We start from the raw sequence: 144,179 nt of genomic DNA, 5'->3' as shown, positions 1-144,179 counted from the left end.
CACACACTCTGTCTCTCTCTCTCTCCAAGATCTATGTACAGCCCCACCAGCAGTATGTGGGGCTTTTGTTTCCATCTTTCCAAGACTGTTGAGTGTGGGGAGCAACTGAGACTAGACTAAATTATTGGAACTAAGACTAATTCTATGCATTTGATCTCCCACAATATGGTGCTGAGAGACAGCAAACAACTTCTACACAGCTGCCTCACCAATTTGACTGATAAGCTGCAGGAGCTGATCCTGCTCCTGATTGGAGGAGAGCAGCGTGCTCGGTGTGTGGGCAGCAGAGCATGGATTGGTGGAAGAGGACTATAAAGGAGGAGAGAGACAACATGCACCAGGAACATCTGAGCAACCCCTGAGAGAGCCGGCCGAGTGAGGGAACGGCAGCCAACCCGGGAAGGGCGGGGCAAAGAGAACAGCACAGGGTCCGGTGTCGTTCCTCCGTGAATGGGGGAGCGACAGTCAAGCTTCCTGATTTTTACAAATCTATTGTGTGAGGCTGTATCTCAAATCCTTTTCATTTGTTTTGTACTGACATTGAACTACTCTTCAACCCTTCTTAGGCACTGGAATGTCCACTTCAGAGAACTCACTATACATACCTTTGTCAGTGTTTCATATTGGATACTTTATCTGATTTGTAGGACTCCTTATATGTGCTAGGTTTTAATTCCTTGTTGATTTAAAGTATCTTCCAAATATTTTCTCTGTCTGTCCTGTCGCTCCCCCTCTTCGTGGAGGAACGACACAGGACCCTGCGCTGTTCTTTTGTCTGCTCGGCCCTTCCCGGGTTTGCTGCTGGTTCCTCCCGGGTTGGCTACCGACCCTTCCACCTCCGTGGAAGGGCGGTTCCCCCTGCCACTTTCTCCACTTCCGCGGGGGAGCGGCACACCGCCGGCCAGCTCTCTCGGGGGCTGCTCAGGTGTTCCTTCAGATAGATGTTCCTTGGTGCATGTTAGCTCTCTCCTCCTTTATAGTCCTCTTCCACCAATCCCAACTCTGCTACCCACACGCCGAGTACGCTGCTCTCCTCCAATCAGGAGCAGGATCAGCTCCTGCAGGTCATCACTCAAGTTGGCGAGAGGCAGCTGCGTAGAAGTTGTTACTCCCTTCTCAGCGCCATATTGTGGGAGAGCAGATGCATAGAATAAGTCTTAATTCCAGTAACAGTCTAGTCTGAGTTGCTCCCCACATGTCCTTTATTTAAGTCTTTATTTTAGTCTGTCCTTTGTTTAAGTCTGTCTATAATGGCCTTCACTGAACAGAAATCCTTAATTTTGGTGTAATTGGGCATGTAAAAAATTTATAATTGGGGTATGATTTACAAGTTCTTCTCTATCCCAAAATTTCAACTGTATTATACATGTTCTCCTATTAGGTTTTTTTTTAAAAGATTTATTTATTTATTTGAAAGGCAGAGTTAGAGAGAGAGAATCGATCTTCCATCTGCTGGTTCTCTCCCCAAATGGCTTTCTGGCCAGAGCTTGGCTGATCAGAAACCAGGAGCCAGGAGTCAGGAGCTTTTTCTGGATCTCCCATGTGGGTACAGGGGCCCAATCACTCAGTCTATCTACAACTGCTTTCCCAGGTCTTTCACAGGTCATTAGCCAGCAGCTGGATGGGAAGTGTAGCAGCAGGGACACAAACTGGTGCTATTATAGGATGCTGCTGCCTCAGGCAGAGTTTTAACCTACTGCACCACAGCACTGGCCCCTCCTATTAGATTTTTTTTTTAATTTATTTATTCATTTTCATTTTATTTAAAAGAGGGATAAGAAGAGTTCTTCCATCCACTGGGTCACTGCCCAAATGCCTACAATAGTCAGGGATAGGGCAGGCCAAAGTCAGGAGCTTGGAACTCTACCTGGGTCTCTGTGAGTGGCAGGGACACAAGCACTTGAGCCATCACCTGGTGATGTGCATTAGGAAGCTGGATCAGAAGCAGAGTAGCCAGGATTCAACCAGGCACTCTGATATAGGGTACGGGCAACTTAAATCCACTATGTCAAATGCTAGCCCCTCTTATTAATTTTATCATTTTATAAGAGGTCATAAGGTGCTCAAAAATATATTATTATATATTCCTAACATTGTGTAACACAGTACTAGCCACAATACAAGAACTTAAGAAATAAGTGAAGAAATCTATTTCCATCTCTAGCCCTGTACTACTTTGGTGAATTGAATGACTCCTCTGGGGCAGATGGCTTGGTAGCTGAGGAGATGACTGGGGCCTCAGTACGTTCGCAGCATGCTGTCTGCCTCCTGGCAACCCTCTAACTCAGGCCCCAGCATCTCCTCTGGAACAGCTGTAGCGAGCTGCTCACTGGCCTCCTTGCTGGTCCTCTTGACCTTTACCTATCCATTCTCAGCCCTGAACTAGAGTGACATTCAGCACACAGTAGATGCCCAATAACTGCTAGCTATTATTATGATGATGATGATCATCATCATTCTGGAGCTTGTCAGTTAAAGGCACTTCATGAAATAACTGCAAATGAAAAACGTGTTCAGTATCTATAGTATGCATTGAAATAGTCAAAGGCTGTTCAGAAAAACTGTTGTTTTACTGCTGATTTTGCTGAACCTTTTACTTTAGTAAATTCTAACAACCTCTCTTTTGCCATTCAGCACCTGTCTTGGTACCTAGATCATCATTCTAAATATACATTCCCTCAACACAAGGAGTAAGTAGCTGGAAACCGACCTTTGCATGCTTTAGGAAACATCCTAGAATTTTTTTAACAGCCCTGATTTATCATATTTTCAATTGTTATTTGCTTTCATTCCCATGGAAGTCAAAAGCATTGTATCAATCAAGGTCCAATCAAAAGACAAATAAGAACACAGTAATTTGAACAAGAACAGTTTCATGTAAAGTCAAGTAACTAGAAATGGGATAACACCTAAGAGGTAAATAAAATTCTAAAGAATATGATAGCCAGCGCCGCGGCTCTATAGGCTAATCCTCCGCCTGTGGCACCGGCACCCAGGGTTCTAGTCCCGGTCGGGGTGCCGGATTCTGTCCTGGTTGCTCCTCTTCCAGTCCAGCTCTCTGCTGTGGCCAGGGAGTGCAGTGGAGGATGGCCCAAGTTCTTGGGCCCTGTACTTGCATGGGAGACCAGGAGAAGCACCTGGCTCCTGGCTTCAGACCAGCACGGTGCGCCGGTCGCAGCACTGTGGCCATTGGAGGGTAAACCAATGGTAAAGGAAGACCTTTCTCCCTGTCTCTCTCTCTCACTGTCCACTCTGCCTGTCAAAAAATAAAAAAAGAATATGATAATTGTGGAATGGGGAGCAGGTACTACTTCTAGGCTAATGTTGCTCAACTTGTTATTCATCCTTGCCACTCTAAGGAGTTTTATTTTAGACAATTTTTTTTCTGTATTGCTCTGTGATCCCCTTCTCCTACCCCATGAAACTTTTTTTTTTCAAAGACTTTATTTATTTAATTGAGAGGTAGAGTTAGAGAGAGAGCAAGAGACACAGAGAGAGGTCTTCCATCTGCTGGTTCACTCCCCAAATGACCCAATGGCTGGAGCTGTGCTGATCTGTAATCAGGAGCCAGGAACTTCTTCTCGGTATCCCACCTGAGTGTGAGGGCCCAAGCACTTGGGCCATCTTCCACTGCTTTCCCAGGCCATAGCAGAGACCTGGATTGGAAGAGGAGCTGCTGGGACACAAACTGGCACCCATATGGGATGCTGTCACCGCAGGCAGAGGCTTAGCCTACTACGCCGTAATGCTGCCCAGACATGAAAATTTACTGTACACCGAATATCTGTTTGGGTACTATGGCCCTTTAGGGGAATACCATGATTGTTTCACATACAAACTCTCTACCAAGAACAGATTTTAACCTCCACTGAGAATACCTGGCCCTAGGGCTATGGCTGAGGGCCAAGGAAGGAACAAATTTGGAAAAGCTCTTTCTCTCCCAAAGCTAACATCTATTTTTCTTCCTCCCTCCCTCCTTTTCTCCCTTCTTTCCTCTCTTCTTCCTTCTTTCCTTTCTTCCCTCCCCCTTCCTCCCTTCTTTTTTCTTTCTTTCTGAGGTAGAGACAGAGAAAGTCCTCCCATTCACTGATTCACTCCCCAAATGCCCTCAAGGGCAATCCATATCTCTCAAATAAGTGGCAGGAACCCAATCACTTGAGCCATCACTACTGCTCCACAGGGTCTCAATTAGCAGGAAGCTAGAGTCAGGAGTCAGAGCCAGGTATTGAATCCAGACACTCAGACGCCTGGAGATTCTGACGTCACCGGAGAGAACATAGCTGCCACCTGAGGAATGGTAAAGAAGTTCACTGAGGTGCCGCAAGTTGGACCAGGAAACAAGAAATCACGGGCTGGGGTGGGTGTTTGGCACCGTGGTTAACATGCTACTTGGGATGCCTGCATCCCATATTGGAGTGCCTCAGTCTGAGTCCCAGCACTGCTTCTGATTCCAGCTTCCTGCTAGTGCACACTGGGAGGCAGCAGAGGATGCTCAAGTACTTGCATCCTTTCCACCCACTTGGGACACCTGAATGCTGTTCCTGGCTCTGGGCTTCAGCCTGGCCCAGTCTTGGCTGTTGTGGGCATTCGAGGAGTGAATCACCACATGGAAGTAATTTGCCTGCCTCCGTCTCTCTGTCCTTTCAAATAGTAAAATGATTAATTAAAAATTAAAATTATTGGGGTTGGCAGTGTGCAATGGTGCAGTGGGTTAAGCTCCTGTCTGTGATGTCAGCATCTCATCTGAGCACTGGTTCACTGGCTGCCCTACTTTTGATCCAACTCCCCACTAATGCACCTGAGAAAGCAGTGGAGGTTGGTTCAAGTGCTTGGGCCCCTGCCACCTATATGGAAGACCTGGATAAAGTTTCAGGCTCCTGGCTTTGGCCTGGTCCAGCCTTGACTGTTCACAGTCATTTGCAGAGTGAACCAGAGGATGAAAGGCCTCTCTTTGTTTCTCCCTCTCTCTCTGTCACTGTGCCTTTCAAATAAAAATAAACAAACAAATCTTTAAGGAATATTTAAAGTTATTTTAAAAAGAAACCATATTTTGAAGTGCAGGTGAGACTCGCTGGGCAGGTGACTGCAGATGGACTCCAGCACCCACTGGTTGCCACGCACCCTCCAGAAAGGGAAAAGCCCAACAGAACAAGGAAGAGAAGGTGCCTCCTCCTGCATTGGCCTCCAGCATTCCATACCCACAAAGCTTAATAGCATGCAGCCTGCAAACGAGAAATGTTTATAAGGCCCAGCTCCAGCATCATAAAGCAGAGGAGTGACGGATGGATTTGGAGCTGAGAGGAAACACATTGACAATTGGGATATGTTTCAGAAGGAATTATTTTAAATAAAAGGTTCTAATTAAGTTCTGGCTGATAAAAGTTTTATGCTGTCAAGGTTTTTACCATGTTGAGGCATACATACATCTAAATACCTATGGGGCCAGGAACTTGTGGTGCAGAGGGTTAAGCCCCAGTGCCTGTGGACACCCACATTCCATAATGGAGTGCAGGTTCATGTCCTGGTTACTCTGCTTCCAATCCAGCTCCCTGCTAATCCGCTTGGGAAGGCAGTAGAAGATGGCCCAAGTACTTTGGCGTCTGCCACCCAAATGGGAGACCAGGATGGAGTTCTGGACTCCTAGCTTCCAGCTGGCCCAGCCCCCGCTGTTGCAGGCATTTGGAGAGTGAATCAGTGGATAGAAGACCCCTCTCTCTTGCTCTGTCACTTTGCCTTTCAAATAAATAACACTTAGGAATTTGTAAAAAAAAAAAAAAATCAGGGCATATGGTCAGTAAATCAAATTATCATTAGATACTGTCATATACATCTGAAGCTTAACCTTTGACCCACTATCAGTGGGATTCACACTTTTGAGTTATTTTCTTGACAATGAAAATTGTCGCTCCCCCTCTTCGTGAAGGAACGACACAGGACCCTGCGCTGTTCTTTCGTCTGCTCAGCCCTCCCCGGGTTTGCTGCTGGTTCTTCCCGGGTTGGCTACTATCCCTTCCACCTCCGTGGAAGGGCAGTTCCCCCTGGCCACATTCCCCACTTCCGCAGGGGAGCGGCACACCGCCGGCCGGCTCTTCTCGGGGGCTGCACGGGTTCCCTTAGATGTTCCCCATAGATGTTCCCGGTGCATGCCGTTTCTCTCCTCCTTTATAGTCCTCCTCCGCCAATCCCAACTCGGCTGCCCACACGCCGAGTACGCTGCTCTCCAATCAGGAGCAAGTCCTACAGTTAATTGGTTGAACTGGAGGCAGCTGTGCGGAAGCTGTTTACTTCTCTCCCAGCGCCATATTGTGGGAGAGCAGATGCATAGAATAAGTCTTAATTCCAGTAACAGTCTAGTCCGGTTTGCTCCCCACAGATCCCCCTTTCTTTTTATTTTTGGCGTTGATACGCGCCTGTCTTCGGTGTCCCGCGGCACACACTCTGCTCTACTTGCTAGAGTTGCCACAGGCTCTTACAAGTCCTATCAGGCAAACCGAATCCGGGTCCTCTCTTCGCCATGTTGTGAGGAGGTTTTTAGGCGCTGATGCGTGCCTGTGTTCGGTGCCCTGCAGCGCATGCTCTGCTCTGCTAGAACTGCCTGCAGGTGTTTACAAAACCTATCAGGCAAACCGAATCCAAGCCTTCTCATTGCCGTATTGTGGGGGAGACTTATTAGTGTTGGTTTGTGCCTATCTTCGGTGACCTGCAGCTCATACTCTGGTCGAGCTGCTTGCTGGCGCTTACCGCCTTAATTAGGCAGACCGAATCCAAGCTTTCTCATTGCCATGTTGAGGGGAGGCCTTTCTATTTCTCTATTTCTCTATCTCTGGGCATTCCTATTTCTCCCATTTTACTTCTATCTTCCAGCATTCCTATTTCTCTCATTTTACTTCTAAACTTCCCGCGGCTTCTCTTATCCCCGCGGTTTCCCGGCGGCGCTCGCCCCGAGGCTGCTTCACGGCTCCGCGCAGCTTCCCGGCGCCTCGCCCCGCCAGCGGGCTCCGCCCCGAGGCTGCTTCTCCGCGCCTCGCCAGCTCTGAGCCGCTTCAGCCCGCGTCTCTCTCATCTGCGCGGCTCGGCTTCGCGTGCTCCGTGGTCTCCACGCCCTTCGCGTCTGCACCACGGCTTCGCGCCAGCCCCGTTCCCTATCTATTCACGCCCCGTGCTCTCTCTGCACGCGGCGGCTTCCGCGAGTAACACAGCGTAGCTTACGTGTCCGCCACTAGCATTCAATCTAAGTTCCCCGGGCTAGCCTGGCGAATTCAACCCAGCATACGTCTCCACCCCACGGTTTGGCTTCCCGTCCTTTGCTCCCCGGGCTAATCAGACGGATCCCAATCTGGCTTACGTTTCAGCTTCTGGTTTCAACTTTTCGCCCCCTATTCCCGGGCTAACTTGAGAACCCCAAAGTGGCTTTCATGTCCGCCTTGGCCTGCCCCCCACGGCTTCAATTTCCCTAACATTTTTCTCTACCCGGTATGTTTCCCCAAGCTTTCCTCCAACAATATTCCTCCCTCATTTCTCCTGGCCTCTCCCCACAGTCCGCATCCGAGTCTGTTTGTTCTAGCTTTCACTTTCACTTTTGACCTTAGAGATTTCTCCCAGCTTCCCCCCGTAGTCCGTATCCGAATCTATGCCTAGGCTTTCAATAGCTTCTTCCGGCACCCTTTTCGTCCGGCTTTTCCCTAGGCTGTTTGCTCGTCTCTCTCTCCGGTATTTTCCCAGTTCTTCCCATTTCTTCCCTCCTAAGTTTCCTATCCGTCCTAGGTTTCCTATCCGAGTCACGGCACCATTATGTCGCTCCCTGTCTTCGTGGAGGAACGACACAGGACCCTGCGCTGTTCTTTCGTCTGCTCGGCCCTCCCCGGGTTTGCTGCTGGTTCTTCCCGGGTTGGCTACTATCCCTTCCACCTCCGTGGAAGGGCAGTTCCCCCTGGCCGCATTCCCCACTTCCGCAGGGGAGCGGCACACCGCCGGCTGGTTCTCTCGGGGGCTGCACGGGTTCCCTTAGATGTTCCCCATAGATGTTCCTCGTGCATGCCGTCTCTCTCCTCCTTTATAGTCCTCCTCCGCCAATCCCAACTCGGCTGCCCACACGCCGAGTACGCTGCTCTCCTCCAATCAGGAGCAAGTCCTACAGTTAATTGGTTGAACTGGAGGCAGCTGTGCGGAAGCTGTTTACTTCTCTCCCAGCGCCATATTGTGGGAGAGCAGATGCATAGAATAAGTCTTAATTCCAGTAACAGTCTAGTCCGGTTTGCTCCCCACAAAAATGAAGGCTTATCTGCCTGTATTTTCACTCCAAGCAGTTCAGCAGAGAACATGCTGACGGCAGATCCCAGTCGTGTTTCCTTGACAGTGACATTTTTCAGTATAATTCCATGCACATTTTAGTTTACCAGTAAATTTGTTGTGAGATAGGCAAGCACATCAATTCACCAGAACCCAATTATCCTTGCGTGAACAGGAGAAACTGAATTTCTGCATCACAAAACTAAGGTGTAAACCTCAGAGCAGAAGATCAACTCACTGTAACAAGGGAGCCGGCCTGACAGTGCGACTTCTCACCCAGTGGACACGTGACCACTTATGGGTGATGTCTGCAACCAAAGGAGCAGGCACAGACAGCAAATCACTTCGTTCTCGCTTGGAACTTGCCACAGTGCTAACTTCTTGTGTAAGCATTCAGCCGCATACCCCACAGATGCCTCAACTCACACTTGCAGTTTGGATCGAGTGTGACATAGCTTGCTGACATGAAGCCTTGTGAACTAAACTGTGGGATTTAGTTTGCCTGTGAAGAAAGTTGGAAAGGATCAGGCCGGTGACATGGAATTACCACAGTCCTGTGACCCAATCAAAACACAACTTTATGCTTGTCTCCACTGTCCTTTTACATGAGGAGTCACCTTTATCTGCTTCCATGTGAATATTCTGGCAAGCCCTTAAATTTTCTGGCCACTCTGGGGTCAGAAGCCATCACTTGCAGTTACAAACACAGTTTGGATGCAGAAACAAGAATGTGCAGTGAAAGACATAGTCAAAAGACCAGATCTGATTGTAAGCACACAGTCCTCCAGCCCCAAACAGCCTCCCTCTGAAAGCCTGCAGGGGAAGGAGAGCCGTGTGGAAGGCTCTCCCTAGCACTTCTTGTCAACTGAAAGGGCATGTCATAATGCTGAAGCTCTTCCATTCTCCAGTCCACATCTACCTCCCATGTCTCTGCCTTCCTCTCTACGCTGTGGACTGAGGCATACAAATGTGCTGCCTTTTCCTTTGGCTTCAGGTTGGGTTTGGCCACTGGTGATCCCTGACAAAAGACTTAAAAGGGAGAAGAGCCAGATCAAGGCTGTTACTCACTTGCCCTTTTCCCAGTGAGGTTGCCTCGAACTGGTCTCGTCCCTTAAGTATATTGCTCCTTTCAAGGTGGGCTGCTCAGAAGGACACTTCTTTCCAGGCTTGACAATCACTCCCTGAGGGCCTAAGGGCATCAGTTACTCTGTGGCTCCTGGCCTCTAGTGTCTCCCTTGTAAACAGCCCCTTCAAAAGTAACCTCTCTTCAAATTATCCTAATTGAAGTATGCCATAAGCTTCCTGTTGAGATCCCAACTGGAAAAAAAATTCCATCAAAATTCATATTGTATAGCAGCATCTGAAATCTACAAAATCCTTTTTCTCAGATGACATAACTCATCACCAAACACACTCATGCTACCATCTGCCCCACAGTCCCATTGTCCAAGGTGGCTCACAACCACTGCACTGTACTGGGTGCGTTCTAGGTTCTGAACCCTCAATGTTGGTGCTTTGAGCCGCCCCCAGAGCATGTTTCTCTCTCTTTTTCAGGCCTCTCTTACTGGTACTCCTTCCCACAGGGAGAGCCATGGATCTAATTAGCTTCAATGTCTTCATGAATTAGTCTAATATATCTCTAGGAAAATGTGCATTTTTCTAAAAAAAAAAAAAGAGGACTCTTCAGCATAAAATGATGAAGCTCAAAGGTTAGAAATGATGGACACTGTGACACCAGGAATGGAGAAGGTTTGACCTCATCTATTCTGACCAACATGAGGCCCATTTTTCCTTCATCTTTGTTCTTCAGACATATCCTCCCAGACTAGAATTTGTCAGTCCTAGCTTCAGTGTTTGTGCAGCTGTTCAGGACTTTCCAATGTCTCAGTTATTCAAGTTTTTAATGCACATATAAAAGACAGCTTAGTTTGCAGTCTTGAAAGTACAAGATACTTAACGATTGTTGGTGGTTGTTTTATGGTTTGTCTGAAAAATCATTAACATTGCTTCTCTTTTTACTTCTTGCCTCTGATCAGAACAGCCTCCTCAGCCACACTTAAAGTGAAAGAAATTAAGTAAATAACATTCAGCAATCAGGGGACCCTAAAATAGCAGACTATCTGCAGCAGGTTAAACTCACACTAACACACATGCAAATCATCCAAATTCTGTACCTGGCAAATAAGGCCAATAATTTATACTTTGATTTGACTTGATTATTCAAAAAAAAAAAAAAAACAACCCACCCTGCTTTTCTGTGGCATAAATATAGATGCTAGCTCTGCCTTGCAGCTAGGTTTTTCACTGGAAAACCACACCACTAATCTCATGATTAAGCTGCTGCCTGTGACACTGGTATCCCATATGGGCACCGGTTCGAGTCCCAGCTGCTCCACTTCCAATGCAGCTTCCTGCTAATGTGCCTGGGGAAGCACAGAAGACTGCCCCAGTATTTGGACCCCTGCATCCATGTGGGAGACCTGGATAAAGCTCCTGGCTTCAGCCTGGCCTAGGCCTGCCTGTTGTGGCCATCTGGGGAGTGAACCAGCAGATGGAAGATCTCTCTCTCTCTTACCCTTTCTGTAACTCTTTCAAATAAATAAATAAATCTTAAAAAAAAAGTACAGTATCAAAGAAGATGAACCAATTGTTCCTGTCCAAATTGGTTGCATTCTAAGTGAGAGAGGAATAGGCAATAAACATGTAAACAAAAAGATAATACAATTTCAGGAACTAAGGGCTATGAGGAGACAAAATGGGGTAACTTGGTAGATGGCACCCAGGGTATTTTGTGACTACTTGGTGACATCTGAAGGGGGTAGAGAAAGAGGTATCAGTGAGACAATCTGGAGAAGGGCTGTGCTAGCAAAGATATAGTACGTGCAAAGGACCCGTGGTATAAATGAGTCTTATGTATTTGAGGGTAGAAAAATGGGCAGAGTAGCTGGAGCATGTTAAGAGGGAAGGCTTGGGAGACAAGAAAATGAGCCATGATGGCAGAGGCAGGGCTGGATCAAAGAGTGATAAACTGATAGAGGATTTAAAGCAAGGAAACTGGGAAGTGATATGATCTAATTTAAATTTTCAGAAGATAACTCTGTATACTTTGTGAAGAATGGGCTGTAGGAGGTCAAACAGAAGTGAGGAGACCAGGAAGAAGACTATGGAAGAAGCCCAGGTGACAGAAGCTGAGGGCTCAGCCTGGGGTTTAAGCAACAAGGCCACTGCTGGCACCTCTGTGAAAATTTTAAAAAGGCTTTTCTTCCCTTTATTAATGAGACGTGCATGTGGACATTTAGGCCTAGTGGTTAAGTTGCTGATGCCCACGTCCCATACTGAGATGCCTGGGTTCCCACATCCGACTCTGCTCCTGACTCTGGCTTTCTGCCAGTGTGGACCCTGGGAGGCAATGGTAACGGCCCAGGTAGTGATTAATCTCCTCCATCCACAGGGGAGACCTGGACTGAGTTCCCTGCACAAGCTTTGGCACTAGCTGGAAGACGTTGCAGATATTTGGGAAAGCAAACCAGCAGATGGGAGCTCTCTCTGCCTCTCAAATAAATATATGCTGGCACTGGAAACCTTATGCTGATGTAACAGAGATAACATTTGTGAGATATTAAATCAACGTATTTGCCTTCCCATTAAACCCTTGTCCTTGTGGCTCCCACACCCATTGAGTCAATGGCACATTGAGTCATAGTGAGAAAAAGAAAAACCCAGCCAAGAATGGACGGGTCATCACTTAGCTTAGAGCTTCAAACTAGGACTTTTAAAAAATGCACAACAAACCAATAGCTCAAAATCAAATGCTTCTGATGAGCAAAAGTCAGACTTTGTTGAAACAAAAAAAAATGTATTTGTGTCCACTAATGAGGCTAAGCTTGAAGGGCTGCCCCTGTGTAGATGGAACCAGGAAGAACGCAGGATGTGCCGTCAGAGCCATGTTCCCATGACTGCAAAGGCAGATGCACATTTTAGCAGCAGGCAGGAAGTTGGGCGATTCAGGGGTATAAGCACAGCATTGCCCCAGATGAGTGGAGGGGGAGCCCTAGCACAGAAGAGGTCTGCACCCCATTTTCCTTTGGGAACTAAATGGGGCAACTGCATGGAAGCAGAAATGCTGTGGTTGCGCAAAGACAAGCCCTGAGACAGTGCTCCCAGTCCGTGGGGCCTGTGCATGTGCCCGAGCTGGCAAGATGAATGGGCTGGCAGAGACCTGGCCTTGGGCCAGGAAGATGCAAGGCTTATGTCTACCACTGATGGCCAAGGCAGGGACCATGGCTGTCAGTAGTGGAAATGAATGTAGGCCAATGGTCAGAGATGATTTCCTCACGATGGCAGGGAGACTTTCTCTGCACCTGGACATCACCTTGGGAAAGCCAGTGGGGAGAAGAGAACCCTGGGCTAAAGAAGAAACCTTGAAAGATGGAGTGATTTCCTAAGGGAGAATATTTTAAAACCCCAAAAGACTGAGATATCTTTAATTGGCAAGATAGATGTTTTCCATCTACATAAAGAATGTTGTTTTTTTTTTCAGCAAGGAGTCATTATAGATAATCAAGTTGTTTTTCTTGTTTGTATTTGGTAGTGGGTACATTTTAACCCTTCAACATTTCAAAGCTCTTTATTATTTCCAAACAGAGAGAACCCAGCTTGATGTACTTCTGCCTGTAATGCAGAGGCAGGAAGAAGGGGAGAGGAGAGGGAGTGCTTTGATAGAACAGCGGTTGACTCCAGGGAGGATAACAGGGACATAGGAGGGAGAACTTCTGCACTGTGTATGCATGTGTATGCATCAACTTGTCAAAAAAATAAAACAGGAAAAGTAACTTTCTGCAATGAAAAATGCAGATGCAAAGAATCTCATGTTCAGTGCTTAACAATTAACATTAGATACTTTTCATCTCCCCAGAATTGTTGAGCCATGTCTCTTCAGCACACCTGTGCTTATTCCTCTCATTTGTGTTGCTGTAGATTTTGTAAGCTGTCTCATGTGCCTCCTCAGTTAGCCCATGACCCATTCATCTGAGCTTTGTGTTCCAAACACAGTAGCACACATCCTGTAGGTGGGTGGGCCATCCTGTGAACAGGGGAAAACCACCTCACTGACTCGGTCTTGCCTGCCATCCTGGACTGAGAAGCATGGGAAGGATCGATAAGGGGTATTTCTTCCCAATGGTTATTTTCTCCCCCTTGCCATCACAGAGCAATGGGGATAAAGCAGAAAGAATTTGGGCAATGGAGTCAAACTTACTAGGGGTTACCCCGGCCAGCTACGAACTTTAGGTCCTTCAGTGAGTTTCAAGTTTCTTCTACACATTGGAGAAACACAAACCCCTTATTCAGTTATCCCAGCACAATGCCTGAACTGTTCTGATTACCCCCAGCCTCCAGTCTAAGGGAACAGAGACTAATTTTTGTAAAATCTCGCATCCGGCCAAATGCAGCATACCTCTTCTGCTTGTTATCCTAACTCCTTTCATTCATCTGTCGTATCTCTTACCCTCATTTACGTCCTTCTCTATATTTCACAATTTGACTCGGCCTTCCTCTGCTGCCCTCCCCTTTTTTATTAGTGTTTTCAGTTGCAGGTAATAGGAAACTCAAGTCTAACTGGTTTAATCATTAAGGGGATTTACTGGCTTAAGTAACTAAAAATTCAGCAGTGGTGAAGGCCTTAGCCTTGGGGTTGGTTGCAGGTCAGACTTAGCAAGGACCCTCTTTCTGTCTACCTGCCACCCTCAGTGTCAGTTTCACTCTGGGGCTGGCTTGTCTGGTGCCTACATAGGCTGGGTGTCAGTAATTGGGCCCGTTTGCTTCTTCAGTATGTCCAGAGGGACTGAAAAGTGAGACTTCAACTATGAAGCAAAAATTCTGACCTTTCTTTAACTGGAATAACCTGAACCAATCATGGCAATCAGAACTGTGCCTTGTTCTAATTTCCTTAACTCTGAACTAACTCAACTGTCTGCTCTTGAGCCAATACCAATGGCAAGGGGCTGGTGTTACCATGATTTAGACGAGTGGTTTTCAAGTGGGCATTCTGCCTCTTCAGGAGGAGTATTTGGAAATGTTGCTATGACTGGGAATGCCACCGCATTTAGTGGAGCAGTGGGGGGCCAGGAATATCAAATGCCTTGCAATACACAGGACAGACTTGTCCAACAAAGAACTGGCCTGCTTAAAATGTCAATAATATCCCTGTGAAGAAAACTGGCTTGGACCATCAGGAAACACTCTTGAAGCTTCAGTTTTCCCTGGATTCCATGGGCCACTCTGAAGCAGGTTGGATAATTGAACTAAAATGAGTAGACCGCTCAGTTCCTTGCTAATCTTTATTGGCTGCCTTCTATCTTTACTCAGATTACGTATCACTTTAAATATGCTCTTAGAATATCATTCACTTCTAGGCCCTATTCCTTGCACTTACCAAGATAAACCCTATTGTGGAAGAGACAGTATCTTCCTAAGGCTTGCCTTCTTTGATCATGACATGCAAGCCAAATTGTGAAGATGGCAGAGCAAGGAACTAGAATCTGGACTCTGGATAACAGGGAGGTTCATTCTAGCCTTATTCAATTATTTTTTTAAAAGAGACTTTTACATAAGAGAGTAATCAATTTCATTCATGTTTAAGCTTCTGCTATTTGGACTTTTCTGTCATTTGCAGCCAAACATAACAAAATGGGATCAACCTAACTGCTTTCCTACCTTAATACTGGGAGTCCTAAATGCTGATGGTCAAACCCCAAGACCAGGCAGATCAGTGCCAACCAATGTCAAGTATGTTCTCCAACCTCAATAGGGCCATCAGTGCTGCCCAGCAGTCTCTAATTCTCTCCAGCAACCACTTTGCCTTCCTCATGCTCTTCAAACTTTTCATTCCCCCTTCTACGATCAGCAGCTGACCTCTGCTGATTTCAGAGGGAAAATTTAAGAAACTTTTAGATAAGAACTTTGTCCCTTAACTGCCCACCTCGAGATCACTGGATCCACACTCTTTCCTTCACCCTCTTTCCTGCAGTTACAAGGAAATCAGCCAGCCTAAGGCTAATTCCTCTCCTGTGCTATGGATTCTACCATCCTATACAGGGAATCCCCTCTATGCAAATCTTCCTCCCCTACTCCACTGGTTCCTTCATTTAAGCTTTCAAACATCCTCAAATAACGCTCATCTGCAAAACAAAGATAAACACCCCTTTCCTTTAACCTTCCTTCCTCTTCCAGTTCCTCTTTCCTTCTCCTCCATCCTTTTTCTTTCCACCACAAACTACTTCTTACTCCCTAAGGATCTTCTCAAAACCTGTAGTTTGGTTTCTGTTTCTATCACAGCTTGAAAATGCTGTTTTCAAGGTCACCAACACTTTCTGTGTTGCTAAATCCAATGGACATTTCTCCGTCCTCAGCTGACTCTGCTCCTCGGTTATGTGGCTCTGTAGACTGCTTCTCCTTAAAGCATCTTTTGGCTGCCATGCCATTGATCTCTTCCAATTTTCCAGGTCTTCCCCCACTCTCCAACCCATCTTTCTTAGTCTTTGTTACAGGGTTTCTTTTCTCACACTCAACTCTGTACATGCTACTCTTCTCAGTCGATCTAGATCATGGCTTCCCAGATCTCACTCATGTAGGAACCTAGGCTGATGACCCCCGAATCTGTATCTCTAAGGCATATTTTTTTCTGGTGCTTCAGACTCAACCAATGTCAATAGAACATCATCATGGATATGTTACAGTGACTTCAAACTACATTCACCCTCCTCCCTCCTTCCCTATACACCTCTCCTTTTCTGTTATTTCACTAGAGGGAATGAGCTACCATCCCTCCTAGTTGACCAAGCCAGAGTCATGGCTCCTCTTCTAATAAATTGTAAAGCCTTACCAAGTTTATGCTTAAATATATTAAATATAGTTCAGACCCATCCACATCTCTCCATCCTCACTGCTACTTGCCTTATGTGGTTTTCTATCCCCTCTTAATTGGGCTATTCTACAACTTTCTCTCTGCAGTCTTGCACACTCAATCTCCACAGTAGAAGCCAAAGTGATCCTTCCAAAGTGGAGATCTGATTATGCCATTCTCTGACTCTTTATGGTCCTTAGGATAAAGCTCAACACCTTGTCTTGGCTAAGAAAAGTCCTATCTGATGTGTCTTCTGCCTGTCTCTAGCCTCTTCTCTTGCCACTCTCCTTTTACTCTTTTACTCTCTCTCAATTTCAGTCTCTCAAGCACCTGCTACTCTATTGATGCTGAGCCTCTGGGCAAGCTGCTCTCTCTTCTCATCGCCCTCACCTGCCACCTGCAGGTAGCTGATGCATACCACTCCAGTCAAGAGTGCCTTCTCTCACCTTCCAAGCGTGGCTCAATGCTCCTCCTATATGCCTGTGATCTGTAACTGCACTTGCCACACCATATTGTACTGTAATTGCGTATTTACCTTCTACTAGATTTTCAACATTGTGAAGGTAGCAACCATGCCTAGTTTGTTCATTTTTATCTCCAATTCCCCTCACTTAGCTCAATACATTTTTATTGAATAAATGAATCCAAAGTAGGTATTTGGTATTCAATATATGCCTTCTTAGTGGATAAACATGTCTGACTAGTCAGGCAATTAGGAGATATTCAGTATAACAACCACTCTCACAATGAGTGAAAAGAAAGAATCCTTTCCTCCAGACATCTTAATGTTTTTTAAAACATCACCAATTTTAACAAGCACGATTATAATGCTCATGCAATGAAAAGGAGAAATTAAAATCATCCTTTGCTTTCCAAATCAAGGTGTCAACAGGGCTCCTCATTTGAGGCCTCCCCAGGAGTTCAGAGAACAAGGAGAAAGAAAAAGATTTATTTCAACTGTCAGGGAAAACTCTTACTACTCAATAGGGAGTTCTTCTCTCCTAGCCTGTGATCCCAAGGTGACTAGAAAATTAAAAATAGCTGTTTAAGACATCAAGGATGAAGGGTCCAGTTCTCATCTGCTCAAATATTCAATGAATATTTAACTGTGTTCTGACCATCTGCAAGACTCCCTCTTCATAATCTCCTCTGGTTTCATGAAAGGCCAGCCTTTTTGTCTCCTGGAAGGATTTTATTCTCCTGCATGGACCTCCCCCTCATTTTAAGAAAATAAGAATCAGACAGCTTCAGTCCTGGTCATATGGTCCAAACATTATGAACTTAGGATATCAAAGAGAATTTTGCTCTGAATGATTTTTCTGATCACACTGTTCATAAGACTACATTATCCACACTCACTTATCCCTTCATGCCAGCAGAGACTTGCCCTGGTATATACGACTGCTGACCATGGAAGAGTTTTCTCCCTGGGAAAACCGGACAGAAAAAGGGGGTCAAAATTTTAAATTTATCAACAAATCAACTGTACTACCTCCAACCCATCTGAAAGAGAACTTATGATTGATCGAGAGCTCTGTAAACACAAGGTATCGTCTTAGTGGTAGCCACAGAAGTTTAGTTTGCTTAGGCACATCAGACAGCGACAAAAGGCCAATGCTGGCATTTCAGAAATGCTGTGATAGCTGGAAAGGAACCATGCAGACAGAATGACATGAAAGAGGCTTATGAGTCCCAGTGTTCTTTCTGGCCAGGAGGATAACTTGTCACTGCACAAGGGAGGTTCCTTTGTTTTAATTACACCAAACTGTCTGGTTCAGCATCCCTAAAGCCCTTCATCACCTTTCCACAAGCAGAGAAATTTTAAAGAAACAAAGTAACAAAAACCAGATTTTCTGGAAATGTTTTCATTCAAGGAGGTGTGAGCTGCTTCTGTGTTCAGATCTTTAGTAAATGCTGGATCCTATGATCAAAATAAGACCAAGTGCATTTGGAAATCCAGGTTTACTAGCCCAAAGTGTCAGTCACAACACTGAGAAATTAATGCAATATTCTCAGGTAAAAATGTACATTTCTACATGTTGTGTTGATTCATTTGCTCATGTCGTTCTCATTTTGAAATACATTTCATTGGTAAACAGGCTTATCATCATAACAAAAGAATGTAGGAAAATGTTAAGATAACTTTTTATCTGAATTCCCATTATAACAAAACATCTTTGTAGATCAAAAACATGTCCAAACTCACGTCACACATCTATTATTAAATCCCAGTATCAGCTAATAGGGACAAGTCCTTGGAATTTGTTCTTGGAGAATTCAATGTGTTGGGTCACTGCTCTGTACTCTGTCCCGTAAACTAGAGAAGTGTTTCAGCTATGAATAATTTATTATTTCCATTAGCCATAACTGAACATAAGTTTGTAATTCACTTAACATGCTCTTTGTAGTATTTCAATAAGGCCACAGAGTTCCCCAAATGAAAAGGCTGTAAGTTTATTAGTCTGAGGCCATCTGCTGTTAGAAGTCTAATTCTACACATAGGATTAGCACCAAAGATCCCAGGAACTAAGATGAAGTAGAATGAGTATTAATTTAATGATACTAAAGGGTTGGATTATTTGGTTTCCATGGAATAGCAATTAACCAGATTCATGACCACAGATAGGGCCAAGAAGTTAAACATAAAAGAATATGACAAAATCACAGGAAATGTTGGCTTCAGAACTGAACCTCTCCGTAAGGCAGACTGCTTATCTTGATACTCTGACTCCCCTCACTCACTTAGTCTCTTGTTTATTTACAGTGAATAACTGCTCATTGTTACCTACTCTGATAAAGGAACATCTAAGGATTGGTATCTGAGGCCAGACTGGATTAAGGCTTGGACTCCTGCCTAGGCTGAAGAATTCCTTGTATTTGTGAAATTCCACCCAGACAATATTTTCAATGGCCCTTTTGTATTTAAAGAGGAATTAAAACACTTTGGTAAATAAATATGACTATATTTGAAGTCAGCAGCAACAATGAAACCATAAAAGCCTTCCACTAAACTCTTGATTGTTAACTATTAAACTTTAAAAATCCTGTAACATGTACCAAAGCAAAAAATGTCCTTTGAATTCTTCTTTGCAGAAGACCACATCCTAGGAGTGCTATATTTGACTTTTTTTGCATCATATGACAAGAGTCACTTCACAGCTATATTATATTACCTCTGCAACAACATGCTAACTTTGCATAGTGTACTTGATTCAGGAATTTCTGCTGCAGTTGAGTTCCTTGAATAAAATCCATGGAAAATGCAATGAACATCTGCATTCATGCAGTATAATTACTATTAGAAATTACAATAACTAAGGCAGGGAGAGGTACCTAAGAAACTGCCTGTTCTTCCCTCCCCACACTCAACTTTGGAAGGAATTACTACCACAGGGATTCTAAAATGACCAAGACCCATGAAGGGGAATTCCTCCCACTCTATCTCCAGCTGCCCTTCCTGAATCATCCCGGTTTTGGGAGTTCCTCACTACAGATACCTGACAGATTGTGGGAACCTCATTCTTTTGTCCGGGTACCCCTGACCTTACTCAACTCCTGCCTCTCCACAGAGGGATCTGCCCTTCATGACTGAACTTTATGAGCACTCAGGTTCTCAGGTTACTGTTATTCGGCAGTATTGTGAACTGAGATTTTCTTGAGTTGCTGGGCTATATACACATTTTAACGAGACATTACTATCTGTTTCAATTAAGCAATTTTCCAAGGTCAACTGACAAGTCCATGGAAGTGAAGAGTATTTGCAGAGGTGTGGTTTGTAAAACTACTGTCCTAGCTTCACAATAAATACAAAAACAAAATGAGAGCCCTGTTACTGAGTTGTCACATTGGAGAGTGCCCAAGTGAAACTGCTGGACATTTCTTGATGCGATCTGTCCCTACTCCCATCTTTCATTTCCTAACCGGGCAGCCATTCAGTTCAGTGAAATCTAAAGTGGACCATCCCCTACATTTAGGAACTGCTGTCCCCAACATTTGTGAACTGCTGTTCACAGAATGAGTTTGTGTTTTCTCTGCAGATGCTTATAATTAAAAAAATAACTAAAATGCTGCATACTTACCTCTGCTTCAGCAAAGCAAGGAAATGTAACTGAACCTCAGTAGCTCACCTTTATGACAATCAAGGGTATTAGGACAGCTATAGGGGCTGAGTTTCTAAGACCACATTTGTCAGTCAGTAATCACTTCAGTTTATACTAGACTTTGGTTTCTTAATCTCTGATTGCCAAAATCCCCTCTAGTTACCTGCCAACCTCCTACTTTTTATAGTATCTCCACCTTTTTCCTTCTTGTGTTGTCTTCCGCCAAGGAAAACACATTTATTTCAGCCATCACTGCTACCTCCCAGGGTTCACATTGGCAGAAAGCTGGAATTAGGAGTACTCCAACTGAACCCAGGCATTCCAATATGGGATGCCAGCAAATCAACAGGCATCTTAACTACTAGGCTAAAGGTCCGCCTCTTGACTATTTTTGTTAATATTCCTATTCAGAGTGTTTTGTTACCTTAGATTCAGAGTTTTCTCTGATCATTATGAAATCATTTCTGAGCATCTACTGTGTGCTGGGGATCATGATACATTAAAATGGGAAAGCAGCAAAATATGCTGACTGTGCACACACAAATTGTTACTGGAGAAGCAAAGAGTTCTTGTCTTTGCGCAAGAAAGAATTCAGGCGTGAGACAGAGAGCAGGGGAAAGCAACGTGGAAAGGTTTATTAGGGTAGGGACATTTTAGGGACATCCGTAAGAACAGATGGGCACCTCTCCAGAAAGGCCCTGAGAGAGAGTGCGCAGTGCACATTTAGGCTGGGATTTTTAAGGGGATGGGTCTTGCCTTCTCTCCCCCTCTGCTTCTCCTCCTCCCGAACAAAGGACTTGTTGGATGTAAATACGAAAAATTCCTTTCTGAGTTTTCCCCCTGAAGTTATCAGACAGGGGAAGCCTGGCTGGCATCACCCTGCCTTAGAGAAGGATGGTTATCGGGTAGAAGGGGCAGGACCCCCTGGAAGGTCATCAGGATCCAGGCAGGGCGTTTGAAGTGCAGAGAGTGGGCTGCATCTGGAAGGTTATTGGGATGACTTTGAGATGCGGATGCTGGACCTAGATGTCCATTCCTTAGGCCTTTGTCACACACACACAAACTCATTTCTGACTTCCTACCTAACAGTACTATCTACTTATGACTTTTAGATTTATCTTTCCACGTGAGTTGGGGAACCATATCCTATTCAAAAGCTGCAGGAAAGTTACACTGCTGTGGCTGGATGCCACAGTAAAATGGAGATAACAGTTCCTACCTCATGAGGGTTGTTTTGAATTTTAAATATTAGTAATATCCTTAATGTGGTACAATCAATACAGTGCTTGGCAAACAGCCAACTCTCAATGCTACCTGTGAGGAATTTATTTTATGCTGTGGCTTAACTTTGATAGAATTAGCTGAGTTTACAATCTAACACCAACCTGAAGAACCTAGCATTTCCACTGCATCACCCAACACAATGTTTGGATAGGAATCTTTAGGACAATTACCAAATACAGGTATACCTCCTTCAGGGAAATTAGATATTAAAATCTGAACTTAGGCCGGTGCCGTGGCTCAATAGGCTAATCCTCCGCCTGCGGCACCAGCACCCGGGGTTCTAGTCCCGGTTGGGGCGCTGGTTCTGTCCCGGTTGCCCCTCTTCCAGTCCAGCTCTCTGCTGTGGCCCAGGAGTGAAGTGGAGGATGGCCTAAGTGCTTGGGCCCCGCACCCCGTGGGAGAACAGGAGAAGCACCTGGCTCCTGACTTTGGATCAGCACGGTGCGCCGGCCACAGCGCGCCGGCCGCAGTGGCCTTTGGAGGGTGAACCAATGGTAAAGGAAGACCTTTCTCTGTCTGTCTCTCTCACTGTCCGCTCTGTCAAAAATAAATAAATAAATAAATAAAAATAAAAATAAAAAAATAAAATCTGAACTTAGAAAACAAACATAAAAATTCTCCATTTTCCTTAAGCACATGAATATTTTTAATAAAACATTAAACACAAACTATTATTTGTACCCTGTCACTGCCAAAGAAGATTCAAGCAGCAAAATATCAAGATGCAAAAAACTAAAAGGCAGTAACTGGGGACAGTGCTGTGGCGCAGTGGGTTAATGCCTGGGCCTGAAGCGCCGGCATCCCATATGGGTGCTGGTTCGATACCTGGCTGCTCCACTTCCAATCCAGTTCTCTCCTATGGCATGGGAATGCAGTAGATGATGGCCCAAGTCTTTGGGCCCCTGCACCCACGTGGGAGACCTGGAGGAGGCTCCTGGCTCCTGGCTTCGGATCGGCGCAGCTCCGGCCGTTGTGGCCAATTGGGGAGTGAACCATTGGATGGAAGACCTCTCTCTCTCTGCCTCTCTTTTCTCTGCGTAACTCTGACTTTCAAATAAATAAATAAATCCTTAAAAAAAAAAAAAAAAGGCAGTAACCAAGTACCCACAAAACGGTACATATGGATGAGGAGGAAGGAAAACTGTATCCAAATGCTTTGACTACAGGAGTTACTGCAGCTGAAAATAGCACTTCACTTCTTTAGAGGGCAGCCTAAGCAGAGGAAGAAACATGAGAGGTGTCCAAACTTTCAAAGAATGACAGCGTACCATCAATGGAGCAGTACTTCTGTTTATTTCTAAGCTAGCACTGGGGAATGTATAGAGAATATTAACCATCATGGTTAAGGATTTTGATAAGTTAAAAATAAAAGAAGTGGAATAATTCTATGCTTGGCAAATATATAACAGGAGCTTTGGTTTGATGTCTAAGACTAAATCCCCACTTCTACCACCAATGCACTCATTCAGTAACTGGCAATTCTATCCTTCCAGTTGCTGAGGCTCATTAGGCTAAGTCTTCCATGACTGACTCCTCTCACATTCCACATCTCACCTGCTGGTAAATACTGTCAGCTCTGCCTTCAAAAACAAATCCAGAATCTGATCACTTTTTAGACCTTCTCCACTGGCAACAATTTGATTCCAGTCACCATCAACCATCATTTCTCTTCAGGTTTGCTGAAATAGTCTTCCTGCTCCAGCCTTCAGTCTATCAGGATCCTATTAAAATGTAAGTCAGATCATACCACTTTCCTGCTCAGAATCATCTAGTCTCCCCCTCCCCATCTCACTCAGAATAAAACCCAGTTCCCAGAAAGCCTCCATGATCTGGCACTGCCACCCTGCTTAACCTCTGTCATTTTACTTCTTTGACCTTACCTACTACTCTTCCCCTCTTCATACCACTTAGCCACACTGGCCTTCTTGCCATTTCAGAAATATCCAGGAAATTTTTTATTTCAGGGTCCTTGCAACAGCTGTTTCCTCTGCCTAACTGCACTTAGTCCCCTGTGGCTCCTTCAGATCTTCACTCCAATACCACTTCCCAGTGGATCTGCCCCAGCCCTCCTATTTGACACTGCGAACATTACCTATTCCCAACACATTACATTTTTGTATCTCTCTTTCCTGCTTTACCTGCCCCTTCAGTATTGCTCATTATCATTTTTTTTTTTAACTTTGTCTTCCTCATTTCTATTTTCCCTAGTAGAATACAAACCCTACAAAGCAGGGATTTTTTTTTTCTCTCATTGCTACATCATCCCTCCATTTAGAAAAAGGTATGCTGCATAGTGGGTATTCAATATCTGTCCTAAGAATTGATTAGGCACGGGGCCAGCAACAGGTTAAGCCCCTCATTTGCTACCTGCTGGTTCAAGTCCTGGCTGCTCTGCTTGATTCAGCTCCCTGCTAATGCTCCTGGGAAGGCAACAGAGGCTGGAGTTCTGGACTCTTGGCTTCAGCCTGCCAAAACCTAGATGGAGCATCTCTCTTATCTCTTCGCCTTTCCAATAAATAAAATAAAATAAACAAACCTTAATATAAATGAGTAGGTAAAACTTGATACCAAGGCATTAAAGCCTACTTATAATTATAAAAAACTAATTCTGAAAGTAGCCCAGTTATATAGAATTAATTAGCTATTAGATCAGTGATTACAGCATGAACAGAAATGAATGCTGAGATCTACTAACCAGAAGTGGCTAAAGTGGGCGACAGCACAGGATGATGCACTGGATGAGGGACTTCACAGTCAGAATCAAGTCCATCTTAAAACTCTCAATTAGTGGATGGATTTTCACTGGTACCCTCCCTCAGTCTGCACCAGAGGGCTCATGGCTCATGAGATGTCCAAAGGGAAAAGTGGAGTGGCAGTACTTAAATGTTAGAAGTAATTATATATTTACTTTATTGTTATTTATTCCAGCCCTGCTTTACTATAAGACTGTTATATTTGTGAAGTAAGGAATTACAGCTTCCAGAGGACACAACGGTAAAAGACTCCTAGTTCTCAATCTCTGCCCTTCACGTTTTACTTCATGACCTTAACATTTTAGATGAAGGAAATCAAATTCTCTGGACAAATTAAATAACATTTAAATATGAACCCTACCTTGAGAAAAGAGTTAAGCTGTATGGATTATCTTTCTTGAAGGCACATTTAAGAGACCAAAATACAACTTTTTCTCCTGCTTAGCCAGAATACTGACATTCTCTTAACACAACTGAGTTACAAAAGTGTTCTTCTAGGCACTGGCAAAATGACAGAACTAATATCCAAAATGCTTGAAGAGAAATTACCTAATGATTTAAACTGCCCAAGTTTTTAAAAACTTGAATTTGATAGAAAATGAACCAGGTTTTTCCTGGCTGCTCAGAGGAAATTTAGGCACTTTGGGAAGAAAATTAAATTTTTATGGTCACCAAGGCACTACTTAAATAGCCTCATACGCAACTTGCAAAGACCTAGCTCTCTCGCAGGACTGAACTTAGAAAAGTCTTCAATTATTGAACCACAAACACGTTTCTTTATTAATAAGTAAGAGATGCTTTCCAAAGGGAACCACGGACTTTAAAGCATGACATTAAATTCAAGCCCCTCAGCTTCTTCAGAACAGCACTTCTGGAGTGCAGGGTGGTCTGTCAGGTCTTCACTTCTGGTTGCCTATTCTCAGTTATGCAAAAATGAACTCAGAGACAAATTCAAATGTCTATTTTGAAAAGTATTTACTTAGTTTGAATAAATTAATTGCAAATAAAAATTAAGCTACAATATATAGCCTGAACAGAAAAGACTAGAACAAATACAACACAGGACTTGATTTCCTGGCACTAGTCACAAAGCATGTGACCACCTAGATAACTTCAAAATCAATTATACTTCTTGGAAAAGGGGGTAACAGCAGTTATTGATACATCACAACTAATAAACTTATAATACAAGTTTCCTGACATGCATTTCCTGAGTGAACCCAATGATCATTTTTAAAAACAAGGAAAATTTAACAGTTGAAGTAAAATAAAATAGTTCATGGCTTCTAACAACAAGTTTTGTTTTGTTTTTTAAACCAAAAGAAAATTCAGAACAGTGTTGTAACAGGATAAATTAAAGCTGTTGCTACCACATACAAAAATTTGCTACAGTCAATTAAGTATTATACAACTTTTAAAACTAAAGGAAAACAAATTAAAAGATTAAAAAAAATGACTAAAAGTATATTGATTTCTACAAGTGTCAAAAAAGAATCTGATGTAGTGCAACTGTCTACTTTTCTTGTGGTACATTTAAAAAAAAGGGGGGCAGGAGAGGCAGGGGAAAGATTCTTTCTCTTGCTTCTGAAAGCAAAGAACTTACTGTAATTAGAGCCTAAACAGACCATGCAAGTGTGTCCCTCCATTCTGATGCCACTGGTGCTCATGTGCCAACCAGAGTCCCTTGAGTCACACTGTGGCAGCTCTCCTTAGGATTCAAGCCTACAGTTAAGGCTGGTCTGCTAGGTTAAAAAAAAAAAAAACACAGGGGCACTATTGTCATCCAACCCTTTGTATCGCTAGAATTTCTAATCCCTAGATAAGGCCAAATACAGAATAATTAATTAATTGAGCATTTCTTTTTCTAAACGCAAATCAAGTCACTCTTCTATCTTGTTAATTTATGCTTTTTCTCAAGGGAGTGATTTTTTCTAGAAACAGTGAACAGATGAACCACAGTTTATATCCAAAAAATAAACTTGCCAAATGTTGCTGATACTAAAAACGGATTAGTTATTGTGGGAGAAAAATAGATAATCTAGATTAAATTGCATATTCAAAGGAGCATATAAAATGTTTCTTAGCATTAAGTTTCTGTTATAGTACTACACTTGAGAGAAACATTAAGGAAAAAAAATCTTTCCTGATTATCTTCAATGTGGTTAAAAACAAACATCTCTTACACAATGGTGATTAATATGAATCTGGTTTTACAAAGTATTCTAATTTACCAAATTTCATATTTAGATGGGGATGGGGAGAGAGGTTCTCTTGTCCTTCTTCCTAACTCTGCAAATCCTTCAGCTACGTGCTCACTAAGCTACCATTCACACCAAAGGTGTGACACCATCATTACCATGCTACTCTATCAAGAACATTCTAAGACATTTTCTATAATAAAGATAAATATAAAAAAGTTAATATACATGTTGCTGTATTTTACAATGTTTGCAACAAACTGTAAACTAACATAGTTTGAACCAACAGTACCCTCAGTTATACAAAACAACTTTCAACACTGAGGATGGGTGATTCAAAAACACTAACAAAGGCATCAAGTTAGACTATGTCTTTTTCTCCTCAAAATATATTTTCAAAACTCAGGATTCAGAAGTCTGGTACTTTCAAAAATTCCTTTGCTGAGTTTCCCAGATTTTTGCTCAAAATTGCTACTATTATAAATGTTTTAAAAAATTCTTCATCTTAATGCAAATGACCAGAGCAGAGAAACTGACATGGACAACAGGTTGGAAAACCCAACTCACTTAGCTTATAAATTTATAATATAGTCCTGGAGGACAACTGGCTGTTAGTCTAGAGGTCCTTGGAAAATAAGTCTGATGTAGCCTTGTTCACCAGCCAACTGATGTGCGCAAAAAGGACAGGCTGCATGAAAAGTGTGAGTACCATGAGGAAGCGGGATCTGGGACCAATAGGCAGTTGTCTTTTCTGAACATACATGCCCACATGGGCTAAACGCATGGGTTGGAGGGCCGGCGTCCACATAAAATCCAGCTTCACATCCAAGCCACAGAGGGACATAGGGACCAACAGACCTACACATAGGACATTCACGATCTTTTCCGTCACGTTCTTCTTTGTTTCCCCAGTTATGATAGCCATGCACATGGCCGCAGTTTAGATACACCCATGGTTGCTTTTCATCCACCACATCTTTTCTCTTCATACTAGGAAATGCTAGTGTGTTGAACCCTACAGGGCACTGAGGTCGTGCTGCATTGATTTCCTGCCTTAAAGCTTCTAAATGCTTCACTGTAGGAGTGTGGGAAAGGCCCTCTGCAGTGCGCCACAGCAACGTTGCCCCACAGAGGTCAATTAAGGAGCCATCTTGTAACTGATTGGTTTCAACTTCCACCTGGGGGAGACAAGAAATTAAAAAATACAGTTTGTAATTTATAATTAATAAAACACAATCTTTATATGTAATTAAAACACAATTTGTAATTTATAATTAATAAATTAACTTCATTTTAGATTTTTATGTAAAAGTTTTGGTCTTAGCACTCCTTTTTCAGGAAAGGAGATTTTGTAGGATCATCATTGACTATTCAAGGAATGCTGATGGCAATCATTAAAAATGTAGATTTGAAAATAAGTTGTAAAATTGAACAATAATGTATTTCTTTTTAGCTTTGGAATAAAGACAATTTATGATTAAAATATCCGGTTAATCAGTAAGTCCAATATTTTTAATTAGGTAAATATGGTCAAAAATATATAAACAGAAGTAGAACGGTCAGAGAGCTGTTCAGTTTAGGAAAGCTTAGGTTTTAAAAATGTCATCATATTGTATGATAGAATAAACTTTAGTAGAGTTTCCTAAGTGAGACATTACGGTATTATCCCCTAGTAAAGTATTTGGTCGTCAGTGTTTGACAGACTTGGTGCTCTGTGTCAGAAACATGAGGGTACTTCAAAGGTTCACGGAAAATAGAACTAAAAGAAAAAATTTATTTTGGTGCTAAAAAATTTTGGAATGCATAGTTTTTCCATAATACTTCTTTACCATGAACTTCTTGAAGACCCCTTGTATGCATGGGTTTTAAAAGTTTTTCTAACAAAATAAATTTATCTTTTTTTTTTTTAAGGTTTTATTTATTTGAGAGGCAGAGTTAGAGAGAGAGAGAGAGAGAGAGAGAGAGAGAGGGAAAGACAGAGAGAAAGGTCTTCCTCTGGTTCACGTCCACTGGTTCACTCCCCAAATGGGCGCAAAGGTCAGAGCTGAGCCCAACTGAAGCCAGGAGCCAGGAGTTTCCTCCAGGTCTCCAACGTGGGTACAGGGGCCCAAGCACTTGGGCCATCTTCCACTGCTTTCCCAGGCCAGAAGCAGAGAGCTGGATCAGAAGAAGAGCAGCCAGGACACGAACCTGCACCCATATGGGATGCTGGTGCTGCAGGCAGAGGCTTAGCTTACCACACCACAGTGCCAGCCCCCAATATAAACTTATCTTTTAATTCTACTTTTCTATGAACTTTTGGAAGCGTCCTCGTAGATTTAAGAGTTTTCAGAATATATATAATACATTCAGTCCAACTTAACCTAAGTGTTTAATGTAGCCAATAAGAAGCTATAATTCAGTATGTACCATTTTTCCTCTCTGCTGAGCTGATCTGGTTTCACGCAGGCTAAACACATTTCCACATACTGATATTTCTCTCCATATTCCAGGCTTGGAGTCTTCTGTGAATCCATTGCGTGGATGCATCACAAGAACGCCATTAGTGGTCAAGCCATCCATCTGCCCATCTGATGTCTTCCATTTGGCAGCCTTCTCCTAGAGAAACAAGTAGTGAGCTTCCATTCATTTGTAATTTGAAAATAGAAATGTGTATAAAAGAATGCATCATTTAGGAAAGAAGCTTTTTACCCCAAGAAAGATGTTTTTTGATGAATCAAATCCTGCAGCATAAATCCGTGCCGTAAAAGGGGGATTCCGTTCACATATGATCCTACAGGCAAATCTTGATATAGTGCTTTGTACTGACTGTGTATCAGAATTACTCTGACTTCCAGGAACTGTGTCAGTTACCACAAAATCAATGGGACTTTCAGTAGATCGACCAATCTAAGGAAAAAAGAAACATCTATAAATCTATTCAAAGAACTCAGTGGAAAATTCATTCAAGAAAGGCACCATAAGGTGAAAACATTAAACTTTTGAAATTTCTAAAGCTCAAACTTACCATACTTAACTTTTGGGGCATCCAAATTAATCTTGAAAACTAATTTGTCAAAGTCTCTGATGTAGTAATCACTTAGAGCACAGAATAAAGTGGGGATTTATAACAGAATATATGAAACCCCCAGGGCATGAAGTATTCAGTGTGGCTGAGACTTCTGGATAGCTGTAGACTAACTCTTTCATATGAAAACATGTCTACCATGTGCTATTCTACTTTCTTTAACAGAATCTAGTGAACATGTAAGCCAAGTTTTTTAAGGTTCTCCAGCACATTATAACTACCATGCATAATAAGCTGAAATGCAGTGATATCTTCATGTGCTATAAAGGGTGTACAAGATCACAGATCCTTACATTAAGGGTTTGCGTAACCTTGTTTTGAGGTTGTACGCAGACATCATAGACTGTCTCATTTCTCTTTTGATAGATTGTCAGCTAGCATTTCTAGCTTTTGGTCATCCTTATTTCCAGCAACAAATCTCTTCTCCAACCAGCTACTCTTCATCTGCCATGGGTTGAGAAGTGAAATCAGCACATTTCAGAGAATAGTATTTCAAAAGGTTTCTGTGAGAACCTAAGGGATTCTCCAGGGAGTACAGAAAAGGAATTTCAGTGTGTGAACTTTGTGGCATTTACCTTATCCCTAGATGTTTTAAATTTTTTTTTTACCAGTTCTTGGCCATTTTTCAGCGAGACAGTGTTCTCAGATAAGAGTGTGAGATGCGGGCTGGTGCTGTGGCAAAGCAAGTTAAGCCACTGTCTTAAGTGCTGGTATCCCATATGGGCACTGGTTTGAGTCCCAGCCATTCCACTTCCAATCCAGCTCCCTGCTAATGTGCCTGGGAAGATAACTGAAGTGCTTGGCCCCTGCACCCATGTAGGACACCTGGAAGAAGCTCCTGGCTCCTGGCTTCAGCCTGACCCAACCCTGGTCATTGCAGCCATTTGGGGACTGAACCAGCAGGTGGAAGATATCTCTTTCTGTGTGTGTGTGCGTGTGTGTATAACTCTGACTTTCAAATAAATAAATAAGTAAATCTTAAAAAAAAATCTTCAGAGGTAGTCATTAGTAAATAAATTTCATTTTGTAAGTTAAAAAAAGGAAATCACTAGAAGAGACAACAAAAGTTGACAACTGCTCAGGGTATTATAAACATTTAGAAATTGCTGGTTCATTAACGTATTTATTATAAAGCTATATCATCAAATTGATATATATTTGCTATAAAGTTATATCATCAAATTGAAAAATGTGGGTACTGAGAAAAAAAGAATGACCCTTTAGAGAGATGATGACTCTTGAAAGTCAACCTTTGCAAGCTCAGATTCACAAGAATACTTTCAGATAAAACACTTTCATCTTTCTGGCCGATCATCAATTATAAAGTCTTTAAACTTTGGTTGGATAGTTTTGGGATACAAATGGTTAATAAATGTGAGGGTGGGCGGGCTTGCGGCTCACTTGGCTAATCTTCCACCTGTGGCATCGGTACCCCGGGTTCTAGTCTGGTTGGGGTGCCAGATTCTGTCACGTTTGCTCTTCTTCCAGTCCAGCTCTGTGCTGTGGCCTGGGAAGGCAGTGAAGGATGGCCCAAGTGCTTGGGCCCTGCACCCACATGGGAGACTGGGAGGAAGCACCTGGCTCCTGGCTTCGGATTGGCGCAGCGCCGGCCATAGTGGCCATTTGGGGAGTGACCCAACGGAAGGAAGACCTTCCTCTCTCTCTCTCTCTAACTCTACCTGTCAAAAAAAAAAAAAAAAAAAAAAAAAAAAAAGTGAGGGTGGATGTCACTTTTATTTTTAGGAAAATGATATCCACATAAAATGGCCTTAGGCCTTTGAAACTAAAAATATTCTCCAAAATAAAAAGATGTAGGCCAAGGTCTGGACTGAGGATTAATATTCAGAATCAAGCAGAAGCAGCACTTATTTGGGAAGAGAGGTTGTTCCAGAGAGTTGCCATTTGATCTGGGTCTTGCAGAAGATTTAAGATATCAAAGCATTACTTATATTGACAAGACAGAAGGAAGAAATCTTATATAAGAAATATCTATAAAAAGAAAAACACTTACATGAGTGAGATCAGATACCAAAATGACTAGATGTTAAGAAAGACTTTAGTTAAGTCTTTTTTTTTTTTTAAAAAGATTGTATTTATTTATTTGAAAGTCAGAGTTACACAGAGAGAGGAGAGGCAGAGAGAGAAGGGTCTTCCATCCAGTGGTTCACTCTCCAATTGGCTGCAACGGCTGGAGCTGCGCCGATGCGAAGCCAGGAGCCAGGAGCCTTCATGCGGGTGCAGGGGCCCAGGATTTGGGCCATCTTCTACTGCTTTCCCAGGCCATAGCAGAGAGCTGGATAGGAAGTGGAGCAGCCAGGTCTCAAGCCGGTGCCCACATGGGATGCTGGAGTTTCAGGCTAGGGCATTAACCTGCTGCACCACAGTGGCCGGCACCAGTTAAGTCTTTCTCTAATTGCTACTGCTAGCTTTATTTAGTTAATTTTTTTTTTTTTAATTATTTTAAAAGGCAGAGTTACAGAGAGAGAAAGAACTTCCATCCACTGGTTCACTCCCCATACGGCTGTTAACAGCCAGCACTGGGCCAGGCTGAAGCTTCTCCCAGGTCTCCCACATGCACAGCAGGGGCCCAGGCACTTGGGCCATTTTCCACTGCTTTTCCCAGGCCACTAGCAGGGAGCTGGATTGGAAGTAGAACAGCTAGGACCAAGTTTTTGGTAAAAGTAGGGATGATATAAACAAATACTCATATTTTAATAACTGTAGAGACAGTATTCTACAAGAAATTCAGTATAGCACTGAAAGGGTTGGGGAAGGAAGACTTCAAAGAGATATTTTGCTACTGATTAAAATTAAATATACAGGGGCTAGTGTCAAGGCATAGCAGGTAAAGTCACCACCCATGATGCCAGCATCCCATATGGGCACCGATTTGAGTCCTGGCTGCTCCACTTTCAATCTAGCTCCCTGTTAACGGCTCAAGAAAAGCAGCAGAATATGGCTCAGGCACTAGGGCTCCAAGCCACCCATAAGAGAGACTGGGACGAAGCTCCTGGCTCCTGGATTTGGCTTGGTTCAGCTCTGGCTGTCACAGCCACTGTGGAAGTCAACCAGTAGACAGAAGAACTTTCTGTAACTGTTTCAAAGAAATAAATCCTGGCTGGCGCCGTGGCTCACTTGGCTAATCCTCTGCCTGCGGCCCCGGCACCCCAGGTTCTAGTCCTGGTTGGGGCACCGGGTACAAGTCCCAGTTGCTTCTCTTCCAGTCCAGCTCTTTGCTGTGGCCCGGGAGGGCAGTGGAGGATGGCCCAAGTGCTTGGGTTCCTGTACCCACATGGGAGACCGGGAGGAAGCACTCGGCTCCTGGCTTCGGGTTAGCGCAGCGCCGGCCGTGGTGGCCATTAGGGGAGTGAACCAACAGAAGGAAGACCTTTCTCTCTCTGTCTCTCTCATTGTCTATAACTCTCTCTCTGTCTCTCCCTCTCTCTCACTGTCTAACTCTGCCTGTCAAAATAAATAAATAAATAAATAAATAAAACAAAGAAATCCTTAAAAAGCAAATAAATAAAATGAATATATCTCCAGGCCATTTTACCTTTATTTAAATTTGTGGAAAAAAAAAAAAAAAAAAAAGGAAGTGTCATTGGGTGCTAGTTTTAAGAGCAACAATGTCAGGCAACTATATCCCACTTACATTTGTTTTTAAAAAGCCCAAGGTGTTAGAATACTCAATGTTAAGCGAGAAGATATAAAGAAATTTGTTTATAAGTTTAAAAAAAAAATCAGCACTGGATTGCTACAAGGGATGGGGTGGAGGGAGAAATCAAAGCTGCCTGTACTTTCTGTTGCCTGTACAGGAAGGTGGGAGGTAGTGGACAAGAGGTCACTTATGTGTGCAGAATAGTTCTTGATTACTTTTCTCTCTCTCTTTTTTTTTTTTTTCTGATAATAATAGCTAACATTTGCCAAGAGCTTTCCAGGTACCTGGCCCAGCTCTGAGTATGTAACACACAAACTTATTTATTCCTAACACCTGGGAGGGAGTTTCTATTACCAGCACTTTATAGAGGAGGAAATAGACACAGAGCAGCCAAGTAACGTATACCAGAAATTCTAATCCCAACGCTTGACTCTTACTGTTATGCTGAATTCAACATATGAGGTTTTCAATATGCCTGAAGGACTTTAAAAAGCTCATGAAAAATGAAATTAAAAGGTAAAGTTTATTTTGATGCAAAAAAAACCTGAAATCAGTGCATTGCTTTTTTATACATTTTCCATGAACTTTCTGAAGACCCGTCATATATATGAAATACATTATTAAGCTATGATGATCCTTAATCTGATCATAGGAAAAGTTACAGACAATAGACTTTTAACTGTTCTGTTTTTTAAGAAAAAAAAGTTGAAAATGTTGTAATACCTGAAACATATCAGTGTTGCTGTCATGAGTATATTCAACCACCACTGTCTGGGCCCGAGATAAAGTATAGGATATACTGTGCTGGTCCTTGTTGCTTATTGCCTAGGAGAAAAACGTTAGTAACAAAAATTAGTAGGCAGGTCAATCAAATCAGTACAAAAAGTAAATCACATATATGACACATTTATGCATTTACCCCCTGAAACTTGAGAGAGGTTAATAACTATTGAAAAGCCTTAGCTGTGACAGTGACTTCTCAGGTAAGAACATACTTTTAAATAAAATCAAAAACTTATACAATCTGGGTCTCTCCTACAATTATTTTAAATTTTAAAGAAATCAAAACCAAATTCTGGGACAGGGTTGTGGTGCAGTGGTGTAGTGTGTACTGCCCCTTGAGACAACCAGCATTTCATATGGGCACTGGTTTGTGTCCTGGCTGCCCCACTTCCAAACCAGCTCCCTGCTAATGGCCTGGGAAAAGCAGTGGAAGATGGCCCAAGTGCTTGGTCCTCTGACACCCACGTAAGAGATCTGGAAGAAGCCCCTAGCTTTGGCCTGGCTTCACCCTGGCCACTTGGTGAGAGAAACCAGTGGACAGAAGACCCCTCTCTCTATAATTATGACCTTCAAATATATAAATAAATATTTAAGAAAAAACCCCTTGTAGAAAGTGAAAACAATACTCAGTACTAATCTGATGAGAAAATACAGAATCTTGAAAGAATCTTTTTTTTTAAGGATTTATTTATTTATTTGAAAGTCAGAGTTACACAGAGAGAGGAGAGGCAGAGAGAAAGAGAGCGAGAAAGAAAGAGAAGAAAAAGAGAGAGAGGAGAACCATCCATCCCCAATTGGCTGCAACGGCTGGAGCTGCACTGATCCAAAGCCAGGAGCCAGGAGCTTCTTCCGGGTATCCCATGCAGGTGCAAAGGCCCACGGATTTGGGCCATCTTCTACTACTTTTCCAGGGCATAGTAGAGAGCTGGATCAGAAGTGGAGCAGTTGGGTCTCGAACGGGTGCCCATATGGGATACCGTTGCTCCAGGCCAGGGTGTTAACCCGCTGCACCAAAGCGCTGGCCCCAAAAGAATTTTATTTCCATTAAAAATTCTTCACTTAAAATTTTTATTTGAGAGGTAGAGAGACAGATTCCTATCTGTTGGCTCACTCACCAAATGCCTGGCGCTGGACTAGGTTGATGCCAGGAATGGGGAACTCAACATAGATCACCTACATAGGTGGCAAAAACTCAAGTATTTGAACCATCATCCCCTTCTCTAGGGGTCTACAGTAACAGGAAGCTAGAATCAAAAGCCAAAGTTGGGTACCGACCACTGGTACTGTGACATGGGATTTGTTTCTTAACCACTAGGTTAAATGTCCAACCCAAGAATCTTATTTTTAAAGTCACTCAGAGTTAAAAAGTTAACCAGTAAGCTGACTTAACTGGCTGTCTATCCATTTTGTGACTCTACAGATGCAAAAAAATTCATAGAATGATTAAAATTACCAAAGGAAAGAGATGTAACACTCATGCACGTATTTGACTTATCTCAAACTAAAAACGTTGCTAAAAAGAACTTTTCAGTTTTGTTTTCAGGAGTGTTGTATGTACATGAATTGGAGAAAATATCAAAGGGAGGAAAAACCTAGTCATGTACAAAGGATGTGGAAACGGCTGCATGAGAGGAAAACAGACATAAAGAAACGGAGAGTGATTACACACAGCAAAGAAGCTAAACTATAAAATGTTCTTTAATTAGAAGTTTATCATTTGTAGCTAAACTGTAAGAATTTAAAGCTTTAAAACAATAACTTTAATTAAAACCATCAAATTTTGAAGTATATAAACAGAATAAACAAGTACCTGGATATTAACTATCCAGTTTTATCAAAGCTTAACAAATATCACTTTTAATTTTGATTTTTTTCAAGAAATTAAACTGTATTTGCAACTGTATTTGCCTATGTATTCCTACCTATCTGCCCATTCTCCAATACAGATCATTTACATGCATACTGCTAATACTTTTTAGTGCACATTTATGTATTCATAAACATTACATACTAATTTCACAGGTTTTAAAACCTAAATTAAACTCACCATTAAGCAACCGGCTTTCAACCAAAAATTGCTTGAATTCTTAACAGCTTGAAAGATTTAAAAACACTAGCTTTATGTGCCTTAAGATTATAATTTTTGTCTTTTTTTTAACAATTTATTTATTTCAAAGGCAGATAGACAGAGAGACAAAGAGAAAGGTCTTTCATCTGCTGGTTCACTCTCCAAATGGCCACAACAGCCAGGGTTCAGTCAGACTGGAGCCAGGAGCCAGGCGCTTCTTCCAGGTCTCCCATTTTGAGTACAGCAACCCAAAAACTTGAGCTGCTTCCCCAGGTACATTAGCAGGGAGCTGGACTGAAAGTGGAGCAGCAAGGACACAAACTGGCACCCATACAGGATGCTGGCGTCCCAGGCGCTGGTTTTACCCATTAAACCACAACACCAGCCCCAAACCCACTCTTAGACTGGGAATAAGAACTATGTCAAGTTAAATCTGAGTCTCACTGGATTGGAAGGCAGTTTTAATCACTCACTCCAGATGACTTCCAGACTAAACATTTATCCTCCTCATGAACTTAATATATTCTGTGAAAATTTAGAGGAAGTAATCAGTCTTTGATCTTCAAGATTCTTTTGCCAAGTAAGAATGAAAAGGAGGTAACAATGAAAACATGACAGGTATGACAGTGTAAAAATAGGAAGAAAAATCCAGAAAAGACTATTACAGAGGTATGGAATATAAATATGTTCCCCAACAACGGTTCTCAACCAGAAGAAGTTACTAGTTGTCCAAGGGGAATCTGAAAATATGTAAAAGCATGTTTTGGCCATCACAATGAAGAATTGGTAGACCCAAAATGCCAAGAGCACTCTTGTAGGGAAGTACTCTAAGAAGCTCCTCAATTGGATCAATAAGGCATTTACTTCCACTGCCTACTTAATATAAAATCCTATCTCTGCAAAGAAGCAAAATCAAACAGTCCCTTTTCTACACACACTAGCTCCCAAATAGTAATAGTGGATTTAAGGACTTAAGGACTCAAGGCTTAAAGACTCTGTTATACACATTAACTGGATATACACAATGTTACGGCAGGAATTTAGACTACTTGTTAAGACGCCTGTGTCTCACATCAGTGTCCGGTTCAATATCTAGCTCTGGCTTCTGACTTCTGATCCTGGAAGGCAGTGGTAATGTTTCAAATAATTGGGTTCCTCCTGGAGGCTGTTACTGGCTGTGGACTTGGGCACTGGGGTAGCCCTGGCCATTGTTCGCATTTGGGGAGTGAACCTGTGAACCTCCAGAGAGCTCTGTCTCCCTCTCTAATAAACTTTAAAAAGAAACAAAAAGCAAAAAACAAGATCAAAAATCCAACTAAACTTCAGGGATTGGAGCTGTGACCTAAAACAGAGCAACATAATGCTGATTCTACTGTCTTTGGTTTATTTAACTTAACCAAGATAGACCTCAGATGGTATGATACTAATGTATATCCTAGAGTTACTTAACTAAAGTTACTTCCAAAAGTCAAAGAATTCTTGGTAATTTTTCTTATTTGTTCACCACAGTATCAAATTAAGTCTGTGTTATAAAATTGTAAGGAAAGGAATTCACAAGAAATGTAAATATCTAAAATCCTCCCTACTTTTCTATCACTTTAGGAAAAGCCAAATGATGATGCTGATTCTGGAGATTTGGTAGGGGGGAAAAAGGGGGCTAAAAGCACTAAGTAAAGCCAGGAGTTGAGAAATTACAGTTTAGATGCAGTTGAGTAGTTGTTTTCATAGCTTTGATTCAATCTAACATTAGTGAGGTCTTTGACAAGGCACCATGCTAAAAGCTAGGGCAGTGTCATAAAACAACTTCAAAATAAAAACAAGAACATCCAGAGAGACATAGATAAAAATCCTTAGTTAAAAAACTACTTCATTCAAACATGCTTCTGAAACCTAAATATACATAATATACACCTCATTCCTCAACCAGGCGTGACCCCTCTTGTAGAGAAGTGGGAACTCCTTGTTTTGCAGGGTACACAACTGCACAATTCTAAATACTACTATATCAAGCCCTGGCCCTACCCCACCTCTTTTAACAATCTCCACCCACTAATTCTGGTTTGCCAGAATTTAAAAAAAAGTCAGATTCCCCTTCCATATGGTGGCCTCCAAGTACCATGTCTCCCAAGTCTCTTCTCCAATCCAAACAAAAGGAAATGTTTGAAACAAAAATGTGAGCGAATACAAGAGAATATAAACAACATACAAAGGTTTTTTAGTTTTTCAAAGTTAATTATTTAGTGACTTTTTTTTTTACCTTTGCAGCCTGAGGAGTACATGCAATATGCACAGTGCTGGGCTTCACCCCATTTGCCTTAGGTCTTTTAAACAAAGCAAACCTACTTTTCCTCCTTCCTCTATCGCCATTTGGGAGAGACCCATTATACCTGATGGAAGAAAAACAAAGTTTAAGTGATCTCTTGTAAAAAAATCAAACAATTATAAAACAAAGGTTTTACTCTGTCTTGCAAAACCAATTCCCAATTAATTATCTATTAGAACAATAGTTATCTTAGTTTTTTTAGTAATTGTTGATCTCCGGACCAGCTGCTTTGATGTGGAACAAAATCAGATTCTTTCTGGCCACATTCCAGGTTACAGAGAAGTACCTTTTGGATGACACATACCTTTGAGTTATCTATATTTGCATTTACCCCCTCTTTTATTGAAGAGAATTAAAAGCCAAATAATGGCATATCTGATTCCTTATAACTCATTCCATTTCCCTCCATTTTTTAAGGTGAATATTTGTGATAATACAACCTTCAAAAGTACAGTATGTATTGTTCAAAATAGGATCTCTTTTAATTGTGAACCAAATACTTTAAATAGCTGGATTTTGAATTAAGGAATTTTTAGACTTGTCTGTAAGTCTCAGCTACCTGCATATACACTTCACACACTGTTGGCAGAACCTGCCCAACTGAGATTTCTGCTAAGTAATAGTTAAATATACTTTTGTGGTATAGACCTTATGAACTACTGTTTCCCTGATAACATATGCCTGACCAGAAAGTAAGCAAGTAAGCAAGGACTGAATCAGTATGAAAAATTAAAAACAAACCCAAACAAAAACATCTGAGTGTTTATTATGTACCAACCAAGCACCACTGGGTTCTAACCTATATATCACCTCATTCAATCTATCCTCATAAAAATTTCGTAACGGGCTGGCACTGTGGTATAGTGGGTGAAGCCTCCACCTGCAGCACTGGCATCCCATATGGGCGCTGGTTATAGTCCCTACTGCTGCTCTTCCAATCTAGCTCCCTACTATGGCCCGGGAAAGCAGTGGAAGATGGCCCAAGTGCTTGGACCCCTGCACCTGCATGGGAGACCTGGAGGAAGATCCTGGCTCCTGGCTTTGGATGGGCCCAGCTCTGGCTGCTGCAGCCATTTGGGGAGTGAACCAGCAGATGGAAGACCTTTCTCTCTGTCTCTCCCTCTCTCTGTCTGTAATTCTACCTCTCATATAAATAAAATAAAAAATCTTTAAAAAAAATAAAAACTCCACAAACAAGACTGGTGTCAGTGTCCCCATTTTTACAGATTTGGAAACATGTCCAGAGAATCATCTTCTGAAGGTCACACATGACACTGGCAAAGTCAGAATTTAATATGTTTGTATGTTTGCCATGCTGTTTGTCATTCTTTACTGCTTCACTGAGGCACACACAGTCCTCATCCACTGCCCACTTCCTTACAACATCTTTGGGTTGTAGTCTCCCATGAACAGTTTGTCAGTCCACAGGGAAATGAGGTGGAGAACTGGGACAGTTTTGAGGTTGGAAGACAAAGTGATTGTAAAATGATCTGCAAACATGGCTGACATAGAAGAATCACATTTTAAAGCTATAAGAGAGTCAATGACTGCTACATATGAAAATTAAACTGACCCTTTATAAAAAAAATTATACTTGGGAATAGAAGAAAGTCCTTGCTAATCTTGTTAGCCTTGCTATAAGTTCAATGTAGCATCCCTTAACTAACATATTGGCTTGCTAGTCAGGCTGTGTGTGGTCACCAGCCCCACAGTGGGTTCCTCACTGCCCCTCACCACTGTGCTCCGAATGGCACTACTCATTCCTCTTCTGGACCTATGCTCTCTGTAGTACATGCATTCCTATAGTCCAAAGCTCTAAGTAGCAACAGCATGAAATGCACAACCTCATCTAGTTTCACTTTTTGTAGAGAGGTGTTGGCAAGAAGCATTATTTGCATCTTAAGACACATAGAGTGACACATATAGAGACAATTATTACTGCTAATAATTAACTAAAAAGCTTCTAGGCTAAGAGAAGTAGGTTTAAAACCATATACTAGGTTTTAAACTCTGTTCTTCAAATGACTCAAATTTCCTGCTAGAATAATTTAACTTGGAAAGGTTTATGGTACTTCAAAGTTGCTTATCATTAAAATCATTAGAATCTATGTGATTCAAAGTTATAATACTGCTGTTACTACATTAAGTTTACAATCTCAGAAGTTCTGTTTCTAACAGAAAAATCGTTAGGTCTCAAAGGGTACTAAGCTTGTCTGTCATTTTACATGGAAGGAAACTAAGGCCCAGAATGGTTAAGGTATTCTTCCAAGGTCATTCATGCTGCAGTGCCAGAACAGGCTAGTATAATTGAGGATTTTGACTTCCACCCAAGCTCAGTAACTCCATGTTTATTATCTCTCTAGTTTCTCTTACTTTCTCATGTGAAACAACATATTCTCTCTTAAACAGAACATATACTAACCTGATTCTCAAACATCTTACAATGTCTGGAGCTGCTTTTTAGGCAGAAGGAACAAAAGGAAGTTAAATTTTTAAGTTCTAATTTCTTGAGCTCTCTAGTAAACAGAGGCAAATGCTGTGTCTCTGTTTGGACAGTTAGGGCTAGTTTAAACTGAATAAGTTGAAATAGGGAGTCATCTATTTAATCTTCAGACTATGCTTTTGGGAGTTAAGTGCATGAGGCAAACAAGAGGTTGTGTCCTATCTGGGCAGTAGTCATCCCACTGTCACCTTACACCTGGCCAGCTCCTTTCATCCCGAAGTACTGTTCAGCCAGATCCTAAGCACAACCCCACAAATACCTCAGAGAAGCAAAAGAGCAAATAAATACTGACTTACATGAATGACCTAAAGCAGGAGACAGGAAAAGAGATTGATTTTTGATAAAGCTGGCTGAAGCAAATTTTTCTAAAAGGAATAACTAAAATGGAATAACTATGCAACAACAAACATGTTTTTCCAATTCATTTTTAAGAAACTTTGCCTTTCCTGAGGGTGAGACAAAATTTATGCAGTATTTGAGCACTTATAAAAGACAGCATAAATATGAGAATTAAGTTTCTTGATTTGATAATATTATCCCATAGCTTTGAATTCTGTTTGGATGTAGTTAAGATATAAATTCTTTTAAAAACACTTCTTAGATACCAGTTAATATACATTTTTCAATTTTATGGCTCATCAGATGGAGAAATCTTACCCTAAGACAATGAGTTCACCATATTTTACTGGTGCCTTGGAAGGATGATTTTCTTGATCAGGAGAAAACATGAGCTTGGTTGTCTTTCTCAAATCTTTGTTCACTGGTCAGGAGCTTTGAAACACCTTTTGCATTATTTCCTGGAGGGGAAAAGGTAATGTGAACAATGAATTTCCCTTTAAATACAAGATGGCACTTTCCAGCAGTGCTCTAGAGCACAGCATTATGCAAAGTATCACCTGGTATACAATGCATATGACATTTCTTCAATGGTTATTTGCCCCAAATATGGAGTAAACATACTTTTTCCTTATTATTTCTGTTAGTACAATTAATAGCTGGATATTATTTACAAAACATACTAAGATGTGAAAAGTTGAGAGAAGGCAGACCAACAGGGACCTCAGAATCCAAGGAACAAACATGGTGGTGAGTTTTGTCTCTCTTTCCCTCTCTCTCTTTTTCCCAAAATAGATTCCTGACTTTGAGGTGAAGAAGTCAACAACCTGGAAATGTCAACTGGCCCAAAGCCACAACAGCCTGCTCTCTCTAACAAAAGGAAAAAGAGTAGCTTAGAAGATTAAAAAAATTTTTTTTTACATTTATTTATTTGGCAGGGAAAAAGGAAGGATGGGAGAGGAGGGGAGAGAAAGAGAGGGTGAAAGAGAGAGAGACAAAGAGTTCTCATCCTCTGGCATGCTCCCCAAATGCCCAGTTGTCAGAGTTGGGTTGGCGTCAAAGCCAGGAATTAGGAATTCAATTCAGTTCTTCCACATGAGTGGAAGGAGCCCAATTACCAGGCCATCACCACTGCCTCCGAGGGTCTGCATTACCAGAAAGCTGGAGTCAAGAGTTGGAGCAGGGTATTCAACCGAGGCACTTTGCTAGGGGACAGGCATCCTAACTGGCATGTTAACTGCTATGCTAAACACCTGTCTCAGAAATTTTTTTTGATAGTAATAATTTTAATCCCGCCAAACACAGAAAATACTGAGTCTCATCTGGCCCCTATCCCTGACACACATTAACAAGAGCCTGAACTTCCACTTCATGAACTCTAATGAGGAAGTCTAATATCTTCACTGGGGTTGTAAGAGTAGGCTAAATAGGGAGCCAGAACTGGAAATAACCCAGATATTCTAACTAAGTGAGTGATAAACTGGTATACTCACATAATGGAAGACTGGTCAGTAATAAAAAGAAGCTATTGATATATGCAACAATGTGGACGAATCTCTAGAGAATTATGCTATGTAAAAGAAACTAATCTCAAAAAGTGATATGAATAATCCCATTTATATAACATATAATATGTGTAGGAAGGAAGTGGATATGGCTACAAAGTGACAGTAAGAGGGGCCCCTGTGGTGATGAAAATGTTCTGTATCTTTATCAGTATATTGGCTGTGCTACTTTACTAGTTCTGCAAGATGTTACCACAGGGGGGAAACTGAGTAAAGAGTAAGCAGACTTTCTTTCTGTATTATTTCTTATAATTTTTTGTGAATCAAGAGTTATTTAAAAATAAAAAGTTCAATTAAAATATAAATGTGACACAAATATACAAACAAAAGACTAATATTTCTGATAAGCCAGAAAAAATACTATACTAAGCTATTTTAAGAAAAACATTTCTTCCATTCAAATACACTAAAAAGGGGGTAGGTATCTGGCACAGTGGCTGACATGCTGTTGGGAAGCTGGCATCCTATACTGGAGTGCCTGGGTTTGAGTCTAGTTTTCTATTAATGCCCAGACTAGGAGGTAGCAGGTGATGGCTCAAGTAGTTAGACCTCTGACACCTACATGGGAGATCTGAACTGAGTTTTGATTCTTGGCTTCAACCTGGCCCAGCTATTGTGGGCATCTGAGAAGTCAACCAGTAAATGAGAGGTATCTCTCTGTGTCTTCTTCTCTTCCTGCTTTTCAAATAAAATTAATAAAAATCCACAAAACAATATTTCTTACCACACAAATTTGTTTTTGCTGATGAAATTTTAATAATCAAATTTGTCTTAAAAGGTTACAGAAACCAATACATAGATTTATCATCATAACGGCCTGGCCTTACTACTTCAGTAAAAATAAACTATACTGGAGGCAGACATTTGGACTACAGGTTAAGTTGCTCATATCCCATATCAGAGTGCCTGGATTCGATATCTGACTCTGGTTCCTGACTCAAGCTTCCTGCTAATACAGGCCCTGGAGTGTTCTTGCCACCCATGTGGGAGTTCCCAACCCACAGCTTTGGCCTAGACCTCTGGATTTGGCCACAATCAGGTACCAGCCATTGTGGGAAGTTGGGGAGTGAACCAGCAAATGGAGTACTCTCTCTCAGTCTGTTCTCTGCCTCTTAAATAAACAAAAATTTAAAAACCTTAAGCCATATTTAGCAAATTCCCTTTTTTGAGAAAGAAACTGGTGTTATGCTAACTAAAACCTTCAATGTAAAAATGTGAAGAGTTTTTAGAAAAATTTACTCAAGTTTTCCAAATAGCAATCTTGGATCTGTATAACAAGACCTTCTGTGTACATGAAAACCCACTTGAGTACAGAGACATGTACTCAACCTTCCCATTTCCCCCTCAAGAAACATTTCAATGGAAAAAGTTACACCAAAGCTTGACCAAAGGTTTTAACTGCTTTTCTTTTTAGACAACCAAGGTACCACCATCAAACGTGAAAACACTGCTTCAATGCATTTCTGACCAAAACCAGCAAGTTATACATTTAATAACAAGAATTTAAATTAATTTAAAATTAGACTGTAACAAAACTGCTCTTCTTGGTTTGGATTCCTATTTATAGCTACTTTCTATTTAAAGAAGTGATATTTTTCCACATATAGTAGCAAAAATTTTCCTCTTAAAAATAAGCATATGTATTTAAAGAAGTAAATCAACTTAAAATAGTATTAAATAGTAAGTACAAGGAGATGGCAAAAATCTGCAAATGTTCTATGAATGCTTCTATTTGACTGCCATTAGTATATCCCACGGCTAGCAAGTATTAGTTTGTGTTCTAGTTCCGGCTCTCTCTGAACAAAGCAATCTGTTTCCTCAACTTTAAAAAGGAATTAAAGTAGAATAAAGAGAATTTTAAAGCTGGAAAAAATACAAGTAACCATCTGGTCTAGACATAAGAATTCACAAGTAATGTGCACAGCACTATATGTTTAGTTTTACTGCATCTACAGCAAAGGAACAATTTTTAACTTAGACAAAGAACTAAAGAATAAGAGTAGGGCTGGCATACATCCTCCATTCTATAATTTTTAGAGCTCTTGGGTAACCAAGCCAAGAAAAATTATATTATTTCCAATCAGATATATTCTTTTTTTGCTTAGAAGCCCTGGTATCTGGAATATTTATTAGTGACATCTAAGTTTCAATCACCAGAAGGTGGCAGTAGAGTAGGGTGGGGGAGGGGGCAGCGTTGAGGCAAGAGTGATTCCACTGCCATCTTCATTACTGGAATCCCATATGAGTGCTGTACATGTCCTGGCTATTCCACTTCCGATCCAGCTCATTGCTAACGGCCTGCCTGGGAAATACAGTGGAAGACAGCCCAAGTACCTGTACCCCTGCCATCCACTTGGGAGACTCAGATGGAGTTCCAGGCTCCTGGCTTTGGCTTGGCTCAACCCTGGCTGTTGAGGCCATTTGGGGAGTGAACCAGTGGGTAGATGATCTTTCTCTGCAACTCTTTCAAATAAATAAATAAATAAATCTAAAAAAAAAAAGATATTTCAATCATAAGAACAAATTCAAACCTGGCTTCTATTTTTGTCTCTGTGGGGAGCAACTCGGACTAGACTAAGTTACTGGAATTAAGACTTATTCTATGCATCTGCTCTCCCACAATATGGCGCTGAAAGGGAGTAAACAACTTCTACGCAGCTGCCTCTCGCCAGCTTGACTGATGAATTGCAGGAGCTGATCTTGCTCCTGATTGGAGGAGAGCAGCGTGCTCAGCATGTGGGTAGCAGAGTTGGGATTGGTGGAAGAGGACTATAAAGGAGGAGAGAGACAACATGCACCGGGAACATCCAGATAACATCTGAGCAGCCCCCGAGAGGGCCGGCCGGCGGTATGCCACTCCCCCGCGGAAGTGGGGAAAGTGGCAGGGGGAGCCGCCCCTCCATGGAGGTGGAGGGATCAGCAGCCAACCCGGGAAGGACCAGCAGCAAACCCGGGAAGGGCCGAGCAGACAAAAGAACAGCGCAGGGTCTAGTGTTGTTCCTCTGCGAATGGGGGAGCGACAGTCTCTAACAATCTAAACTTAAAATACTTAATAGTATTAGTTATATACTTAAAAAATACAAGATAAACAAGTTTCTTAAGTTTAGAATGGCATATAACCAAATGACATTATAACGGGCATTATTAAACTACAAATAAAAAGTTCCATGATAGCTATTTTTACCGAAACCTTTCATTGTAATTGTAACACATGTTGATAGGTGGTTATTGCACTATGAGAAACGGTGACTTGATCAGCCCTCACCCTGACTGTTGATGAGCAACTTGATATGTTATCCCTCTTAGTATTTTTTTTGTTTGTTCTACTTAATACTTTTGGTTGAATACTGTAATCAATACACAATTCTTCTTAAGTGCTGAAACTTAACTGAAAAGTGATCACTGTTAAATATAAGAGTGGGAATAAGAGAGGGAAGAGATGTGCAATTCGGGACATGCTCAAGCTGACTTACCTCAAACGGTAGAGTTAGAAACATACCAGGGGATTCCAATTCAATCCCATCAAGGTGGCATGTACCAATGCCATCTCACTAGTCCCAGTGATCAATTTCTGTTCACAATTGATCATAATGATAGGACTAAGAACCAAAGGGATCACATAAACAAGAATAGTGTCTGCAAATACTAGCTGATAGAATCAAAAAGGGAGACAATGATCCAACATGGGGAGTGAGATACACAGCAGACCCATAGAATGGCAGATGTCCTAAACAGCACTCTGGCCTCAGAATCAGCCCTTAAGGCATTCGGATCTGGCTGAAAAGCCCATGAGAGTATTTCAGGCATGGAAAGCCCAGACACTCTGGGGAAAAAAAAAAAAAAAAACTAAATGAAAGATCTCCGCGAGTGAGATTCCAGTGGAAAGAATGGGTCATCAAAGAAGGAGGTACCTTTCTCTGAAGGGAGGAGAGAACTTCCACTTTGACCATGGCCTTGTCTAAAAATTATCAGAGTTAGTGAACTCAGGGGGCTTCCATAGCCTTGGCAGCTCATGACAAGAGCCTAGGTTGATTACTGATGCCATAAACAAGAGTGTCAATTTGTTAAGTCAACAACAGGAGTCACTGTGCACTTACTCCTCATGTAGGATCTTTGTCCTTAGTGTGCTGTACATTGAGATTTAATGCTATAACTAGTACTCAAACAGTATTTTTCACTTTATGTTTCTGTGTGGGAGCAAACTGTGGAAATCTTTACTTAATGTATGCTAAACTGATCTTCTGTATATAAAGAGAAACGAAAATGAATCTTGATGTGAATGGAAGGGGAGAGGGAGTGGGAAAGGGGAGGGTTGCAGGTGGGAGGGACGTTATGGGGGGGAAGCCATTGTAATCCATAAGCTGAACTTTGGAGATTTATATTCATTAAATAAAAGTTTAAAAAAAAAAAGAAGCTTTTGGCCAGCGCCGCGGCTCACTAGGCTAATCCTCCGCCTAGCGGCGCCGGCAAACCAGGTTCTAGTCCCGGTCGGGGCGCTGGATTCTGTCCCGGTTGCCCCTCTTCCAGTCCAGCCCTATGCTCTGGCCAGGGAGTGCAGTGGAGGATGGCCCAGGTGCTTGGGCCCTGCACCCCATGGGAGACCAGGAAAAGCACCTGGCTCCTGCCATCGGATCAGCGTGGTGCGCCGGCCACAGCGCGCTGGCCGCGGCGGCCATTGGAGGGTGAACCAACGGCAAAGGAAGACCTTTTTCTCTGTCTCTCTCTCTCTCACTGTCCACTCTGCCTGCCCCCCCCCCAAAAAAAAAAAAAAGAAGCTTTTGAAATCTTCATGTGCATTCTAAAGAAAGATGATCTTCACTATGATTTAGAATCTTTAACAAAGTCCAGTAGCTACATAGTGCTTTCACATTCACTCTTTATATTCTTTCTGTATTTTTATTTATTTACATACTTATCTTAAATTTTTATTTATTTATTTGAAAGGCAGAGAGAGATTGAAACAGAAAGAAATTTTCTATTCCCTATTCACTTCCCAAATTCTCACAACAGCAGGGCTGGGTTATACCAAAGCTAGGAACCCAGAATTCAATCTAGGTCTCCATGTGGGTAGCAGGGACCCAACTACTTGAGCCATCACCTATTGTCTCCCAGTGTATGAACCAGCATGAAGCTGGAATCAGAAGCAAAACCAGGACTTGTACCTAGGCACAACAACTTGGGATGTTGGTTTAACCACTATGTCCAATGCCTGTCCCCTCTCTACATTTTTTTTAAATCTGAGTAAGGTATGATGTTTCAGAGGTGGGTATTATGCTACAGTGAGTTAAGCTACTGCTTGGGATGCCTGTATCCTATTTCAGATTGCCTGAGGGTACTGCCTCTGCTTCCAATCTGGCTTCCTGCTCATCTGCTGCCTCCGAGGTGGGAGACTGGGATGGAGTTGTTTGTTTCTGACTTCTACCTGGCCCAACTCCAGCTGTTGAAGGCATCTGGGGAATGAACCAATGGAAGATCTATCTTTATCTCTCTCTCTCTCTCCCCTCTTATTGCTCCACTTTTCAAATAAATTTAAAACCAAGTAAAAAAGATAACAATTTTAAAAATGAATTTCTAAAGCTATGCATTTGACAACTAGAAATGAATATGTACATAAAAATCACCCTAATTCTGGAATTACTGGCTGCATTTTTGGCCTTAAATTAAATTGTCTGATCCTATGTAGCCAACTCTAACCCAATATGATCTAGTACCAAAATTATGAAATAGAATCATTAACTCTATCCAGGACCAAAAAAATTAGAGAAATTCATGCTAATAAGGCTGTTTTTTATAGTATCCATTACCTTAAAGTTCTGCTTGATTCTTGAAAATTAAGCCTGTTGCTCTCATTAGCAGAAACCAATCTTCTAAGGTTCAGAAAGTTCTTGTAAAAGAAATAAATTCTGGGGGCTGGCACAGTGGCATAGCAGGTTAAGCTGCTACCTGCAACATCGTCATCCAATATTAGAGAGCTGGGTTTAGCCCCAGCTGCTCTGTTTCTGATACAGCTCCCTGCTAATGCGACTGGAAAAGCAATGCAAGATGACCCAAGTACTTGGGGACCTTTACCACCCACAAGGGAGACCTGGATAGAGTTCTAGTCTCCTGGCTTTCTCCTGGACCAGCCATGGCCTTTGTGGCTGTTTGGGGAATAAACCAGGGGATAAAAAATCTTTGTCCCCCCTTGTTTCTATTGCTCTTCCTTTCAAAAATAAATAAATAGATCTTTAAAAAAATTTAAAAATTCTGGAATAGTGTTAGTTTTTTTCAATGCAAGTTGGGAAAACATGAAAAATTAGTTATAGGGCCAGCGCTGTGGCATAGTGGGTAAAGACACCGCCTGAAGTGCCAGCATCCCAGATGCCGGTTCAAGACCCAGCTGTTCCACTTCCAATCCAGCTTTCTGCTATGGCCTGGACAGCAGAAGATGGCCCATTCCTAGATCCCTGCACCTGTGTGGGAGACCTGGAAGAAGCTCCTGGCTCCTGGCTTTGGATTGGCCCAGCTCCACCTGTTGCAGCCATCTGGGGAGTCAACCAGTGAGCGGTTGGAAGATCTATCTCTTTCTCTGCCTCTGTCTCTCTGTAACTGCCTTCAAAGAAATAAATCTTTAAAAAAAAAAGTCATAAAATAAACAATTCTTGGGAACAGTCTTACAAATGTGATACAACATTCTAAACATTCTAAGCATTTTTTTTTTAAAGGCCAGTGTGATACAATTATTTTCTTTTCTTTTCTTTTTTTGACAGGCAGAGTGGATAGTGAGAGAGAGAGAGAGAGAGAAAGGTCTTCCTTTACCGTTGGTTCACCCTCCAATGGCCGCCACGGCTGGCGCACTGCGGCCGGCGCACCGCGCTGATCCAAAGGCAGGAGCCAGGTACTTATCCTGGTCTCCCATGGGGTGCAGGGCCCAAGCACTTGGGCCATCCTCCACTGCCTTCCCGGACCACAGCAGAGAGCTGGACTGGAAGAGGGGCAACCGGGAAAGAATCCGGCGCCCCGACCGGGACTAGAACCCGGTGAGCCGGTGCCACTAGGTGGAGGATTAGCCTAATGAGCTGCGGCGCCGGCCACATTATTTTCATATCAAATCTTCCCAAAGGAAATATGTAACTGTCAGGTTCACCTAAACAATCAAAACTGGGAAACCAATTTCCTGCCCCCTTAACATAAAATTTTCTTTTATTATTCATATTATACACAGACTTTTGCTTACTATCTACTAAGACAAGTACACAATTCCTACCGTGAAAGATAAAAGGAAGTCAACAAATACTAAGTAAACAAAACAAATCTTACATAGATGTTTACACAATTTCTGAACACTTCTAATTTGGTGGGCAACAGGTAGGCATAAAGGGGTGCTGAGAAAAACATTATAAACACAAAAATGCTATAATGCTTCTTTATGGTGAAAAATAGGTGAATTGCATATATTGCTTCTGATGAAACAGCTCCATAGTTTCTCTGTAGTTAATTTCAAAAGGATGACTTGGAAAGAACTATTTAGGTATATTTATAGAGGAACCATTTTATGAAACCAATTCAGCTGATGACAGAATGGAGGTAAATTTATAAGAGTCCTGGTAACAGCAAAAATTTAATCAACTTCTTTCTTTCACAATCAGTAGGATTAATAAGCAGCATTTCTACATAAAAGGAAAAGTAATGGTGTCAGCAGTAGTAGTTGGAGATTACTACTTACTGTCAGTGTCTTCTAGTTTCTAACACAGTAGTGGAGGAAGTGAAAACCATGTTCCTTATCCCAAGATACAGGTACCACCTGTACAAATGGCTAGCATCTCCTCACAGAGTAGCCAAATGACATGCTGAGAGACCATCACATACAGAAATAACTTATTTTCTTCCTGATGGGAAAGCAATTAACATTTTTCCCAAGGACAGGCTATGTTCCTCCAAAGTAGCTTATCAACCTAGGCATTACTGACATTTTGACGTGTATGTGTGTCTGGCCTGTGCATTATAGGACATTCAGTGAGCAGCATACCTGGCCTTCACATCCCCTAGATGCCAGAAGCACACCCTAACTGTGATCATCAAAAATATCTCATCATCCTGCCCACCCCCTACCCCAAACACTGTACTAACCACCCACACTGTGGATAATGACTTCCTCGTAGGAGGGGAATTTCTCCCAATTTTGGCATACTGTCTGGCACAAGGTATGGTACATAATTGATATGTGCTTACTAACATCATACTGATGTTGTTGTCTTATAAGGTTATTTATACTAAGCCTTATTTTAGTAAAGCAATAGTTTTGAAGGTAGCTGCAGTTTCATATTTTACTAGAATTGGTAAGAATGGCAGAGCATGAGAAGAGAAGAACCATCATCTTGCTTTGATGGCAATTATTATTTCTGTGCATTTAAAATAGTTTACAATGGGAACCTCTCTAAAATGGCTGAAGGAAAGGAACCATGGCTAGGGTGGCTACAGAAGTGCTGAAAAGCCAGTGCAGGAGGCCAGATAAGGCAGTAACTTCTAGACCTAGGAGACTTATTTCTAGGAAATTTAAAAGCAGGATTTGATGAAGAATTCCTTTTAAGTCAAAATCAGTGTCAATCTGAACCAATCATGGGCTAATGTCTACCTTCCACTTGTATAAAATATTACTTAACAAAATGCTTCCACATAATATCTGATTTGACACAACAGCCTTATGAATTGGGAAGGAAAATCTTAACTCCATTTCCAGATAAGGGAACTGAGTTGTTTCAAAAGATCAAATGACAGGTTAAAGGCCAAATAACTCAAGCAGAGGCAGAATTGAAATCCATATAATAATTCAACACAGAGTTGTTTAATTTGATCAGAACAACATCAAGTACAATCATCTATCCCCATTTTATAAAGGGAAACTGAAGCTCCTTCAGGTGAAGTAGTCCAGATTTTCTGATACCAATGGGGCTAATTTTTAAACAGGTATAAGAGACCCTTTTTTGGAACCATTAGGAGAAAGACTGAAAAGTATAGATGTATAAACACTAAATAAATTACCCTGACTGCAGACTAGTATAGAAACACCCCTGCAACTATGACTGGTGCTTTCTGAGATTATTTGAACCTTTGTCACTGTCACTTCCTCAGTGCTCACTGTGTTTGTCAATCCTGTTTCCTGGTAGTGATCAACAACAACAAAAAAAACTTCAGTAAATGAACTAGACTTTGCATGCTTGTTTAAAAATAGAGAGGGGAGAAAGAAACCCAAGAGGAAAAAGCAGGTATCTGCACTAAGGCAAATTCCTGTTCCATCAGTTAAAAAATGAATTTAGAGAGCTTAGGTAACAAGGCCTCAAGCACTCGCTGAATGCAACAGCCAAGAGAAGGCAGCAGGGAGTATTCTTGACTGGGGAAGAGACTGTTTGAATACAACCATGCCACTCTACTCCAAAATAATTAGCTAATTTGCCATACATAGAAAATGCATTTTTAAAGGTACAACTAAGAACTGAAACATTTTTATTTTCCTGTCAATTCTTGGGTGGTATTCAACAATTTTAGAAATTCTCCTAGGTTTAATCATTAAAGTCCCCAATAAAATTCTGCAGGAAACAGCAAATTCGGTGGGACTGAACAGTTATTTAGAACAAAAACAGGATAAAAGCATATGTATGGGATACTCTATCATGTTCTAAAGTCAGCATCCTATACTGAAGTCCCTTTTCATAATGGCTACCACTGGGTTATGTATCTATGCCAAGTATTGTTTTAAATACTTTGTCATTTACTGACTGAATCCCCAGAACAAACCTTATGAGATAGGCAAAAAAACTAGGGTTACAATTCAGATTCCACCACTCCGGAACTGACAAAACAATTTTGAGCTTTAAAGTCATGGTGTGGAGGGTGGGAGAAAGTGTATGGAGGATCTACACTAGGAAATTCAAACATCAGGCTGGCGCCATGGCTCACTAGGCTAATCCTCCACCTGCGGCGCTGGTACTGTGGGTTCTAGTCCCGGTGGGGCACTGGTTCTGTCCCAGTTGCTCCTCTTCCAGTCCAGCTCTCTGCTGTGGCCCGGGAAGGCAGTGGAGAATGGCCCAAGTGCTTGGGCCCTGCACCCGCATGGGAGACCAGGAGGAAGCACCTCGCTCCTGGCTTCAGATCAGCGCAGTGCGCCGGCTGTGGCAGCCATTTGCGGGGTGAACCAACGGAAGGAAGACCTTCCCCTCTTTCTCTCTCTCACAGTCTGCCAAAAAAAAAAAAAAAGAAAGAAAGAAAGAAAGAAAGAAAGAAAGAAAGAAAGAAAGAAACGCAAACAGCAAACAAAAATCCCCAACTCTTTTCCTACTATAAAGTATTATATAATGAGGTTTTATTATTATTATTATTTGAAAGGCAGAGTTACAGAGAGAAAGGGAAAGACAGAGAGAGAGCGAGCATGCACACAATATTGGAGATATTCCATCTGCTATTTCACTCCCCAAGTGGCTGCAATGGCTGCAGCTGGGCCAGACTGAAGTCAGGAGCTAGAAGGTTCTTCCAGGTCTCCCATGTGGGTGCAGGGGTTCAAGCACTTGGGGCCATGTTCTGCTTTTACAGGAGCATTAGCAGGGAGCTGGACTGGAGGTTGAGCAGCCAAGAATTGAATCGGTGCCCATATGGGATGCCATCACTGCAGGTAATGGCTTAACCTGCTACATCACAGTTCAGGCCCCTATGGGATGATATTTTACATAACTGATGTCATTATCCTAACAGGGGCAATATTTTTAAAAATTATTTGAGAAGTAGAGTTATAGACAGTGAGAGAGAGAGAGAGAAAGGTCTTCCTTCTGTTGGTTCACTCCCCAAATGGCCGCCACAACTGGCACTATGCCCATCCGAAGCCAGGAGCCAGGTGCTTCCTCCTGGTTTCCCATGTGGGTGTAGGGGCCCAAGCACTTGGGCCATCCTCCACTGCCCTCCCGGGGCCACAGCAAAGAGCTGGACTGGAAAAGGAGCAACCGGGACTAGAACCCGATGCCCACATGGGATGCCGGCACCGCAGGCAGAGGACTAACCAAGTGAGCCACGGTGCCGGCCAACAGGGGCAAATTTTTAAGAACAGGTGTCTTGGGGCTGGCACTGTGGTGAAGCAAGTAAAGCCATCACCTATGACGCCAGCCTCCCAAGTGGGTGCTGGTTCCCAGCTGCTCCACTTCCAATACAGCTCTCTGCTAATGGCCTGAAAAAAGCAGTGAGGATGGCCCAAGTACTTGGGCTCTGCCACCTACTTGGGAGACCTAGAAGAAGCTCCTGGCTCCTGGCTTCCGCCTGGTCCAGCTCCTGCTATTGCAGCTATCTTGGGAATGAACCAGAGGATGAAAGATTTTTTTTCTCTCTCTCTTTCAAATAAAATCTCTTTTAAAAAAAGACATCTTCATTTTATGTAGTTTGAGAGATAGCAAGAGGGAGACAGAAGACTAAATCTTTTGATCTCAATAATATAATCAACTGTTTAAAGCTGAGCTTAAAAGTCCAATGATAGAGGCCTGCAGCGCCAGCATCCTATATGGGCGCTGGTTCTAGTCCCAGCTGCTCTTCTTCCGGTCCGGCTCTCTGTTGTGGCCTGGGAAAGCAGTGAAGGATGGCCCAAGTGCTTGGGCCCCTACACCCACATGGGAGACCAGGAGGAAGCACCTGGCTCCTGGCTTCGGATGGGCGTAGTGCCAGCTGTGGCAGCCATTTGGGGAGTGAACCAGTGGATGGAAGACCTCTCTCTCTCTGTGTAACTCTTTCAAATAAATAAATAAATCTTTAAAAAAAAAAGTCCGTGGATAAAATTTACACTTGAAAGAAAATGAATTTCCCCTAGCTACTTTTTTTTTTTTTTTAAGATTATTTATTTATTTGAGAGGTAGAGTTACACTGAGAGGGAAAGACAGAGAGAGGTCTTCCTTCCGTCAGTTCACTCCTCAGATGGCCGCAATGGCTGGAGCTGCGCTGATCTGAAGCCAGGAGCCAGGTGCTTCTTCCTGGTCTCCCACACGGGTACAGAGGCCCAAGCACTTGGGCCATTTTCTACTGCTTTCCCAGGCCACAGCAGAGAGCTGGATGGGAAGAGGAGCAGCCAGGACTAGGACCAGGGCCCATATGGGATGCCGGTGCCACCGGTGGAGGAATAACCTACTGTGCCACGGCACCAGCCCCTTTCCCGGCTACTTTCAAGAACATTTTCGAAAATCTTATTTGAAAGACAGGGACACAGACATCCCATCTTCTGGTTCACTTGCCAAAAGCACATATAATGAGGTCTGATCAGGCCAAAGCCAGGAGCCAGGGATTTATTTGCTTGGCCATCATCTGCTGCCTCCCAGGGTGCACAAACAGCAGGGAGTTCGAATTGGAACAGAGCCAGACTCCAAGAGGTGTCTTAACTGTTACACCAAATGCCTGCCCTACCCCTACTGCCCGAATAACTTTAAATCAATATCAGCCTATAATGTAGTAGAAAAAAAAAGTAGTGACAGTCAGTTTTATTTCCAGTAACAAACGATTCTAATAGCATGTAGGTTACGGACCTTTCCTGGAAAAAGTGTTTAAATGATTATTTCTGCAGTTAAATCACCCCCAGAAATAGAGTAATCTGGGTTTTCTCTAATCCTATTTTTTAGTAAAACACTGACCAAGTTGCAGGTATCTTTATAAAAGGCAATATTAGTCTCAAAGTACCTCCCCCCAAGATATTTGTAAATTAAACAGAGGAAAACAGTAACTTCACAGTGGGAGGAACCTGGCAGACACTATGTTAACCAACTAGTCAAGATTAACACTATCTGCACTAGAGACATTTTGGTTTTGTGTATTTCTGTACCATATACTGAGAAAACAGCACTTTCTGTGGTATGCTGCCAAAACAATGCATCAATTCAATCTCATCACAAGACAACACAAACCCAAACTGACAGACACTCTGTAAAATAACTGTGGGTACTAATTGAAAGTTCCAAGATTGAGAAAGACAAAGGAAGACTTAAAAATTATCAGACTGGAGGAAATAATGAAGATGCAACAATGATAGGGGATCATAAAATGGATACTGGAACAGAAAAAGGGTATGAACAGAAAAACTAGTGAAATTTGAATACGGTGTACAATTAATAGTCCTGTACTAATAAATTAATTTTCTGGCTTTTAAATATACTCTGAGTATATAAGTTGTTAACATTTGAGAAAGTTGAGAACATATATAAACTTGTTGCATTAATTTCTCAATTTTCCTGTAAGGCTAAAATTATTTCAAAAATAAAAAGTTAAAGACCACACACACACAAGAGAGAACTTTAAGTTTAATACAAGGCATTTATAAACCTGTATTTGAGGGGCTGGCACTGTGGTATAGCGGGTAAAGCTGCCGCCTGCAGTGTCAGCATCCATTATGGGCGCCAATTCGAGTCCCAGCTGCTCCATTTCCGATTGAGCTCTCTGCTATGGCTGGGGAAAGCAATGGAGGATGGCCCAAGAAGTCCTTGGGTCTCTCTACCTGCGTGGGAGACCCGAAAGAAGCTCCTGGCTTCATATCAGCGCAGCTCCAGCCATTGCAGCCATCTGAGGAGTGAACCAGCAGATGGAAGGCCCCTCTTTCTCTGCCTCTGCCTCTCTGTAACTCTGCCTCTCAGATAAAATAAATAAATCTTAAAAAAAAAAAAAAGGAAAATATATTTGAGATTCAAAGTTTGCCCCTTCTGGCATTCTCATAAATCAAAGTTGTGTGAATTTCTTGCTGTATGAATCCTGCCAGGTCTTATCCTTTCTCAGATGTGAACCTGTCTTGTCCATAGCCTCCTTGGTCAGGAAAGTTGTTACTGCACAAATACGGTCATTCATTGGACTGAGTGATACTTGGACCAAAGTTATCCCCCATACATGGACCAAATTTGAGCAAAATCATGCTTCATGGTTTTTTCTTGAAGAAAAAATGTCATGGTATGTTAACTATTTAAAGTGTTAGTTGGTTTTAGTAGAGTAGAAAACGCTTTCTATTTTCAGTTAGGTCATTTTTCTGAATTAATGCTGTACTCTGAAATTAGTGCTATATTCTGAAATCTTTGACCTTCAGTGCCACCTACCTAGCCAACTGAATCCTATTCTTAAGTTTCTGAAAGGGAATAGGAACCACAGTTGGGAGGAGGAAGGGTAAAGAGAAGCACTCCTGGGTAATTTTGATACATTTCATTTAAACAGGTTTTAAAATAAACAAATGTTGAGAAGCCAGAAAGTCAAAATATCTTCTGGAATTATCACTAATTGCTTCACTATGATAGTACAGAAGAGACACTTACAGAGGACTAAGCCACAGCTGTTACCTGCGGCCCTTGACAATCATGAGGGCTACATCCAGGGTCCTTAATGAACTTTGAAATTCACAAACCAGCTTTGTAACACACGATTTTCTCATCCTATAAAATGGGGACAATACTTCCCACACATTGTAGGATTTGTTGTAAGGATTGAATGAGATTAAAGCTGTAGTGAATTTTGAATGTTGGACTATCTGTTGGGATCACTCACTAAATACACTATTTCTTTTTCTTATAAACCTTCCTCACAGCATAGCATTCAAATCTTTACCTCAGTCAAATAAGAAATGACTGCAAGTCACAAACTTTTGGGCATCTCAAAATTATTCAAACTGTGAAGTTAAGCTAGTGATTTCCAAAAACCTAATGTAAGATTAAAAAAAAATCAAACATTTGTTAAATTTGTTAATGCATTTAGCCAGGCATACAAAATAAGTCTTAATAAATATTTGGTTGATTTATGGGGATGCTGCCTCATCAGTTAAAGACTGAATTATTTCCCCAGGGTTTCACCTTCATGTCTCAGTATCTAAATGTTTTAATCTGTTCACTGGAGATAACTTTGACATTAAGTGGAAAGTTCTAGTCTTAAACTGCTCTTAGTACATAACAGATCCTGAAAATAAAGACCACAAAAACCACTGCAATTAGCTTCTAGGTTGAACATCTGATTCTCAAGGGGGAGGGAGGGCAGCACAAATGAATCAGAACATGTATTCTCTGTTCTTATGAAAAAGTTAAGTTTAAGTTTTCATTTCAAAATTCCATTTTAAGCTACATTCAAAAGGAACAGGAAAAGAAAAATGTGGCCAAAAATTCAAATTACAAATGAAATCTCCAATACTGTTTCTAACAGTAGTCAGTTATCCACAGAAAGAAATCATTATTAAAAGATGACATTGGGGCCAGTGATGTGGCATAGTGGGTAAAGCCGTCGCCTGCAGTGCCGGCATCCCATATGGGTGCTAGTTTGGATCCTGGCTGCTCTACTTTTTTTTTTTTTTTTTAAGATTTATTTTATTTATTTGAAAGAGAGTTACAGAGAGAGGTAGAGACAGAGAGAGAGGTCTTCCATCCGCAAGTTCACTCCCCAGATGGCAGCAATGGCTGGAGCTGTGCAGAACCAAAGACATGGGCCATCTTCTTCTGCTCTCCCAGGCCATAGCAGACAGCTGGATCAGAAGAGGAGCAGCCGGGACTAGAACCAGCGTCCATATGGGATGCCAACACTACAGGCCAGAGCTTTAACCTGTTGTGCCACAGTGCCAGTGCCTGCTCCACTTCAGATCCAGTTCTCTGCTGTGGCCTGGGAAAGCAGTAGAAGATGGCCCAAGTCCTTGGGCCCCTGCACTCGCATGGGAGAACTGGAGGAGGCTCCTGGCTCTGGATTGGCAGTTCTGGCCACTGTGGCCAACTGGGGAGTGAACCAGCGGATAGAACACCTCTCTCTCTCTCTCTGGCTCTCCTCTCTGTGTGTAACTCTGACTTTAAAAATAAATAAATAAATCTTTAAAAATTGAAAAAAAAAGATGACATGACTGTCTCACTAATGAACAAGTTTCATTTCCCATTAGCGAAAATTTGTTTTGATTTTCTTTTGGCTCATGAAAAGTTCTTAAAAGTGGTAGCTGATTTTTCTTTGACCAAATCATTTTTTTCCATAAATTTTTATAGCACTAATTTAGAGACATGGCATATGGGAGGCTAAGAACATCTCCCCCCAACTCCAGTGAATATTTTAAATCAGTGTGGTATGCCTGTGTAACCCTTTCCATTGCAACAAGAATAAGTATGTAGAGTTGAGACAATTCTATGAATTTCCTTTCTCCACTCAAATTATCACACCACCCCAATTAGGTAAATTATTACGAACAACTTGCCTCTAACTTACTTTTCTCTTGTCACTGACTTAACATGCATTTCATACATGTAATGAGATTATCAATACTTCCTCCTCACATATGCATAGATCAGAAAACTGATCAGACTACCATGCATTATTGGGCAGCATGGCAGTATTCTAGAAATTAGATTAAGCTTTTCAGGAATTTCCTATAGAAATAAAAAAAAATGTCAGTTATGCCTTTTATTGTGGTAAAAGTGAAATGCTTCACAAAAGAACACTGCTGGGAAACTTATGACTACTTACTTCTTAGCAGAAAGAGTTCCTGTTATCAATCAACATACCTGGAATTAATAAAACTCCCCTTATCATACTACTTAAAATTCCCATAAAGCATGACTGCCAATATTTTTAAATGTCTTTAAAATTTTTCCTCTCCTATGATTTAATTCTCAAATTTCATAATTGAAAACCATGAATAGCATTAAGTTCAAACATGGAAAAACTCCAGTTTGGTATGAAAAAACAGTCTTCTAGACTAATAATCAACTGTAGTCATATTACTTGGGTTTTCTTTCAAGCCTGATGAGAGATGAGATTAATAGTGTAAGTCCCCTTTAAGAAAGCAAAAACCTTCGAGTTTGAGATTTATTCCACCCATTTCCTAAGATGGAAGGGAATTTAATTCATACAACACACTCCAAAACTGAATATGAAAAAACTAAATATAAATCATCTAATTATGCTTCAAATCATTCCTTTTGCAAGTTTTCTTTAACCTGAAGTATTGACAAAGTAACACTTAAAATTTAGCCACAGAACACCTACCTCTTTATTCCACTGCCATCACCACAAGCTAGACAAACAACCTTCTTACAGAGGATAAAATCCAGATAGCATTAAAGCATCTGCCAATTACACTTAGAATCACAGGCTGAATAGCTGTCTGCTCAGTATTCTTTCATTTAAGAACTTCACAATGTGTGTGGGTAGGCTTGTGTTACGCAAAACAGGCAAACACAACGTAATTCTAGATTCTATTGGCTGATGAAAAATTCACTTCTCCCTCACCCTCCTCCCTAAGGAAGTCTGTAGCCCAAAAGGGAAGAAATGGAACTAAGAAGAAGCAGGGAATAATTTTAACACAGGCTTAATATCAAATATGGAATAAGGTATTTCACAAGACAATATCCTACGTTTTAAAAATGAACTATATAAATGCTCTGTAAATGATAGAAATGAAATGAAGATAATGAACCACTTTTTCAGGATAGTAAAGTAGCTTTTAACAGATCTGTTATAATCTGCTAAGAAACAGCCCATAAAAAAAAAAAAAAAAAAAAAAAAAACAGAAGGGGGTGGGTGTTGTGGTACAAGAGGATAAGCCACTGTTTGAGACACCTGCATCTTCTATCAGAGTGCGTTTGAGTCCACAATGCTCTGCTTCTAATCCAGATCCAACTCCCTGCTAATGGGCACTGTGAGATGCAGCAGATGATGGCGCAAGTACTTGAGTACCTGCCTCACGCATGAGAGAATCGAATAGAGTTCCTGGCTGTCGTTTGGGAAGTGAACCATCAGTTGGAAGATTATCTGTCTGTCTCCCTCTTCTTCTTTGCATGTCACTCTGCCTTTCAAATAAATAAACAGATCTTTAAAAAAAAAAAACAAAAAAACAAAAACAGAATAAATACAGTTCATATGTAAAGAAAGAGTGCCCTTTTAGCACTATTATATGGATCTTATTGCTTTGATCTGATCATAAAATATTGTATTATCTCAGACATAAAAACAGCTGAGCATTCAATCACATTTCCAATTATCATGCCTGTTTGCTTCCAGTTTTATACTTTTAATTAATTTATTTAAAACCAATTAGATTAATTTGGTTTTCATTAACATGGAGAAACAATAGCAGTACCCAGAGGTAATCTGAGATGGGATAAGCTTCATCAAATAGCTACCAAAGGCATCATACTGACTTTTTCTGCTCTCAAATTATCTTACTTGTAAGTTCCGTGTGAGGAATTACTGCTTTAAAAACAAAACAAAAAAAAAGTTTTCCAACAAGGAATGGCTGTACATAGTCTATTTTTCCTCTAAAGCCAATGATGAACTTGTTTTGTGCTTAATTACAGTAAGATTTTTCTTTAAAAAATACTGAAGTTACAAGTATAAATGCTGGTTCACATTTATTCAATAAGTTGCATATGCAAATCACCTATACCATCCAGCTATTAAATTCAATTTCAACTTGAGTCTAAGTACCTGATAATCTCTTATTAAAGTTCTTTAGTAATCCTCAAGTGTCCAGTTCTATTGTAAAGAATAATAAACAGTCTACCAGCACTGTATAGTCAGTACCGATACTCAGAATTCATAGCTACCTATGTAAATGGCCAACTAGACAATTTGATAATTAATTGAGTCACACCATACTGAGCAGTACCTTGCTAATAGTATCTCAGTGGAAAGTCAGGAAGTTCCCTTGTTAACCTTAGTTGGAACCAATTAACAAAAGTCAAATAAAAATAATTTTGGTGGCTTCAATTTTATCTGCAAGCCTTCTCAGAATGTGCCCATAGGACAACAGCTCTGGTTCATAGCAGGATTATCATTTTTTAAAGAGAACATCACTGTAATAGTAACTTGTCACTTAATGCCTTGGAACAAAACAAACTATATTTTAACTTCAAGTTTACTTCTGTTGCTTCCCAGCATTCTGTAACTGTGTATCATCCCCTGAAGCTGTTCTTCAGTAAATCCGCCTAACTTGTCTTCTCCTTTTGTGGGCAGCAGCCCACGTAGGTTGCAGTGAAATAAACCTGCTAAAGTATCCTGTTTACATTCAATGTAGACATATCTCCCGTCCAGGAAACACACCTATAAAAATGATCTGGACATATTCTAAGACTCTTTGCTATTTGGTGATCCTGCTTTGTCATATGAGTCTATGCTGATGAAATTCCTCAAGAAGCTGGAGATGACAGGTTCTATACTCATACCAAATAGGATATAGGTGACTCTCTATCCCTCAAACTTGATGCCATAACAAAATCTGGGGACCTACAATTCTACAACATATCAACTCATCATTTTGCTTAACTCTAGGACAATAAAGGTGTCCATACCTTATCTGACATCATCATTATCACCTTAATGATTAGAAACAGAGCATTCAAGCTGGCGCCGTGGCTCAATAGGCTAATCCTCCGCCTTGCGGCGCCAGCACACCAGGTTCTAGCCCCGGTCGGGGCGCCGGATTCTGTCCCGGTTGCCCCTCTTCCACTCTGCTGTGGCCAGGGAGTGCAGTGGAGGATGGCCCAAGTCCTTGGGCCCTGCACCCCATGGGAGACCAGGAGAAGCACCTGGCTCCTGCCTTTGGATCAGTGCGGTGCACCCCAAGGCGGCCATTGGAGGGTGAACCAACGGCAAAGGAAGACCTTTCTCTCTGTCTCTCTCTCTCACTGTCCACTCTGCCTGTCAAAAAAAATAAAGAAATAAATAAAATAAAAATAAAGAAACAGAGCATTCAAAGAATAAAAGATTTTTATGTATTTCAGCTCTGTGTTTATACTAAACAATGTCCTATAGAAAAATATTTTTCTTGGGGCCCACGCTATGGCACAGCGGGTAAAGCCACTGCCTGCAGTGCCAACATCCCATATGGAGCCGGTTGGAGTCCTGGCTGCTTCACTTCCAATCTAGCTCTCTGCTATGGCCTGGGAAAGCAGCAGAAGATGGCCCAAGCCTTTGGGCCCCTGCACCCACATGGGAGGCCCAGAGGACGCTCCTGGCTTCAGATTGGCACAGCTTTGGCCATTGCAGCCAATTGGAGAGTGAACCAGCAGATGGAAGACCTCTCACTCCCCCCCCCCCCCCCCGTGTAACTCTGACTTCCAAATAAAGTAAATAAATCTTTAAAAAATATTTTTCTTAAAGAGTTTGGAACACTAAAAATAAAGATAAAACTTCCATATTTTCTAAGTGTTTATAATGAACTATTTTTATAATGCAACAAAGACCCATTTTTTATAAGGATAAAAAGGGTTAGAATTAAATTTCTAAGCTTTTCTTCCCCAATCTGAATTCTGACTAGATTTTTTAAAAAATAACTTTCTTCTTACTTCTCACATGTGCTTTATTAACAATGATGCTTGATTAAAAGTAGGAGGGAGGCCAGTCAACCACAAAAACAAAAACAAAACATAACCAAAACTTTTAAGTAGCTTTCTTGGCTGGTAGGAAGCAGTTACCAAACTTTGGCAAATGGACCTGATTCTACATGACCCTTTAGCTACTCCTCCAAATCTGGCATGGCTTACAGGTCTCATTTTTCCTCTCAGCTGATCTCAGGAACCACTGGATAAACTTTCAGTACCCCAAAAACTTTTAGCAAACATTTTACAACAAAACAAAACAAAGAACACTTACCTCACAATTTCCAAGCCTTTCAGATGTTTTTTCCCTTATGGTTCTATTTTTCTATTTGGCTGTAGTCTAAGTTTTGTTTTCACCTTTTGGACACAATTGACCTCTGAGAGTTTGTTCTTTCTCTAAACAACACGTCTGAAGATGTGATTAAGGATTTCTTCCTCATAGTTCCTTTACCTTAGCCACACCCTCAGCAGGCATGTAAATTATCCCTTTAGTTCTACCTCATTGGGAATGCTTAGGTCATGTTCCTTTAACCTACAATGCTAATCACGTAGATGGCATTTACTACTTTAATCATTACTGAATATCTACATGTGCCCAGTTTTTTAGTCAAATCCATCTAACTCCAATCTTTTTGAGAAAACATATATTAAGTCTAAGATTTTAACAAGGTTTAATAACTTATCCCTATTAAGGACAAGAACAACAAAAAAACTACTGTTACTATAAAGAGTACACTTTTCAAACTTCCTTTCAATTCTCACATTTTACAGAAGAGAAAAATCCATATCCAGAGAGGGTAAGTCATTTGATGAAGGTCATAGAGATAAGTAGGAAGCTAGCCAAAATATCTTTCTTTTTTTTTTTTTTTTTTATTTGACAGGTAGAGTTATAGACAGTGAGAGAGAGACAGAGACAAATGTCTTCCTTCCATTGGTTCACTCCCCAAATGGCCACTACGGCCGGCGCTCGCCGATTGGAAGCCAGGAGCTGGGTGCCTCCTCCCGGTCTTCCATGTGGGTGCAGGGACCCAAGCACTTGGGCCATCCTCCACTGCCCTCCCAGGCCACAGCAGAGAGCTGGACTAGAAGAGGAGCAACTGGGACTAGTACGTGGCGCCCCAACTGGGACTAGAACCCGGGGTGCCGGCACTGCAGGCAGAGGATTAGATAAGTGAGCCACGGTGCCAACCCAACAGATCTTTCAACTCACGTATCAGAGTTTGTTTCATTGGAGGCAACATCAGAGGCACTAAAGAACAGAGCCATTAGCAAACAGGTAACTCATACTTTGCGCTGTGGAGGTATTATTACCTGAGCTACACAAGTATTTACCTGTAGCTCTATTTTATGCTGTATGTTGTTATAATGTTATACCATAAAGTGAAAACTAATAATTAGACAAAGTTTTGTGACAGGTGCCATGGAGATGCATTTTTTTTCTTTTTTTTTTTTTACACATTAGATGGGGCAATCCTCCCAAAATTGGCTGTTCACACTTCCACTTTGTGACTTTCCTTACCTGAATAAATAAAAGAAATCTAGAAATAAATAATAAATAAATAAACAAAAGAAATCTAGAAATCCAATGTACTGCATAGAAAACCCAAATGGGAAAAATGTTTGCAAAATCTTATCGATAAGGGATTTTTTTTAAATTTGTTTATTTGAAAGTCAGAGTTACACAGAGAGAAGGAGAGGCAGAGAGAGAGAGAGAGAGAGAGAGAGAGAGAGAGGTCTTTCATCTGATGGCTCACTCCCCAATCGGCCACAATGGCAGGAGCTGTGCCAATCTGAAGCCAGGAACCAGGAACTTCTTCTAGGTCTCCCACGCGGGTGCAGGAGCCCAAGGACTTGGGCCATCTTCTACTGCTTTCCCAGACCATAGCAGAGAGCTGGATCAGAAATGGAGCAGCCGGACTAGAACAAGCACCCGTGTGGGATGCCGGCACTTCAGGCCAGTGCGTTAACCCACTGTGCCACAGTCCCAGCCCTGATAAGGGATTTATACTATCTAGAATATTTAAAGGACTCACAACTCAGTAATTAAAATTTAAATAACTCAACAAAAATTGGCAGGGGTAGTCACTGGATCTAGTGGTTAAGATATCATTTAGGACACCCATGTCCCACAATGGAGTTTCTAGGTTCAAAACCTGGCTCCAGCTCTAGATTCCAGTTTACTGCTAATGAGGTCTCCGGTGGGGGGGGGGGGGTAGCACTGATGGCTCATGTAGTTGAGTTCCTAAATCGAGCTCCTAATTCTTGGCTTTGGGCCATTCAGTTGTAGGCATCTGGGGAGTGAACCAGCAAATGGGAGTGTTCTTCCTCTTTCTGTTTATATATTTGTTTCTTTCTCAAATAGATTAGTAAACTTAAAAAACTGGCAAAGGATTCAAACATTAATTTCTCCAAAGAAGTTAAACAAACAGCCAAAAAATACATGAAAAGATGCTCAACATCAGTATACATCAGGGAAATACAAATCAAAACCACAATGAAATCCCACTTCACATTCACTAGGATGGCTCTAATAAAAAAGTCAGATAATGAAAAATATTGGAAACGATGTGGAAAAGTTAGAACCCTGAATCACTGCTAGTGGGAAAGTAAAATGTTGTAGCTGATTTAGAAACAACCTGGCTGTTGCACAAGATTAAATATAAAGTTATCGTATGATCCAGGAATTCAATTCTCAGGTATAAACCCAAGAGAAAAAAAACTTAAGTCCACACAAACACTACATGATGTTCAAACAAAGCAACATTATTCATAATAGCAAAAAACCAAAATATATACATAAATCGGATATTAGTGATAAAAAGGCATAAAGTATTGATAGATGCTACAACATAGTATGAACCTTGAAAACTTTTTGCAAAGAGAAATCAAGCACAAAAGATCACTTATTGTATAATTCCATTCATACGAAATGTCCAAAACCAGCAAATCTAGAGACACAAAGTAGATTAGTGGCTACCAGAGTTAGGACAGAAGGTAGAACAGGGGATTGAAAGGTAGTGGCCAAAGGTATGAAGTTTATTTTTTCCAAGTGATAAAAATGGTCTAAAATTGACTGTGCTGATGGCTACAACATTCGCTGCACTATATTAAAAACAACTAAAGCGTACATTTCAAGTGAATAAACTGTATGAAATATAAATCATACATCAATAAAGCTGTTGCAATAAATAAACAAGCACGCAAATATACTACTTCCCATTACAAAAACCTACTATAGACCCTGGGAGGCAGCAAGGATGTCTCATTGGGTCCCTGTCGCCAACAAGGGAGACCTGGAATGACTTCCTGACTCTCAGCAATGGCCCTGGTCCAGCTCAGGCTATTAAGGGCATCCGGAGAGTAAACCTGGGGATGGGAGCCCTTGCCTTTCTCTCTGACTCTCAAATAAAAGTAAAACAAAACACAAACTTGCTAATTAACTTAAGAACCACTAGGGTGCTGGCATATATCTGTAATTCAAACACTGTTCATATGCAACCTCAGAACTTACATAAAATTTGAAAAACCTAGAATTTGTAACTCTTCTTCTTGAGACAGAGAAACTGAGGGAAACGAGTCATTTGAACATTCTACATGATAGGTATATTTTCACAAACAGAGCTGAAGACTTCCCAAAACCAATTGGTTTTGTACCAGGAATCATGAAATTCAGAGTTAGACTTAAAATTCAAATCTCATACTCTGGGGATGGCACTGTGTAATGGTGGGTAAAGGTGCCACCTTCCCTGCCAGCATCCTATATGGGTGCTGATTAGAGCACTGAGCTGTTCCACTTTTGATCCACCTTCCTGGGAAAATGGCAGAAGATGGCCCAAGTGCTTAGGCCCCTGAACCCATGTGGGAGACCAGTATGAAGCTCCTGGCTCTGGCCCAGCCTAGCCCTGGCTATTGCAGCCATTCGAGGAGTGAACCAGCAGATGTAAGATCTCTGACTCTGCTTCACCCTCTCTGTAACCCCATCTTTCAAATAAATAAATTGAAAAAAAAAAGGGGTGTCTAGCACTGTGGCGTGGTGGGTAAAGTCACAACTTAGAGTGCTGGCACCCCATATTGGCACCGGTTTGAGTCCCGGCTGCTCCACCTCAAATCCAGCTCTATGCTATGGCCTGGGAAAGCAGTAGATGGCCCAAGTCCTTGGGCCCCTGCAACCACATCGGAGACCTGGAAGAAACTCCTGGCTCCTGGCTTCGGATCTGCAGCTCCAGACATTGCAGCTAATTGGGGAGTAAACCATCTGATGGAAGCCTTCTCTCTCTCTCTGCATCTCCTTCTCTTTCTGTGTAACTCTTTCAAATAAATAAATAAATAAATCTTTTTTAAAAAATCAGAAAAGAAATTGAACTTTTACCCTAAAGTTAATTTAAAAGTCTTTGAAGTTTCCGAAAGTTGAAGAAAACAAGCAGGTGCTATGAACTTTAAATATGAGTGTACTAAACTCAATCTTTACAACTATCCTATGACAGACCAGGAAATTAGGCTAAGTAAGTTGCTCAGATTGTTTAGAAACCAAGTGCCAAATGTTGAGATTTGTATTTAAGCATGACAGAGGTTTTCTTAGAGTGAATAGATCCAGAAGAGATATTAGTCAATCTTTCCTTGAGTAAGTGGGTTTGCACAGACATTTTTGGGATAATATGTAGAGAATTAAGAACCTGTATAAAAAGCTAGAGCAAAATTATTTAAAATTAGGCAGGCCAAAACAGATGAGAAGGAATCTCTGTTTAATGTCTTAAAATTTTTAAGTACTGAAAACCAGGACAAACTTGATGAAGTTTACATATAGTTACAAATGGGAAGTTGGGTAGGGTACATTGAAATAAAATTATTCATGAATTGTGATTGGTAATATCTGTATGCAACAATTAAAAAACCCACTTGAAAAAATTCAGTTCAGGGGCTGGTGCTGTGGCGTAGCAGGTTGCTGACTTCCCATATGGGCCCTGGTTCGAGACCCGGCTGCTCCATTTCCAATCCGGCTCTCTGCTATGGCCTGGGAAAGCAGTGGAAGATGGCCCAAGTTCTTGGGTCCCTGCACTCACATGGGAGACCCAGAAGAAGCTCCTGGCTCCTTGCTTTGGGTCGGCACAGCTCCGGTCATTGCAGCCAACTGAGGAGTGAACCAGCGGATCGAAGACTCTCTCTCTGTCTCTACTTCTCTTTCTGTTAACTCTGACTTTCAAATAAATAAATAAATCTTTAAAAAAAAAAAAGAGAGGAAAAAAAATTTCTGTTCAGTGCAACAAAAAGTTATGACAATTATTGATTCCTCTTTATATCTTGAAAACAGAATGTTTACACTTTTATACTTTCAACAACTGCTAGATTACCAAGACCAGAACAAAATATTCTCTTAAAGTATATTAACTTGCAAAAGCCCAGATTATTTATGAGACACTTTTGCAGCTATGTATTAAATAATGATAATACAACATGGGAGTATGAAAACACAAGACCCTTCAAATCCCAAGTCATTAAGTTTACTCAAGAACTTTTCTAAAGAGGCATGGTGCTATATAAAACTTGTTGAGCTGCTATGATTTAGTACGCTGTAATATTACAGCAGTGTTTCCTCAGCAGTGTTCACTGATGAAAACTCTATGGCTTCAGTTGGAAGTGAATATCTTCTGGGAACTTTTGTTGTGTAAAAAAAAAAAAAAATTCACTTAATGCTGTTTTAACTTTTACCCCAACCTTCTGTTTCCAATGACACCTTGACTCTGACAACTGCAATTCTGCTGTTCTTTTAATGGAACTAATCTGGAAAATCTAAATTCTTGCCTCAGTTAACACTTAATAGTTGGAACTTCGCTTCCCTCCAATTGCATTGTTACAAATGACAACTAGACAGGAAAATCTACTTTTTTTCAAAGCAACTCTCTATCCTAGTTTAATCTCCTTTTTTGCAATAAATCAAAGATAAAAAATAGACTCATTCCATTCATATAATTTAGAATCTATATTCTAGACTCTAGACACCTGAAAAAAAGGAACTAGGTTAAATCATCAAGTTCCCTTTAAAACAATGTTAGTTCCCGCCACAATTTGGTATCAACCAGTTTTCTTCACATTCAAAACTGAGGACAAACAGGGATATGTGTGTGTGGGTGGGTGGGGGAATGCAGCAATTTTAATGCCCAGAAAAATACTGCTTTCCATTTCTCATTCAGGTTAGTTGAGTAAATATTTACAGAGTGCCTATCAGTCAGGTTTTGTAGTAGGATATAAATGAGAAAATGTTTGGACCGTAAAGCAGCTAAAAACTCAGGGAAAACATTTTTCCCCTAAAATTTTGAGACTTTCTTTTCTTTTTTTTTTTTTTTAAAGGATTTATTTGTTTATTTATTTGAAAGTCAGAGTTACACAGAAAGAGAGAGAGAGAGAGAGAGAGAGAGAGGTCTTCCATCTGATTGCTCACTCCCCAATTGGCTGCAACGGCCAGAGCTGCGCTGATTCGAAGCCAGGAGCCAGGAGCTTCTTCCAGGTCTCCCACGCGGGTGCAGGGGCCCAAGGACTTGGGCCATCTTCTACTGCTTTCCCAGGCCATAGCAGAGAGCTGGGTCAGAAAAGGAACAGCCTGGACTAGAATAGGCACCCATTTGGGATGCCACTGTTTCAGGCCAGGGTGTTAACCTGCTGCGCCACAGCGCCAGCCCCTAGACCTTCTTTTTTTCATCATATAATAATATCAGTCTTAAAAGTTGTACATAACACATTTCACTGCTTTTGCAAATATCATTTTTAAAACACTGTATACATTTTATTTGCATTTCTCTCCAATGCTACCCTCAAATAAAATTTTTAAAGTAGGATCTCAGAAATTTCCAAAAATTTTAGTTTTAATCAGAGTTAAAGACTAAGTTGAACTACTGCAACATCTATAATTAAAAAAGAAATTCTTACTTTGCCTTTATTGTTATTTCTAATTATTTGTCCTAATTATGCTCCCGCCTTTACTGGAGTTTTACTGCAGGGTATATGATAGCATGTTTAAATTTCTACACACATCTTTGAATTTCACACAATTTACAACTCTCAGTAAGGATCTTTTTTTAATGTTTTCACATATTGCCATTTGCCAAATCACAGCATCTTGAGAAGTTAACATGATTATTTTTCATAATAGAAAGGCAAACAAGATCCTAATAAACATTAGAGTACTTCATACAGTTTGCAGAAAATGGAATTAAAAGGTAAGCTTATTTTGTTGCAACAAATTTTTGAAATTTATGAAGTTTTTTTTAACAGTATGAATCTTCCATGAACTTTCTGAAGATTCTGTGCACTGCTCTTTCTCTTTGAAGACTTTGACATAAAGGCTTAAAACTGCTGATATCTGGATCTAAAAATTTATTTGTTTTCATATTTTTAACTTTCACCCTAGCGTATCTGGTTTATCACAATGACAGTGTTTACTAAGCAGTTATCTACAAGGACAAATAGGCAAGCTCCCTATTCATTCTAGCTAAATTAATGAGGTTATTCACACACTTATTTATTTATAATTTTTGTTTGTGAAGCAGAAAGAGAGACAGAGGATAGACAGTGTGAGTTCCCATTCACTGGTTCACTCTACAAAAGCCTGTAACACCCCTTTCTGCCACAATGGGGCTAAACTCAGAAGCTGGGAACTCAGTTGAGGTCTCCCAAGTAGATGGCAGGAACCTAACTAACTGCTTGACCCACCACCCCGGCCTTTCAGGGTGTGGAGGCAGAATTAAGAACTTCCATATGAGCAAGACATCTTCAGTACTATATGAAACACCAGTCCCCACACATTTAAGGAACACTTGCAAATTTCCCCTCTTTTGGTATCAATAAAAAGCAACCTTAAAATAAAGGTTTATGTTGTTATTTTTTTTAAGCCAGGATTCTCAAACTCACTGTATTACTTGGCAACTTTTGCTTCCCTTGCCTTCAATACTGAGTGGGTGGAGGAAAGAATCAAGACATGCAGAACAAAATGTGAAGTCAAGGGAAATGTGAAAATCACTTAAACTCACTGTCAGAACAATCTTTTTTGGAGAAACACAAATGGAGGTATTTTAATATACCCATGGCATTCCGTGAAAAAAAAAAAAAATACTAGGTTCAGAATACCAAAAATTCAGATCTTATTTGTTTAAACTAATTGGGCTTTTTTCATTTTGATCAATAAACTGCAATTAACACCTTATTCAAATTGTTTTGTTCTGTCTGTTTTTAATACCATTTAAAAGGACTACTTGAAGATTTAATTACATAAATGTTATTTAATTATGAAAATTTCTTTACTCACTATAAATCCTCCAAGACCATTCATTTAATGTCAAACTGTATCCTGAACAGCCCATTTTAAATGAACCATCTTATAAATTTTTTTAAGATTTACTTGAGGGACTGGTGCTGTGGCAGAGCAGGTAAAGCCACCGCCTGAAGTGCCGGCATAACATGTGGGTGCCAGTTCGAGTCCGGGATGTTCCACTTCCTATGTAGCTCTCTGCTATGGCCTGGGAAAGCAGTGGAAGATGGCCCAAGTCCTTGGGCCCCTGCACCCATATAGGAAGCCCAGAAGAGGTTCCTGGCTCCTGGCTTCAGATCGTCACAGCTCCTGCCATTGCGGTCATCTGGGGAGTGAACCAGCGGATGGAAGTCCTCTCTCTCTCTGCCTCTCCTTCTCTTTCTGTGTAACTCTTTCAAATAAATAAATAATAAAATCTTAAATAAAAAAAAATGATTTGTTTGAAAGCCAGAGTTATAGAAAGAGATGGAAAGACAGAGGGAGAGAGAGGTCTTCCAACTGCAGGTTCACTCCCCAAGTGGCCAAAATGGTCAGGGACGATCCAAGCCAAAGACATGAACCGGGTGTCTCATTCAGGTCTCCCACAACGATGGCAGGGACCCAAACACTTGGGACATCCTCTTCTGCTTTTCCCAGGCCATTAGCAGGGAGCTTGATCAGAAGTGGAGCAGGCAGGACTTGAACTGGTGCCCATATGAGATGCTGGTGTCACAGGCGGTGGCGGCTTTACCTGTTGCTCCACAACGCCAGCTCTGAACCATCCTATATTTGTAAAATAAACTAAGATATATAAGGGCACTTCAAAAACTTCGTGGACAATGTGTATTATGAAGAAACTAAGCATAACTTCAAAATGTTTTTGCCATTCAAAATGTTTTTGCCACAAAGTAAGTATCTTTCACAAAATTTTTAAAATTACTTTTTATTTGAGAGGCAGAGAGACAAAGAGAAATAACTCCCATTCACTGGTTCACTCCCCACATGCCTACAGCAGCTAGGGCTGGGTCAGGGCAGAGGCCAGGAACACAATCCAGGCATTTCACATGGGAAGCAGGAACCCAACTACTTGAGCCATCATTGCTGCCTCTCAGAGTTGGTATTGACAAGAAACTGGAATCAGGAGCTGGGGCTAGAACTAAGTATTCCAATGTGGGACGTGGACATCTTGATTTCTAGGCTAAATGTCTGCTCTTAAACAAACCTTTTTATTTTTATCTATTTCTATCTATTTTTTGTATTTTATTTGAAAGGCACAAGTTACAGGTGTGGGGGGGATATCTTCCACCCACTGGTTCACCCCCAAAATGGACACAATGGCTGCGGCCGGGCCAGGCCAAGTCCAAGAGCCTGCAACTCCATCTGGGTCTCCCATGTGGGTGGCAGTGGCCCAAACATATCAACCACCTTCCACTGCTTCCCCAGGTGCATTAGCAGGGAGCTGGGTCAGAAGTGGAGCAGCTGGGACTCAAACCGGCGCCCACATGGGATGCCGGAGTCAGAAGTGGCAGCTTAACTCACTGCACCACAACACTAGCCCCTATACTTTATTGTATCTTTTAACTCAACATTTCCACAGACTTTTTGAAAACACTTATATAAACACCAAACAAATAAATACATTAATTTTAGAAGAGACAGAACATAGCCTACAGTTGCTAGTATTGCTGAGTCACATAGAATCAAAAGAATTTCTTAAATGCCCTATCACCTTTTATGGCAATCAATGTATATACTGTTTTCATGCAAATTATACACTACCTCCAGAGAGACAACATAATTTTTGTTAGAAATTATTCACAATTCTATAATGTACTACAAAGAATTACTGTATTGGTTGAAGTAGAAAGTGTGATTTGAACCTCATTTGATGTGTTTCAATAAGCTCCATTATTGGGGCTGGCACTGTTGCACAACAAATTAAGCTGCCACTATAACCCCAGAATCCCTTGAGTGCTAGTTCCAGTTGCAGCTACTCCACTTTCAATCTATTCCCCGCTAATGCATCTGGGAAAGCAGAAGATAGATGGTCCAAGTACTTGGGCCCCTGCCACCTATGTGGGAAACCCAGGTGGAGTTCCTGGCTTCTGGCTTTGGCCTGGCCTAGCCCTGGCTATTGTGTCCATTTGGGGAGTGAACTTGCAGATGGAAGATCTCTTCCTCCTTCTTTGTAACTCTTTGCCATTCCAATAAACAAAAAATAAACTACACTGCATTTTTAAAATGTTTTATTCTCACTCACTTGAAAGGCAGAGAGAGAAAGGGAGGGAGGAAGGTGGGGGAGAGATATCAATCAATCTTCCATGTGCTGGTTCACTTCTCATGCCTTCAACAGCCAAAGCCAGGAGTAAGGAACTCCATCAGGGGATGGCAGGGGCCAAGTATTTCAGCCATCATCAGCTGCCTTCCAGGATAAGAAGCAAACTAGCAAGGACTCAGAACTGGCACTCTAATATGGCATATGGTGTCCCAAGCAGCAGCTATACCAGCTATGCCACGACGGCTACTTTTGATTTTTGAGTTCCAAACCTGTATCTTTTGGATAGGCCATAATTTTAATTCTTGTCAACTGTCCTTTAATTTAGTAATGTAGCCATTCCTCTCTATATCACATCTGAGACATTTCTGACAAAAATGAAACTGAATATATAGTTGTTAATGTTATCACAGTTCACCAGTATTTGGGTTCCTGCCACCCCTGTGGCAAACTTGGATGGAGTCCCCAGCTCCCAGGTCTGCACTAGACATTTTGAGGGATACACAAGATGATGGGAGCTCTAACCAATTTCATTTGTCTTTCAAATAAAAAATTTTTCTTTTTTTTTTTTTTTTTAAGAGAGACAAGTTTGGGGCCAGCATTATGGTGTGACAGGTTAAGCTACCTACTGCCTGTAATGTTAGCATCCCAGATGGGCACTGCCTGAGTCCCAGCTGCTCTACTTCCAATTCAGCTCCCTGGTGGTGTGCCTGGGAAAGCAGCAGATGGGCCAAGTAGTTGGGCCCCTGACACCAACGGGAGAGAACAGGAAGAAGCTCTTGGCTCCTGGCTTCGGTCTGGCCCAGTCATTGTTACTGCGGACATTTGGGGAGTGAACCAGCAGCAGATGGAAGGTCTCTTTCTCTCTATCTCTCCTCCACTCTTTCTGTAACTCTGTTTGCAAATATGTAAATCTTTATTTTTTGAAAAAGACAAGTTTATTTTTAAAAAATTCTGATATTTCAAGACCTATTTGATATGCCTTTTCCAATCAGTATTTCCTATGCCCCAAACTGGGTACATTTGTTCTTTTTAAAAAAAATTAAATTATTTATTTGGAAGCCAGAATTACAGAGAAAGAAGGAGAGACATAGAGAGAAAGACCTTCTATCCACTGGTTCAATCCCCAGATTGCTGCACTGGCCAGGGCTGGCCCGGCAGAATCCAGGAGCCTGGAACTCCATCCTGGTCTCCCACGTGGGTGGCAGGGGCCCAAGCATATGTGCCATCCTCCTCTGCTTTCCCAGGTGCTGAATGGGAAGTGGAGTGGCAGGGACTCAAATTTGTACTGAATGGGATACTGGTGTCACAAACAGCAGCTTAACCCCCTGCAACACAACAAATGACACTCTTTTTATTACTTCTATAGTTCATTGCAATTCTTTTATAGACCTTATATCCAGAAACTGAACACTCCTTCAATAAAGCATAAATATGTATATGATGTCAAATTAAAAAAGAAACAATTCCTATAGACTGTAGAGGTAAAGCCTTTAGGGAATGGATGAAGTCACTCATTTACACATTTATATAGCATAAGAAATAAGGAATTATTTAATTGATTTTGTCAGAGACCACACTATACTCTTTTCTACTCCATTTAATATTTTTTGACATTAAAAAGGAAGAGTAACCACATAATGGGTATCCTATTTGCCTTTTCAGTAAGAAATTTTCATTTTCTAACTAAAATAATTTCTAGAAAGCAACCCACAAAGCTGGTTAGCATCCCTCCTAATTCTACTATCTCTCTCTCTCCAAAGCCCTGAGCACCCAGGAGGAAAACCTTGGTTTTCATGTTTTTTAATGAATTTTTTGGTACCAAAGCCCACTCTAAGATATTAAAGAATTAACTAACAAGGAAATTAAAAGAATATGGTATTGTTAAAATAGCACTGACTTCTGACACATTTTCAAAGCTGCCAAAGGTAAAATATCATAGCAAATCCTATATATTGCTTTATAACAGTAATTTGGAAGTGAATTCATACAAACCACAAATTAACACTAAATATCCAATAAGAAAAAAGACAAACTGGTCTTACCTAGTTGCGTACTAACCCTTAAAATAAAAAGGATACTATCAAGCCTTATATACTTCTATTTCCTACTGCCAGCAAACATTTAATCCTTCCTCTGGTATAAAGATATCTTCACTTCTTTTTTGGAAGAAAACCCTCTTTTACTCTCACTTTATATTTATCTGGTGGAGGTAACTGTTACCCTCAAACATGATCGACAAATAGTCTCAATCTCAAAAATCAGAGCTTTGTATTCCCTTGCCACAAGGGAGAGTGGCCAGTCAGAGCCAACTGAGATGCACTGAGCTTTGTGCTGGGGCTTCCAGGAAAAAGAGTTGCTCCTTCCAGCTGTACTTGACATTACAAGAATTTAGGGGTCAAAGGGATTTAGGGGTCAAAGGGATTGAAGCTGTCTTTTGCTATGTAAGGCTAGACTATAAAGTCAACACTTAAGCAGCAGCATTAAGAAATGTACAGAAATTAAGTACTAGTAATATCTGTGCACTGAGGGTGGCATTTTTGAAGCCACACATATCCAGGACCAATTTATACAAACCTATACATATCCTTTTATCCTTTAAGCCTGAGTTGAGTTTTTTGATGTAACAGAATATGTCTTTGTTTTTTTGACAGGCAGAGTGGACAGTGAGAGAGTGAGAGAGAGAGAGAGAGAGAGAGAGAAAGGTCTTCCTTTGCCGTTGGTTCACCCTCCAATGGCCGCCGCGGCCAGCGTGCTGCGGCCGGCACACCGCGCTGATCCGATGGCAGGAGCCAGGAGCCAGGTGCTTTTCCTGGTCTCCCATGGGGTGCAGGGCCCAAGCACTTGGGCCATCCTCCACTGCCTTCCCGGGCCACAGCAGAGAGCTGACCGGGACTAGAACCCGGTGTGTAGGATCAGCCTAGTGAGCCGAAACACTGGCCCAGAATATGTCTTAACTTAAACTATCATTTCAAGTCTGTTTGTTCATAAATAGTACCAAAATTCAGTTCCCAAAACAAAGTAAAAACACTCTTCTTTATAGATTATTTCTTGACCCTTTTTTTTTTTTTCCTGACAGGCAGAGTGGATAGTGAGAGAGAGACAGAGAGACAGGTCTTCCTTTTGCCATTCGCTCACCCTCCAATGGCCGCCACGGTTGGCGCGCTGCGGCCGGCGCACCGCGCTGATCTGAAGGCAGGAGCCAGGTACTTATCCTGGTCTCCTATGGGGTGCTGGGCCCAAGTACTTGGGCCATCCTCCACTGCCTTCCCGGGCCACAGCAGAGAGCTGGCCTGGAATAGGGGCAACCGGGAAAGAATCCGGCGCCCCGACCGGGACTAGAACCCGGTGTGCCGGCGCCGTTAGGTGGAGGATTAGCCTATTGAGCCGCGGCGCCGGCCTATTTCTTGACTTTTCAAACTTCACCCTCCTCTCAAGGCCCTCCCTCCCTTAACTTCAAAGGCTGTAAGAATTTGTATCTTCTGCCTTTATAAAGTCTTAATAAAACGCATTTTTTTTTTTTGCCATGAAGGAATAAAAAACTGACAATGGAAAACCAGAAAATTATAACTAACGGGGGATGAAATGGAGGGGAGCAAATCATCTATAGAAATTTTAAATAGTAACCATATGTGGTTTTTTTTTTTTTTTGACTAAAGGCCTAAATGAGTGTCAGAGACTAAAGCATATAAAATTAAGCAGATTCAACTACACATACAATCTAATACAAAGACATAAAAATATTAAAATCAAAGTTCCTATTCAAAAAAGCAGCTGATAAAAATTTAAATTCACAGAAAAACTCCTTGGAAATTTAAAGTGTCTTGGTCTTATGAAAATAGGCAAATTATTATATAATTTCAAAAGAATAATCATATTCTTAAAAATTTTTTATTTCAATCACACTATATGGTTATGACATGCTATTGAGCCCTTAAGTCAATCTGAAAATGTTTTACAAAAGGTTTGACACAGTAAACTACAGCTAACATCACTGTAAGAGAGTAACACTAGTATTCCACTTTTTAGGAATTATGGTGGCTGAATTGCCACCAAAAAAGAGGAAAATACAAATAATGTACAAAAAATAAGATGGAATTAGGATATATATTCTCCTGCCTCTCAGATCATATTGCATGAACTTTTAGCTGCATATTTTGTATTTCCTACATCTTAAGTGCCAGGGGTGAGCACTAAAAAGAACTGCAATACTCTTGAGCCCAATAAAACCATTAATATAGATATCTATGAAAGAAGATGAGAAAAATTGTCATTTTTTTTTTTTTTTGACAGGCAGAGTGGACAGTGAGAGAGTAGAGACAGAGAGAAAGGTCTTCCTTTTTACCGTTGGTTCACCCTCCAATGGCCACTATGGCTGGCACGTTGTGGCTTGCGCAATGCGCTGATCCGAAGGCAGGAGCCAGGTGCTTATCCTGGTCTCCCATGGGGTACAGGGCCCAAGCACTTGGGCCATCCTCCACTGCACTCCCGGGCCATAGCAGAGAGCTGGCCTGGAAGAGGGGCAACCGGGACAGAATCCAGCGCCCCGACCGGGACTAGAACCCAGTGTGCTGGCACCGCAAAGTGGAGGATTAGCCTATTGAGCCACGGCGCCGGCCAACTTTTTTTTTTTTTTATTAAAGATTTAGAGGGAGGGAGAGACAAAAAGGTCTTCCATCACAGGTTCACTCTCCAAATGGCTGCAACAGTTGGGGCTCGGCCAGGCTAAAGACAGGAGCCAGGAGCTTCATCCATGTTTCCCCTGTGGGTTCATGGGACCAAACACTCGGCCATCCTCCACTGTTTTCCTAGGTGCATTAGTAGGAAGCTAGATCAGAAGTGGAGCAGCAGGGACTCAAATTGGTGTCACAAGCAGCTTTACCGGCTACAGCACAACACCGGCCCCAATTATTATTTCTTAAAAAAAAGTAAAACAGGCTGGCCCTTGGGCCCTGCACCCGCATGGGAAACCAGAAGAACACCTGGCTCCTGGCTTCGGATCAGCACGATGCGCCAGCCGCAGTGCGCCGGCCACGGCAGCCATTGGAGGGTGAACCAACGGCAAAAAGAAGACCTTTCTCTCAGTCTCTCTCTCTCTCACTGTCCACTCTGCCTGTAAAAAATAAAAACTAAAAAAAAAAAAAAAAGTAAAACAGAGTCGTTAAAGGAGTTCTGGAATCAAACTATGTCTGACTCATGGCATTGCCACTCAATAGCTGAGAGTTGGACCAATTTCACTGAGGCTCAATTTCTTTACTTGTTAAATTATTAATAAATAATAACACCACCACATATTTTTCAGAGTTTCATGTATTAATTCTTTAATTCCCATTAATGTTGCTAGGAGATTATCATCTCTATTTTATAGATGAGGAACTGAAGTCCAGTTGAAGTCATTAAATTGCCTGGGATCACCCAGCCAATGAATCGCAAGGCTGGCATCTGGGCCATGAGGAATCTGAGACGTCTTAGTTAAGAGCCTATACTTGCAATCACAGTCTATTAATATTACCTACTTCAAAGGATTGTTATCAGACATTAAAGAAATGTCTAGCACTTAGCAACAGCTTAATAAAGGTTTACTATTGGGTTCTTCTGACAATTTCTATTGTCTGTTCACCATTTTGTATTTCTTCCTTTGAAAAATGTCTATTCTAATCCTTTGCCGATTTTTTAAAAATTATTTGAAAAGCAGAGTGACAGAGAAACAGAGAGACAGAAAAAGACATTTTCCATTCATTCATTCACTCCTCAAATGACCACAACCAATGGAAACCAGAAAACCAGAACTCCAACTGGTCTCCTACATGAGTGGCAGGAGTCCAAGTACTTGGGCCATCTTTCACTGCTTTTCAGGCTCATTAACAGGGAGTTGCATAGAAAAAGCAGCAGCTGAGACTTCAACTGGTGCTTGGATATGGGTTGCTGGAATTGCAAGTAGTGGCTTAACCCTCTACATAATGCCAGCCTCTACCAATTCATTAACTGGACTGTTTGTTCTGTTGCTGAATTTCTTGAGTTCCTTATATATTCTGGATATTAATCCTTTATCAGATGCATAAATCGCAAATATTTTCTCCCATTCTGTTGGTGTCTCTTCACTTTGTTGTTTCTTTTGCTGTACAGAAGCTTCCAAGCCTGATATAATACCATTTGTCTATTTTTGCTTTTATTGCCTGTGCTTTTGGGATTTTATCCAAAAAGTCTTACAGTCTTACATTTTATCCAAAATGTCTTACAGTGATACTCCTAGGTTTTCCTCTAGTAATTTGATGGTTTCAGTCTTTAGTTTAGAACCTTGATCTATTTTGAGTTGATTTTGTATAGTGTATAGGTCTTGTTTCAAACTTCTGCATATGGAAATCCAATTTTTTTTCAACATCGTTTGTTTAGGAGACTGTCCTTTCTCCAAGGATTGTTTTTGGCATGCTTGCCAAAGATTAGTTGGTTGTAGATGTGTGGATTTATTGAAATGACTATTTCCTGCTAAAAAGAATGTGTTAAAAGATTTATTTATATGAAAGGCAGATTGAAAGAGAGACAGATTTTTTTTAAGATTTATTCATTTATTTGGAAGTCAGAGTTACACAGAGAGAAGGAGAGGCAGAGAGAGAGAGAGAGAGAGATCTTCCATCTGCTGGTTCACTCCCCAATTGGCCACAATGGCGGAAGCTGCGCTGATCTGAAGCCAAGAGCCAGGAACCTCTTCCGGGTCTTCCATGCGGGTGCAAGGGCCCAAGGACTTGGGCCATCTTCTACTGTTTTCCCAGGCCATAGCAGAGAGCTGGATGGGAAGAGGAGCAGCCAAGACTGGAACTGGAGCCCATATGGGATGCCAGCATTGCAGGTGGCTGGCCCAGATTTCTTATCCACTGATTCACTCCCTAAATGCCTCGAACAGCTAGGGAGGGGCCAGGTCAAAACCAGGAGCCAGGAACTCCATCCATGTCTCCCAAGTGAATGGAAGGTGAGCACATGCATTAGTAGCAAGCTAGATCAGTAGCGCAGAGCAGCTGAGAGTCAAACAAGTACTGATATGGGGTCCCAAGCATCAGTTTGTCCCCAAAACAATATTTTGAAGAGGGAAACAATGCTGGACATTAATTTTTACTAATGGTAATAAATCAATTCAGAAATTTCTGTAATCTAGGACTTTTTTATATATTTTTTTCCATTTTATTTAAAAGGCATTTTTTTTTTTTTTGATAGGAAGAGATTTTCATATGCTGGTTCATTTCTCAAGTGTCCATACAGCCAAAACTAGGCCAGACAGAAGGCCAGGAGCCCAAAACTCAATCTGAATCTCTCATACGGGCAGCACAGTCTCAAGAACTGGAGCCATCATCTACTACCCCCCATGGTATATATTAACAGAAAGCTGGATCAGAAGTTCAGGCCGGCACTGCGGCTCAATAGGCTAATCCTCCACCTAGCAGCGCCGGCACACTGGGTTCTAGTCCTGGTCAGGGCACCGGATTCTTTCCCGGTTGCCCCTCTTCCAGGCCAGCTCTCTGCTGTGGCCCGGGAAGGCAGTGGAGGATGGCCCAAGTGCTTGGGCCCTGCACCCCATGGGAGACCAGGAGAAGCACGTGGCTCCTGCCTTCGGATCAGTGTGGTGCGCCGGCTGCAGTGCGCCAGCCATGGCGGCCATTGGAGGGTGAACCAACGGCAAAAGGAAGACCTTTCTCTCTGTCTGTCTCTCATTATCCACTCTGCCTGTCCAAAAAAAAAGAAAAAAAAGGTCAGTAGCCTGGAACTGAACTGGGCACTCTGATAAGGGACATGGGCATCCTAAGAGGCAAATTAACTGCTGTGCCACAGGGTGGTCCCATGAGCTTGACCTAAGACATGGAAGTTCTAAGTACATTCAAGGGATAAGTTAGAAACAAATATATTTATGTTTGTGTGTCAAAAACTTGACAATTTATGGCTGGCATACATAGAAACAGGTTATCTTCAACATATAGATGAAATTACCTGAAGAAATAGTACAGAGTAAGAGAAGAGATTAAGACTAAGCCTTGTGGAATTCAAACATGTAGGAATTTAAAAGAGGACCAGTAGCTCCTCTTTAAAAAAAAAAAAATAACAGCCATCAAGGTGCTGTTGAATGGAAGATGGTGTCTTACAACTGAGGAGGGTTTGAAAAAGTAGAAAGTGGTCAATAATGTCAAATGCTGCTGAGAAGGTCAGGTAAGATGAGCACTAAAAAGATATCACTGGATTTAGCACATGGAGATGATAAAACAATTGGGCCAGTGCCGCCAGCATCCCATATGGGTGCAGGTTCAAGTCCTGGCTGCTCCACTTCTGTTCCAGCTCCTGCTAAGGTGCCTGGGAAAGCAGTGGAGGATGGCCCAAGTCCTTGGGCCCCTTCAGCCATGTGGGAGACCTGGAAGAAGCTCCTGGTTCCTGGCTTCAGATCACCTCAGCTCAGCAGTTGTGGCCATTTGGGGAGCCAACCAACAATGGAAGATCTCTCTCTCTCTCTCTAACTCTTTCAAATAAATAAAATAAATCTTAAAAAAAAAAAGAGATGATGAGACAAGCGATCTCCACAGCTATAGCAAACAATAGGACATTATTGTATAATATAATCACGTACCTTTATTTTTTCATCAAGAAAAGCAAACAACCATTTGAGATAGACAGTTACAGAGGATCTTCCCTCTCCCTACTGACAGCCTTCATTAATGACCATTCACTAAGGGTATATTTTTGTGACGTATTCCACACAGTGAAGCTATAATCTGCAAGTCAAATACCAATATAAGGCTCTGAAGATACACAGAAAAAAAAAAAAAAAAAAAAAAAAAACAGAGAAAACAACCAAAGACTTGGTCCCTGTCCTTTAGAATTTGACAATTTAAAGTCAATATAATGTGGTAAAGCAGGGTCTAGAACCCAGAGAAGCAAAGAGTACTCATCCCAATTCAGGGGTTAGAGGTGGGTTGACTGCTTTTATAAAAACTATATCCACTCATTCTTTTGCTGAGCAGCTCCTATGTACCTTTGATTCCAGGAATACAAAGACAGTAAGCTTTGAGCTCTATATACACATTGAAGTCTATGTAGATACATTAAAACAAATTCTAACACCATGTGATAACTTCTGTAACAGAGGCATTAACCAAATAAATGTTAACTAAATGGCAGTAAAAAAGCTTGAGACCCTAATCTAAACCTGGAGACAATTCTATACAACAATAATTTTCCATATGGGCTTTGAATAATGAAAAAGCCTCAGTCAGAGTAATTTATTCCAAGCAACGGAATTAACATGAAAGGATCCAAAAGTGAGAACAATTAAGAATTTCATTATGGCTTAAGCACAATAATGAAAGGAAGATGAGGGAGTAGAAGCTAGAGGTGGGTTAGGGTGAACTAAGGACTTTACAGCCAAGAGAGAATTTGGAACAGATCTTACAAAAGTGGAGAACCAGTGAAGAGAATGACACAACTACATTTATTTTTTCAGATTCTCAACCTTGACAAACTAAAGTGGTTCCTTTCCATGCCTCAACCTGTCTTACTCCTAGTCTTCCTGGTACATGAAATGGCCCACTATTAACAGTAATTCCTTATATCAGCATCTTGAAAAGCCTTAATACTGCCTTCTCCAGTATCTCCATATCCTATACTGTGTATCAGCATACCCTGTAATCTGACTTTAAAGGATACTCAACTCTCCCATCTCAGGGCCTTTGTTCATGCTAACTCTAAGCCTAGAACAATATTGTTCCTGTTCATTATCTAGCTGGAAAATGGAATTAAAATACTGAGTTTATTTGCGTTCAGAACAATTTTGGAAAACAAGCCTAATTTTTTCCTAATACACATTTCTATAAAGTTTTTCAAGGTACTGTGTATATACAATTAAGATTTTATATAAAAATAAGCATCTTTTTAATTCCCATAAACTTAAGCACCCTTGTATGGTTGAGATGACAGATTTAATCTAGAATGCTAACTATATAGTCTCGTTTGTTTGTTTTGACAGGCAGAGTGGACAGTGAGAGAGAGAGAGAGAGACAGAGAGAAAGGTCTTCCTTTGCCGTTGGTTCACCCTGCAATGGCCGCCGCTGATCTGGAGGCAGGAGCCAGGTGCATCTCCTGGTCTCCCATGGGGTGCAGGGCCCAAGGACTTGGGCCATCCTCCACTGCACTCCCGGGCCACAGCAGAGAGCTGGCCTGGAAGAGGGGCAACTGGGACAGAATCTGGCGCCCCGACCGGGACTAGAACCCGGTGTGCCGGCACTGCAAGGCAGAGGATTAGCCTATTGAACCGTGGCGCCGGCCCTAGAATGCCAACTACATAGTTTCTAACAGTGTTATACATAAAGAAGCCTGAAACCGATTTAGGACCAGCCACTAGCTCATCTGCCGTAAGTTGGTTCCAAAGGTGGCATAAGTGCTACAGAGTTGCTGACTGTATAAAGATAAGGAAACTAAGGCCTGGAAAGGTTAAACACAATATATGTAGTCACATACTGAATAAAGGGACCAGAATAGTAGGACACCTAACTGCTGGAGTAGTGATTTTTATCCTACGCATACTGCCTCTCCTCCTTGATACACTTACTCAACAAAAAACATGAAATCCTTATCATGTAAGACTATAAAAGTCAAACCAATTAAGATCTAACTATATAAACACCTCCAAAAATTTTATTAGGTATTATAGTATTTGTAACCTTATAATAAAGACATACATGTAAATACATCCAAAGATTTAAATGAAGCACACAAGCTCTAGGTTACATCACAGTGATCAATGAATGATCTCTGACTCAGATTGTTTCTTGACAATTTTACTTCATGGTGAGTTTTTCCATATGACAACTCTTCTTTAGAGTTTAACCATGATGACTCAGGGCACCTAGATGCTATGAAGGAGCTTTCAATTTAAGGGGTAGGAGGAAAATGAGGGGGCCAGCTGAATCATTAACAGCCTACTCAGTTATGAAACCTGGCAAATCCTTTTTGGAAGCCATTTTAAAGACAGCTTTAGGAGGCAAATTCTGGCTAAAGTCTTAAAAGATTGGTCTTTAAGAATAAATCAACACACTATTTCTAAAGGAAACACAACCAAAAAGTTTTATAGAAAAATATGAATTTGCCTCTGTTAAATGTCAGTGATAAATTCAAAGAAAAATGTCTGACATCACTGAAGTCACAAATCCGCTCTATGTTCACCAGTTGAAGAGCCCACCTCAAAATTCATCACCGCTCCTTTGAACTGACAGGACTAGTCAGAGACAAAATTACTCAATTTTAAATGAAAATTATTATAGAGCAATACATGTATTTAAAAACTTTCTGATACACGAATTCTGCATATGGAGCTGTGATGTCTAATTAGAAGCGGCCACTATTCTACAAAAGGCACATATTTAACATACGTTCTCATGAATGGTAAACTTAATTAGTTCTGTTATTTCAGATGTTTTAATCTTTTGATAAAGAATGGTGAGAAACACCGAAGAAAAATCCATGTCAATTATAGTCTAAAATGAAAAAAAATCAGTTTTTAGTATTTCTAGTACATGCAGTTCATTAACCTGGCATAAACCCAGAGAACATGAGGTACTGTAGATACTATCTGCCAAGAATCAGGAATACAACATTAAGGTTTTTGAAGAACAAAAAAGTGCCCCCAATTGTTTTTACTTATTGTTAAATAAAATTAAACTTAATTGTGCGTATAAAGATTAAGCCAGTTGATAAATTGAACACTACAACCAGCAGCTAAGAGAAAAATCAGAGATAAACACTTTGCAATCTGTTGTTCTGAAAGGCAAGAGAAGTTAAAAACTTCACAACATTACTGATCTTTTCCTACTGACTGTCAAAAAGAAGCTCAACAGAAGTCCAGACAGAGCTTTCCCCTAAGGTCATATAAAATTATATAATTATAGAGCTAATGAGGTCCCCAACTGTTTGACATTTTCGGAAGTGGCAACCACAAACATTAAGAGCTGACAATAGCTTCCGAAATTCTATTTGGTGGTTAATTCTACCAAACTGTCTTAGGTATATAGGTTCAGATATATGCAGAGTTCATTTCTGAGGCTTTCAAATCAATAAGTCTAGTAACTGTTCCTTACATTATTGAGTTCAAAATGTATTGCATCCTCAGGTCAAATAGTTCGCCAACAGTCTCTAGCTGATAGAATATATCATCTCCACCAGAATGCACACCAAAACAATAGCAAGGAAAGTTTAAAAAGAAGGTAAGTAGGTAAGGCACAAGTAGGAAAAGTGTTGTACTAGATATCCACTTGTTACTTCTTTGGGTGCATAATTAATTCCAAAACCACTTTACAAAATGATAGACAAACAGAAAATACTATTGAAGAGCAATGGATATGACTAAGCTGGCCAAAGATGATAGTGGCATAGGAATGAAGAGATGCAGGTGACAGAGACAGGGACATGTGAATATGAGCATCTTGCAATGCATGAGCTGAGAACAGCCTGGAACCTGTTGTTAAAAATTTTAAAAAGTTTAAGTAATAGACTGAATTTTAAAATAAATCTTAATTATTCATTATTTCCAACATTAAGGATAGGTTTAAGAATAACCATAACATTTTTTAAATTTTATTTTTAAAGATTTATTTATTTATCTGAAAGGCAGAGAGAGAGAGGTCTTCCATCAGCTGGTTCACTCCCAAGATGGCCACAATGGCCGGAGCTGTGCCGATCTGAAGCCAGGAGCTTCCTCTAGGTCTCCCATGTGGGTGCAGGGCCCAAGGACTTGGGCCATCTTCCACTGCCTTCCCAGGCCATAGCAGAGAGCTGGATGAGAAGAGGAGCAGACAGTATTCCAACCAGCGACCATATGGGATACTGGCACTGCAGGCAGCAGCTTTACCTGCTACCCTACAACGCCGGCCCCTAACCATAACATTTAAGCCAACGTGCAATTTAAGATGTCTTTTGCAAGCAACTTTTTTTCTTTAAATGGAAGTTGTATTATTATTTCTAAATAAATTTGAGTTTTAGCTCATTAGGTCACGAACACTTAAGCAGACTCAAGTTACAAGAATTGTCCACAGACACATTTACTATTTTTTGAGAACCATTTTTTTCTTCCCTTCCTTCTCTTGTCCCCTTCTCCTCTTTTCTCTTCCATCATAAGTTATTTATTCCACAAAATGGAAATGAAGAACAGATTCATAATCCTACCACCAAGTTAACAGACTGAAAGTGATTTCTAAAATAAGTTACTGTGCAGATATGTGGTCATTATCATAAACTTCAAAATCCTTTATTAAAAAAACACTGTACTTACATTTTACAGATGAATCAAAGGTAGCTTTTTAGGAGTGGGAATGTAGCTCAGTACATTATGGTGTCTGAGTTCTATATATAGGCTCCAGCTTCTGATTCCAGCAATTGGGTTCCTGCAGAACTCCTCGCTTCCACAGGCCCAGCCCAGGCTATTATGGGCATGTAGGGAGTGAATTAGCAGGTAGAAGCTCCCTTTTCTTGCCAAATAAATACAAATTTTTAGAAAAGAAAGATAGCTTTTTACAAACTTTCCATTAGTGGAAAGTCCAGGAAAATAAGCATGGGTTCTATCTTCCATAGTAGTAAGTTAAATGTTTAAAACACTTTAGGCATGGGCATTGCAGTGCAGCAGGTCTCTGTGCCACATGGGAAATCCAGATGAAGTTCCTGACTACTGGCTTTGGTTTGGTTTGGCCTGTCCCAGCACTGACTGCTGAAGGAACCTGGGGAGTGAACCAGTAGATGGAGGCTCTCTCCTCCCGATCCACATCTCCACCACTCTGCCTTTCAAGTAAGTAAATAAATCTTTAAAAAGGAGAGGAAGAAAGTTTCTTAAAAAAAAAAAAAAAAATCCGTTTAAATAACCCAGTGTAGTAATTCAGTATGTACAGATGAACAAACAGTCTGACTATACACATACATAAGCTCATGTACACCAAAGGGACAAAAACTTTGAGTGAATTAAAGAAAGAGATTCCTAACAATTTACTGAAAGACAATTAAAAACAGGGAACTTTGTTAAAATTCACTTATATACTTACAGTCTTAGTGATCAGTACACAGTGTTATTAAAATTTAAAAATTCTACTTAATGTCATTAAATTCTAAATACTAATTGTAAAAAATACAATTGAAAAAGCTGTGCTTCTCCACCATTATACATAATTAACTAGAAAGAGAGTGATCTCCTTTATTCATCATTATCTGTAAATAGCACTGAAGTCACTGATATAAATTCAGTTTCTTTCTTTTTTTTTTTTTTTTTTATTTTATTTTTGACAGGCAGAGTGGACAGTGAGAGAGAGAGACAGAGAGAGAAAGGTCTTCCTTTGCCGTTGGTTCACCCTCCAATGGCCACCGCTGCAGCCGGCGCACCGCACTGATCCGATGGCAGGAGCCAGGATCCAGGTGCTTTTCCTGGTCTCCCATGGGGTGCAGGGCCCAAGCACCTGGGCCATCCTCCACTGCACTCCCTGGCCATAGCAGAGAGCTGGCCTGGAAGAGGGGCAACCGGGACAGAATCCGGCGCCCCAACCGGGACTAGAACCCGGTGTGCCGGCGCCGCAAGGTGGAGGATTAGCCTATTGAGCCACGGCGCCGGCTCTAAATTCAGTTTCTTAGGTTAGAAAAAAACTACCCCAGGGCTGATACTGTAGTGCAGCGGGTTAAGCCACTGCCTATAATGCTGGCATCCCTATCAGTGCCAGTTAGAATCTCACTGTAAATCTCTATGTAACTCTGCCTTTCAAATAAATAAATGACCTTTCTCAAGAAAAACTATCCCTTATAAAGAATGAGCCAGAACAACCATTTAAATTAAGTAATCTCTTAGGGCAGGTGTTTGGTACAGCAATTCAGATGCTGCTAGGGAGGCCTGCATGCTAGATCAGAGTATCTGGGTTTGGGTCCTGGCTCTGCTTCTGATTCTAACTTTCTAATAATGCACACCCTGGGAGGAAGCAGGTGAACTGGGTCTCTGACACTCATGTGGAAGATCTGCCTTAAGTTCCTGCCTCCTGGCTTTGGTCTGGCTTGGCTCTGGTTACTGCGGTCATCTAGGAAGTAAACCAGTGAATGGGAGATTTATCAATCTCTCTCTTTCTCTCTATTTAAGGAAACAAAATGAATAAACAAAACTAGTTATCTCTGCATGCATATTTTCCTACGAGTAGATTCATAAAAATCCCTATTTACCTTTGGTATTAAAACATTTGGATGAGATCTAACTTTGCTACAGTTTAAATAATACACATTTAAAAACAGTTCCTTATAGCAAATCAGCACATTCTCAAAACAAGTAACCTGAGAAATGAATAATGAATAAAGAGAGATGACTTGAGGGATAGATTAATCTATATTATATATTATTTAATTATTATTAAAGATTTATTTATCAGAAAGGCACAGTTAGAGAAAGAGGGAGAGATCTTCCATCTGCTGGTTCACTCCCCAAATGGTGGCAATGGCTGGAGCTGGGGCTGGGCCTATGCCACCCACAAGCCAGAAGCCTGGAACTTCATCTGAGTCTCCCATGTGGGTGGCAGGGCCTAAGTACTTGAGCCATCTTCCACTGCTTTCCTAATAGCACTAGCAGGAAGCAGGATAGGAAGTAGAGCAGCTGGGACCTGAAGAGTCTCTCATATGGAATGCCAGCCTTGTAGGTGGTGACTTAACCCACTGTGTCACAACATCAGCCCCAAGACTCATCTCAAGTGTCTGCCATGGCAACAAGAATGTTAGACAGTCTCACTAGATTTTAAATGCCATCTTTAATCTTGAAAACTGGATATAAATAAAATTCTTTTGCAATGTTTTGAGTACTTAATATTAGGAAACGTACATGATCTTATGTGCATATGTATTTGTTTTAATATTTACACAGAATTTACTCATCTGAATGAGTACCACACCTTTCATTATAGTCACTCTTAGAAGTTATACCCTTTTCCCAATGGTGCTACAATTGTCCAGAACACGATTAAAACTCCTCTTTAGTCTATGGGTAGATCTCATTTTTAGAAAACAGCAATTCCCTTCTCTGAATTTAATTTTTAGAAATAGCCTGAACTTATTTCCTATTTTCTTTTCATAAAAATCTTGATTTTATTTGGTAAACACCATATATCATGTGGTTAATAACCCTTTTTTTCCTTAAAAACAAGTAGTAAATACAAAGTAATACAGTATTTCCATGTGTGGCTCTCAAGACTGGCTTCGAAGGCAACTTAAAAAACAAAATGTTTAAATATATCTGAGTAATGCCAGTGTTGTTAAATATGTGTATAGCTTCTGTAGTGACTATTCTAGAAGATTTACTTCAGTTAAGTGTATAAAATGAATACTTTTACTTCAAAGCAAGGAAGAGAATCTGGTCTACTGAGCTCTTTATCATTCTGACTTTACCTTCCACTACTGTCTCACTCTGATGCAATCACCTAACCTCATGTTTCTATCAGTTGAGGCATGTTCCCGCTTCAGGGCCATCGTGCTTGCTGCTCCCTGTCTGTAATATCTCAGATTACCTGTGAAGCTTGCTCCTTTCTTCAGGTCTTTACTCAAAACTCATTACCTCCTCCTTCTCACTGAGGTCTTTTCTGACTGCATTCTTCTCTTATCCCATACTCGGTCTTCACATAGTCCCCCTCTTCTCTGCTTGATCTTCACATGTGTATGTGTATAAAACTTTATGATGGAAATCTTCAAACATGCACAAAAGTAGAGAGAATATAAGAAATCCATATATCCATACAGCATCTACCGTCAATAATTTTCAAAATATGACCAGCAAAAAATACAGACATCATTTTTTTTAAGATGTGTTTATTTATTTGAAAGTCAGAGTTACAGGGAAGGAGAGACAGAGAGAGAGAGAGATGGAGGGAGTGAAAGGGAAAGGGAGGGAGGGAGGGAGGGAGAGAGAGAGAAAGAAAGAGAGAGACCTTCCACTCAGTAGGTCACTCCCCAGATGGCTGCAATGTCCAGCACTGGGACAGTCCAAATCCAGGAGCCAGCAGCTTCATCTGGTTCTCATGTGGGTGGCAGGGGCCCAAAACTTGGGCCATCTTCTGCTACTTTCTCAGGCCATCAGAAGGGAGCTGGATTAGAAGCGGAGCAGCTGGGACTCAAACTGGCGACCATATGGGATGCTGGCATTGCAGGTGGCAGCTTTACCAGCTATGCTACAATGTTGGCCCCAGACATCATATTTTAATTAATATATTACACATTTCTAGAAGGTAAAGACATATATATATATATACACATATATATAGTTACACCCAAAAACTTGATAATTCCTTTGCATTAAATATCATAAATATCAGTTTACAGTTAGTCTGCTCAGAGCTAGAGCTAACTAAAGTCCATACTTTTTTTTTTTCATTTGGTGGATATGTCTCTTAGGTATCTTTTCATCTCTCTCCTATTTTTAATTTTTTTTAAGAAAATTTTTTTAAACATGGCATGTTTTACATATTTATACTTATTTGTGTCTTACTATTGTAATGTAAACACCATGAAGGCAGACATTTCCCTCTCCTATCAGCTCCAGACCTGTGCCTGACATGTAAAAGACAGCCAATAAATATTTACCAAATGAATAGTTGGCACTCATGCCCAAAGCCCAGTGCCCACCCACTAGCAGAAACTGCAATCCTAGCACTCTTTCCTGCTAATCCTGAACCAGAACCTTCAGTTTTCTCAACAAAGCACTCTATAAACAGTCACCACCAATCATACTGGGTGCCTGTAAAGCCCATTTAGTATCCCTGCTCTAGACTCCTTCAAAAGTATACTTCCATCTCCAAAACAGGTTTCAATACACCTTATTTGCTGAAATTTAGCCTGATAAAATTACTGACTGTATTTTTCTTAAGTATGTTTAAATATCTCAGTTTATTTTAGACAGTTTAAGAGGAAAATCTGAAGCCAAAAAAATTACAGAACTACAGAAGATGGTGGGAAACTGGGGATACTGCATATTTTTAGAATTAGCAACATCCCAAGAGGTCCATTACAAAGTAAAAATCAGCAACAAATTCTTTGAAAGGGAAGTCAGTTACATGTGTATTGAATTAATTAATTTTTTTTTTAGAAAAACTACATGAATGGTCAAAATTAACTGGGGGATGAGAATAGATGTCAGGATTTCCCCATTTATAGGCATTTGCAACACATTCTGCTTCTCTGTAAAGGTTATTCTAAGGTGTAAAAGTGCTCTGGGGTGATATAATAATACTATGCACAACTCTTTTCTCTGAAATGGAGTTACTGTGGCAAAAGCAATTCTAAAACATGCTGTACAACATTCTGAAAAAAACTTTCCTAGATTCACCTTCAACATATTTCTCTTAAGTTAACCAGTAAAGCTTTTTTTTTTTCTATTTCTGATGGCAGCTATGCTAATTGAAAGGCTCCAACCAGATATTTGTTTTGATTACTTATTCTACTGAAAAAGAAAAATCAGAAACCCCCTGACAGTCACTCAAGAAACCTTGTGTTTTCTCTTTATAACTGATAAATTCATTCAGCAACAATAAAAATCAGGATTACTAAGTAGAATATGTTAGGCAATTATTTTCAACATTTGAAGGAAAAAAACATAAGTAATCTATTCAAGATAACATAAAAAAAGCTAGTGGCAGAACTTTATAAAGTATATCTGGATTTTTCAGTGACCAGTATTTTTTTTTGTCTTGAGGGTCTGACACATTAGCCTGGGGAAATTTTTTCTATGGCAGAGGTCAAACTTAAAGAAAAACAACAATTAATTCCACCACTACCCCAAAAGTTAAAAATAACAACAAAAACTCAACTCCAACAACCCAAATCTCTTGAAAGAATAACTTCTATTTACTTTTCCTTAGATGAAATCTGGAAAAGATGACTAGAAATTTATAAACAAAGTGCTAAGTAAAATTCACTGTTCATGGACTTTAACTAGTATGTTGTTCCTTATATTTGATACTGCTAGGAGTCTTTAATACCACACTCTTTAAACACATCTCCATCAGGTTTCCTTTACTGTGCTGATTTCTTCCTTTTTCCACTGGCTCTTAAATCTCCTTTATTTTTCTCATTTAAAAGATACAGTAAAAATTTTGGAATAACATGTCTTTAAAAAAAAAAAACTCCTGAAACCACCTGAGTGCCATTATATACTAGCCATTATGAAATTTTAATATGTACAGTTAAAATGTATATAATGAAACAATCTATATAAGCCTTTCTTCTTAGTAGGTACTATGATAGATTTGTATTGATATATACCATGGTAAAATGTACATGTAGGGGCCAGCGCCGGGTGCTGTGGCACAGTAGACTAAGCCTCTGCCTGCAGCACTGGCATCCCATATGAGCAGCGGTTCTAGTCCTGGCTTCTCCACTTCCAATCCAGCTCTCTGCTATGGCCTGGGAAAGCAGTAGAAGATGGCCCAAATCCTTGGGCCCCTGCACCCATGTGCGAGACCTCGAAGAAGCTCCTGGCTCCTGATCTGCTCAGCTCTGGCCATTGCAGCTATTTGGGGAGTGAACCAGCGGATGGCAGACCTTTCTCTGTCTCTCCCTCTCTCTGTCTATAACTCCACCTCTCAAATAAATAAAATCTTTTTTAAAAAGTACATGTATATGTTAGAAAGATGGCTTTCAATTCTCAGACTTGTGGCTTAAACATCATCAGCTGCAGCAGCTTCTGTCTGAAAACCCTAGTTGTTCACAAAGTAGAACTACTACAGTCCTGATCACCTGACCTACTGGATGACCACAATAAAGCATGTTCAGAAATAACAGAACTGTTAACACATAACTGACATTCTGACACCTGAAAGGAAGTAAAAACTAAGTCAAATGGAACCATCTTTAAGCTTCCCCTTGAAACTTGCCTCAATGATATTTAGCAGTATTAAATAGTTTCCCATCCCAAACTTTTCAGTTATTTCTTTTAAGGAGTCCAAAACTAATTAGGAGACCAGCAAAGCCAGACAACACTAACTTCTGTTTTGGGACTCGAATAGCTGAGGGAAGAGCCTGTGATACTAGTTTCCTTAAAATACAAACACTCTGGGTAAATCTGGTTTATAAATAAGACAGGAAAAGTTAAACATAACCCACTGTAATACAAGTCACTAAATACCAATTTAAAGAAATGCACAGATACCACAAAAATCTACCACTAAGACAAATGTCTAGCTTTTTTTCAATCCCATAAACACTAGTACACTTCCACCATGCAAACAGAAACTCAGGTGGTCGTTTTCCTTTTCAAAAACTGTAGGATTATTAAGTAAGGCACTATGACCACTTTCACTACACGAAACTTTCCACACACTTAACTGCTCTATCTTCCAAGTGTTTGTTTTAAACTCAAGATCTTTCAACAAATAACAGAAAGGTGACAGGTTAGAGGCTTGGGGGTAAAAAAGCAAAATAACAAATGTCTCACTTTCATTTTCTGAGGCAAACACCAGAATGTAAAAATCTGTGACCAACTATACAATGCAAAACTAAATTTGAGAGATTTTGAGATAAGTGAAAGTACTACTGTGCTACAATTCTGATAATTATTTGCCTCAGGAAAGAACCAGCAGCAGTGACACCTGACTGAAAATTTTTGGTACCTTCCAGTTTGGTACCAAATATAAAAACCACCAAAATAAATAAAACTGCCCCAGAATGAAGTATTTTACTACAAAAGTTGCTGGCGTGAATAAAATCACAGAGACCATGTTAGGCTGTAATTATACAATCAGGACAATGTTCTGAGAGATGCGAATGGTCACTCTACACAGAAAACGTATCATAAACTGTGAACAACATCACAAAAACAATCTTGTCTACAATTCAAAAATTTACATTCACCCTACCATGCAAACTGAATAATAAAATCATTTTTCCTCAATTACAAGAGAAATAGAGATTCAAGGCAGAAAAAGAAGACAATGCCATTTTTGAAACAAAAGACCACCTGCTATGAAAACAAAGTAACATTTGGCAGAGAAAGAAAAAGTAAACAGCCTCTGGAGCAAAACTAAAAGATGACCTTTTCATAAACTTAAAGATTCCGTTCTTAGCACAACCTGCACCCTACGGATAAGGCGCTCAATAACATTTGTTGATAAACAGCTTGATGACTAACCGGTGGGAAGACTGGTGCTGCTGTCAGAACCAGCACACACTTCCTTGAGTGTAGTGATTAAAATCTGTTAAATGTACATTTAAAACACTCGACCCCTTCCTTCCCCCACCAGTGCTCTCCCGGTTGGTTAGTACAAAAATAAAAGTAGACGGACAAGAGAATGTATGATTTACAGTACTTTCCCCACTCGGAGTATTTTCAAGGAGTCCTTTGAGGCTGTAAGATTCAAACACTACGTCAGAATTATTGTTTGAACTACCTAACAATTACTCCGGCTTCTTTCAGACGTTGGCTAACCTGTAAGTAAAACGAGCATCTTTAACTTTTCCACGGGGCACTGGAGGACGAGTTATTACTCATAAATGCTTTCAGATCCTCAAGACACCAGGCGCGGCAGATCAAGCGTTATCCATCAATTAGAGACCTTTCCCGGGCCTCAGTTTACCCACTTTCGGAAACGGGCCTCTTAACTCGGGTCGTAAGGGCCCCGGAGGTGAAATTAATTATTGTTTTCAAAACGCACTGAGATCCAGAGATGAAAGGAGATGGGAGAGACACGCAGAGATGATGACAATAATCACAACAATAAAGAGAATGACTAACTTGGAAGTCTGCGTTATGTAAGGAAGCAAAAGAAGTTATCAGAATTGCACACACAAAAGAGAAACCCACTGCCCCCTTTGTTTCTCTTTCATTTCCAGCTCCCTCCCCGCCACCCGTCGGGGTCCCCTCCCGCAGCCGGGCGCGGGGCGCCGAGCGCGGGGCTCCGAGTTGGCCGCCGCGCGCCCGGCTCCCAGGCGGTGGGGGAGGGCGCGCCCGGCCGCTCCTGACAAAGGCGCTTCCTCCCGCGAGGGCGCGGGATGGAGGCGCCGCACACTCCGCTCCCCGCCGCCTCCCCGCGCGGCGCGGGGGCGCGCAGGCGGGAGGGGAGAGCCGGCGCTGGCCGCCGGGAAAAGCCGCCGAGGAAGTTGCGCGCCCGCCTTCCCCGCACCCCTCGCCGACCCGCCGCGATCCCTCCCGCGACGCCCCGCGGCCGCACTCACCGGACAATCGCTGGTGGCCCGAATGCCAGCACGGCCCCCAGGACCCGCAGCGAGGGGGCGAAGTGCGTGTGCGCGGGGGGCGCGAGCAGACAGCCCGGCGTGCCGCCGCCGCCTGCCTCTCGAGCCAGCCAACCGAGCCCCGTGAGGGGAAGTTGACCGCGAAGCCGAGCGCTGAGGAGCCGCGGACGGAGGGCGAGGCGCGGGGCCCGCTTTGTGGTGCGTTCCCTGAGGGCTCGCGACAAATCCGACCTTGCCGCACGGCTGGAGCTGCTACTGGTGGAGGCGGCGGCAGCGGCGCCCCCCGACGGTCCCTCTGCCTCACACCGCCTCTGGGTCACTGACACACACTCGGAGGGAGGGGAGGGGACTAGCGGGAGGGCGGGGCGTGAGGGAGGGACCAGGGGCCGGGCCACAGCGGGAGGCGGCGACGCGACACCGGGGGGACTCTTGGGAATTGTAGTTCTTTGGCTGAGGGAAAAAGGGATACATTGTTGTGGGGGACGCGGCCGGTCTCGCTCCGCACTGAGCATGCTCTGGGGGAGGTTGGGGGGGCCGCCGTTACCATGGTCACCAATGGACTAAGCCTGCGTGTTCGGTGCTGCTGTTGACTAAACAAGGCTCATGTTGTATTTCGGTGCTGTTGGGGATCCGGCCCTCGGCTCCGAGAGCCTCACCACTCACAAGTGTCCAGTAAAATCCGACTACTACCTCTCGGTCTTTCAGCTCAGCTTTCTTCCGCAAACCCTAAATCACCGACATCTCTTTCTTTCAAGTGAATCCTCTGTCTTTTGTTCAGATTTCTGAAGATATTGAAATGTGGCTGTTTCCAGGAATTTAACGGTTCGATTATGAAACTGATAGGAACATAATTTTTTTGTTCAGATAGTCACATCTAATTTTAAAGAGCAGCAGAGGTAAACTTCAGAATTAAGATCCCTGTATTTTACTGGATCCATGTAAAATAATCCAGATGTGTTCATTTTAAAGGCTTCAATTGTTAAGGCATACAAATTTTGCAAAGTACCTGTAAGTTCAAAGGAAGTGAGAAGTTGAAAGTTGTTCACTACATATATATGCTGGCTGACTTTCATTTGGCTACGAGAGGAGTCTGAATGAAGGTATGAGTATGTGGTTGGGCTGGTCAGCTGAGTCTACACCCATTTGGGGCACCCAGGTATGAATGGGTGGTGGCGAGAAGGCTGGAGAAAGGACTTATTATTAGTCCTCCAGAGGACTAAAGGCAACCTGCCCTAAACTCTTCTGTTCCCTTCTCTACCAAGAACCCCACACCCTGGAGAAAAGATACTTAGGAATCAGACACACTTTTCAAATAGAGTCTCAAGATCTGAAATTTTTGTGTTTGGAGACTACATGATTCCCTCATTCAGAAAACACTGGGTGTCTACTATGTGCAGGCACTTTATTAGGTCCCAGAAATAAAGATACAAGAACATATAAGGAAGATTCCTGTTTTCAAAGTGCTTAGTGTGCCAAGGAGGAAATAAGTAAATAGACTCAGTGTGGTAAGTCCTAGAGTAGCAAAAGTACCCACTACTGCAGACTAGGGGAAGGTCAGGAAATGCTTCAAAGATTATTTGAACTTCAGGAGAGTAGGAGTTAGTATTTTTGTGTATTTTGAGGGTAGTCCCCGGTTCACTCCCCAGATAGCTACAAAAGCTGGAGCTAAGCAATTTGGGAAGATCACTGTGTGAAGCATGGCATGTATGGGACCTGTTACAGATTTGTGGTGGAGGTGGGGAGTAGAGATCAGAAACCAAACCAAGGTAGCAGGTGAATGCAAAACTGGGTATAATCAGAAAATATTTAGGGTATAAAATTAATAGAACCTAGTGACTATTATGGTAGGTGAAGGAAGAAGTAAAGTTATGAATTTTGATGCTTTTGGTTGTAAGAAGCAGAAAACCCAATTCTGGCTAAACCAATAAAGGAGATTTATTGATCCATCTAGCCAGAAAGTTCAGGAAAAAGGCAAGCTGTGGGGATGAGTGATTCAGCAACTCAGTGATGTCATTAATAACATGCCTTTCTTGTTTTCATTGCTTTTCTTTCGTCAGATTAACTTTCCAGTAAAATGACAGTTGCCACCGATTCTTGTGGCTGTAAGTTTTACCATCAAGGTCCAAAGAAAGATAAGAGGAAATAGTCACTTTTGGAAGTCCTTTTCCAGAAACCTCAATAATTGAGTTATAGATTCATACGCAAACTAAAAGTGGTGGCCGGAAGAAAGGCTTGAGGCTAATTATCTTAGGATGAAGACATGTGCCTGCTCCTAGAACCAAAAGGAGTCACCTTTCCCTAAAGCTGTGATGAGGAGGTATAGATAACCCAATGAAAATTGAGGTGATCACCCAGACAAAAAGAATAGAGACTGAGCAACGGATCACAATATCTATTACAAAGAGGAAACCAAGAATGACTCCCAAATTTTTTTGGTTTGTGTAATTATGATCTAGTAATGCCATTCACCAAGTTAGTGAGTATAGGAGATTGAACAGCTTCTAGGGAAGAATTTGATTAGTTATCTTTGGGAATATAGAGTTTGAGATGACTCTGGGACAGCTAGGTGGAGTAGGCAGTTATATGTATGATTCTTTAGGCACTAGAGGGATACAGAGCAGCAGCAGAAGATATCATTGGAATATGCTGCCATGTAAATTATTGTTGAAATTATTGATGTCAGCGGGCCAGCGCCTTGGCTCACTTGGTTAATCCTCTGCCTGTGGCGCCGGCATCCCATATGGGCTCCAGGTTCTAGTCCCAGTTGCTCCTCTTCCAGTCCATCTCTCTGCTGTGGCCCAGGAAGGCAGTAGAGGATGGCCCAAGTGCTTGAGCCTCTGTACCCGCATGGGAGACCAGGAAGAAGCACCTGGCTCCTGGCTTTGGATTGGCGCAGCGCCGGCCGTGGCGGCCATTTGAGGAGTGAACCAATGGAAGGAAGACCTTTCTCTCTGTCTCTCTCTCTCTCACTGTCTATAACTCTACCTGTCAAAAAAAAAAAAAAAAAAGATTAGATGTCAGCAAGGGAGAGTATGCACAGAAGAAAAAGAGTAATAACACCTTGGAGCACACCAGTACACAAGAAGTAGGAGGGAAGATAGTGACAAGGCCTTAGGAAGCAGCAAGAAAGTAAGACATACAAAGGAGAAAAATATCTATAACCAGGATAAAGCTGGAAAACTCAAAGCCACAAACGACAGATAGGATGGAATTAGTGGTCAAAAACATTAATATAGTTGTGATAAATATGTGGAGAGAGAGAAATTAAAAGAGATAAAGATGGAATTTCTAGAGCTTGTGTGGGGTAGGCCTTGTGTGCTGCTTGGGATGGACACATCCCATATCAGAGTGCATGGAATAGAGCCCCTTCTGCTTCCAATCCACCTTTCTGCTAATGTGCCGGGGAGGCGGCAGGTGATGGCTTAAGTGCTTGGGTATTTGGGGGAGATGCTGATGGAGTTCCTGGCTCCGTCTGTTGAAGGCATTTGGGGAGTGAACCTGCAGATGGGAGATCTTTTTCTCCCTGTCTCTCCCTCTCTCTTTCATTCTGTCTTTCAAATAAATCTTTTTGTAAAATGGAATTTTTAGAGATTACAATTACAAGTTCTATGGTAAAAACGTTACTGGGCAGGATTAACACTTAGAGTCAGATCAGCCACTGAACAAATTTGACAATCAGAAGAAAAGATTAATACACTTGAAGGCATAGTGGTAGAACCTAGCCAAAAGATACACATAAAGAAATAAAAAACTAAAAGCGAAACATAAACAACCAGAGCACCAGTTATCTGTGGGAGAACACCAAGTGTTCCAATATTTGTGCTCTTGTAGTTCCAGATGAGGGGTCAGGGAGGGTAAGAAAAGAATTTCATAGCTGAGACTGTTTTCATATTTGATGAAAAGTATAAACCCATAGATCTGGGAAATTCAATGAGCCCTAAGCAGAGTACATGTATACACTTGCCAATAAACTGCTGCAAAACACATCATCATCAAATTGATGAAAATCAGTGATAATAAGAAAATATTAAAAGCAACAAATAAAGGCACATTTTAGAGGAACAAGAAGAAAAGTTCAACTGACTTCTGATCAGGAACTATGAAAGTCAGAAGACAATGCAAAGGCATTTTAAAGTGCTGGAAAAAAACCTGTCACAGACAATCCTAAATTTAGAGAACATATCTTTTAAAAATGAAAGCTAAAGAAACAAAAGCTGAGAGAATGTCACCAGCTGAATCATACTATAAGAAATGTTAAAGCAAACTCTTCAGCATAAAAAAATAATACCACATGGAATCTTGGATTCTTTATACTAAAGAATGAAGAGTGCCAGAAATGCTAAGTACTTTGGTAAATATAAAAGATTTTCACCCTCATTTAAAAAAAATATGTTTTTAGAGGCAGGCATTGTGGCACAGCAGGTTAAGTAGTTGCTTGGGTGCCTGCATCCTATATCAAAGTGCCTGGCTTGAGTACTGGTTCCTCCACTGCTAATGCATCCTGGGAAGCAGTAGATGATGGTTGAAGTGCTTGGCCCTCTATCACCCACGTGGGAGACTGAGATGGAGTTCTAGGCTCCTGATTTTGTCCTGGGCCAACCGTAGCTGTTGTAAGCATTTAGAAAGTAAGGCAGCAGATGTAAGATGTCTCTCTCTCTCTCTCTCTCTCTCTCTCTCTCTCTCTCTCTCCCTTCCAAGTAAAATAGTTAAGTAAACATTAATTTAAAGATAATTGACCTTAAAGCAAAAATAACAACACTGTATTATTGGGTTCATAACATGTTGAAGTAAAATGTTTGATAACAATAGCTCCAATGATAGATAGAGAAAATTATATTGCATGGAAGGATCTTACATTATACAGGAAGGTGTTTTATTATTTGAAGGTAGATTGTGATAAGTTAAAAATGGATATTCTAAATTTCAAATAACTATCAAAAATAAAATAGGTATAGCTAAAATTCAATAGTGGAGATCAAAGAAAAGTAAAAAAAAAAATGCTTGAATGGAGAAACAAATATAGAAGAGATCTGTGTCCCTAATGACCACGGAGTTGACATATCAGCTCTGGACTCTCCACCTCCTGGATACTAATTTTTTTATTTTTAATGGAAAAAAATCAGTTTATTTGAGAGGCCAAATGAGAATGAGAGACAGAGAGACAAGAGTTCTTCCAACTGCTGATTAACTCCCCCAGGTGCCTGTAACAGCCAGGACTTGGTAGGGCCTAAACCAAGAGCTGGGAGCTCAACCCAAATCTCCAACATGGGTGGCAGGAACCCAACTACTTGAGTCATCATCACTGCCTCCCAGGGTCTGCAATGGCAGGAAGCTGGAATCAGGAGCTGTAGATGGGAATAGAACCTAGGCATTGGAATATAAGATGTGGTGTCAACCAATGCCTAAATGCCTACTCTCTGAAGTCTTTTAAGTGAGAAAAACAAATGTGTATCTTGTTTAAAGGCATTGCTATTTTTATTCTGCATTATGTTATAGTTGAACCTAATCAGAATAGTCATAAGCCTATAGTAGTTTCATGGAATAGAATATGTTTCTCAGAATTGGGTAGACCCACACATTGCCCAGAATTTAGCTACACTGCTAGTAATTTCAACGTAGTTCTGGGATTCATATATTTGTCACTGCAGTTTAGAGAGGTGGTTTATCTTTTTTACAAACAGCATTTACTATTAGTTCAATCAGTCTTTCTTGAAAGAGAAAATACACATAAAGCATAGTTCTTGGTATAAAGTAAATGCCACACAGACACACACACACACAATATCTTTGAACCACAATAAGCAGGTAGACATACTACAGGGTAGACATAGGCTGGGGTTTGTGCTCCAAATTCAGGTGTAGAAAATGAAAATCTGTGAATCCCTTTTTTTAAATTGTGGCTTTACCTCCACCACACAGTTCTGTATAGCTCTTCAAAATCTGCAATCCTTTGAATTCAGTCCAATTAAGAAATGGATAATGAACGCACCCTCTAATCACCATCTTCTCAGTCTACACCCAGCTTACTACCTAAGTTTTCTTGGCTAGGGCAGCCATATTTTTTGTTGCTTATCTATAGTCTCAGATCTGATACATTCAATTATCTAATAATTTCAGTAAGACAGTGAATCCTAGAGGACTATACTAGGTGTTTTGAATCTTTTAAATTCTACAAAGTTTTCAATCTGGGCAAGTTGCTCAAGAAACGTCAACAAGTTACCTGTACCATCTAACTGTTTCAAAATCCACTAAAACTCCGTTTCTGCTCTCCCCCAAACAACCATGAGAAAATGGTGCTTAGGATATGAACATAAGGAAAATCACAATATTGGTACTTTTTTTAAAATGACATGTAATAAACATGACTTGTTGATAAATGATGCAGGGGAAATTGAATATATTAATTTTCATATAACTTGAAGGAACTGTTGCAAACTTATTTTTCTTCTTTCATTGCAAATGTTTCATCTACTGAAAATGAATATGTCTTTTTATATTTAGTCCAAATTTTCCATGGTTTATACTGATAATTATAACCTCTTAGTTCATGTGTGCCAAAAGTTGTTTTTTAATAGAATTTCCAGATAGATTTCCCTTGGGAGAAGAAAGACCCTAAACTACATGTTAGACTCTTATTGAGATTTTTGGATTTGAGAGTGATAAATGCTGTGTGTGTATGTTTATTTTAACATTCATATTATAAGTAGGTTATCTCTTAGAGCTCCAATCTTCCAACATTTCTGCCCAAAATAAAATAATTCTCTCCTAATGTCCTCTAAGTCTCCAAATAGCTCATAGTCAACATAGAACATGTTCCTATTTTAAACCTGTGAATGGCACACAATTTGAAGGCCTGGGCTTTCACTCAAACGATTTGTAGGCCCCAAATGCTGGCTCTGACATTTTAGATATATTTGGAAAATGTCAAAGACAAGCTAGTTAAGATTTCAGTGTTTGAGAGAACTATGCTTAGTACAACAAAGAATGCAGCCTGTAAATCAGTATTAGTGCAACCAACATATATGCAAGCAGTTTTCTAAATTGTTATTTACTTATTTGAAAAGGAGACAGAGAAAGAGAGTGAGAGAACAATCCCATCCACTGGTTCACTCCTCAAATGGCTGCAACAGCTGGAACTGGATCAGTCAGGAGCAGGAAACTCAATCTGGATCCCCTACATGGGTGTCAGAGACTTAACTACTTGAGTCATCACCTGCTGCCTCCCAGGGTGCATAATTGCAGGATGCTGGAATTGGGAGCAAAGCCAGGACCTGAACCCTGATAGCAGGTGCAGATGTATAAGTTGGGTGTCTGAACTGGTGGTGTCTTAATTTCTGTGCCTAATACCCACTCCTTTTTTTAAAGTTTTATTTAATAAATATAAATTTCCAAAGTACAACTTTTGGATTATAGTGGCTTTTTTCCCCCATAACCTCCCTCCCACCTGCAACCATCCCATCTCCCACTCCCTCTCCTATCCATTCACATCAAGATTCATTTTCAATTATCTTTATATACCGAAGATCAATTTAGTGTATACTAAGTAAAGATTTCAACAGTTTGCACCCACACAGAAACACAAAGTGTAAAGTACTGTTTGAGTACTAGTTATACCGTTAATTCACATAGTACAACACATTAAGGACAGAGATCCTACATGGGGAGTAAGTGCACAGTGACTCCTGTTGTTGATTTAACAATTGACATTCTTATTTATGGCATCAGCAATCACCCAAGGCTCTTGTCATGAGTTGCCAAGGCTATGGAAGACTTTTGAGTTCGCCAACTCCGATCTTATTTAGACAAGGTCATAGTCAAAGTGAAAGTTCTCCCTTCAGAGAAAGGTACCTCCTTCTTTGATGGCCCATTCATTCTGCTGGGATCTCACTCGTGGAGATCTTTCATTTAGGTGTGTGGTTTTTTTGTTTTTTTGTTTTGTTTTGTTTTTGTTTTTTTTTTGCCAGAGTGTCTTGGCTTTCCATGGCTTTTTAGCCAGATCTGAATGCCTTAAGGGCTGATTCTGAGGCCAGAGTGCTGTTTAGGACATCTGCCATTCTATGAGTCTGCTGTGTATCCCACTTCCCATGTTGGATCATTCTCTCCTTTTTGATTCTATCAGTTAGTATTAGCAGACACTAGTCTTGTTTATGTAATCCCTTTGACTCTTAATCCTATCATTATGATCAATTATGAACTGAAACTGATCACTTGGACTAGTGAGATGGCTTGGTACATGCCACCTTGATGGGATTGAATTGGAATCCCCTGGCACATTTCTAACTCTACCATTAGGGGTAAGTCCGAGTGAGCATGTGCTGAACTGTACATCTCCTCCCTCTCTTATTCCCACTCTTATATTTAACAGGAATCACTTTTCAGTTAAATTTAAACACCTAAGAATAATTGTGTGTTAATTAAAGAGTTCAACCAATAGTATTAAGTAGAACAAAAAAATGCTAAAAGGAATAAAGTAGTAAGTTGTTCCTTGACAGTCAGGACAAGGGCTGATCAAGTCACTGTTTCTCATAGTGTCCATTTCACTTCAACAGGTTTACTTTTTGGTGCTCAGTTAGTTGTCACCACCAATCAGGGAGAACATATGATGTTTGTCCCTTTGGGACTGGCTTATTTCACTCAGCATGATGTTTTCCAGATTTCTCCATTTTGTTGCAAATGACCAGATTTCATTGTTTTTTACTGCTGTATAGTATTATATAAAGTACATATCTCATAATTTCTTTATCCAGTCTACTGTTGATGGGCATTTAGGTTGATTCCAGGTCTTAGCTATTGTGAATTGAGCTGCAATAAACATTGAGGTGCAGACAGCTCTTTTATTTGCCAATTTAATTTCCTTTGGGTAAATTTCAAGGAGTGGGTTGTATAGTGGGAATACCCACTCCTAAGCAGTTATTTTGGAACTTTAAAAAATACAGAGAGCTAGATAGGAAGAGAAGCAGCCGAGACTAGAATCGGCACCCTTATGGAATGCTGGTGCCTCAGGCAAATTATTAACCTAGTGCACCACAGCGCCGGCCCCTTTCATCAGTATTTTTTAGCATATACTGTTGTTCCAAGATTTGGGTACAAAGATTAATTAATCATGGTCCAAACCCAGATTGTTGAGTGAATAGGTAAGTACAGTAAAGTTTTTTGGGCACTTTTCTAGAAATATATTTAGGGAATAGTGGCCATGTAAATAATGGAATAATCAGTTTTACATGAGAATGCAGCCAGAAAAACCTGTCAAAGAAGCGGTAACAATTGCACCAAATCCTGAAAAGTGAGTAGGTGCTCACCAGGTAAATAGGACAGTTCAGCAGAACTTGTGATACAGAAAAGACACAGAAGGGATGGGTGTTTGGTGAGGCAGTTAAGACCCTGCTTAGAATGCTGGCATCCCACACCAGAGTGCCTGAGTTGCAATCTTGGCACCACTTCTGATTCCAGCTTCTTGCTAATGTGCTCCCTGGGAGTCAGCAGATGGGGGCTCAAGTAGTTGTGTTTCTGCCACCCAAGTAGGGGACTCAGATTGAGTTCAGCTGTTGTAGGCATTGAGGGAGTCAACTGGTGGATGGAAGATATCTATCTGTCTGTCTACCTTTCCACTAAAAAATAAATACATACATTGAAAAAAAGACATGGAAGAATGAAATACCTGGGCCCTTTTAGAGAATTATAAGCAATTCAGTATGACCAGATCGTAGGGTGTGACATAAGCACCCTGGATGATGGGTTGGGAAAATTTTCTGAGACTAGATCATAGAAGTCCTTGTATGCCATGCCATGTCAAGGAATTTGGCAGTGAGGAACTATTTTACAGATATTAAACAGAGAAGTGGGCATTGTGGTACATTGGGTTAAGCTGCCACTTGAGATGCCTGCATCCCGTATTGAAGTGCCGGTTTGAGTCCTGGCCACTCTGCTTCTGATCCAATTTCCAATAATGCCTCCTGGGAGGCAGCAGACGATGGCTCAAGTTCTTGGGCCCCTGACATCCACATGGGAGACCAAAATGGAGTTCTGGGCTCCTGACTTCATTCTAGACCAGACTTGGCTGTTGCAGACATTTGGGGAGTGAACCAGTGGATAGATTTTCTCTCCCCCGAGTCCACCTCCCTTGCTCTGCTTTTCAAATAAATAAATCTTAAAACAACAACAACTCAAAAAACTATTCTTTATGGGTTTGGACCAGTTACGGGTTGTCATTAAATAATTATGATTCTAGATCTTTGTGATATTCCATTGTAATTTACTGATTATAATGGATACATTATCAAGGAATATTTGTTTAGCTATAAAGTTGTATTCAGTTTTTTCAGGTTAGGTTTCATGGGAAAAGGATGGTACCCATGACTTATATGCAAGAAATTAAATTCTTTTTGCAAAACAAAGTATTTTGTGTGTGTTTTTTAAAAAGATTTGTTTATTTACCTGAGAGGTAGAGTTAGAGAGAGAGAGAGAGAGAGAGAAAAGAGGGGAGGGGAGGAGAGGGGAGGGGAGGGGAGGGGAGGGGAGGGAGATCTTCCATTCACTGCTTTACTCCCCAAATGGCCAGAAGGCTGGAGCTGGGCTGGTCTGAAGCCAGGAGCCAGGAGCTTCCCCCAGGTCTCCCACATGGGTGCACTCCCACATGGGTGCAAGGGCCCAAGCAATTGGACCATCTTCCACTGCTTTTCCTAGGCCAGTATTAGGGAGGCTGGATGGGAAGTGGAGCAGCCAGGATACAAAATGGTGCCCATATGGGATGCTGGTATCATAGGCGGCAACTTTACCTGTTATATCACAATGCAAGTCCCATATTTCATTCATTTTTAAAAACTATGTTAGACACTTTGCCATAATTACCTATTTTAATATTTTGAAAAAAAAAAAAAAAAAGAAAAAGCACTTCCTTGATACTTTTAAAAACACATATGGGGGCCGGTGCTGTGGCGCAGTGGGTTAATGCCCTTGCCTGAAGCGCCGGCATCCCATATGGGCGCTGGTTCTAGTCCCGGCTGCTCCTCTTCCTATCCAGCTCTCTGCTGTGGCCTGGGAAAGCAGTGGAAGATGAACCAAGTCCTTGGGCCCTGCACCCATATGGGAGACCTGGAGGAGGCTCTTGGCTCCTGGCTTCGGATCCACGCAGCACCGGCTGTAGCAGCCATCTGGGGAGTGAACCAGCAGACGGAAGACCTCTCTTTCTCTCTCTCTGCCTCTCCTTTCTCTGTGCAACTCTGACTTTCAAATAAATGAATAAATCTTTAAAAAAATAAAAAAAAACCACATATGACTTTCCAAAATGATACTTCACTGGAGTTTATGTGACAAAGAAACATAGTGTTTGTGATGTCTCTGGAGTGATAATACAGAAACTCTGACTACAATGTTAGGAAATTCTGGAGGGGGGCTGGTGCCGTGGCTCACTAGGTTAATCCTCCACCTTGCGGCAATGGCATCCCATATGGGCACCGGGTTCTACTCCCAGATGCTCCTCTTCCAGTCCAGCTCTCTGCTGTGGCCCGGGAGTGCAGTGGAGGATGGCCCAAGTGCTTAGGCCCTGCACCCACATGGGAGACCAAGAGGAAGTACCTGGCTCCTGGCTTCGAATCAGTGCAGTGCTGGCCGTGGTGGCCATTTTGGGGGGTGAACCAACGGAAGGAAGACCTTTCTCTCTGTCTCTCTCTCTCTCACTGTCTGTAACTCTACCTGTAGAAAGAAAGAAAGAAAGAAAGAAAGAAAGAAAGAAAGAAAGAAAGAAAGAAAGAAAGAAAGAAAGAAAGAAAGAAAGAAAGAAAGAAAGAAAGAAAGAAAGAAAGAAAGAAAGAAAGAAAGAAAGAAAGAAAGAAAGAAAGAAAGAAAGAAAGAAAGAAAGAAAGAAAGAAAGAAAGAAAGAAAGAAAGAAAGAAAGAAAGAAAGAAAGAAAGAAAGAAAGAAAGAAAGAAAGAAAGAAAGAAAGAAAGAAAGAAAGAAAGAAAGAAAGAAAGAAAGAAAGAAAGAAAGAAAGAAAGAAAGAAAGAAAGAAAGAAAGAAAGAAAGAAAGAAAGAAAGAAAGAAAGAAAGAAAGAAAGAAAGAAAGAAAGAAAGAAAGAAAGTTAGTTCTGGGGAACCTGGGCAGGATGGTGAGTGGGTTAACCATTACACCTCTATTTAAATGTGGTAACTGAAAGAAATAGAAACTCATAGTACCTTGGTCTGATTCTCTGCTTCATCCCGCCTGCTTGGTGTGTATCCACAGAATTCAACCTTTCCTTGTTAGTTTCCCCCAGTTCTTTAAGATGTTTACCAATTAATGTGGCTATTCATTCCCAAGTTCCTCCAAGGGTTTTTGTCTTTTTTTAATCTCATCATAGACCTGAGCACAGGAATCCTGGATTTTGCCAAATGAACTTTCCTACTTGAGTTCTGTCTCTGAGGATTGATTGCTTAGAGCTGACTCGCCTGCACTGCTGCTGCTTCTGTATTTTCTCAGCTAATTCCCCAATGCAGTTTCGCGTCCTGCCTTAATCATCTTGTCTCCTCCTGCTGGTCCTGCCTCCACAGTCATCTCTGGGAGATTGGTTTCTTCATTGCTCCACCCCACTGTGTCACCATGCAAAGCTCCCAGCCTCAGCCTCTCGACTTGAGTCACCACTCGCCCCCTTCTAGTGTTACCAGCCCTGCTCCTTCCCCTAGCCTGGTTTCTTCTCAGAGAAAATCAGTACCACATATTAGCAAATAGATGCAGTTCCATTTGTTGTAGTTTTTCAATTGGTGGGAGAGCTTTAAAAAATGCATGCTTTAAAAACCTTTTTTTTTTTTTTAATACACGAAATGCCAACATATCCAGAAGGGGAGAGAAAAGTCTAATGAACTCCGTGTACCCATCACGCAGCTTTAACAGTTTCAACTCTTGGTCAAGGTTGTTTTCTCTCTGCCTCCACCACACCCACTGGTTTATTTCAAAACAAATCCCAGATGCTGTATAATTTCTTCTTTATTTCCATATGTAGCTCTTAAATTTAAAAAAAAAAATATCTTTGAAAGGAAGAGAGTCACAGAGAAAGAGAAAAAGTGGAGACAGACACATTGATAGATCTTCCACTTGCTGGCTTACTCTCCAAATGCCCACAAGAGCCAAGGCTGGGCCATGCCAAAGTCAGAAGCCAGGAACTCAATCCAGGTATCCCATGGGTGGGCTGGGATCCAAGTACTTGAGCCATTATCTGCTGCCTCCCAGGATGTGGAAACTAGAATCCAGAGTGAAACTAGAATCTAGAAACTAGAATCCAGAGTGGAGCTGACACTTGAACCTAGGCATTCTGATATGGGATGCGGGCATCCCAAGTAAAGTCTTAACTGTTATGCCAATTGCTCATCCCTAAAGGTGACTCTTAAAAAGAGGGAATTTTTTTTGCCAGCGCCGCGGCTCACTAGGCTAATCCTCCGCCTAGCGGCGCCGGCACACCGGGTTCTAGTCCCGATCGGGGCGCCGGATTCTGTCCCGGTTGCCCCTCTTCCAGGCCAGCCCTCTGCTGTGGCCAGGGAGTGCAGTGGAGGATGGCCCAGGTGCTTGGGCCCTGCATCCCATGGGAGACCAGGAAAAGCACCTGGCTCCTGGCTCCTGCCATCGGATCAGCGCGGTGCGCCGGCCGCAGCGCGCCGGCCGCGGCGGCCATTGGAGGGTGAACCAACGGCAAAAGGAAGACCTTTCTCTCTGTCTCTCTCTCTCACTGTCCACTCTGCCTGTCAAAAAAAAAAAAAAAAAAAAAAAAAAAAAAGAGGGAATTTTTTTAAGTATAAGAACAATATCATTATCGTACCTGAAAATAAGAATCCTGAATATTTTCTTAATATTCTCAAATATTGGGATAGTTTTAACTGAGGTCCAGATAGAGAATATACATGCCAATGGCTGATGTATCTTAAATGTCTCTTTCTTTTAAAATTTTTTTTCCTGCATTATGGAAAATTTCACACGTAAAAAATAAACAATTATTTATGTACTCCACACCTAGCTTCCACAATGAACAGCAATCTGTCACTCTTATATGGTCTAAATTGTCAAGCACCCCCAACTCAATTATTTTTTAATTTTTTGAGGTATTTTTAAAATTTTTTCCAGCAGAAGCTACATGAAACGTAGCTGTATAACTCTGATGAATGGATTTACCAATGTAGCCCATGCCTCTATGATGACACATTTTCATCTTCCCAGAGGTTCCTTTGTGTCTCCTACCCCATTAGAGACATCTCATGTTGATGGGCCATTGGTTAATTTGATATTTTAATCATTGAGAATAAAGCTGCCATGAACATTCTTATATAAGTCTTCTGTGGATATATATTTTCATTTCTGTTGGATAAACTTCTAGAAATGGAATTACTTGGTCAAAGGGTAAGCCTATGTATCGCTTTATAAGAAACTGCAAAATTTTCCCAACATGGTTTTACCATTTAATATACTCTCCAGCAATATATGAAATTTCAAATTGCTGCATCCTTTGCTAACCATCCTTCAATTTCTTTTAATTTATAAATTGCCTTCACTGTGTGTATTGTTGGGGAAGGGGTGGGTTGGGAGGAGAGCTGTTGATTATTGTTGAAGAATCTGGGTTATTTTTCCAGTAGAATTTCTGATCTAGAGCCTGATGATTGCATCAACATGTTTCACATATTCCTTTGTCCCTTGAATTTTATGTAAATTGATATGTTGGATATAAAGCCATAATCAAATTCTAGTTCAATTTTGGCAAGACTGTTTCAAAGGTGATATTACACACTTTCATCAGAAGATTCATAGTATTCGATGTTCTTTTTATTTGCCAGTATAACTTTGGAATAGATTTCTGGAAATACGATTGTTGGATTAAAAGGTGCTTATTATTTTTTAAAAGATTTATTTATTTATTTATTTATTTGAAAGGCAGAGTTACAGAGAAGCAGAGGCAGAGAGAGAGAGAGAAGTCTTCTATCCACTGGTTCACTCCCCAAAAGGCAACAACGGCTGGATCTGGGTCGATCTGAAGCCAGGAGCCAGGAGCTTCTTCTGGGTCCCCAATGTGGGTGCAGGACTTTGGCAATCCTCTACTGCTTTCCCAGGCCATAGCAGAGGCTGGATCAGAAGTGGAGCAGCCAGGACCTGAACTGGTGCCCACATGGGATGCCAGCACTGCAGGTGGCAGCTTCATCCACTGCTCCACAGCGCTGGCCCCAAAAGATGCTTATTATGAATGTAATATGTTATTTATAGGGATATTAGCCAGTTGCAGTAATTTTACTATATGGAAACATATCCACATATATGCATACACAATTGAACCTCATAATTCATAATAGTTCTGTTTCATGAAGTCACTACAAACACTGGGTTCTTGAATACTGGACCACTGCTCTTGGGGGAAATACAGTTTAGATTTTTGTGAACCTCTGGCCACATCTTAGTCAACTGATCAATACATAACCTTGCTTTGTGTGCTTCTGTTTAAATTAGTTATCTATTAATTTATATTTGAAAATCAGAGGGAGGTAAAGAGAGAGATCTTCCATTCACCTGTTCAGTTCCCACATGCCCAGGACATTTGGGAAATAGCCAAGCTGAGGCCAGGAGCTGGAACCTAACTCTGGGTCTCCCACGTGGGTGACAAGGACTCAAGCACATGGGCCATTATCTGCTGCTTCCAGCATATGCATTACCTGGAAGCAGAATCAGTACTCAGAACCAGGCACTCTGATATGAAATGCAGGCGTCCCAAGTGGCATCCTAACCACTATGCCAAATGTCCACCCCTTGAAGACAATTAATATTCATTATTGATTCATTGACTTTGAACTCACAGCCAGCAGCACTATAACTCATGACTGAATGAAACTTACCCAACACGTGTATTTTTTTGTTCCTTTTTGTTCTTAGGAACCATAGACAGCACTTCAGCTCTACACATTGGGAGCCATTTTAAACAGTAAAATTACCAAAAGAAAATAAAAGCACAAAAATGTGAAAAGCCTGACATTAAATAGACTAGGATGCTTGTATACAGTAAGTAAAACCATAGGCAGAGCATTGCCTTGTTTGACCTCAGCTGGAAATGTGTGCATTTGACAGCTCAGATTTTTGGCATTTTGCACATACCCATGAAATGATCATGAATGTATTATGAGTACTGATTTTAAGGTGGCAAAAATTTTGGTAAGTAGGCAAATTTACAAATATGGAATTTGTGAATAATAAGGATTGATTGTATATTTATGTATATGTGTATGTGTATATGTATAGATTTAAAAAGGAGTTATCATCTCTTCCTATTTCCTTGACATTGGGCAACTAAAAAGAAGAATGCAATTTTTTTAAAAGATTTTATTTATTTATTTAAAGGGAAAAAATTACATACAGAGAGAGGGAGAGACAGAAAGTTCTTCCATTACTCCTCAAATGGTTCCAAAGGCTGGAGCTGGGCTGATCCAAAGTTAAGAGCCAGAAGCTTCTTCTGGGTCTCCTACGTGGGTGCAGGGGCCCAAGGACTTGGGCCAACTTCTACTGCTTTCCCAGGCCTTAGCAGAGAGCTGTATCGGAAGTGGAGCAGCCAGGACTCGAACTGGGGCCCAACTGGGAAGCTGGGACTGCAGGCGGACGCTCAGCCTACTATGCCACAGTGCAGGCCCCCAGAAACTTCTTACTCTCAACAAATTTGATGGGACTACATTCCCATTAGACTTGAGCTTGATGGGATACCTTGCCACCAAATATGTATGGATTTAAGAGTAACCATGACTCATTGTGATAGGAGAAAATGTAAGTAAATTGGGTTTTAGATATGTTACCTCTTTTATTAAGAATGAACTCTACCTATGTAAGAAAAGCATTATGATATGTAGAATTAGAAATGAGAAGGATTGCCGGCGCCACAGCTCACTAGGTTAATCCTCCACCTTGCAGCACTGGCACACCGGGTTCTAGTCCCGGTCGGGGCGCCGGATTCTGTCCCGGTTGCCCCTCTTCCAGGCCAGCTCTCTGCTATGGCCTGGGAGTGCAGTGGAGGATGGCCCAAGTCCTTGGGCCCTGCATCCCATGGGAGACCAGGATAAGTACCTGGCTCCTGCCATCAGATCAGCACAGTGCGCCTGCCACAGCGCGCCAGCCGTGGCAGCCATTGGAGGGTGAACCAATGGCAAAGGAAGACCTTTCTCTCTGTCTCTCTCTCTCACTGTCCACTCTGCCTGTCAAAAAAATAATAAATAACTAAAATAAAAAAAATTAAAAAAAAGAAATGACAAGGGTTCCAGAAAGATAAATATAAAACTCTCTAAACCTAAAGAAAAATCTGACTTGCAAGAAGAGAAGACTGAGGGTTATATATTCAGTAAAGGTAAAGGATTCAGTTCTGAGGTATTTTAGGGAATGGGAAATGAGATATGGCACATAATATGGTTGACTGGTGACTACAAGGATCAATTTTATCTGGGGACTCAGAGGTGGAGGTAGGACACAGTCACCAGAGAAAAGGAAATTGTTCTGACGTGTACTTAAGGATATTTATACAGGAAATATAAATAAGAACAAACTGAAGTGATTCCAGAATCTGGATAAAGGAAATCATCTCTACCTGGGTGTGATTCTTAAAGAACAATTTAAGAGTCTGATTAATGGGGCCAGTGCTGTTGTGTAGCGGGTAAAACCGCCGCCTGCAGTGTCGGCATCCCATATGGCACCGGTTTGAATTCTGGCTGCTCTACTTCCAATCCAGTTCTCTGCTTATGGCCTAGGAAAGCAGTAAAGGATGGCTCAAGTGCTTGGTGCCCCTGCTCCTACAGGCTGAGACATGAAAGAAGTTCCTGGCTCCTGGCTTCCGACTGGCTCAGTTCCAGCCATTGTGGCCATTTGGGGAGTGAATCAGCAGATGGAAGACCTCTCTTTCTCTCTGTCTCTACTTCTCTCTGTAACCTGTCTTTCAAATAAATAAAATAAATCTTTAAAAAGAAAAAGAGAGTCTGATTAATTAATTTATTGACAAATTTATATAGGAAATAAAAGCACATTGAGACAGATTTTATCCATCACCCCCACCCCGCCCTGCACCCCAACATCTCTATACATTGTAGCCGTATTTTTACTGTCTGCTTAACTAACTGAAGGACATCAGGGATACCAAAGGGTATATATATGATAAGGTCATGTCCTTCAAATGTTAGTATAGCAATCACCCTTTCTCATTTGCACCCCTAGCTACTATTCTCTTGGGTGGTAACAACAGAAAATAAGGCATTAGACTTTTGCTTCACTCTTATCTTTAAAATTTCTCTCTAGGAATTTCTAAGATACTTCCTGGAGTCAAGTCACAGACATGTCCTGTCACTACCTTAGGATCTTTAACCATAATACTATATTCCTAAACTGAGAGACTCCTGTCTCCTTCTGCAATTCAACTAGGATTCCTGTAAAATCTCCTGTAATTCCTCTCAAGATACTTTTACATTGAGAACTCATAGCAGCATGCCCTAAGCCATAGCCTGGGTCTCCCTTTGTTTATTGGAAATCTTGTCTGCATTCAGTGGCTTCTCTCTGTATCTAAGAATTTGAAAGATTATATGTAGGCAATTAAAAAAAATACTGGGGGCTGGCACTGAGGCATAGTGAGTAAAGCCACCACCTGCAGCACCAGCATCCCATATGGGCACCTGTTTGAGTCCCACCTGCTCCACTTCTGATCCAGCTCCCTGCTAATACACCTGGGAAAGCAGTAGAGGATGGCCCAAGTGCTTAGGCCCTGCACCCACATGGGAGACCCAGTGAAGCTATGGGCTCCTGGCTTCGATTTGGCCCAGCTCCAGCTGTTGCAGTCATTTGGGGAGTAAACCAGCAGATCTCTCTCTCTCTCTCTCTCTCTCTCTCTCTACCTCTTCCTCTCTCTCTCTACCTCTCCCTCTCTCTCTAACTCTGCCTTTCAAATAAATAAAATAAATCCTTTAAAAAACAAAAACCATGTTCTGTTCGTATAAGATAGTAGTACATATCTGTTGATATAAAAATAAGAAAGTGAGCCCTTCCGTTACTGTAGATTCAGCTTGGACTTTTATTTATTCAATTTTTAAATGTCATTGTTCAATTTGTAGCATATACAATTATGAGATTATTTTACTTTCCTGATCAATTTGTTGTTTTTTTACTCCTCAGTCTACCCTCCGCTTTTACTGTCTATCTCCAGATTCCAACAAATTATTCCACTGTAGGATTAAACAGGGCTAGGGGTTGCAGACCAGTAGGTGATACTTAATAACAGAACCAGAACATGTCTAGTTGCTCCGAAGACAGAACCCAGAACCGCATGTAAAACTTCAAGAAGTAACAAAGGGTTGGAGTAGTGATCATGTGTAATGTTAAATTTGAAGTCAGATCTACGGTTTGGGAGTGTGCTTTAGCTGGCAGTCATCATTGCCTCTCACCGTCCCCCTTGGAAAAATGTAGGCTGTGTTGTAATCACTCATTGAATGCCAACTGCCTTATGTGAAGTTCTGATCCTGCCAAGACTTCCCCTTCCCCCAAGTTCTCATCTACTGTGTGGGAAAGCTTTTCAGTTTCCAGTCTGTTGCATGCCACACCTAAATCCTGGCCAACCAACTCTAGCAAGTGTGTGGTTCAAGTGGTGCCTTAGGTTGCTTGGGTAACCAAAAATGTCCAGGGAACACAAGGGAATTAAAGCAAAAGGACACATGTGCCTGTTTTGAGCCTTATGTGTCATTCTTGACAGAGTGTAGAATTTCATCCATGTTAGGACCAATAGTCATATTATTTCTTGATAAATAAGCATAAAAAGGAATACAGTAAAAAACTTTGTGGGTGTAGAGAAATGAGATGGATGCCAAATAGGAACACTGGTTCTTTCATAACTTGAGGTTCAGTTAAAACTTTTGTTTATTCACTGTTTAGATTTCATTGTCCAATTAAAACGATGAACATTTTTACTATTTATGAGATTTGCTTTTTTAAAAGATTTATTTATTTTTATTAGAAAGTCAGAGTTACATACAGAAAGTAGAGGCACAGAGAAAGAGAGAGGTCTTCCATTCAGTGGTTCACTCCCCAAATGACCATGATGGGTAGAGCAGGGCCAATCTGAAGCCAGCAGCCAGGAGCTTGCTCCAGGCCTCCCACATGGGTGCAGGGGCCCAAGGACTTGGCTATCTTCTACTGCTCTCCCAGGCCATAGCAGAGAGCTGGATCAGAAGAGGAGCAGCTGGCACTTGAACCAGCGTCCATATGCAATGCTGGCACTTCAGGCTAGGGCATTAACCTGCTGCACCACAGCATCAGCCCCAGAATTTGCTATCTTAAACAATTTATTGTCACTGTCAACAACAGCTATTTATCTTCAGTTTTTACCCTTCATTTTCAAATTCCAATAGACTAACTGGAGTGTTAGACTGGGTTAGTAGTTGAAGATGTCACTTAAACACATAGAAGTTAAGATGACACTTAAATACAAAGCAATAGAATACATAATGTAAACATTTGACAGTTTTATTCAATTATGAAATGAGTTAGATGTTAAGATTTGTGAATGTAACTACTGTGAATTTTTACTGATAACATGGCGAGTTGTAGAGTTGGCTATTGATATGGTTGGCCACATGTGAACAAAAGGTAAACATTTATATTTAAGAACATAGGCAACCTGGTTAACTTATAAGAACATTTCGAATCTGTCTTTATAAATGGAACAAAGAGAAAAAGGAAAAGAAAAATTATTTCACAGTTGTACATAGTAAAATCTTAATTATTTTGAGGGTAGTCATCCAACATCAAAATAGTACTCCCTGACCAAGAATTACAAGGAAAAACCTCTTATGTATGGAAGGAGGAAAAGAAGGAAAGAAGGAAGGGAGGAAGGAAGGGAGGGAGGGGGAAAGGAGAAAAGGATTTTTTTTAAAAAACTACACTAAAACTCACAAACTTCATTAGAAGAGAAATTCTTATTTTTAAGCATCTAAATAAACTTGATGATTTCCTTCCCTAGGTTACAAATTAGAAGCAATAAATTTGTTGCCAGTCATTATAAATACTAACATTTATTGTGTGTCAGCTATAGGGGATAACTATAAAAATAGCTAATTTAACTCTGATTCTCCTCAGTTTACAGATGAGAAAACTGGGGTGGAGAGAGGTTGGTTAATTTACCCAAGATCACACACTAGAGAGTGGTAGAGTTGGGATTCTAACACAGGTGTTTTACTGGAAGCCCACACTTCGGCTGTGAGCGGCAACAACCCCCCGGGCTGTGGGTATAGTGATGCCAGGTGACGTCCTGCTTTCAGAGTCTAGAAACAACAGGAAGCAGTAAGAGAGGCTGAGCCGGCCCAAGCAAGAGATAACACTACAGCAGGACAAACAAGGCAGGGAACTGAGGGCTAAGGCCAGGCCAGATCCTTGACAGGTATTATTTAATTCACCCTTGACTTTTCAGATGAAGAAACTGAAGCTTTAAAGGATCATAATGTCTCCAAATTGCGCAATTAGGAAACAGCAGGCCTGGGGTTTAAATCCAGGTCTATCTGACAGCAAAACATAACTTCCTTCCCCTGTACTGGACTGTAGCAAAATCTCACATAGGAACTTTAAAAGCATTGCAGTCCAGACCACTCTGTACAGAAAGAAACATCCCTGAGAACACTATACCAGTCCGTGAGAGCTTTGCTGAAAGCACACATGGTGGGATGGCACAGTAATGAATGTAAAATGTAGAGCCCAATAATCAAGGAACAGTTACATTATGTTAATCATTCCTTGAAATATGAAAACAGAATGTTTTCATCTATCGCAAATTACTTTCATATTCCCTTAAAGTCCCATGTCCTGCTTAGGGGTTTGTGTGTTTTTAATGATAAATTTTAATAATATAAAAATAAATAGTAAAGATTTTTCAAGTGGCTCATGATTATAGACAACGTTCATACCAACAATAGACACCATTTGTTGCTGAATAGTTTTAACATTTTACTTGTGTTGCAAGGAAACTTGGTGGAGAACTAACTACTTAATGTAGACTTATATACTTGCACTGTATCTCAATGACAAGGTATAAGTAGTTACTAAGGCTTAGATTTAATCAACATTTTTGCCAATAGTGGAGAATTAAAAATAAAATCAAATGGATCAATTTAAAGTATGAAAGAGAGGACAACATTAGGTTTTTCCTAGGCATTTATATGGTGGAAGGAGGATGTGTAGCTACAACCACTTTTTCCAGATTTTTCAAGTTGGTTCCAATTTTAATATTCCATTTTTAAACCACATTAACCCATTCACTTTGATTTTTGTCTCAAAATGTTTAGCTAGCATCGGTGTAGTGGTGTGACATTTCTAGGAAAATCTTACTTTTCCTTTGATTATAAATGATACTAGCATTATCAGAGCTTCTAAAGGTGGTTTCCACAGTCATTAAAAACTCAGAGCACTTAATTAATAAAGAGTAATTTCTTTTAAAAAGATTTATTTTTTTATTTGAAAGGCAGAGCAAAATAGAGAGGAGAGATCTATCTGCTGGTTCACTTCCTAAATGGCTGCAATTGTCAGATCTGGGCCAGGCCGAAACCGGGAGCCAGAAACTCCATTTGAGTCACATGTGTGACAGGAGCCCAAGTTCTTGGCCATCTTCTGCTACCTTCTCAGACACATTAGCGGGCAACTTGACTGAAAGCAGTGTAGCCAGACCTGAGCCAGTACTCCCGTATGGGATACCAGCTTTACAAGTGGCAGCTTAACCCTCTGTACCACAGTGCTGACTCCCAAAGTAATTGATTTTAAGTAAGTTTTCTGATATGAAATATGGCCAGATTTATAACACCAGAGAGAGAGCTATTTGTGAAACTTTATCAAGCCAGAAATTCTCTGAAAATTCTTTCAGTTTAAGGCTTCATATAGCACATATGTACTGATTAATATGCGTTTTGGAAAAAGTTCATCATCTTTAACTAGAATAGCATTTTAACAGTGTAGAGGAACATATTTCTTCTTTTAAAAACATTTACTATAATTATATTTTCTAAGAAATTATTTGAATATTGAATCAGTATGACAGGCCTTGTCAAAGCAATAATAAAACAGTATTTTGCACACCTAGATGAAGCACAAGTAGCAGACTCATTAAAAGTACATAATATTCTATTTTCTCCCCTTTAAGAAAGAAATTTTAGCAGTAACAGTATAAAGACAGGACAATCATTGCTCATTTTAAAAGAAAAAATTGAAAGGACACCTTGTCTCCACTTGCTTGCCAACCTTCTCAGAAAGGAGTAGATTCCCTTTTAGCCTCACAACTTTTAACAGGTCTCAGACATCATGGGACAGTTGTCTTTCATTTCTTAAAAAAATCTTATTTATTTGTTTGAGAGGCAGAGAAATTCAGACAGATAGACAACTCCCATTTGTTGGTTTACACTCCAGTTGTCCAAACAGCTGAGACTGGGCTGAACCAAAGCCAGCAGCCAGGAACTCAGTCCAGATCGTCTATGTGGGTGGCAGGATCCCAACTGCTTGAATCATCAATGCTACCTCTCAAGGTCTGCATTAGCAGGAATCTGGAGTAATGAGCTGGAGCAGGGAGTTGAATCTAGCCACTCTCATGTAGGACTCAGGCATCCTAACTGCCATCTTAATTTCTAGGCTGAGTGTGTGCCCTTAATCTCCCATTGTTAATATGGCATATCTTCAATATCCTAATACCTATCCTTCGGGTACAACACAAGCAGCTTCTAGGACATGCTTTTGTGTCATGCTTATCTTATATATCTTCTGTAACTACTGTGACATACTTTCTTAATTAACCCAGATTTAAAATTTCCCTCTTCTCTGAGATTAATGCATATAACCGCACAGAAATGTGTGTGTCAGTATAATTATTTTTGACTCATACTATGACCCCGATGATATCTTAATGAGATCACATACAGGTACCACACAGAAAACCTCTATGACTGTCCATATACTCATACAGATTGGATTTAAAGGTGGTCACAGAAAGCCCCAACGTCAATGCATGCCAGGCACTGGAAATGAAAGAGCATATTTATTTCTGTTTGATTTCCTGCTCTTGTATCATTGTATAACTAAGAAATCACATGATCATGGCCAACAGCCAAATCTTCCACAAATGAATGTGTGTGTTCATTAATAGATATATCAAGGATTCCTATCTTTGTAATTCATAAACTTTTATGTCTAGACAGGCAAAAAAAAAATAAACTAACCAAAAAAAAAAACCCCAGTCCAGTGTTTGAGCATTATTTCTGATGTGTGTTCTGGTAATTTGTAGAGACCATTTAGACAGACCCAAAATATATAAATCAGATCAGATGTGGTGCTGCTAGAGAGAACTCTCCTTTATTTTCACTCTGGGTTAAAGAATTTGCTCTTAACTATTTTTTCTCCCAATTTCTCAAGAGAACCCATGATTGAATATATTTCTCTTTTATTTTTTTTTTAAGATTTATTTATTTTATTTAAAAGGCAGAGTTACAAAGAAAGAGGGGAGAGGTGGAGAGAGAGAGAGAGAGGTCTTCCGTCCACTGGTTCACTCCCCATTTGGCCGCAATAGCCAGAGCTGAGCTGATCCGAAGCCAGGAGCCAGGAGCTTCTTCCCAGTCTCCCATGCAGATGCAGGGACCCAACAACTTGGGCCATCTCCCACTGCTTTCCCATGCCATAGCAGAGAGCTGGATCAGAAAAGGAGCAGCTGGGATTTGAACCTGCGCTCATATGGGATGCTGGCACTGCAGATAGTGGCTTCACCTGCTAAGCCACAGCATAGCAACCCCCCTCTTTTTACTTTCAAAACACCTCTTTCTCCTGATTTTCCTCCTAAAGTTCTAACTCTTCTTTGGGAGCTCGTCTCCACCATATGTACCACTCCTTGGGGGATCTTGGGCATTCTCCTTACTTCTGTCTACTGCTTTTGTGTTGACTTTGACTCTTTATCTCCAACTCATATTCCTCCCCTGAGCTCCAGGAGAGGGAACATATCTACAACCGCAGATCTCCACACAAATGTTCTACAGACACTATGTTCAAAACTGAGCTTAACATCTTGCCCTCCAGATTTAAGTCAACAAATGAGTGGAACTTTCCTCTGAGTCACTCTTGACTGTTTAAGTGTCTCTCTCCAAAACATTCAATTGGTTTCTTGAATTTTTTGAATTTCTCCCTGTAATCTATCCTTTCCTACCCATTTTCTCTTGCTACTTACTATTTGTCAATTCAAGTGTAATTCTTTCTGGGATTACTGTGAGAACTTCCTAATGAGCGTGTTTCTCTTCCTTTGGTTTCATCTCCATTTAACATAGTCTCCACCTCTTGCCAGAATGATCTTTCTACAAAGCAAGCCAGATTGTCAATCTCTGAATATAATTTTTTAAAAACTTTTTATTTGAAAAGCAGAGGGAGAGACAGATCTTCCATCAACTGGTTCACTCCCCAAATGCCAGTAACAGCCAAGGCTGGGCCAGGTTAAACTCAAGAGCCAGGGACTCCGTGCAGGTCTCCCACATATAAGGCAAGGACTCAAGTACTTAAGCCATCTTCCACTGCTTCCCATGTGCATTGGCAGGGAAATGGATCAGAAACAGAGCAGCGAAGACTCACACCAGCACTCTGACATGGTATTCGAGTGTCCCAAGTGGTGGCTTAACCTGTTGTGCCACTATGCTTGTCTGAATACAATTTTGAATACCTTTCTGTTGCCTTCAGGAAGAAGTCCAAAATCATTATCATAGCCTGTCTTGTTTGGTAGGATCTGGCTTCTGCTCCCTTCTTCAATTTCAGTGCTAGCTGGTTTCCCTTTTGTGTTACTCATTCCTACAAGCAGACAAACCTCTCTGAATACATTCCATGTATTCACATGTGCCATTCTCCTTCATAACCCCCACTGGCAGTCCCGGAGGGCTCAGCTCCAGGGCCGTCTTCTCCAGGAAATCTTCTTTGCAGCTAAGTGTGGTAGATGCTATGCTGTGCTACTTGGATTCTTTTCTCTCTTCAGGACTGAAGAACCCATTTTCCCATCTGCTGAGAGATCTCAGCTACATCTCTTTCTAGAGATTGCCCTTAGGGTCACGGAGCTTGGGGTCTTGCTTCCCCTCCTAGGAGCAGCCCATGTGCAATAGCAGAAATTAGAAAGCCCAAGTTGAGTCAGCTCTGCTATAGGTCATCCTAGCTCCGTAGTTCTGCCTTGGAAAGGCTGAAGGCTTTATTGCAACTCATGTCAGCCCAGCCTCCCCTTCTGCCCAGTTCAGCTTCATTCTCTTCACCCTACAGGCACTGATCCTGAACCAAGCCTCCTACATGTAGATTTCCATCTGAGTATGTTTGCCAGGGAATTATACAGCAACACTTAGTTAGGACCCTCAATACCACTTGCTTATTACTAACATAGCCCTTATTCCATTGTATTGTAATTGTCTGTTTACTTATGGATCTATGCCTAAATATAGTATGCAACTTGAGAACAGGGATTTCAATCTTGCCTTTTTATCTTCATTTGCTTTTTATCCTGACTCATTAAATCTTTTTGAATAAATGAGTGTGTAAAGGAATATACCAGAGATTGCCATCTTCAGAAAGTCTGGAGGGCTTTCCTTATCTTATTTCTTTTTGGAATGGTCCCAGAAAATCAGGATTGTCACTTCTAGGATGTATATTAGGTTTGTTGCTTTTCAAACATGATGAAATTAGGAAAAGCATGGATATGGATGTCTAGATTTAGAAGCCAGGGTTGAATTCTTGCAGCACCATGTGCTAGGTGTGTGACTTTGTACAAAGCAAGTAACCTCTTTATGTCTCAACTGGAAAAGAGAGGCATCTGGCCCGTAATACTGCTTGGTGGTGGATAGATGAGATAATGTCTGTGAGAAGAGATGGCGCGTAGTAGATACTCAGTAAATTTTAACTCCCTTCATTTTTTTTTTCTTTTTTTGTATTGATTTTACTATTCTATAATAACTTTCAAAGAAATAAATTATAGTGGTTGGGTCCTATTGAGATGGTCTCATTAACTCTCATTATGTTTTTTTTCCTGCCACATGGCAAAAATCCATCATTCTCTGCTACTGTTCTTGTTTTAGAAGGAGAAAAAGGGCAGCTGGGAGCATCTACTCAACAATGCAAGTCTCTGCTTGCTACAGTTTTGTTACTTATCGTGAGGAATCAAATTTGCTAGTGCCAAGAGGTGTGGCTAGGTGTGCCTGAGAGTGAATCAAAGGTGAGTAAATCATGTGATTGCAACATTATCTGATAGGTTTCAGTGAAGCATAGGAGGGGCTAAAATGGTTAACGGCAGGCACCAATGAAAGGTTAAAGGGATCCTGCAGTTAGCTACCTGATTCACCATATTTCCAGTTTTTTTTTTTTTTTTTTTTTTTTTGCAGTTCCCTTTCAGTTGGATGAACCGTGTGATAACCTTTGGCCAGTTGGCTGGGAGAAGTAATATGCCCCATAAGGAGAAATATTTAAGAGCCAGTGATCAGTTCTTAGCTAGAATCTGTCAGGAATACTGAAGGCTATAGGCCCTGGGCATCTCCCAGACCTGGGGCAGATTCTACAAAAAAGTGAAATAGACTTTCTTTGTGTTAAACTCTGAACTGTTCATGCTAGTTATTATTACTGCAAAAATTAGCTGTTCTTGTTCTTCACTGATGCAATGGGACTTGGGAGTACTCAGGAAAATCTGAATAATCAAGATGTTTCAAGCGGTGAGTATTTGGCCTAGTGGTTAAAATGTGCATGTATCATATTGGAATACCTTGGTTCAGCTCTGGCTCCCAATTTTAGCTTCCTGCCACTGCAGACCTTGGGAGATGGTAGGTGATGCCTCAAATGGTTGACTCCCTGCTACTCACGTGGGAGACCTGGATTGAGTTCCCAGCTTCTGGCTTTAGCCTGTTCCAGCCTTGTCTTTTGCAGGCATTTGTATAAAAGTAAGTAAATAAATAGCACATTTCAGAAAACCAGTAACCACAACCATCTGTCTTAGAAAATGGAAGTGGAGAGGAGAAAATAGAAACACAGAGAAGAAACACATACACACACATGCACATGTGCACACACACATATATACACACACACAAATGGAGAGAGATCTTTGATCTGCTGTCATTCCCTAAATGCTCAAAAGGGTGGGGCAGGGCCAATTGAAGCCAGGAGCCTAGAACTGCATCTGGGTCTCCTATGTGGGTGGCAGAGACCTAAGTACTTGAGCCATCATCTGCTGTCTCTCAGAATACATATTAGCAGGGAGCTGAATCAGAATTGGAGCAGCCAGAACTTGAACCAAACATTCCCATATGGGAAGCAAGCATCCCAAACCACAGACCTGTACCCGAGTGTATGGTACTCTGTGCTTGGGATATATGTATTTCCATTTCTTTTTTTTTTTTTTTTTTGGATAAGCAGAGTGGATAGTGAGAGAGAGACAGAGAGAAAGGTCTTCCTTTTTGCCGTTGATTCACCCTCCAATGGCCGCCACGGTTGGCGCACTGTGGCCGGCGCACCACGTTGATCCGAAGGCAGGAGCCAGGTGCTTCTCCTGGTCTCCCATGTGGGTACAGGGCCCAAGGACCTGGGCCATCCTCCACTGCACTCCCTGGCCACAGCAGAGAGCTGGCCTGGAAGAGGGGCAACAGGGACAGAATCCGGCTCCCCGACCGGGACTAGAACCCAGTGTGCCGGTGTCACTAGGTGGAGGATTAGCCTATTGAGCCGTGGCGCCAGCCCATTTCATTTTTTGAAAGATTTATTTATTTGAAAAAGGAAGAGAGAGAGAGAGAGAGAGAGAGAGAGAGAGAGAGAGAGAGAGAGAAATATCTTCCATCTGCTGGTTTACTCCCCAGATGGCTACAACAGCCCAGACTGGGCCAGGCTAGAGCCAAGAACTGCATCCTTGTCTCCCATGTGGGTGGCAGGAACTCAAGAACTTCAATTATCTTCCTTTGCAGTTATCTTCCTTTGCTTCTCAGGTGCACTAGCTGGGAGCTGGATTAGTTGAACTGGCGCTCCATTAGGGGATGTGGGTTTCCTAAGGGACTGCTCAACTGACTTTGACACAGTGCTAACCCCCTTATTTCCATTTTTTAAAAACATTATTCATTTGTTTATTTATCTGAGAGGTAGAGTTACAGAGAGAGAGTAGAGGCAGAGAAAAAGGTCTTCCATTCACTGGTTCACTCCCCAAATGACCATGATGGGTAGAGCAGGGCCAATCTGAAGCCAGAAGCCAGGAGCTTCTTCCAGGTCTCCCACATGGGTGCAGGGACCCAAGCATTGGGGCTGTCTTCTACTGCTTTTCCAGACCATAGCAGAGAGCTGGATTGGAAGAGGAGCAGCCAGGATTTGAATCAGTGCCCAGCTGGGATGCTGGCACCACAGGCGGATGCTTAGCCCACTACGCCACAGGGCCAGGCCCTATTTACATTTTAAACTCTACTTTTGAACACAGTCTTTTCTTCTTTAATCTTCCCCCAAGGCAACTTTTTGTCTTTCCCAAAGTAAGCTATTGCTTTCTCAAGTGGTGTCAACTCTAATTGCTCTTCATCAAACTCCTCATCAAAACTCCCATTGCCTCTCATGGGTTCTCAGTTAGGGGTTAAGAGAAAATAAGCCAAATAAACTACTGTAAACTAAGCTACAGATTTCTGGTAATAATCTAACAAAAATAATAACTTTTTTCCCTTTGATCAGAAATACCTTCCTACTGTTCTTGAAATGATCAGAGTCAGGTTATTCCAAACTTTCTTTTGACATTGCAAATAGAATGGAGGTCTCCAACACTAGCTCCTGGACAGGGGTAACAGTTTAGGTAAGGGATGATGGATTTAATTTGTTTTTTGAGAAACCATTACCATATTTCATGTAATTTAAGATGCTGTCATTTATAAAACTCATCCCTATTTCAGGGATGTTAAAAAGGCTAAAAGAGGTGTGCCATACATTGTATTGAAATGTGGTATTTGAGTTAGGAGGGAGCCGTGAGGGAATGGAATGAGTGCTGAGCTTCAGTTGAGACTGGGTTTGATGTCCAGCTCTGCCATTTGTTAACTGTACAACCTTGGGCAAAGCGTTCAACCTCTCTGAGATGAGGACCTAAGTGTCTTCTTCTGAAAAGTGGAGATAACAGTAGCTACAGAGTTGTTAGGTATGATATTGCACATCAGACCACCTGACATGTGGTAGGTACTCACTGAGTGTTAGCTGAATTTGAATTTCCCTCCTTTTAATTTGCTTATGTATTTTAATTTGTGTGTGTGTGTGTGTGTGTGTTTGAGAGAGAGAGAGAGAGAGAGAAAGACTCCCATCTGCTACTTCACTCTCCAAGTGCCCACAAAGGTCAGGGAATGGCTGAAGTTGGGAGGTCTCTCAAATGTATAGCAGGAACCCAGTTACTTGAGCCATCACTGCTGCTTTCCAGAATCTGAATTAGCAAGAAGCTGGAATTAGGAGCCAGAGCTAGGAATTGAACCCAGATACCCTCTGATGTGGGGCTGAGGCATTTTAATCATTAGGCCAAATGTTTGCCAACCTCCATTTTTTTAAAAAAAGATTTATTTGAAAGGCAGAGCGAGAGTGAGAGCGAGCAAGCGAGCAAGAGAGAAATTTAGATAGATCTTCCATCTGATGGTCTACTCCAAAACCTCACTGAGGTCTCGCACATGGGTGGCAGGGGCCCAAGCACTTCAGCAGGATGCTGGATTGGAAGTGGAGTAGCTGGGACTTGAACTGCTGCTCTGATGGGGATGCTGGCACAGCAAGCAGCAGCTTAACTAGCTGAGCCACAAAGCTGTCCTCCCACTCCCACCTTTTGAACCCCTTAGACTTAAAGAAAAAGGTTCCTGTACTGTTAACTGTGCTGGTAAATGACTAGAAAGAATTCTAGTTGAGAGAGAAAAGGCCTCGACTTTGCATACCTAACCTCTTTTGCACTATTGATGATTTGGTAATCATTTGTTCCTTTCATCATTCCTTCACTAAATCCTTGTATTTGGAGTCTCTGCTATTTGTCAGGCACTGGGGATAAAAACATGAATACTACACAGTGGTCTCCATGGATCACAGAGGTAGTAGGGAAAGAAATATATGCAAGAAATTAGTGAGAAGCATTAAAATCAAAATTTGTGATGTCTTCCAATAATAATACCATTTTAAAAAAGGTATACTCCCCAAATCTCCTGTGATTTTTAGAATGTTGTAAAAACACAATTGGTTTAAAACAAAGACTATCACAGAGAAAATTGCCTTCAACTTTTCCCTCTTATTGGAGTTAATTTTGACTTTGGCTTCAGGATACATTTTGTTTTTCTTCAGCTCGCACACTCTACATCTGTTCCCTTCTCTGCTGGGTGAGTATAGAAAGCAAATCATCAGGTGGGAACCAATCAGCCTGAATCTAGAATCTGAAACACAATAGGTAGGTATAATTTTAGTCCTGCTTGTTTGTATAATGCTTTTGCATATGGAAAACTGTATCTACAGAACTAGTTTTTCTGATGAGGTACCGAGGCATAGTGGGGAAGATACAGGTAGAGGAGTCAGAATAAATTTAAATTTTTGCTTTACTATGTTTATGGGCAAGTCACTTTCCCCATTTGTAAAAATGAGCAATAATAATACTCATGGGCTTATAGTAATGAACATATATGTCTCTCCATAGCAGGCCTATAAGTTACTATATTCAGCCACTAGAACACAAAAGAAAATTCTCTATCAACTGTTAGATAATTGTGGGGAGCAACTCAGACTAGACTAAGTTACTGGAATTAAGACTTATTCTATGCATCTGCTCTCCCACAATATGGCGCTGGGAGAGGAGGAAACAGCTTCTACGCAGCTGCCTCTTGCCAACTTGAGTGATGACCTCCAGGAGCTGATCCTGCTCCTGATTGGAGGAGAGCAGCGTACTCGGCGTGTGGGCAGCCGAGTTGGGATTGGCGGAAGAGGACTATAAAGGAGGAGAGAGACAACATGCACCAGGAACATCTGAGGGAACATCTGAGCAGCCCCCAGAGAGCTGGCCGGCGGTGTGCCGCTCCCCCGCGGAAGTGGGGAATGTGGCAGGGGGAACCGCCCTTCCACGGAGGTGGAAGGGACAGTAGCCAACCCGGGAAGAACCAGCAGCAAACCCGGGGAGGGCCGAGCAGATAAAAGAACAGCGCAGGGTCCTGTGTCGTTCCTCCACGAAGAGGGGGAGTGACAGATAATTATTTAAAAATACGTAATGCCTTGATATATAGTAAATGTATATTAGGTGGAGATTTTGACCTTATCATATTTAGCAAGAAAATAGTTACCAACACTGTCCTAATTTGGACACCTACTGGGACAAGGTCATTCCAAGCTGTAACTGTCTAGTTAGAGCAGTAAACTCTGAAACCCAGGATGGACACAGATTGAAGCCTCGCGGACTGCAGAATGCCAAAATCTAGCCCATAATATGAAAGGGGAGTGTGTAGTCCTGTGGGATTAGAAAATAGGTCTAAATAGTAGACTTTATGTCTGGTTAGAGGTATATAATGATTATGTTTTTAATGCTGAATGTTTGAACCCCTTTCTGTTTTGGAAAATTTATGTAACTGGCAGATGTAGGGCTCTCTTCCTATCGCTAAAGTGCAAGATCACTTTAGTGATCTTCGTTTCCATATTGTTTAAGCAATAATGGCCTGCTATGTGATCTGGTCCACTAAGGACTCTAGACTGGACATGCAAGGCCAAGAAATTATTCAGTCTGGTAGAAGTGCCAGTGGCAACAGCCTCAGTGTTGTTGCTCTGTCTTGTGCAGGCAGGAGACATGTTGTCAGTGATAGCTGTCCAGTAAACTTATCCAGATGTACGTTCAGCTGGTCTGATCCCTTGGCCTCTCTTGGTTCTGCCTTATTTCTTGAGCCTGGTTCTTCAGGCTTCTCATCAGTTCTAGGATATACCTGCTAGTCTGTCAATAAATTCCTTATCTGCTTAAAGACAAACCAAGTCTATTTTAGTTGTTTGTACCCAAGAATTTTGGCTGTTCCAAGGCAAATTGAAGAATCACAGTGTATGAGAAAATTTGAGGTCCCAAGATATAAGACACTTGACAAGGAGACAAAGGTGAGGAGTTCGGTGAATATGTTGATGGTCAAGAGGAAAAATGTGTGGATAAGGGCTCTGTGTCACTGGGCCCCACCTCCATGAGCCCCTTGTTCTCTTAAAGATACACTCCTTAAAGCAAGATTATCACATCTCCTGTCAGCATCCTGTCACAAAGCTTGGTTTCCGAGCGCTCTCACCAGATGCTTCAAAGGCAAATCAGGAGCTGGGAGTGCATGGGCAGTCCTGCAGGATGACGGTGGGGGTGGGACGATTTGCCCTTACAGTTAGGCATGGAGTCCTCTCGTCTCCATGCACATCAGGACATCTGAAGAGCACTTTCTGTACCCTGGAAGGATATTTTTAGAGTCTTAGTGGCCTCAAAGTAGAAAACAAAACTCAACAGGATTTTTAACTTGTTTTTAATTTCTGTATCTCCTTGGCAGCTGAAATATTATACATAGTAAATATCCAGGGTAAATCAAGCAGTCACATGGAATAGTGATATTTCACACCTCTATTTTGGAATTATGTGCAGAATTTGCCACATCCCTCATGTTGAATATCACATAGTTAAATTGATAATTAACCCAGTTGAACATGATGATCTATAATTAAATTATTAGTCATTGCCCTATTGTATAAAATATTTAATGTCTCAACTTGTGGATAAAATCTATAGATGAAAGAGATTAGCAATGACTAGTAAAGGGGTGAAAAAGTAAATTATTATGTCCTCTGCTTAAATCAACTTATAAAAATTCAATTTTTTAATAAATTCAATGTGTTTGCAGATATAATCCTAATATAATGATATTCCCTATCTCCCTTTCTCCCTCCCTCCTGCCTTCCCTCCCCCTCTCTTCCTCCCATCCTTCTGCCTTCTCCCTTTATTTTTTAATTTTAGCTTTTGAGATAACATATTTTACAGTCAAAAGGCTTAATATTCCCCCCATAAGAAGTTTAACAAGTAAAAAGCAAAAACACTCTAGTTTAGTAATAAGCCAAATTTTATGGAAATTTAGATGCAGTTTCTCATAGAAGATTAAAACCTAAAGGGCATTTGCTTCATCAACAATGGAGCCCTGAACTCTGCAACCCTTTGGCAAACATTAGCCAAGCTTCAAGTAGCCACTCGGTGCTGAAAAGGTATTTGAGCTGGCAGAGCTGGGAATGTTGCTATCCTGTCTCCTGTTATCTTTCGTTCCTCTTCATTTCTCTTCTCCCCACGTCACCTATCACCTAGTTCCAGCATTTCCTCCCTGCTTCCTTCTCACTCCTCTTGCCCTTTTGTCTTCCATTTCCTCTCTGCAGTGATTCTGTGCAAGCTTTACCGCTTTCCTCTCTTCTCAATCCCCTTCTTCCTCTGCTCTCTTTCTTAGGGGATGCTGTGTTGTAGTTATCGAGAACATGGGCTCTGGAAGCAGATTAAACTTCCGGTTCTGGCTCAGTCATTCACTAGTTGTGTGGCCCTGGGCACACAATCGTGTACTGAATCTCATTGTGATGGTGCCACCAGGTATCCATCAGGGTTCAATCAGGGAAACAGAAGTGCCCCTGTGGGAGACGCTGGGGAAGCCAAGGGCTGAGGTGGAGTCAGAAGAGCAGAGGGGCCCTTCATCAGTTCCCTGGAGAAGGGAGCTATGTCCAGCGACTGAAAGGGGACTGGGAATAGAGAGCTGTGGCCTCAGAACGTTCACATCAAGCACCAGGCAACCCACTGCGTTTGATCTGCAGAGCCAGAGTTGCCAAACAATAGCAGAGTGTGGCGTCGAGGAGAGTGGACAGCTGGAACCAGTTGGTACTTCTGGGTCTGCCCTTCATGGCACTGAACCACGGTGGTCTTCAGAGAGTAATGGCAGCTGCTTCTGCCTCCAAATCGCATGCAGATTCCACTCTCAGCAAAACCAAACCAAGAACCAGGAAAGAGAATTGCAGAAAACTTAGGTCTAGCTTAACTAGGTTGAGAGAGTACCAATCACCACATGAGTCATATTCAAAATGCAGTTGTTAGGAGTTCATAACTCATGGAGATGTGAAAAATCAATGAGTTATAAAACATGCCAAGTAAGTGTTCATCAATGTGTTTGACACGTAGTAAGCAGCCTATAAATACTAATTGTCCTTTGCTGTCTATTTTCAGTCCACTTCCTCCCACGTATACTCTTCTACCTAAGCACCCTTACCAAATTTCACAATGTCATTGTGTCATCTATGTTTAGGATAATTAGTAAGTGATGTGGGACGTGTCACAGTGAAACAGAGCATGTCTTGGGTACTTCCTAGGTGACAGATCTTTATCTGCATCAACATACATGACCCTTAGGTACCATAATCATTCACACTGAAAGATGAGGAAATTGAAGTAGAGATATTATTTATTTATCCCAAATTGTGCCAGATTTTTTAAAAAGATTTATTTATTTATTTGAAAGTCAGAGTTACACAGAGAGAGCAGGAGAAGGAGAGAGAGAGAGAGAGGTCTTCCATCTGATGGTTCACTCCCCAGATGTCCACAACGGCCGGAGCTGCGCGGATCTGAAGCCAAGAGCCAGGAGCTTCCTCCAGGTCTCCCACGTGGGTGCAGGGGCCCAAGGACTTGGGCCATTTTCTGCTGCTTTCCCAGGCCATAGCAGAGAGCTGGATCGGAAGTGGAGCAGCCGGGTCTCGAACCGGCACCCATATGGGATGCCAGGTGTTAACCCATTGTTCCACAATGCTGGCCCCACCAAATTGTGCCAGATTTAAACACCAGATTACACCAGCAATCAATAAGCCCAATCATTTAAAATACTGTTCCTGTGAGAGTGTTCTGGCTCAGTCACTCACTAATTTTTTGTGTGGAATACCACCTCTAGGAAGGTCATCTTCAGAAACACTGCACCTTCCAAGCTTACAAAGGATCGCAATAGTTCCTTTTTTGTTATTGTTTCACACAAAACTAGGGCAAATTATAAATCCGTCCTCCATGGCTTAGGATATTATCAATGGTCAGAAAGAACTTGGTAAAGTGTGGTGTGAAACAAAAAAGCCTTGATCACCCAGGAGAGAGCTGAGGTATTTCAGGAGGGAGATGGAGAAAAATTTAAGCTTAAAGTTAGCTCATAATGAGTTACAGTTTCACCATCTAAAACATGAAAAACTTACTCCAGATGGACTCGCTGGCCCCTTTAAAGGCATGACCTGCAACTTCCTGGAACAAACAGTTCCGTAAGTTATTCTAGCCAATACATCTCTCAGCCTTCCTTAAGCTCAAACTATCTCCTGAAGCAGAAATTCCAAATTTCCAATTCCAAGATTATAAGTGATGGACTTGTGCAGTGTTTGAAACACTTGTTAAAAAATGTAAATATTTTCAGATAGGGCTTATCACAGTTCCACTCTTCTGTCTTTATTCAGTTTTTTTCACTCTGATGTTATCTCCCTCAATCTAGAAGGCATTTGAGCTTCCCCTGTTGCAGAGTAATGACTTGTAGTATGAGGACAGACTTCAAAGGGCTGGCTAGTCCTGGAATTCCATGTGGGAATCAGCAGAGACAAGGGTTGCATGAACCTTCTCAGTCCTATTTTCTACTCATCTGATCCCTCTTCTCCCAACCCACTCCCCAAATTTCTCCCTGGATATGCTTGCTGTGTGGCGTTCTGACAACACGTGGTTTCAACTTCTAAGAAGCAAGACCTGACTTGCTCAAAAAGCCAAGTGGTGAAACCACACAATCTCACCTTTGCCAAGCATGATATACACTTTGTAAATGAAAAAAATCCTAAGGGATAAAGATTAATTAAGCATGGAGAGAGTGAAGCAGAATATTTCAGATTTGTTCATAACCAGGCACAGGTGCCATTCTTGAAAATGCACTTGAAAAAGTATTAACTGTGCACCTCTCAATTTGTAGGGTTTGAAGATTTTAATTGTGCTATTCGGGAAATAAATGATTTCTTATAGTTTGGAACAGGTGGTGTGAAAACTAAAAGGTACTAGAATATGATAAATGATAATGTTTAGTTATAATGACAAACATTTTTGGCACGGAGGTGGTTACCTGTCAAAAACAGTGTTGGTATTCATAGCTTTTATTAACTGTCACTGAAACCTGGGAAATTAAAACAATAGTGCAATAAAATGGTTTGGTTCAAAAGTTGTATTTTCTGTTTTCTGGTAAAGACTGACAAAAATTTGTGACACAGAATTTCAAATATGTGAGTGTAGTTAAGGTAACCGTAGATATAATGGATGGAATCTTCCTTTTCTAGAAAGATATGGAGATAAATGGGATTGTATAGTCTAGCTTGCTGAAGGGACACATGGAATCTTGCGTTTATAAAAGGAACCTGTAAAGAATGCATTTGCAAATTTCTCCTGGTGTGCTTTATTTTCTGCTTTTTGTACCTGACTCTGAACATCTGTCCCATTTCTCACATTATGTTCACCAATCTCTGCTCCTCTTTCTAACACATATATCACTAAAGTTGCCTTTGCTTACATGAGCACTTAAACCAAGTGATTACTTTTAATTAAGTGAATTGTTGTTATAAGTTTGTGCTAACCTTTGGCAATGTTTTAAATACATTTTATTTATATATTTTCATTTTATTTGAAAGATAGAGGCACAGATAGATTTTTAGCTGTTGGTTCACTCCCAAGTGCCCACAACAGTACAAGCTGGGCCAGGTTGAAGCCAGGAGCCCAGAATCAATCTGTTTAAATAAAAGATCTCACCAAAAATATTGAATATTATTTATTTGGAATACTGTACTAGTTTAAAACTTGACTTCATAGTTCTTTCTGCAGATGGATACTAGAGCCAGGGCTGGGCAAGGCTGAAGCCAGGAGCCAGGAGCTCCATCCTGTTCTCACACACATGGATAGCATGGGCCCAAGTACTTGAGCAGTTATCTGCTGTTTTCCCAGATGCATTAGGGGGAAGCTGGATCAGAAGTGGAGTAGCCTGGACTGAAACTGCACTCTGAAATGTGATGCTTGCATGCTAAGCAGTGACCTAACCTGCTGTGCCACAACACAGGCCCCAAATGCACTTTTAGAAAGGTTTATTTTCCAATTTCTGGGACTCTTTTGAGTGCTCAGGAAAATAGATAGAATTATAGGCCTTTGGACCCTTATAAATTAAAGTAGCCAAATGATTTGTACATTGTAGAGGGAAAAGAGGTGAAATATTCAGATTAAATGCAGTCAACATATAGGAAATAGTTTTATAATTTTTAGTCATATATTTAATATTGATAATGGAAACAGTAACATGATGTGGTTGACCTTGGAAAAGTGATACTGTCTTTGGGCTAGAATTTTAGTGTTAGTCAAGCTATCCTATCTAACAGAATTTTCTACCATAATGGAAATGCTCTATAATCTGCACTGTCAAATATGGTAGACACTAGCCATGTGTGACATTGAGCATTTGAGAAATGAGTAGTGCAACTGAGGAACTGGGTTTTTATTAGTTTTAATTAACCTAAGGTCAGATTTAAATAGCAACATGCACTAGTGGCTACTGTACCTAACAGTGTATTTCTAAAATGTCTAAAAAAAATTTCAATTCACTCATTTATTTACACACAAACACACACATACACTTTTTCTATCATTTATTTAATTCTGCAAATATTTATTGTCTTTTTTGTTCAAGGCACTGAGCAACAAAACTGACCAAGGCTCTACCCTTAGGGAACTTACATGGTCATATGGAATAGTCCATCAAGTAATCACACAGCTGGTAGGAATTAGGAGAACCGAAGGTTGTAAGACTATCCCATGTGGCTGATTTCTTTGAGGAAATCCAGGCTTTACAACCTCTTTAAAGTCTTCTGATTTCCCCCAAGGAAATGACCTCTGACCTGGGATTTAAAAGATATTTGGCCTTCTGAAAGGGATGGATTTTATCAGTTGACACTACAGAGATCAAACAGGGTTGGTAGAAAACAAATTTAGATAATTATCATACTGACCACATATGTAAACAGCATCACTGCTTCCCTTTAAAAAGAAGAAGAAGAAGAAGAAGAAGATTAGGAGCCTGGTGGCTTAGAAGCATGAAAGCTGCCAAAACTAAAAGTAGAGCAGTTGATCACAGTGTATGCAGGGAGTGTCCAAGTCATTTTGACTCACAATCTCATAAGGCGGAGATCCCATTAGGAGCTTCTTTCTCTGATACTGAAATAGGGTCTAGAAAACACATGTGTACACACACACAGTTGCACACACATGCACCTGGGTGTCATTCAGAGGTAAGAGGCCTGGAGAACTGCTTTTCCTTAAAGCAGTATTTTGAGACGTTCTTGGGAAAATATACCTCTATTGAATACTAGGTAGGTTTCTGATATGGACAAGCCACATCTCTTGCAAACATGCCTGATGAAACAGCTCTGATCTCTTCCATGATTTTAAATGTTTCCCAGGGTCCTAGGATGTAATCTGGCAAACAGTTGACATAGGGGCTCAGGAAAAAAACTATCCAAAAGGAAAGCAAATAGGAAATGAAATCTGGTTTTGAATATTGAAGTCCAGACTCTCTTGAAGTTTTGCTGGATTATCAAATTTAACTGTGAAATGATATACAATAATTTGAAAATAATTATATACTCAAATGAGAAGCCACTAAAGTACGGCAGTGCAGAATTAAGGTCACATGTGGCAGTCTCTAACTTAACTTGCTGTAATTTTATTTTGGGCTGGAGTCAGTATGGCACTGTCTCCTCAAATCATCTTGATCCAGAATTTCTTTTTTTCTTTAAAGATTTATTTATTTATTTGAAAGGCAAAAAGAGAGGAAGATCTTCCATCTGCTGGTTCACTCCCCAAATGGCTGCAATGGCAGGGGCTGGGCAAGGCTGAAGCCAGGAGCCTGGAGCTTTTGAGCCTCCCACGTGAGTAAAGGGGCCCAAGCACTTGGGCCATCTTTCACTGCTTTCCTAGGCACATTAGCAGGAAGCTGGAAAAAAAAAAGAGATGGAGCTGAGACTCAAATCCAGGGAGTCTGATATGGGATGCAGGTGGCTCAAGCAGTGTCTTAACCACTCTACCAAATATCCACTCTCTAACCTTTTATAATGCCAAATTTTGAACATACTCTGAAGCAGACACACTAGTGTAATGAAGTGCTGTGTATTTCTGTCATCTGGCTTTGACATGATCAACTCATGGCCTGTCTTACTTCACTTACATCCCATCTACTTGTCCTTTTCTGTATTATTTTGAAGCAAACTCGTGGATAGTCTGCACCTGGATGGAACAGTAATAGAGGAGGCTACTTTCCCTGCTAAAATCTTCTTTCATTCTTATTCTCTTCCCTGTAGGAAGTAACTGCTATCTCTGAGACTCCCTGATATTTTATCTCTACTTTTCATCTAGAAGCAACTTAGAATTATACATCTTTTTATATATCCTCTCTTTTCTAATTAATTCTAATTTCATTGAAGGCAAGATCTATGCTTAATTCATCTGTGATTCAATAAATATTTGTTAAATGAAAGAAGGAATATTTAATGTTTAAAGATGGGTTATAATGACCAGGACCCAAATCTGTATCAAGACAAATCCACACTCAGCATTGGGAAATAAACACACATCTCTTTACTATGAGTTTCTCTGACTTCTGTATGTAGACCTTAAGTACAGACCTTGACTTTCTTCCAAATACCAATACAACCTCAAGGCAAAATATATTTATCTTGAATTCAATGACAGATGAGCTAAATATGGTGGGAAGTTTATTTGTTATTTATGAATATATGAGAAAAGAAGCAGTTTCATGCAGCAATGTATTAAATAATACAAACATGTGAGTGGCATTCCACATTTTGCACCAACTCGCAAAGAAACTTGGAAAAGATAGGCTGCTATGTGAGAAAATGAAGGTAGATTTGGCATTTGATATATGACCTTGAGTAAGTCTGAATCCTGGCAGTTGTTTGCTGTATGATCTTGAGCAAATCACTTAACCTCCATGACCTTACTTTCCTAATCTGTAGAAATGCAGAGGAATTTTCCTTGTTTCATGGGATTGGAAAACATTAAATGACATAGCATATGTGAGCTCTCCCAAGACTGCCTGTTGTGCAGCTGGCACTCCTATGCGTTGACTATCATGCAAGCAACCATATATTAAGAGCTTACTATATGCTGACACTGGATTAAACAAGATACAAGCATAATTTTAATTAATCCTCATGAAACTTTAAGAAAGGAAATATTTTCATTTTGCTGGCAAGGAAACTGAAGACTAAAGAGCTCAGTAACTTTCTCATGGTCACATAGTAAAAGGCAAAGCAGGGATTTGGAGATTTGATGCTGATCTTTCGAACTCTAAGGAGGAATCCCTTGTCACTGTTGTGCTTTTTTCAGTATAATTTCTGCACAACTTCATAGAAAAGAACTGTTGCTATATGTAATCATACATACAGTCTGAGAACTAGGCAATTTGAAAAACTAGGAGACTTTGAAAGTGGGAGAGTTAGTATTAAAGGGATGAATATTTGAAGATCATATTACTTTTTTTAATTTAGACATTTATAGAAGAATAGTGACCTGATAGAAAACAAATACATTTATTGGATGCAGAATGTACCAGGACTTGTTGGTAACACTAATTTTAGTGATGTAGAAGGAAAGCATTCCTAAAGGCAAACATTCTATAAAGCACTTATAGAGTAAGCAGCATCAAAAATGTACACAATTTGGGGCTGGCAGTTTTGGCATAGCAGGTAAAGCTGCAGCCTTTAATGCTGGCCTCTCATTTGGGCGCTGGTTCATGTTCCAGCTGCTCCACTTCTGATCCAGTTCCCTGCTAATGGCCTGGGAAAAGCAGTGGAAGATGATCCAAGTGTTTAGCCACCCTCATGGGAGCCTGAGATGAAGTTATTGGCTCCTGGCTTTGGCCTGGCCCAGCCCCGGCCATTGCGTCTATCTGGGGAATGAACCAGCTGGTAGAAGATATCTTTCTCTCTGTCTTTCCCTCTCTCTGTGTAACCCAGACTTTCAAATAAAAAACTGTACATGTTAACCTGGAAAATTTTCTGAAGATCTTAAGTGAAAAGGTTAACATCAGTTAAGTGTTTAGAACATTGGCATGAAAAAACATGAAATAAGTACACACTGGGTAACATGAAGGATGAGGCATAAAATACCCAATATATTAAGTCACTTAGAATCTGAGGAAGTGCCCAGTGCTTAATTAAGTCTTAGGAAAACAGTCTGGCATCCTTCAAAGAGAATATATATTTTCTTCTCTTTTTCCTCCTTATTAGGAGTTCTGTTATTTCCTACGTCTGTTAATGCCATTATTTGCTGCAATATGAAACCCTAGAAATGCTGCCACTAAAATATTGAAGTTGATTATTGGAGGTTGTCATTATTGTTGTCTTTAAATAAATAAACATATTTAAAGGATGTGTTCTTCTAGAAAATGCAGTCCAACCTGGAAAACGGTCATCAGGGTCCGGCTGGCATGGCTAGTCCCTACAAGTTTCCGTGTTCCAAATGCAGATTTACTGTAGTAAAGAAAAATCAGAGTCACGTGTCTGAAGAACAGGGTGTGATTTAGCTACAATTGCCAATTCTGTTACAGCATGTTTGGAAGAGTTGCCCCCGAACCGGCTGTCATGAGTATTTCTTAAATTAAAATAATTTCTATCGAATCTTTTGAAATCTACTGAATCTTTTGAAAGTAAATAATTGATGTCCAAGAATTTCCCAGATTACGCCTGTGAAAAGTCTCATGAGGACAGGAGCCTTTGTCTGTAGCTCTCACCTCTGCAGGCTTGGGGCAGGCACCTTAAATCAGTGTTGACTGTGGAATGAGGGGGAAATCATTTATGCCACACTAGGAGCCTGGCTTTGCACTTGTTCTTATAGTGAAATCTCCAAAAGCTCCTAAATTGTGGTATGAAACATTCATCTAGTAAATTTTGTACAAGACATATCTGGCAAATGTAAACCTGTTCCTGTATTGTTGCATAATAAAACTCTCCATAGCTTTGGACGCTGGGAGATAAAGCAGACCCGAAGATGGTCTCAACTGAACAAATGTTGAAGAGAACAATTGTTGCCTCCTGTTGCTCTTGACACAAGTATTTGGTGGGGGCAGGGGCAGGAAAGGCGTTTTTCTTTTTTATTCTGCGGCCTTTAGAAGCTAATGATAATGCACGAAACGTGCAGGCTCCTCAAGGCAGGACACATGCGCCAGATGCCCTGTACCTGGAATTCTGATCATCTCAGCTAAGCGGAAAGAGGCAGAAGCAGCAGCCACATGCCTTTAATAGGAATGTTCCTTGGTGTTCTGGAAGCATGCTGCCAGCCTACTTTGGCGTGGGTGTAACGTGGGCAGCTCCTCACCAAGAGGTCCTCTGTTTCAGCCATCAGGTTGAAACACAAGTCCAAACATGTTCACCTTTGTCTCATCTTTCACGGAAGCAGCCAAGGAATTAAGTTGCTTGAGTGCCTCAGTATCCCCCAGTGTAGCCAAGGGCACAGAGCAGGCTTATACCCTAGAGGCTACTGATTGCAGTGGGAGGTAATGCTCTTGCATGCATCACTAAGCACAGTGTGAAATTGGTCACCAATGGGAGGAGGCGTGACCAATGAGTGTCAGATGTCCAGTATTTCTATGTGGCTCCAGCCAGGGACAGGGATGTGGCTAACAGAAGCTAGCCAGGGAAACAAAGGAGCCTGAAGGCAATCAGGGCTGCAGCCTAACCAGCCCCACAATATGAAATGCATGCTGGGAAGGAGGGTGAGTAGGAGACAATGGGATAAAGGCGGGGGGGGGGGGGGGGGGGGGTGATCTTCCCAGGCCGCAGCTTAGAGCTCTTCGCTGGCCTGACCAGTCACCAGCAGTCTAATTTTGCGCAAGTCACTTCCCTTTTCTGGATCTCAAGTTCCTCATCTGTAAAATGAGGATTATGAGAACACCTGTGTCATCAGGTGGTTGTGCTGTCCAGATGAATACATGGAAAACATGTAGGTCTGTGCCTGGCAAATACTAAGTGCCCAGGAAGCAGTAGCTCTTATCTGGGGCTCAGACTCACCTTTATGATGTGACTTAATTCGTGTGTCTGCAGTTTGCACCGAGCCAGGGCTCCACTCAGAGACACTTCTTAGTTTGAATGAAATCTGTGTCTGTGCAGAGAAAGCCTGGGGATCCTTAAGAATCGTCTGTAAGAAGGATCACTCCTGCCGAGAAGTGTGACTTACTTGACTAATTCAGTGTTGCAAATAACAAAAATAATTTATAAAAACCTTTCCTTATATCCTCACTTGATAATTATAACAGGATGTTTAGTGTTTTGCTTCCTGACCTGTTGAAAAAGAGGCAGTGAAAGAACTCTGCAAAACATTTGGGTGCAGAGAGAGGAGAGAGAGAGAGAGAGAGTTTGCAGATCTCCAGAGCAGATCCGCTCCTCTCCAGGAATGCCTCCTCATTAGATCTCTGGTTGGCCTGTGGGGGTGGGGTGAGGGGGGTGGGGGAGTGGGAGAAAGAGCCCTGGCTTCAGGCACATCTCTGTATACATCTACAAAGACATCTGATTCAAAGGCCCACAACAAGACAGATGCTGTGAGCTTCAAAATAAACAATGGTCAAGAACTCACAGGACCTGAAATTCGACACATGACAGAGGCCAGGACATGTTTTTGACACAAGGAGGAAGTTATTTATAAATGTGATTCATTAGCCCCAGTAAGAGACGGGGGTCGATAGAGTCAATAAATTTTAAAAATCATTTTGATTCCTTAAATCTTGCAGGTAGGGAGGAACTTAACAAACTTTTAGGTTAATCTTAGCTACCTCCTTACCAAGGCAATGAAAACACTTAATGCAAGGTCATTTTAGATGTAAATCAGGAATAACACGGAGGCATAATTATTATATCCAAATATAAATCAGGGTAAGCAAGTTTTTCTAGAGGCTTGGCTACATTTTGGTCGGGAAAAGAACCTTCAGTGTATGTTCTCCTTGAGTCTAGCTTCCTGGAGCAACCCAGGACTAGCACTGGAGATATTGGAAAGTCGCTGTTACCTGGTGTGTCAGGTTCTGACACATCCACTCAGAGAAGAAGTGTGGGGAACCTTGGTATTAACCTGGGATTTTTAAAGTTCACACCCTTGGCAGTGGCCTAAGGAGCAAACTCAAGTGGGTTACCAAATTGCTTGCATTGCATCTCAGTTTTTCTCTTATTAAAGAGATAATATATTTTCAGGACAAATAACCTTGAATGCTTTCTAAGCAGGGAAAAAAAAAACCAGAAAGTTATGTCAAAATGCAGAATTCATAGAGAAGGAAGTAATTCAACATGAAAAAATAAAGTTGAACTTGACCATTTGCAAGCTTACAGTCAGGAGCCTGGAGTCTGGGTCTTGCTTTCAGCAATAATGTGCTCCTGAGTAGTTAGAAATTCGTTTCTCTGTGTTGGGACTTGAGTCAATAACTTAATCTTTCTGGTATAGATTAGGGATACCTCGTGACGTTTTTACCATGTCTGCCCAGCACACAATGAAGTGATTGCTGATTATTTGGCTTAGGTGGTCTGTGAAGATACCAGAACCCGACAAGGCAAGTCTGAGACTTACATCCTTGACTTGCCTGCTTTGATTTCTATCTCGGCCTTCATTAGCAACTTCATGCACACATCCTTTCTCTTCCTGCCCAGCAAAGTTGACTGCAGTGTTGTTTTTCTCCCTCATGAAAATGAGCGATGTTTATATTATAAGGGCTGAAAGAAAAAAATTGAAAAATGATTAAAAAAAAAAAAACCCAGAGAATGGAAACTTTGTTTATGGAGGCCCTTCCTCTGTTTCCTTCTCTCCCTCAAATGTTAGCTCCCCACTGTCTTGGATCCCCTGCCTCCAACCCACTGGCTCTCAAACTTGAGGGAGCATCAGCCTTGTCTGGAGACCTTGTTAAACTCAATGTCTGGGGCTCGCCCCAAAAGTGTCTGATTCTAGCAAGTTCCCTAATGCTGCTGGTCCAGAGACTACAGTTTGTGTGAGACCCACAAAAGGAGCTGTGGTTCCTCCTACAGTTTTTACCTCCTGCCTTAGGTTCTTGCTTACTTCACTACTTGTCTTTACCTGGGGCCCAGGCCTCTTTTTGTTCTCTATGGGTAGCCCCAGCTGAGAGCTAACATGAAGGAGGTGAACTTCCCCACACCCATGCTAAAGCAGAGCTTGTTTTTTTTTTTTTTTTTTTTTAAACAAAAGGAGATAACAAGAGGGAATTTCAGACAGGAATGGATAATGTGAAACTCAAATTAAATCTGATTGTTCTAGAACATCATTCCTCAACTTGTTTTGGTTATAACTTCCACTAAGCAGAATCATCAGACATTTTTTCACTTTAAATTGCATTTTACCCTAACTCCCACCCCTGCCATGGAACTTAAACACCACAGATACACTGTATGTTTATTTACTGTGGCTTTTTGGAGGGTCACTAACCATTCCAATGTCCAAGGTTTTTTTTACAGCCATTATCAATAAGTCTTAGTTCCCATGGTGGTGATATAACACCCCTTTTCATTGAAAAGCGCATGTTCCAGTGGAACAAGATAAAATCGTTAAGACAACTTAACTGGTCATGAGTTCATGCCCTAGGTACCATCCTGTCTTCACCTTGCCACCATGTTGCCAAGACTTCCCCTGTCTCCCCTCTGGGAGTAGACTCTTCTTCAGTCTTCTTGATACGTGTATCCTGCTCTTCCCTGCCCCCAACCTTTTAAGGAAAACTCTTCCTTTCTGATCTAAGATGAGAAGAGGAAAGACAATAACACCACCTAAGAGATCCCTAACCTTCTGTCCTCCACTTAGTTCCTAACCAACTGGCCTGAGGGGTGAAACTCTCTGGCAAAGGAAGCAATCCTATTAAAATCAGTTCCAGATGCTCCCTTTTGTCTGACCTCAAAGTCTAGTGATAACACAACAGCATTTCCCAAGATCTGAGTTATTCGTTCAGCAGCAAATAGCCCCATGGGGACTTCAGCAGGACAGTCAATAGCAAGCTCCAGTCACCCACGAAAAGCCCCTGCAAGATTTCTTCATGGCTAAGATGTATGCCTGCTTCTTATCCTCCTTGCAGGCTTTGGGAGAGTGACTATGAGCACATCTTCTTCATCTCCACCTTTCCCACTAGAACACACACACACACACACAACCACACACACCACAAACACACATGTGAAAGCACACACAAAGAAAAACCAACATTTCTGAGAGATTGAATAGGGTCGATTAAGGGCAAGAAACCTTTTTTCCCTCTAAATACAACATATCTGCCTAAATTTCTGTGCCCACAAGGGAGACAGACTTTTACATTTTTTATGCAGAACACTTTCAGTTGCTCTCTCCTGTTGTTAGATGATGCCCTGACTCCTACTGTGAGAAGCCCATTAGAACATCTTGCCAAATGACAGTACCCTTTACCCCAATTAGAACTCCAAAATTAAAGCATTTTTCTTGTTTTTGTTTTTTAGTTGAGACCATTATTTCCTTTATTGAGGTATACAGTCGTAGAGTGGAAACCCATCTTCCTGCCCAGAGAAAGCACCTGGAGAGATAATGGCAGGTGGTGGTGCTAGTATTGCTCTATTAGTCACTTTTTTTTTTTTTTGAAAATGGAAAGCTAGGGTTTTTTTTTTTTAGGACAGGATATATATTTTTTTGCATCTTCCAAGTGGAAAATGGAAGAAAAACTGTTGCTTAATTCAATGGATAAGATTTTTATATCTCCTAGGTGATATTTTGGCAACCAAGTCTCAAAATTAGATGTAGATGGCCTGGTTGCAAACCTTATCTGTGGCAGACTGGAGATGGTGGCTTCATTATAATGGCCACTGCCTGCTTTATCAGTGATTCCTGCTTCCAGGCCTTTGTTGCAAAGTCAGGATTCTGGTTTCTTCATGATATTGCTGGGATGTATGAAGTCTCACAAGGAGAAACTGGAAAAGTCTGCCTGAGTCTGGCTTCAGTTTTTCCAAAAAGCTGAAAGGATCAGCAGGATGCCATTTTGGCATGTGAGTCTGAATGGGGCTAAGGAGAGACCATAGAGGTCTCAGAAAATTTCCTTACATTTTTAGGAGCCTTATCATGAGAGCCCAAAAACATTTTCCTGTGGCTGCCACATGATCAACATGGAAACCAAGAAAGGAAACAAGGAAGCTAAGAGTGCGGGCAGGACAAGAATTCCCTCTCCTTCTTGAGTTCCTCTTCTAACACGTGAAG

General features: G+C 41.2%; 1 protein-coding gene across 4 annotated transcripts; it reads right to left on the bottom strand.

Moving 5' to 3' along the window:
• Positions 1 to 25,287: 25,287 nt before the first annotated feature.
• PELI1 (pellino E3 ubiquitin protein ligase 1) lies at positions 25,288 to 96,023 on the bottom strand. Of its 4 annotated transcripts, XM_017340734.3 has the most exons (8): positions 95,884 to 96,022; positions 90,231 to 90,405; positions 41,587 to 41,726; positions 38,361 to 38,490; positions 33,976 to 34,077; positions 29,219 to 29,416; positions 28,937 to 29,125; positions 25,288 to 27,705 (listed from the first exon to the last, which is right to left on the bottom strand). In XM_017340734.3, the coding sequence occupies exons 3-8, from the start codon at positions 41,655 to 41,657 to the stop codon at positions 27,139 to 27,141; spliced, it is 1,257 nt and encodes a 418-aa protein (XP_017196223.1). In that variant the 5' UTR covers positions 41,658 to 41,726; positions 90,231 to 90,405; positions 95,884 to 96,022; the 3' UTR covers positions 25,288 to 27,138. The 4 variants fall into 4 exon arrangements, with proteins under 4 accessions (XP_017196223.1, XP_017196222.1, XP_002709888.1 ...); XM_017340733.3 differs by lacking the exon at positions 90,231 to 90,405 and having other exon boundaries at positions 95,884 to 96,023; XM_002709842.5 differs by lacking the exons at positions 90,231 to 90,405; positions 95,884 to 96,022 and adding an exon at positions 63,414 to 63,541.
• Between the last annotated feature and the right edge of the window lie 48,156 nt (positions 96,024 to 144,179).

The sequence above is a fragment of the Oryctolagus cuniculus genome, chromosome 2, assembly GCF_964237555.1.
Source record: "Oryctolagus cuniculus chromosome 2, mOryCun1.1, whole genome shotgun sequence".
Classification (NCBI taxonomy): Eukaryota; Metazoa; Chordata; class Mammalia; order Lagomorpha; family Leporidae; genus Oryctolagus; species Oryctolagus cuniculus.
This window is presented reverse-complemented; position numbering and strand designations above follow the sequence as displayed.

Excerpts from the sequence above, each read along its gene's own strand:
- PELI1 (XM_017340733.3), bottom strand. The coding sequence starts at position 41,657 with ATGTTTTCTCCTGATCAAGAAAATCATCCTTCCAAGGCACCAGTAAAA. Across the intron at positions 29,417-33,975 it reads GCAACACTGATATGTTTCAG|ATTGGTCGATCTACTGAAAG; the intron begins GTATTACAACAT and ends TTTTTTCCTTAG. Across the intron at positions 27,706-28,936 it reads CTCAGCAGAGAGGAAAAATG|GTGGAAGTTGAAACCAATCA; the intron begins GTACATACTGAA and ends TGTCTCCCCCAG.